Here is a 134,995-nt window from a genome sequence, read left to right on the forward strand (position 1 = left end):
CGAAACCTATAAAGCCTTATTCTTCATCCTATAGTCATCTGTATTGCTCAACTTCAAAACTGGCACGAAGTACCAAGCCTCTGTCTCTGCCTCTGACCTAAGGTTATGGATTTCCTCTTGGCAAATGCCGGATACAGCAGCTCTCGAAACTTCTCCAGAAACAATGTCCATTCATCTTCAGTCATATCTGCGAGCCTCACAAAACTTATGCTTGCAGGAAGCTGATCATTGGCACTCCTATGACCAGACGATGAATTTACAAAATAGCCATTGTCCGCTTTTCCTCCTGAATATTTCCGGTGATACTGGTTTTTCTCGTCTAACACGGTATCTTTCAAAGACACAGAAAGATCTGAAATAGTTAGAATTTTTTCTTGTCCAGAAAAAGTAACAAATCCCTGAGGAGATTCTCCATCAGTTTCTCCCTCTTCCTCCTCACTGCACTCATCCAATTTGGAAAGAGGGCTGCGAGAATGCCCATTCCCAAGTGCAGGCTGAAAAGGTGCTCGGGTTAGAGGATCATCCATAGCCATCTTTGGAGTGATATCCGATCCAACTTCATCGTAATCTATATCAAACAGGACTTCATCATCTCCCAACTCGATTTTAGGAGACAGTTCCTCCCTCTCTACCAACATCTTCCTAGCCTCCAAACAAACAACCTCAAGTTCACTGGGTTCCTCCTCACCACCACGGAACTCCCTAGTCATCATCTCACCAATTTCAGCAAGACATAGACCAAAAGCAGCAGCCTCCTTGAGGAAAATGGTGCAGAGTACCAAGACTCTCAGACAAGCCTCTCGAATCATGGGCAGCTCCATTCTGAGCATCTCACAATCTCGAGCAGGGTCAAGATTACGAATGTAGGCAAGCTCATCCTCAGAAAATGGAATTGAAGCCTGAGGCCAATGAATCCACTCGAAGTAGGGATCCTCCAAAGTTTCTGGCAGGCAAAGCCCATGATCAATAGGAATTAACTCCACCTGACCAAAAGTCCCAATGCCATCATCAAGTTTTCTAACTAACAAGTTCCCAGCATGCCTATCTGTGTTAAGGATCCTAATGTCTAATATCCCTATCCGATGCACAGAAGCAACTGGGAAGCTAGATGTCCCATGATCACTGGCATCAAAATCATGAGGAATGAACTGCTGTAAAGATGCAATCTTGCTAACCAGCCTCTTCCTCGAGAAATTGTTACCACTGACCCCATCATTGACATTGAAGATCGAGTGAGTAATCTTAACCAAGGCAGTAGGAGGCACATTTGCAAATTGATCATAGTCAAGAAGATAAGCTGCAACTTCCCTGAACCCTGTCTCCCCTACCCGAACCGAACGTTTCAATCCTGGTTGTCCAAGAGCTTTACCAACAAAGCCTTTCGGGTTGTTTGGGGCAAAAGGCTCCTCATCTGTTGGTTTCACAATAGCAACACTATCACCCTTGCTATTCCGGAAATAGTATGCACCACCAAGCCCACTATGAACAGGAACCGGATCTATCCCCTTCTTAATTGCCTTCATAATGTCCTTGACCATATGTTTCACTCTATCAAGGCAACTCGATTGCCCTAAGATCTCAATAGGACCACTCTTGTCCCTTTGCTGCATATCCCTTCCGGTGGGGGACAGGCAAGGAGTGGATGAGCTTCTGTGCAAAAGATTCCTTGTGAGGAGAAGGGGGGAATCATTCCTAACGGCACTAAGGTCATTCTTCAAGACAATATCCCCAAAAGTTAGTGAACTCTCTTCTATGGGGACATTGAGTGCAAGATGCAACCTCCTCTTCACAGTATGTGCATTATCAGAACGATCCAAGTCCATGCCCAGTACACACCCCTTTTCGGTTTGCACAAAGACACGTCTCCTCCCCGTAGATTGTCTCCCTCCCATGCTCTGGTTCCCATGGTACTCCTTGCCAAGGGGGGCCCTTATCAATGCCACAGCCATCTGGGTCTGAACAGGACTGTCTAATTTCCGAGACATGAAAGGGCAACAGAGGCAGCAACGGAAGAAAGCTTCTTCTTCTTCCCTCCCCAGTAGTTGCCAACAAACTCCACAGCGAGTGGTGATTGTGCAAGACCAATGTATTCCACCCCAACGATCATTAATCAATCAGGAAACTAGGGATATGCTACATCAAAAACGCCATCATGCCCAGATGGCAAAACAACAAAATCTGCACAAAAATATAAAGGTTAAATCAAAATTCAAAGCGCGTAAAAACTCACCGCCACATTCAAGCTCGCATACATGAATCACACGGAAAGATGACTAGATTCATTCCACCTCAAAAAGTAAAAACAAATGCAAAAGTTAACTATGCTTCAGTTTTTCAACATTTACCGGCCATTATTACGACTAAACCTTGCATACACAGGAAATTAACAAGCATTAAAAAGAATAATGAATGAGGATTCTGATAAGAAACCTCCACAATAACTTGATCCAATCAATGATTCAATTACTTTACATAAAAAATAGAAAATACCTTCAAACAAGGGAATGAAATCGAACAGCGCTGATTGAGCTGAGCTTCGAATTCGAACTCGCTGCAATCTAAGCGAGATCTTAACGGGATGAGAAAACAAAACCCTTGGTCGGAAAAAAAAATGGGGTGGGTGTAAACCAAGGGGACCGAGTCCCAGGATGAGGCAACTCGTCCGAGTTGACTCGGAGGATTTCTTGTCCAAGCAGCAACAACAGCACTCAAAAAACTCGAACCTTCCTTCCCTCCCTATGTTCCTCTTTCTAGTCTTTATCTTCTTTGAATTTCTCGCAGCTGGTTCGCTCGCTCAGTTCTCGTTAACGCTTGGAACGTTCTTACTTTAACCCGTTTGCGTGGAGCCAGGTTAGGAAACTAACCATAGTTAGAACTTGACCACTTTCTCTCTCTCTCTATATCTATGCTCGGCGAGTGGAAGAGTCTAGATCTGGAATGAGGACCGTTAGATGGAGCTGCGTGATTAACTATGCAGATGAGGGAAGGATGACGTGGAGATAAGGAACTGGATGCTGACTGAGGGGTCAGGGTCACCACCAAAGCCAATACTGTCAGCGAATAAGGGAGGTTTTTTTTTTCCTATTTTCTGCAGTGATTTCCCATCGTCCATTCTTCCAATGCCAACGCGTTTTCGCCACGTGTACTTGTTTGATGTCAAAACCCTTCTACGATCAAGGATTCAAATAATATCAATGAATAATAATAGTAATAAGAGCATGAATGTTTCTGTATGGGTTCACTATTCTTTTTCTCCATTATGATAATATTAATATATTATAATTGTCTAATGAGACATAAATTTAAATTTTAAATTTATAAAAGAGTTGGGTCTATGTCTCTCAGACGTGATAGGGAAATATGTAGAACCTCCTTATATGATATTTCAGTTGTATGTGTCTTAGTAGTCGATACAATGAATAAAGCTTGTATGGGCTGTCTAGTACAAAACCAAAAAAAACAAAAAAAATGAAAAAATTTAATACTTTTATAATTTTTAAATAATGCGAAATGATTTTTTTAGTCGAATTTATTCCTAATTTAAAGTGACATAATTAAATATAATAAAAACCATTTTGAGTTATTTAAAAATTAAATTAATTACTTTATATTGCTTAAAAATAAAGAATTTTAAAAAAAATTAAATAATGAAAACCAAATTAAATATAAAGTAAAATTAAATGATTTAATCAAAAAGTTAAAAAATAGCTTTGTTTGTCTCTGTGGCTCTTACGCTTAGATCATGGATCTGCAAGATCGTACCGCTCTGATTGAATCAGAGAAGAGTTTCAACAAGATCCTGTTTGTTCGTTGATTCTTGAATCCTGTGACTCGCGACAAATTGAGAGGGTATTTGGTCAATCGGTCTTACTATTAACTTTGGTAAAAAAATAAAATAGAATAAAAAATTGATCATTCGGCCGAAAAAGACAAAAACAAAATCAGACGGTTCACCTGGACGAAGTCACTATCAAGCTAACTGTATTGCGGTATGCAGATAGGAATTGCATTTTCAGCATTGACTCCCTCCTGAATTGGCAAGCCCAAACTTTATCTTAAAATGGAGCACGATGTGATGATAATATCAAACACAAAAATGTCAGTTTAAGTGAATTTATTAAAATTTTAAGTATTTAATAATGTCTAAAAGAGAATAAATAAATAAATATTTAAATCTAACTCTGGCCCCTTCTACAAACACTTGGGTTTCTTTATTTAGTTTTGGGGTAGTAGGCCATGTTCCGCATTGATGAAAGTTTGCCTTTATTTATAGGGTTCCCCATTTGTAGTGTTGTTGTAATTTGTAAATGAGAAATTTTATAGCAATTACATTTATATTATGGATACTGATATTTAAAAAAAAAAAGTCAAAATCCGCATATATATCCTAATATTTTATGTGTTATTGTAATAAATTTCTTCTACAGAAATATTTGCTTTATTTATATCAGCATAAAATCATAAACTTAGAAAAGTAAACAGATACAGGTTTAGCCCAACAGTGGTACCCACCATAACCTTTCTGAACTGCAACTTGAGGTGGTGAGGTATCAATATTCTCAACTGTGGGCTGATCGAAACCATGTGTCGTGAGACTGGGAGTAATACGTAAAGGACAGTGTGACTGTTGGTTTTCTGCCTCATTTCTGCATAGTGCATTATAATATGAGTTTATTTAACATAAGAAATGAAAGTGAGAAAGCAAAGATCACACACAAAAACAACGGGAGGGGAAGAATATTAAATTACCTGTGAGGTTATCGTAGCACTGGTACACTGGAAGAACATAAAATTGGAATATTATATACACCTAGTTTTAGGATATCTTTATTTATAATAAGTGATTAATGAAATTCTTTCAAATATCAAATTAAGAATTTTGGCCAGGGTGTTATAGGAATGCAATTTCTTATAGGAATGCATTTTCTATACGCCTGTAGTATGTATGTTTTCCATTAAAAATGTGGTATTTGGATAAAAAATAATTTCTCTCTCTCCTGTATACATGTTATAGTCATTGTCAAGTTTTGATTGGTCCATTGTATTGAGTGCGACGGAAGTACCGTAATAATTTGGGAGTGTATCCTCTCAGAAGTGTTAATTAATATGACCATGTCATATGGGGCAATCATAACTATACAACTATACATGAATGAGTTAATGGTGATAAGAGAGAAAAGAAAAAAATATAAGAATTAAAAGTTACACAATCAACATCGTTAATTTAATTATTAATGGTTAAGATCATCTCACATGACATCATGTTAAATTATATATGAGAAGATCCATTTCCAATAATTTCGGTGTTATAACTATAAGAGAACCTAGTCAAGATATTAAAAATATAAAATATAAAATCTTTGTTGGAGTGTGTTCTTCCTTTAATGCTTGGTGATTAGGCATGCACTTTATTTATGGATGCATGACATAATATCTGAACACAATCACCTCAATAAGGGATTGTTTGGTGTGACGTATAAGGCATGATAGTATAAGTTTATGTTATACGTTATGACATTTTTAGTTGTTTGGTGTGAACTTCGTATAGTATAAGCTTATACAGCATAATCCTTTAATACATCAAAACGATGTATAACTTAATCCGGCCTAAGGATGAGGGATAAGGCCTGATAAGAGATTGATGTATTAACATCGTTGACCAATGTAATTCTCAAAAATTAATATATTATTTTAATATTAATCTATTAAAATAAAAATTAAATTTTTAATATATTAATTTTTAAAATATTGAATATTTTTATTTTTATAAAAATTAATTTATATTTTGGACACAATGATCAATAAATTTTTATAAAAATTATTATCATGCGACATTTTTTGAAGAATTATATAAATTCTTTATTAAAAGATATTTTCATTAAAAATATTTATTTTTATCATATATAGTATTATACAGTACATTACCTAATACTAGATGATATTATCTTATACAATATATTATTTTATACAATATTGTGCCAAACGCTGGATAGTATTAAAATTCAATCAGATCTTATACAAGCAGGCCTTATATTATCAGGTCTTATACTATCAGGCCTTATCCTATACTATGCACCAAGCATGCCCTAAATGTTGTTCATCTTATTATTGAAAAATACTATAGAAGAAGATAAAGAGTTTCCCCTCACCTAGAATAGAAATGTAACAAATATAGGCCAAACCACTTATAATAGAAAATTATATATATATATATATATATACACACACACATACAATGGCGGACGTAGGTTAGTGCAAGTGTGTGCAAGTGCACACACAAATTTTTTGAAAAACAAAAAGAATAAAATATATTTTGGATCATCAACAAAAATTATAGGATTCAATTTAATTTCTTAAAAAAAATTTGACTCGTGATCCCTTTAAATTTCAAAATAATCTCATGTTAGTCCTTTTGAGAGATTAATGTGGGTCTTTTTGAATTTCAGAGGATCATGATTTTGATTATCTGGATCTATTTTTGAATTCTGAAGTATCACGAGTAGATTTTTTTCCCGTAAGAGATTAAATTGAGGCCCGTAATTTTTGTTGATGACCTAAAATATTGTATTGTAACAGTTTAGTTGACTCTTGATTACTTTTTTTTATTAAATTAGTTTTTTTTATATATTCTTTTATATTTTAATATATTTAAAATTTTCTTTAAAATTTTTTCTTTATTTTTTTATTGTAAATGTGCAGACATTAAAAAAAATTTCTAAGTCCGCTATTTTATATATATATGAGATAGGATCTTTTGACACCGTTGATCTTTTTTGATCTAACAGCTCTCAGATGAGGTGTCAAATTTCAAATTTGATACCGATGTCAAAAAATCCTATCTTATATATATATATATATTGGATACAGAAAATCATATATATTTGAGGTAATCTCAAGTAGCAATTATAAGTCTTTTGAAAGCTGATTGCCCAAACCTAATTATGAATGAATATGTAGGAATGCTAGTTGGGCATTCAAATTATGGATCACCAGCAAGTATGATTGCATGTGAAAAAGTATAACACGTGGGGGGACCAAAAAAGTCATTAGATATTGATCAAGCTGGGAATCACCAAATTTTTTGTGTGTGTTGATGACTCTATTAGGTATGCGGATTTGTCAGTACCTTTGACATTAGAGAGGTGGAATGTATATCCATTGCCACATATTTGGCCATAGAGATTAGGCTTAGTTAGTATAATATCACTATCCAGTAATAGTTCTTGCCCATTATAATATCTAAAGACAGTTGCTAGAATTATCATTTTCAGTGGTTTCTTCATCTTATGTGTGCGGAGTAATAAATAAATTTAAGTAATTAAGGAGTTTTTATAATATTAAAAGTTTGAATTCATTATATATTAATAAAGGAAACCTCAAAAAGAATTAAGGTAGTGATTAATTGGGGAGAAGTAAAAATTTTCCTAGCCAAGTGCAGGTGGGAATGTGAAACTCCATGTTTGGTAGAAGCATTTTGGTTGTTTTTGACGTCAATCAGCTTTGTTTAGCATTTGAGAAAACTGGATAAAAGCACTGTTTGGAAGTCCTCTGAGAAGGTGGTATTTGCTGTGGAAAGCGGATAACTTGAAAAAGGTGATCATATTGAAGACAACTTTACCCCTCTTCCACTGGTCAATGACCTGGTCCTCATTGGTGATCTCTTCTAGCATTGATGGTGTTCGGCCTTTTGTTCCTTTTTTAAGGAGTCTCCCTAACAGATATGCAAACAGAGAGGAGACCTATATTGTGTCGATTCTAGCTTGTTTGTTTTCTTCTTTTATGGATGTAGACTTTAGTTTCGATCCCAATCAAAATCAGCATAGAGCACCAAGCAAGAGCCTCAATGATCACTGAAATTATCTGTCAATAGATCATATAACATCTTTAATTCTCAGAGTCAACATCTGACAAAAAAGGACTAACCAGAAGAAATAAAAGGTATTGTATGAAAAATGATAATGCAAACAAGTTGAATTTTTTACAGGACTAACCAGAAGAAATAAACAGGTTGAAAAAATACAGGGTTATTTCTTTTGGGGTTTCTTTTGTAATTTTATTAAATTTTCCCATCAATATTTTATCTTCAACCAAACACACATTCAATAATTTAACTCAATTTTCCTGGTAAAATTTTGTTCAACCAAACAACATTTTTTAAACTTTCCCATATAACTCACTTTCCCCGCAGATCTCCAGTAATTACATTTCCCTAGTAAAATAAAATTTCTCTCCAACCAAACACTACCTAAGGATATCTAAGCGAGTATTGAAAACTATCACGTCACAAAGATATTATTCTTAGTAAGACTACTCTGTTTCCGATCGGGAAAAAATTAATATATTGTTATTTAAATAAAAAATTGTAAATTTACAGTTGTTTTCAAAATATTTACACATGTATTACATAATGTCACGTCCAAATTGGACGTCACATGTCACGCCTCATTTAGGCGTGACACCCACATGGGTCACGCCTAAATAGGGCATGACATATGCTGCCCAATTTAGACGTGACACATGCAGCCATGCTTCCTCCCCATGACATGAATGGTTCAAAAAAAAAAATTATGTAAATTCCTACCACTCTATGCACTATTCATAACTTTATTTTTTTATTTTATTTGTTCTTCAATTTTAAAATGAGTTCATATTCTGATTATATTCGTGTTGTGTTATATTACAATGGTAGGAAGGTGGAAGGCCGATAATGTGTCATGTTTGAAGGTGAAAAAAGGTCGACACGTATCCAACGCAACGCAACCATTGACGAATTGCATCAGAGTATTCGTCAGAAGTTAAGTCTTCAAAGTAACCAATGTATCACTCAGATCACCACAAGGTTATGGCAATCTGATCAATACATTAGTTTGCAAGTGGTTGATGACGAAGACGTCGAGATGATAATGGAATAATTTTTCAACCAGTCAAGGAAAGATTTTCTGGAGTTGTATGTGGACATTGCCGAAGCAGAGGATGTGCACTTACCAGTGAGGTCAGTTGCTTTAAATTCTCCTTGTCTTGCATCAACGTTTGCCGCTCACGCTTATCCAATTGCTAACATTTCTGAGGGAGATGAAAATGATCCTACTTGGGTTATGCATGACGACGAAAATGATGATGATGATGAAAATATCGCAATGGAAGAACGTCTTCTAGCCGAGGATGCTAGTGCTTCTGAAGGAGATGAACGTGGTGATAGGGGCGCGACTCAAATCCCAATATACCATGAACCAGTGGAGTCTCAAATCCCGCAACTTAATGACGTGGGCTCCGCACAATTAGCAGGTCATCATCAAGGTAATTTACAGAATAACTCGTATGTGATTTAGGGTGTTTAAATAACGTATTAAGAAGTTTTAATTCCTATATGCAGGTGACAACGTTGTTATTCCTTTTTGGGAAGGAATTCCACATTACACACTTATTTGCAAACCAGGAATTTGCAACAAAAAGGAGGTTCAAATGGCACTGAAGCACAACCTTATGAGGGAGCATCAAGATGCAATTGTAATTGAGAGCACGCAGTGGTAGCATGGTACAACATCTCCAGCCCATCAATCTGTATATCATAACGTGTAAACAATTAGTCATAGTCAAGTAATTAATAATGCAAAAAAATAAATTTTAAACTCACCATGCGTCCAATGTTCGCAGCTCTCCTCGATATGTATTTCTTTCCTCTAGCTCTATACCACTCCATGTACTTATGGTTAGGTGACATCAGCCCAGGTAGTGGAGGGGGGAGCACGATATGCTGCTCCCTGATCTGCCTTCTATGTATCCAAGGACGAAGCTTACGAGCCCAGCTCCATCTTCTTTCCCGCGCAACGTATGATCATGGACGCCTTTCAACTTCTTAGAAACATCTGGGATAGGTTGATTCAGACCAAACTGACGCATACACTTGTTCGGTTTGCTGGCCTCAACCGTGTGGAAGTAAATGAGGGGTGTGACAGCAAACCACAGATACTGCTGCTGTGGAGTGACACCCAACCATATGTAATCTATGTATGGTTGTCAAACCACCTACACAAACAGCCCATCAATAATTAAGTAGTTAATAAAAAAAACACAGCAACATTTATTAAATAATAATAAGTACATAAAACCATACCTCATCTCTGTGTAATTAAAGTAGTTAATAAAAAACACAACAACGTAATTAAATAATAATAATACCTAGGTCACTAATTAATTCGTAATGAAATAATAATAATACCTAGGTCATTAATTAATTCGTAATTAAATAATAATAATACTTAGGTCACTAACATATACGTAATTAAATATGTAATAATACCTAGGTCACTAAAAAATTTCTAAGTCACTACAACATTCATAACTCACTACAAATTTCCTAAGTCACTATAACTATTTTCTAAGCCACTAATATACGCTAAACCCTAACATATTCCAAATGTAACACTGTAATTTAAACGTATACATATCAGGTATTAAAAACTTACTTTTATTAGCAGAGCTTCGCTACATAAACTTTTACGTAAGGTCGAGAGCACAATGGTCTTAGAGAGAGGTTAGAGTTAGAGTGTGAAGTGATAGAAAAGGAAAAATTGGGGATTTTATAAGGTGCAAGAGTGACGCCCCATTTGGACGTCACATGTCACGCCTGGTTTGGGCGTGACCCACCAGGCTGTGACGCCCTCTTTGAGCGTGACATGAGACGCTCAAATAGGACGTGACATTGTGTAATAAATGCGTAAATATTTTGTAAACAATCATAAATTTGTATTTTTATTTATTTAAAATGCAATATATTAATTTTTTTCCCGTTTGCGATGTCCTTCAAATTTCAATGAATTGAAATACTAGCAATTATTCTGCACATAAGTGTTTTTAAATTAAAATAAATTTTAAAAACATAAATTTAAAGAAAAATATTAAAAACATAAAATATTTAAAACTATAAGAAGGTATGCCTAATTAATTCAGGTAAAATCTAAAAAACTATAGACTAAAATAAATGTTAAAATTATAAAGAATATATACCAAGCCAATTTAAAAGAATTTAAAATTAAAATTTAAAAAATTAAGAATGGTATATATAATTTTTCTAGAATAATAAAATAAAAAGTTAAATTACTCTTAGAAAAAATAAACTCTAATTTTATCTACATACTACTCTATAAAACAGGGTACATATAAGTATAGTTTATGTTCTTTTCCCTCTAAATTCATAGTTGCTTGATAAAGTTGTGTTATTTTTTTTTTTTTTTTTTGGTAAAATATAAAGTTGTGTTATTAATTAACTAATTATACGTTTTTTACGTTCTATTTTTTAAGAGTTAGAGCAAATTCAATTTTGAAGCATAAGTAATTTGATTTCATGTAAGTGATAATTAAACTTTGAACAATAAATAAATTATCTGATCATATTTTATAAATTAAAAATTAATTTAAATATTTATTATTCCAATAAATAAGGGCACACTTATTTAATTTTTAAACTTCGAATATTTTTAAAAAAATATTTAATCATTATATACATAATACTTTTGGTATTTAGTATTAATATTTTATTTTATTTCTACCATAATATGAGTGTTGAGCTAATTTAATATTTATTAGTCAATAACTCATATGAAGCAACTAATTGCTTGGTCCTTGAGTGGTGTCTATGAAGGAGACGATGATAAATAACGATAAGTCATTGTAAACAATCAGAGACAAATAGTCAAATGAGGTAATATATATGCACAGTGACCTCAAAGAGATTATAATTTCAGAATGTCTACATATGATGTAAAACTCATTTTTTTTAGAGAGTTTCTTACCTAAAAGTGAGTTTAAGCAGAATGATCTATTCTCCTGGGACCCATTATACCCGTCTAAACACTGACAAAAATATATATCAAGAAAAATACTTCAAAAGTTAAAAACTGATTAAAAATGCATAAAGAACTATTGCAGTGAGCAATATTGTGAATGCTGGAAGTTTCTTTTGAAACGCTTTTTAATTGCTTAAGGAGTATAATGCTTCATTCTAAAAAGAAAATAGAAAAGGGGAAGGATTGAAAGGAGATTATGAAGAAAAAAAGAGGAATTTAAATAAAATCACATTTTTTTTCATTTTTAAAAAAGGACCAATTATTACTGATTGTGAAACACTGAAAATTTTCTCATTTCTTTGATATCAACGACGTGAGCAATATTGTTACTGTTGTATTTCTTTTTTCAAATTGTCAATAATACAACGGTAATATTTTCCATTACTTAAGGGGCCTACATTTTATTTTTCACCTGTATCCTTCGTAACATGTTAAAAAAAAAATTAATAACCGCCGAGCAACTTTTCATGAAGATCAACTATTTATGTAATATGAGAGATCGATCCTCAGAACTTTTGTTTGGAGTATCGAATAAATTGCCATGTTTCATACACTTTGTCAAAATTCACGGTCAAAACTGAAAAAAAAAAAGAAAAGAAATAAGACTCACGTGACCGGGACACGTGGAACCTTTATCCACTTTGTTTCTATCTTCATTTTTTATGCTAGATTGTCCGCATTTGATTTTCAAGACAAGGGTCGATAGAAAAAATATATAAAATCATATCTAAGGCATAGTAAAGAAATATTAAAAAATTATTATTATTATTGAAGAATGTAAATATTTTGTTAAGAAAATATAAATTCAAAATTTTATAATTAAATGAAAAATATTAGACAAAAAACATATTTTGAGTTGATGTTATTATTATTATTTAAATAGATAAGTGATACTCATTATTTTAACTTATCTAATAATTAGTTTAAATTTTGGAAAATTCCATTGAATTTTTTTATAATCGTATGGCACTTCTCTTCCTATAAATGAAACAAAAATTTGATTATTGTAAACAAAGTTATAAAAGTTTTCTACAATCGAGGATTCAGGATACCCATACGTTAACACCGCTGCTTCAGGGGACAAATAAAAAAAAAAAAAAAAAAAAAGGAAAAAAAAGTACATCATGTAATAAACGTCCAAATAGAAAGTGAATTTGTTTGAAACTTTAAAATATTATATTATTAATTTGGAAGAAGGAAACAAAAAGATTTGAATTTGGCATGGGCATGGCAGCATTAGTGCGGAACATGAACGGATACAGTGTACCTGTACGGCCAGCCAAGGAGCCGGAATCTACTCCCAATCACATTCTGCACCGTTCGTACCCTGCACTGCACAAATCAAATTTTAGTGACTGAATGTAGTTGGGTTATTTAAAAATACATTTTAATGATTCTATTTCGGTGGGCGAGGATTATGGTATCTTGTGATGTTTCCACTGGCTCGCTCGCACATAGATAGAAGTAGAACTAGCACAGTAGCACATTGTATCTCCATGAGCATTATTTTCTGTATTCAGTAGGTATTTCTTTTCCTGAAATAAAATAAAAATATGAAAAGAAATAATTATAAAAATAAAGGTAATATAAATTTATTATATTTCTTTATATTTAATAAATTATATATTGAATATTCAGTATATGTGATGTACCGAAATTATTTTCCATCTCCACGAAACTTCATGTCCCTCGTTGAAATGGAATGTGAGTGAGGAGCTCATTTTCCATACTCTTGAGTTGAGAATACATATTTCTTTCCCAAATTAGAAAAATATGAAATATAGGTGAAAATAAATATAAAAATATTTCCTAAATTAGAAAAATATGAAATATAGGTGGAAATAAATATAAAAATAAGGATAGTATAAAATTGTTTTTCTTTTATCATATTTAAAAAAGGAAAAAATATCTATCTTTTTAAAGAATATAGAATTATATTATTTTAGATACTAACCGTTGATGGTTGATTTCCGTCCATCAACGGTTATAATCTATTGGGTCAAATTTAATAGGTCAAATTTATTATTAATGAATTAATAATTTTGATCCAATAAATTATAATCGTTGATGAACGAAAATCAACAGTTAGAATCTAAAATGATATAAGCTTAAATCCTTTAAAATGACAGATGATATTCTCATTAATAAAATATATATCAAATACGCGATATAATGGAAATACTAAAAATATTTTCGTGAGAAAGAGGGAGCTGGTCAAAGTTGATTGATGATATGACTAGAATGCCCCTCCCTGCCAGAAGGGTGAGGAAGAAAGTAGCGGTGGTAATTGGGGCACTTCATATACATAAAAAATATTATTTATATATATTTTTGAAAAGAAAAGGAAAAATATGTTTTTTTTGTAATTGTTTTTTTTTTCTGGTGTCATATCAATGAAATGAGTATTTGCTTTATTTTTCTGTTTTAAACGTTAAAGTCAAAACATAAAAACAAAACAACAGAAATATACTATAGTTATATATTTTTAGCATTCTGAATACTGTGAAAATATCATGAACTGTGTATATGTATTACGCGGATTAACCTTCTTGTAGGAAATTACCTAAATTTTGAATACCACTTTGGGTACTTGATTGGATTTTTAGGAACCAGAATAAGGAGTCCTTCTCCTTAATATTTATTGAGATTTATATATCTCCCATTTTATGGCATTTATTTCAGATAAAAAGGAACAAGAGAGTGGATCCAATATTTTTTGAACATGCTTATCATAAATTATCTTTTACTTGGGTATTGTGTGATGACATTAAGACAACATAATTAGTTTTAATTAAAAATTAGGAAAATGATCCCTCTATAAATTTTTGCAAATTAGTGTAACCTAATGTACTTTTGGGAATACATAAGGTAACTTGTAAGAGATTCTAAACAAAAAATTTGTAAATATAATCCTCCCCAAGAAATTAATGGTTGCCTTATACTAAGGGCTGTGCATGGGTCAAGTCGAGTCGGGTTTTTGTGCCGATCCGACCCAACTTGGTTTTATAGGTAAAGCATTTTGACCCGACCCAGTTTAATTTGATCTAAGTCAGGTCTGGTCCGATTTGAATTTTTTTGAACTGGTTCAGAACTGGATCAAATCTGACCTGACTTGATTTCTGAAGTGGGTCTGACTTGATTTTAAAATCGGGTCAAATATGACCTGATCCACTTTTGACTTGGTTTCAAAACTTATTTTTTATTTGAATTTTTATAATTATTGATTTAATTTTTAAACTCAAGTAATTTAATTATTTATTTATTTTAAAATATATAAATTATATAATAAATTTGATATTTGTTGAATAAATACCAATTATTCAAAAAAGTGCTAATATTACAATTTCATGGTACTAATTAGTGTCATGGATAGCTCATTCTAACTCATAATTGATATTTGCAATTAGCAATTATCATGATTTTATTGGATCACTAAAAAGCTCCAAATTGATGATAAATTAAAAAGAAATCTAAACATAAAATTATCCAAATTGATGATAAATTAAAAAAAAATCTAAACATAGAATTATCCCATAAAATATCACCTTAAGGATTCCATTTACTCAATGTAAGAAATTAAAATTAACAGATATTTACAAACAATTTCTTAGGTATGACTAACTCTTATTTAATCAACACTAGTGTCTGTAATCTATTACATTTCTTGACAACCCAATGGAATCTTGGAGGCTTATAGCACATAAAATCTTCATGTAGACAGAATAACTATTATCCTATTACATGTTGTATCAAATTAAATTAAAGCCTGAGAATTTTAACCCCTTCTGGATTCAAAGTCACTGGATCACATATATATTTTCACATTGATCTTCAATTACTCATATGATATGATCAAATTTCTCGATCTATCATATATGTGATAGTACTACTAAAATTTAGAACACACAAGTTACCTTGACTCGTATTTCAACACCTCAACAAGCTTGTTTCCATTCTTATCGACATAAGAGAGAACCTAAGTCCCAAATTGCCTTACGGTGATTTTTGGTTTTTTTTTCACAAAATGGGTCTGGGTCAAGTTTTGGGCCAATGAGTCAATTATTAAAACAAGTCAAGTCTGCAATTGACCCAAATATAAATGGTTCAATATTTTAAATCAGTTAAAAAAAATAAATATTTATGGATCAGATCAACAACAAGCAATTGAATCAGTTTTTTTGTACACCCATATTTATACTCGAAGAATCTTATTGGATTGTGGAAGTGTTTTGGTGGCATAAAACTCATGTATTTAAATTTTAAGGATGTTCGACAGCTTTGAATTTTGTTGTAATTTGGTCACCTTTGGCCTTGTAGTAGCAAATGAATGTATTTTGTTTCTTTTTGCTCCATTGAAGTGTAACATGTAACCGTTAACTGGGGTGTTACAATTGACTACTCTATAAAACAGTTTCAAAAATATAAAAAGTAGAACACAATCAAACTTACCTTAAACATTTTATTTCTTTTGGATAATAACTTGCCTTAAACATTTGAGATAGTCAGTCGTGTAATATCAAAACCTACAGTTAAGTACCGTTTTAGAATTCGATTATTGTTGCTCCCATTTTTTTAATAGAAAAATTAAGCATAAGATAAAAAAAAGTATAAATTTATATATTATTCAATTATTCACGCTTTAAATCTCAAAGATTTTAATATGTTATCTACTCATCCAAATTTACACTAAAACTTTTTTTCTCTGATTGACGTGAATCTATTGAGCTTTCTTTTTCGAAGCTTTTTTCTTTTAATCCATGCGCGTCTCTTAGCCCACAAAATACAAACTTATAAAACCAATTAATATTTTGTTTTTTAGTACAATATGAGCTAATAACAAAACATAAATAGTAATTGTGGAGGGTTATTTTTATTTTACATAAATTAAAATTATACTTCCTGTAATAGAAAGTGGAACAACGACGGGATTACCAAGAGGTGTAGACTTTTTTTTGTATAATAATAATAATAATAATAATAACAACGACGACGATGCTGGATAAGTAAAGGTTTAGAAATTTTTTGGTACAAGAGGTGTAGACTTTTATTAATCAAATATTTGGATTTCGGATGTTTTATGACAGAAATCTCACACTAGTTACTCTATTGATTCAGCATCATGAAAACCAGACGCTTACTCTCCTAAAGGTGCTGCCAGATAACTCAGGGATTACATTGCATGACTTTGCTCTAAGATAACTTATTGAATCTGCACTTGTGTTACGAACCTTGAGATCATTACCCAAAAGCTAGCTCAAAGGGTGGGAGTGTCCAAGGCCTTATAAACCCCACGTTATAGGCAACCAATGTGGGACTTGTAACATTGCCACCCCTTTAAAGGCCGACGTCCACGGCAACTTTCACTCTATCGACATTGACCCGACGGTAGCATTTTCCCCTCTTGGGCGGCTTCACTCACCTATCAGTATTCAGTGCCCAAAGACACCTTAATCCAGCTTATAGATAGCTCTTTTCGTGGCCCCAACTCTAAACGAGAGCACCAATTGTTACGAACATTGAGATCACTACCCCAAAAGCTAGCTCAAAGGGTGAGTGAGAGTGCCCAAGGCCTTATAAACCTCACATTAATTGTATAGGCAACCAATGTGGGACTTGTAACAACTTGTCATTAAATGAGAAGTTATAGTTAATTAATAGTAATACTATAACGTTATTTTGTTAAAAAATTTGTAAAGAACCTTGGAATACACCACTCCAAAAGCTAGCTCAAAGGGTGGGAGTGTCCAAGGCCTTATAAACTCCACATTAGTTGCATATACAACCATGTGGGACTTATATATCTCAACACGCCCCCTCACACGAGAGCCCTTTGGGCTTGAAGCGTGGACAATGCAACATGCCTAGCCTACCTGTGCTAAGAAACTCCACAAGAGAAAGTGGGGGGCGACGAGGCTCTGATACCTTGTAAAGAACCTCGGGATACACCACTCCAAAAGCTAGCTCAAAGGGTGGGAGTGCCCAAGACCTTATAAACTCCACATTAGTTGCACATACAACCAATGTGGGACTATATATCTCAACAAAATTTCAAAATCAAATCAAGCATTGATGATGGGTTTCCCTCATTATAAGTTCAACGGGTGGAGATATTAATAACTCTATAAATTGTAAGGAAAACGCTGACAAAATAAATACATTAGAAGAAATATATGAATTATCCTACATATAATTACAGTAATATTTTCATTTCAAATGACTAGAAGATTCTATAATGAGAGTTCCACGTGCATGCAACCCATCTATTTTTTCTATTATTTCTCTCAAGTTCTACTTACAGTGAAAAGGTTGTTAAGTTGTCGCACGATGATCAAGAATGGGAAATTGATGATGAATTGGATTCTTTGCATGTGTTAGGTTTGATGGTTTTTCCTTTATCTTTATATTTTAGGGTGCAAACTTTGATGCTTTTTTTGTTTGCCTATTGTCTCTCTCTCTCAGAAGACACATGGTCGCGTGACCGAGGGAGAACACAAGGATTGCAGATGTTGAAATCTTGTTGGTTGCAGAAAGCATGGTCAGATATTCTCCAATATCTTAGAGTTCAAGTTATTGATTATTATGGATACACCAATTACTTCTTAGCAAGTAGAATCATTAACTGAACTGCTTCCCATGTGCCCTTAAATATATATAATGTGCACCGTACATGTCAATGACACGCAATTAAAAAGATCGTAAAATTCATAAACAAATCTTGATTGCAGAAGTAAGAAAGTAATACATGCCTTTAGCCATTGAAAAACTGCAGCAATTTGAAAATTAAGAGTAAAACCTAATTAACATGTTCATTAGACAGAAGCAAAACTGTGTGTCTGTTTTTATTATATTTTGTTTTTGTTTTAAAAAGTGTGTTAAGAGATAACATTTCTCTGTCTCTTTCTTGAGTGATAACAGATATACATCCTGAACACATTGCTAAGAAACTTACTTTTTATAATTATGAGAATAAACCTCTTAAAATGTAAAGCATTACAGTAAACTTAAATTGATATAAACTAATTAAGTTCAATGAAACAAAAATACGGAGAGTGATGGAGAAATTTCCTAATTTTATTCATTCTTTATCTCACTTTATATCGAATCCTTATGCTTGGTTCTGTTGAGGTTGAGAATTGAGAATTTTACTAACCTGATTTTAACCCAACCCATTCTAATATGCTTGTTTTGGATTTGATTTCCCTTGCAATCCAACTCTGTTAAGGATCCATGCACTACTATATCAGATAAGCCCAATAAGGAATGGCCCATAGCCTATCATACTTCAAAGATTATATCTTGGGCTAAATTATAATAGAAACAATTCAATCTTGTTTCCTTCATTTAAATTTTTTTTTTTTTGGTATTATCATTTAAATCTTTTAGTTTATTTATAGTTTATCTCTTAGTCTTAGCTTGTAAGTGAATATGGAATGACAAGGCACGAAGCCAACTATTATTTATTTCTTCCCTTTCCTTTTTTTTTTTTTTTTTTTGGATTACAGTGGAAAATATAAACAAAACAAAAAAATTAGCCAATGGCTACTCCCCTGGGCCAACAAGTACCCTTACAGTCATTCTGAAATCTAAGAATGCAATCTTGGGGAACTTCATTAAAGATGATGGTCTCACAGCCATATTGGTGGGCTTGAGAAGCTAACCAGTTCGCAACAGCGTTCCCCTCCCTATAAGTGTGGGTAATCTTGATCTCCCAATCCTTAGCAAGCATCCCCTGGATTCTGGTTACAAGGTTAGACATAGGATGAATGCTATGACAGCCTTTCTGAATTAGCTCCAAAGCAATTAAGGAGTCACTTTCAAGATGAAGTTTCCTCCTTCCATGATCCCAGTACAGCTCCAAACCAACTAGGATGCCCCACAGCCTGTAGCTTTACCTCCACAATCCAGAATCGTCAGGCCTAAGTTTTTGGGAAAACCCATCTCCCATCTTCCTAAATCGTCTCTGAGAACTCTGCCACAGCCTGTAGCTTTACCTCCACAAGTACTAGAACCATCAACATTTAATTTGGTCCAACCTGTTAAAGGAAAAATCCAACTGACCTGAATAACCTCCCTTTGTTTTTCACTAAGGCCCGCTTGACAAAGTTTGGATTGGGCGTCTAGGAAATTAAAACAGACCCCTTGAGCACTCCTTATAATAGCTTCCATAGGTTGGCTCCTATTAGAGAACACAAAATTGTTTTTGTTAGCCCAGATCAGCCAGCAAACAATACCAAACAATAAGGGCCAATGATTAGGCGTGCAGCTGTCAGGATCTTGGGATAGGTTCTGATGAAGCCAATTGGGAAGATCAGCAGAGAAGAAATGAGGCTATTTATGGGGCTTAACCAATTTCTCACAAATCTGCATCGACCAAGGACAGTCCCTTATCATATGAATACAGTCCTCAGTATGAGCGCTGCATCTAGGACAAGTGTCTACTTCAGTCATGTGTCTATTAAATCTACACCGGTTTGTCAGCAGATTTTCCCCTAACAGCATCCATAAAAATGTTTGGATTCTCTGAGGACCATTCAAACTCCACACTTTATTCCAAAAGAGGTTGGGGGAAGAAGCATGGGATTTGGAGATATCATTATAGGCAGACTGTAAAGAAAAATTCTCATCACAAGTACTAGCCCACATGGTTTTATCAGGCCCATTAGAGAGAAAAGGAGGAAAGATACCTGCAATCGCATGAACAGCCTCCCTGGGAAGAAAATGGTTGAACCTATGCCAGTTCCAGTTCCCATTTGGATTTGCAACATCAACCACTTTCCATTGAAGGAACTCGGGGGGAATTTCTTGGTTGGAGAACTTTAGGAGAGGAATAAAATCAGGGACCCAATGGTCCTGCCAGAAAAGGGTGTTTTTTCTATCTCCTAGATTGATCCTGGAGTTATTAATCACATGTGACCAGACTCTAAGCAAACATATCTAGAGGTTAGAGGATTTCTGGATAGGTTTCAAGTTGGGGATAATTTTTTCCTCCACTTTGTATTTGTTTATAAGAACTTTGACCCACAAAGATTCTGGTTTTGTAATGATACCGTGACCAATCTTCATCAAGTAGGCTTGATTGGTCTTTCTCATATCACGAAAGCCCAACCCACCCTCTTTTTTAGTTTTGTAGATACAGTTCCAAGGAAGAGCATGGACTTTCTTCGAACCATTGGAAGATCCCCACACAAAGCCCCTAATCTTTTTCTCCAGATCATCACAAGTCCCTAGAGGCAAAAGAGAGGTCTGCATAGCATAAGAGGGCAAGGCAGTCATCACTGATTTGGCAAGAGTCACTCTTCCCGCCATAGAGAGGATGGTTTGATGCCAAGCATTTAGCCTTTTATTAGTTTTGTCTAATATAACGCTGAATGTTTTTTTACCAACTCTCTTATGGTGGATAGGAACTCCAAGGTATTTCCCCAAGTCAGCAGTGTACACAAAGCCAAGTTTCTGGCTAATCTCTGACACTCTATTATGGTTTACATTTCTTGAAAAGAAAACTCTGGTCTTAGAGTTATTAACTTTCTGCCCAGAAGCTTCACAAAAGTGATTCAAGATTCGATTGACCAGGCTGGCTTGATCGATAGAAGCTTCACAACACAAGAGGAGGTCATCGGCAAAGAAAATGTGTGATATAGGGGGGCCATGCTTCCTTAAGGTAATTGGCTTCCACTCTTTTTGTGTAGTGGCTGCTGAAATAAGATGAGTCAGCCTCTCCATGCATAAGACAAACAAGTAGGGAGATAGAGGATCTCCTTGTCTTAGGCCCTAGAAGGCTTGAAATCCTCCGTTCTAGTTCCATTCCAAAGGATATTCATGGAGCTGGTTGAGACACAACATATGATCAGCTTGGTAAGCTCACTAGGAAGATGGATTTCCTTTAGTGTGTCTTCAAGAAAATCTCATCATATGCGGTCATAAGCTTTCTCAAGGTCCACTTTAATCAACATCCAGCCTTTTTTCCCCTTTTTTGTGCGCATAGAATGAATCATCTCCAGAGCTATTATAATATTATCAGCACCTAATCTACCTTTCACAAAGCTGCACTGATTTGGCATGACTAGGGTGTCCATATGATCTTTAAGCCTATTGGAGATAATCTTTGTCACCAACTTGTATATCACATTACAAAGACTAATAGGTCTAAATTGGAAGATCATTTCAGGATGTTCCACTTTCGGGATGAGACATAAGAGCGTTTGATTTATACGGCTCACCTTAGAAGGATCTTGAAAAATGTCATTAACAAGAGAATTAACTGACTCTTTGATGTCCTGCCATTGAGATTGAAAAAAGAATGCATGAAGGCCATCTATCCCAGGAGCCTTATACGGATTTATAATAGCCCTAACCTAATTAATTAGCAAATTACATGTAATTAAATAATTAAGCATGTTTTAGTGAGTAAAATTAAGTATAAGGCTTAATTAAATAGATCTGAGTCACTTTGGAGTTAAAAAGTGTACTCAGTGAAAATTAAGGGGAGTAAATGGGTACTGGCAAAAGTGCCCAAAATACAGAAATAAAAATGGAAATATTCATAGAAAAATATTCCAGACTTTTGGGTTAAGTTTGGTAATTAATGGAGTTGAATAGATAGATGAACCAATACCCACATAAGCCACTTAGCTAGTAAGTGACTTAAAAACACAAAAAAGAACCCAAACCCCCCCCCCCCCATTTTCCCGTCGACCATCAGAGAAGAAAGGAAGAAGAAGAAGAAGAAGAAGAAAGGGAGAGAGAAGAAGAGGAGGAAACCTTGACCGTTTTGAGTGATTCAAAAGCCTAAATCGCTTAGAATCTCGCCCTCTTTCATAATCCTAGCTTAGTTCTTAGTGGGGAGCTTTGTGTGGTGAGATATTGCCCCTAAAAAATTCGACCCTTTGGAGAAATTGAGGTGTTTGAGAGCTTCAACCTCCATTGAAGCTTGAGGAGCCATCAATCCTTGGTTGTTCAACCATTGGTGGTAAGATTCTACCCCTTGAACCTTATTTTCATGGAAGATTGCATGAGTTAGGGTTCAATGAATAGTAAATTGGGGTTTGTGATGAAATGTTGTTAAATTAGCTATGTTCTAGGAAGAATGAAGCTTAGAGCATGTTGTGCAAAAATGCTAGGAACGACATTTAATCGGTGAAAATGAGCTTAGATAGCTAAATGAGTATATTTGGAAAATGGCAAGAATATGACACTTAGATATTGGATTTCTTGCATTGTTGATAAATGGTTTGGTTTGGTTGGTTGTTGATTATGCCTTGGTGTTGTCTAGGATTGAGGCAATTGGACCAACCTTGAGAGACCAACCGTTGGAGCAAGCTATGGAGCTTGATTAGCTCATTGGATAGGTAGGTTCATGCTTATGTTTGGCATGAATTGTATAGCTTGGTTGATAGCTATGAGATGTTATTGGATGCAATATGTGTTAATTGCATTAAACCTTGTGTAGGTTTTGTATGAGAAGTGGAGTATTGTAATTGACTGACTGTAGAATCCGTGGGTGGTGAACAAAGGTCGAATTGAAGCTTGAGGTAAGCCTTCGGATCTTGGGTGTAATTCCCTTGACTGTTCCACCAGGCCCTGAAAGGGTAGAGGTTGTGATTGTGTATATAAATGCAATAAAATAGTGTAATGCTTTGTTATACGTATGTGTATGCATTTGGTGTGACATAGGATGGTTTTTCCCTATGTTGGTATGTTGCATGACGATGCGTAAATCATACTTGGTAGTTAGCTGGCCAGTAGGACTATTTGCATCTGAGTTTCCTTAGGACAGCTTGAGAGCTCGAGGGATTTCTCTTGGAGATGTTATTGCACTTTGCATAGATATGTATTTACTTCATTATTATTGTTATTGCTATTACACTGATATGGAACTGTGGGGTGGAGAGATGCGCCATGGACCCCTGGTTTACTGGATAGATTCGTACATCTCACCCCGTGTTGTGGGGACCCCCTTTCAGGTAAGGATGCTGCAGGAGCCTTTGGTGGCAAGTGGCCATATCTGGATTAGCATATGCATGAAGTGTTGCATTTTTTGAGATTATACATGTTGTTTTGTAGCTCACATGTATAGAATTGTAATGATAGGCAAAGATAGATTTATGATTGGTATATTGGATCGGACTTAGCCTATGCTCATGCCTTTGGTCATCTCTTTTGTTGATGGGAGCCAAGGGAATGATCATAGTGTTTGTAAGCTAAGTTCCATGATTTGTAATGAATATGTACTGTAAATGATGCCTACTTGAAATTCAACATATGCATGCTTTTATGTATTGAGTTATTGAATTGGTTGGGCTCAGAAATTATATTAGGTACCTAGTTCTAAATTGGGAATTGTTGAGAAAACAAAGGTTATGCTGCCCAAATTTTAGTACAAGCCATGAGAAAAAGGGCATGCATGTCCCTTTAGCTGTATTTGTATTATGCAAGAACTAAGAACCATTTATGGAGAGGAATTTATATGATAGATTTGGACTGTGGTGTATGTATGGAAGTTGTAGATATTTTTCTTAGCTTTCCATAGAGACCAATATTGTGTAATTTGGACAAGTACAACTCTAGTTAGAGGTAAAATACAAAGACTTGGTGAAACCTTCAGAACTTTGGCGCACCTGGCGCCAAACTTGGTGCACATCGCGCCTTTGTGCTTGGAAGCTTCTGTTTCGTGGCGCAAATCGCGCCGGCGTTGGCGCAAATCGCGCTGGGATCACCATCTGGCGCACCTGGCGCCAACCTTGGCACCTCCAGTGCCATTGCGATCGGGAGCTTCTGTTTCGTTGGCGCCCTCCACGCCACAGCTGGCGCCAGTCGCGCCGGGATCAGCAGGATTCGCGCACGCGTTTCGTAGAAAACCCATAACTTGGGCTACAGTGCTCCGATTTGAGCGCGGTTTGAACCTACGCGTAGATAACGGCGAGATCTATAACATAGTAGAAGGGAGAACTATAAAGGTAGTATCCTATGAATTTGGTAATGAATGAGATGTAGACACTTAACGACGTGTGGTCTAATAAACTAAGAGTATGATGTTAAGCTTAATTCACTTTATTCCGCAATTTAATATGGTTATGATCACGCAATTGGGCATTATCAATTCGGCATGTTTTAAAATGAAAATTTTAACCGGATTTTAATTGAACCCATGTGATTGTAACTGCGCTTAATATCATAATGTCATGTTAACAAACTGGTTCTAGAACGGGGTGTTACAGGATTCATGCTAAAGATGGTTGCCTCGATCTCTTCCTCCGAAGGTTTTTTTTTCAAGAGATTTAGATTTCTGGCTCCCAAAGATTGAAAGGCCCCCTGGATAGCAAACTTTATTTTAGCAGGATGATTCTCATAATATAGCTCCTGAAAAAAAGAAAGAGCAAGAGCTTGGATTGAGGCATGCTCATCGATTTAGTTCCCTTGAGCATCCCTAAGACAATTTATTTTGTTTCTCCTTCTTCTAATTACTGTGGCAGCATGAAAGAATCTTGAATTTTTATCTCCAAACACCAGCCAGTTGCTCCTAGATCTTTGGAACCAAGTTAACTTTTCTTGTATGTAGATTGAGTTAAGCTGCTGCCATAAACTTCTTTGTAATCTCTCAAGGTCATTGTTAGGATATCTCTATAAACTAGCATCAATGCCTCTAAGTCTATCTCGAATCTGCTTTTTTTGTTTTCTAAGGCTGGAGAAAGAAGAAAGGTGCCATTCGGTAGCTGTCTTATGGAAGTTATCTTTGGCAGAATTCCATTCCACATCTTTTTCCCAACTAGATTTCACGATACTGTCAAACTCTTCATGTGTAAGCCAAGCAGCAAGGCATTTGAAGGGTTTAGGGCCCCTTTCCTCTCTCCTACCCACCTGTTGACCAAGAATAATAGGTCTGTGGTTAGACCCATTAAAGTGAAGATGATGAACCATTCTATCTTGGAATTGAATCAACCAATCCTCATTTGCTACAGCCCTATCCAGCCTCTCATGAAGGTTTCCCCTTTTCCAGGTAAAGGAAGGACCTTTGAAAGCAAGGTCGTCCAGCTCACAAGTATCAAGACAATCTTGGAACTCTTGAACAACACTCCAATTTGTCTCTCCACCTCCTTTCTTCTCCAAAGGGCTCAATTAGGCATTAAAATCCCCCATTAGAGCCCAAGGACCATTTGTGTTGCTTTTTATTCTGACAAGATTATCCCACAAGGCTTTCCTTTCCATTCTTCTAGGAGTACCATATACCACCGTAAACATCTCCTCTTTGTGAGAATCCTTCCAAGAGAGTTTCGTATGGATAAATTGGTGATGAGTCTCAATGATTTTAACCTCAACAACAGCTTGGTTCCAAAGAAGGCATATACCTCCAGAGAAGCCGATTGGATCTTGATGGAACTAGCTATCAAAACCCATTTTTTGGTATATTTTTTCAGTTTTTTTGCCACTCAATCTAGTTTCTCTCTCCATATCTCTTCTCCTATATATATCCGCCCCTCTTAATATGATTCATAGCAGGCTAACACTCTTAACTACATAAGTGGGCTTTATTGGCTCCTGTTGAACTCCATTGTTTCAGCCTTTCGAACCTGTACGTGGTGGAACGCGAAATTTTGGCCTAGTTATCACCCTGGCCATAAGTGAATGTGCACATGATTTCTGGCACGGGCTCAATATTTGCAGTGTTAATTACTTGGAGTTAGGCTCCTACCTAATAATATTATTATGAGTTCCTTTTTTGACTTGGCTGAACAGGTAGATTTTTTTTTTGGTAGAAGCCAGGGCTCAACCCTTAATTATTTATTAATTGTACGCAAATTAAGCCAGATACCACAACAGAAAAGAGTCATGCCATTACAATTGAGGATCCAATCCAATCCAATAGCAACTAAAATAAATAAATAAAGTATTATTATTATGAAAGAGATTAAAATCAAATCAATAATTACAAAACGTATCTAGTAATAGCGGTTTATTTTATTTTGATTGAAGAATAATGAAAAAATTGTAAAAAATTGTAAATATAAGCCATCATCATCATCAAAGGGTTAAGAGTTACACCCATTGTTGGATATGGCTCATATATCACATAATGATGAACGCCCTTATTGACGGGATTAACAAAAAGGCAAGTAGGGTCCCGTTTCGTAGAGGTGAGCGGGCGGGGGTCTGGGGGAGCCGCCTCGGTGGACATGCGAGGGCAGCACTCCTGCTCCCGACCCCATAGAGGTCTGTTACTGTTGTGGGCTATGATGGACGGACACTGACACGAGACATGACACGACACGCCGACATGTTAATTTTAAAAAATGACACAATATTTTTAATATATATAGTATAATTTATATTTAATAGATATAACAGTCTATAATAAGTCATATAACCAATTAAATATTCAAATTTCATAACATAAATAAAAGGGAAAAGTGTGTATAATTTTGAAGGATGTAAAGTTGTGTCATTTTAAGAGAGAGAAAAAGATAGATAAAGGAGGAGAGAGAGTTGACAAAAAAAATAAAGTTGTGGGTCTCACCTCTTTGTGAGAGTGAAAGGATGTAAGTTGTGTAATTTAAATGTATAGACACTTTTCCCTAAATAAAAATAAATAATTTTTCGTAAATGTGAACACCTAATTTTGTCCTAAATAAGAATTTATTATTTAAATTGTGACCATCATTTTTTTAGTAAAAAATAAAATAAAATAAAATATATTATAATGACAATAGAAAATGCATTGAGCCCATCGGTAGCCCCATAGCCCCCCATCAACGTCAATATCACTGTTCAATCAACATCAAGAAAGCCTACACCCTTCACCTCAGTGGAGCGACTCAGCCTCCTTATCCCTGCCCAAGGGACCGCCAGTGTAAAAGGAGAGAGCGCTCCTCCATCTCCCCAAGGGACCGCCAGTGTAAAAGAAGAGAGCGCTCCTCCATCTCCACAATGCACCGCCGTGTAGGAAGTTCCACTCTGTTCAAGGATTGACAGAGAGCAAAAATAGAAACAAGCAGAAGATGAGAGCTTGAAGCAACGCCTAAAAGAGGGAATTGGAGAAGACTTATCATTTTTGTCTAGCATTGCATCGAAAGATCCGCACCCTTCTTTAAACCATCAGCGCAAACGAGGAAAAGGGGGTGATGGTATTCTTCTATAAAAGGTCCAGCCGGTCATAAGAAAGGGGAGGAACGAAGGGTCAAAGGCAAAGCAGAGGCTGAAGAAAAAAAACTTATACACTAGAGAATAGAGAGATTTTTTTTGTTTTATATGTAATTTGCTATCTTGTACTCACGTTCTTCAACAGGTATTTTAATTTATTATCCCATTGTGATATATGGATTCTCTTGTATCTATTGAGAATTGATGAATTTTGATGGTATTTGTGTCTCTCCTCCTTCTCATATTAAGGCTGACTTATCAATGTGCTCACCATATGTTTGATGTTTGTTCACATTTAAAAAACCTACTCTGTTTGTTTTTCCCTTCTTTTTTTTTTTTGCTGTTTTTTTGTCGCTGTATCTGTTGGTCTTTCTTTCTTTTTTTCTGCTGTTTTTTTGTTGCTGTGTTTCTTTTGTCTTTCTGCTTTGTTTTGGGGCTGTAACCCTTTTTGATGTACCAAAAAAATCCCGCTCTTTTTTTTTTCTTAAACAGCTTCACCGTTTCTTTAAATATTTGTTAGAGAAACCATGTTATATCTTATCTTGTGGGTACTTGAGGTGCAGTATGTGAAAGTACTAATTTAGTGCTTAGATTTCAAAGTTTGCATATTGTAAGCAAGTTTGTATAACGGGTACATGAGCTCACGGTCAAGACAACAATGGTGTTTTTTTTATGGGTTTTATAATTATCATTTAACATGAGAATTATAATTTTTCTACACACCCTTCGATTTTCGTGCTGACATAGGTTTTACATATAATTTTTTCTTACACATGGGCCCTACATGTTTTTTATCTCTACTTACACATGGGCCCTACATGTTTTTTATCTCTACAACATGAGATTTAAATTCTCCAGAAACATTATAATTATAAAATCCTTTTTTTATTTCAGTTTCAGTATTTGAATAACAGTGGATTTCCTCACTTGCATTTGAAATATTGTTGCAGTAAAGGAAATGTGTTAATAGAGAACTCATTCCAAAGACCATGTGGCCTGTGTAGATACATATCCTACTGAGATATTTTTTTTCTTTTCATTATTTTTTATTTTTTATCCTTTTTTTTTTTTTTTTTTTAGATTGGGATGTCCTTAGAACAAATGTTATTTGGGATTTTTCTTGTTTAAAAGGAATTCCAGGTTTAGCGTTTAGATAACAGTGGGATTACTTTTTCATTTTTGAATGCTGCTGTGATAAGTACAAAAATGTATTAATAGATAACTCGTTACAAAGATTTCGTGTGCATACATCAGCTATCAACACTGTTACTTCATTATATTTTTTATATTTTCTATATTCCTTTTCTTTCAAATATAACATCCATAGAGCATTGTTATCGTTTTTTTCTTTCATTAATTTAGATACAGTTTGTTAATATAAACTTAGTCAGAATATAATTTTAGGTAAAAGATGAAAAATTAAAAAAAAAACTAAATATATAAAAGATAAAAAAATAATAATTCCTTTTGTTATTCTTAATTTTTTTTGTTATTTTTTTTTTTTGATAACAATTTTTTTTTTTTTTTTTTTTTTTTTTTTTGTTATTTAACTGTCTTTACATTATGTTATTCGTGCACATGTTAGTCTGATGTATACAAAAGAATAAATATATCAATTTTATTTACGCAATGATTTGTAACGTTGATGTATGGTCGTCCATCCTCAAGTGTTGTGTAAATGTGAATTTATTTTCATATGGGTTTTCGTATGGCAATGCTATCTTAAACCTTGTGCAAATATGAATTTATTTTCAACTAAAATTTTCTTTCATTTAACAAATTGGTTTTATTCAATATCCTAGCAGCGACATACAATGTTGATGTATGGTCTTCCATCCTTAAGGATTGTAAATATCATAAGGGTCTACGTATAGCCATGCTATCTTACACCCTGTGCAAATGCAGAATCGTTTTTCAAACTAATTTTTTTTCTCAAAATTTTAATTTTAAATTATTCCTCTATTTTATTCAATAAATTTGTTTTTACATCTTAGTAGCGATGTGTGACATTGTTGTGTGGCTTGTTACCCTCAAGTGTTATAAATTTCGTTGGAGCTTACGAATTGTTACACTATCTTAAGCTTTACGCAATGATGGATATTTTTTTTTAAAAACAAATAATATTTAAAAATAAATGATCTCTTTTCCAAATAAATATTTCCTATAGAACGACGTAGCTTTGAGTTCCTCTTTGCAGCAGGGGATACGTCGGAGCGGAATTTCTCCGTCAAGTTAAAAATCAAACTTTTTTCAAATTTTGTTTTTTTTTCTTGTAAATAATTTTAACACCTTGCTTTATTTGGGTTAAACAAATATTCTAAAATTATTAAAAATTTGCAACCGTTTTTGAAACGGATGTGTCAGGGGTGCAGTGAGATTAAGTTTCCACCCTTCCCTATGCATAATCAGACTCCCGAACTCTGATTCAAAGTCCAGTTTGCAATAAAAGGTTTTCCAATTTTTCCAAAGTAAATAAAATTGGTGGTGACTTCATTGTTTTATTTTCTAAATTTCAGGTCGTTACAGTACCTTATTAATTTTTCATGTCAAATTTTATAACAAAAAAAATGATTTACAAATGATTTTTTTTAGTTAATAAAATAAAATTAAGACTAAAAAAAAAAAACGTGTCCGAGCGTTGACCACGTGTCCGAACTGCGTGTCGGAGCCTGTGGGAGAGTTGTCCACGTATCCCAAAATATTGATCACGTGTCGGACGCGTGTCCGTGTCAGACACGTGTCCGACACGCACAATTCAAAAAAAACGCGAGTCCGTGTTTCGTTGGTTGTGTGCCTGTGACATATTATAATTTTTTTTACTTATAAGTTTAGGCTTGAGCGCAAAAATAGTTGTTATTAGGGTTTTCTAAATCCTATTTATTTTCCCTTGTAAACCGAGTAACTTGTAATAAGTGGTAGATAGGTGAATCTAGTACAGACAAGCTGGACGTAGCCTATATTGGATGAACCAGAGTAAATCATTGTGTCGATCTTTCTCTTTTCGTTTTTTGATTTGTGTGTGTATCGATTTCTAACATTTGGTATCAAGAGTTTTGGTTCAACGATCGGGGTTCTTGTGACATATTGGGGTTTTGCGATTTGGGGTTTTTTCTCAGCAGAGAGAAAATTGCGAAATTGATATGGAGATGATGTCGACTCGCCAATCACGGATGGAGGTTGAAAAGTTCGAAGGAAAAAGGGTTCAAGTTATGGAAATTGAAGATGGAGCCTTTGCTCGTTGACAGGGATGTTTGGTATGTGAGTGAATATGAGAAGCCTTCGATACCAACGAAAACTGTTTGTGGCGGAACGTCAGAGGAAGGCGAGTCGAAGGAGTTGAATGTGTGGACTCGAGACGATCGAAAGGCACGAAGCCTGATCTGGTTATGCTTGACAAGTAACGTTTTGGTGAACGTAACTTTTGAGAAGACCATGGAGGATCTCTAGACGAAGTTGGGAGGTCTCTATTATTCCTGCGGAGGAGTCTACATAATCTGCAGATGAGAAAAGATAATTCTTTCTCTGCTCATTTAAATGAATTTAATACGATTTGTAACTTTCCTCTATAAACATCAACAAAGATGGCGTCAAAGGGTACAAGTTGTGGAATCCTGATACTCGAAGTGTAACTTACAGCAGGGGCATTGTGTTCAGGGAATCTAAGCCGAATGAGATTTTTCCAAAAGCTCGTGAAGAGCTACAAACGGTGGAGTTCGATGTGGGTTTGAAAGAGGATGCAGTAAACTCACAGGTTGGAGTGGAAAGTTCAAATTCTGAAGCTGCTAAACCTAAGGTGGTTGAAGATGAAGATTCTAAAACTAAGGCTAAAGTTGAAGTATCAATGCTGAGGAGGTCCACAAGGAAAAGAAGACCATCTGAGAGGTATATACCTGAAAACTATATTCTCTGTGCTAGTGATAATAGTTGTGCCTTGAATATTACAGGCGATGATACAATCACTATAAGACAAGCTAGGAACTCAGAGGATGCCAAACATTGAGAGGAAGCAATGAAAGTTGAGATGAAGTCTCTGATGAAAAATCAAACTTGGAGTTTGGAGAAACTACTTGTAGACCGAAAAATGATTGGGTGCAAGTGAGTGTTCAAGAAAAAGGTTGGTGCTAATAGGGAAATTGAGCAGGATGAACGCCAGCGCTATACTTTACACATGCAAGTCGAATGGGAACTATAAGACTCAATTGGTTGCTGGATGTGAAGACAACTTTCCTTCATGATGATTTGGAGGAGGTTATTTTCATGAAGTAAACAGAGGGGTTCATAGTAAGAGGCAAAGAGAAGCTAGTCAGCCAGCTAAATAAATCTCTGTATGCCCTGAAGCATTGAAGTTCGACACTTATGTGGAGAAGCTTGGCTTTGACCACTGTGATGCTGATCATTGTGTTTATGTGAAAAGGTTAGAGGGTGACTTTGTTATTCTCACTTTGTATGTTGACGATATATTACTTGTTGAAAATAATTTGAAAATGATCTGCACTATGAAATGACTACTGGTGAAGCAGTTTGAAATGAAAAATCTAGGCGCTATAAATGTGATATTGGGTATGCAGATTAAGGGGGAGCATAACAAAAGAAGATTATGGTTGAGTTAGCGGAATTACATAGAGGATGTTATGAAGAAATTCAAAATGACTGATTGCAAACCTATGTAGATTCTCATGTCTACTGGTTCTAAGTTATCGGCTGACCAGTGTCACAAGATTGAAGAAGAAAAAGAAGAGATGACATCAGTTCCTTATGCTAGTGTAGTTGGGAGTATAATGTATGCAATGATTTGTACTCGTCCAAATATTGCCCAAGCAGTGGGTGTATTGAGCAGGTATATGTCCAAGCAAGAAAAAGAGCATTGGACGGCGGTGAAGCGTGTGTTATGTGTTATCTTTGTGGTACGTCTGACCTTGGGTTATGCTATGAAGGAGTGAAAGGCTCAAGGGGACAAACATTATTAGAGTTGAGATGCTTTGTGCATGTTGATTGGGGATGTGATATTGATTGTAAAAGATCTTCAAGTGGATATGTTATTTTCTCTTTGGTGGAGCTATCAGTTGGATGAGTAAGAGGCAGAGCATAATTGCTTTATCTATTACTGATACTGAGTACATGACCTTGACACGTGCTGCCAAGGAAGCTACTTGGTTGCAGAGGTTGTGCAAAGAGCTTTGCACAAAGAGAGATGGCCATTGGGGGTGACAGTCAGAGAGCCATCTTCTTGGCTAAGAACCCAGGTTTCTATGCGAGGACCAAGTATATCGGCATAAAATACCATTTTATTAGAGATAAGATTGAAGATAAGGTTGTATTGCTGGAGAAGGTTGACACAAAGGTCAGCAATGTTGATTTTCTGACCAAGGCAGTGACTTCAGAGAAGTTTGAATGGTGTGCAGCTGCATTGAGATTGAAGAAACATGCGAAGCATTCACCAAGTAGGAGAATGTTGGGTATGGCTCATATTTCGCATACTGATGATAGCCTTTATTGGCGGGGTCAGTAGAAAGGAAACAGAAGTCCTGCTACGGAGAGTTGAGCGAGTAGAAGTGTGGGGGCAACGCCCCCGACCCCGTAGAGGCCGAGAACTGTCGTGGGCCTCTGACATATTGTAATTTTTTTTTACTTAGTAGTTTGGGCTTGAGCTCATGAATAGCTGTTGTTAGTGTTTTCTAAATCCTATTTATATTCCCTTGTAAATTGAGTGACTTGTAACGTGTAACAGTAAGGTGAATATAGTACAGACAAACTGGACGTAGTCTATATTGGGTGAACCAAGATAAATCACTGTATCGATCTCTCTCTTCCTTTTTTTTTTTGATTTATGCGTGTGTCGATTTCCAATACCCATAATGATAAAGTGAAGTAAGTTTTTCAAGAATTATGCATATTTTTTTATTCTTCTAAATTATTATTTATTTTTTGCGATTTAATTAGTTAAACCAATATTCAAAGGGTTGGATTATGGCTTGGCCTTCAAAAATTATTTATATGCATGATGGAACTCTTGGTAAGTCAAGTTCCGCATAGCTATGAAGCACCGATACGGCGTTTTCAATACGTTCTCGATGATACAGGATGTCGATTACTATACAATACTGAATGATATGTTTCCAATACGCATATCTAATAAGTTGAAAAAAAAATTAAAAAGTACCGATACTTCATAGCCTCAGAGTTAAACCAATATTCAAAGCATATGCAGCAAAGGCAGATTCCAAGAAAGTGAAGGATGGAACTGTTGGTAAGTCAAGTTGCACAGACACAGTTAAACCAAATATTCAAAGCATATGCAACAAAGGCAGATTCCAAGAAAGTGAAGGATGGAACTGTTGGTTAGTCAAGTTCCGCAGACAGAGTCAAAAGCTTAATTGAGTCAACATACTTGTTGCCCAAGTTCAGCTACATCAAGAAGAAAATTTATCTATATATAACGTCAATTAATGAGTTTCAATTGCATCTATTAGCAGAGTCACCTAAATCCAAGTAGATTGAGCACTAATTCTAAGTGAGCGCCAGGAGCACGCAAATAGCTTTTTTCTTCCGCATAAATTTCATAGTCAACCTTTTGATTCTGCTTGAGCTTGACACTGTAAACCTTGGTTTGTGCATTCAATAGCAAAATGGGTGCTAAGGGCAACAAGAAAAGCTGGTTTTCATCCTCATTAAGATCCTTTATGTTGTTATCTTGTTGTAAAGATGTGAAGACAAATACAAAAGCTGTTGCAGCTAGTGGACCTGAGGCTGTCATGGTTGCCGCATCAAAGCATTTCTCCTCAGCCCACACAGTGAAATTCAATTAGTTGAATGTATCTTCCTCAGCGCACAAAGTGCAATTCAATTAGTTTCGGCCCAATAACTCACTTCAGCCATTGTTATTAGGCTTACGCAGAAGAGACCCGCCAAGACACTCAGCCATTAAGGAAATACATACCTAAACCCTTTGGCACAGTTGGTTCGGAGGCTGTGTTTCCCTTAACTAGTGGTCTCGAGTTCGAGTCCTGAGTATGGAAAAAAAAAATTCGGTAGAACCGCCCCGCAAAGATTCTACGGTGCTCGGTTTAAGATTAGTCTCACCTCCGAAGGGGGTGGGGATACCCTTCAATTACTGGGAAAAAAAAAAAAAAACCACATAATGGGCTGATCGCCACATCTGGAATCTAGGACAATTAGTCTATCTTGTTATATTATTTCAATTTCACCATTTGAATTATTAGAAGTTATCTGTATTCAATTAATTCGGATAGTTATCTTAGACCTTATCTTAGTTTAGCATTAGTATTTCAATTCAAATGTAATTACTATTTATTTATAGTTTGGGCCCATAATCGAAAAGGCACTAATGCGATGAAACCATAACATTAAATGCGATGTACTTTATCTATAACATTAAAAATATAGTTGAAGTGAAAGACAATAATGACTTATATAATTGAAGTAGTATATTTATTAAGATAAGAGATATTTTCACTACCAAAATTTTTCATTACTAACTTACTACCTATCTAATCATCATTAGATTAACATTTTCTCTTTCTTCAAAAACTTTTTAACATTCTCTCTTTGATCCAATGGTGATGTGATAGATAGTAAGTTAGTAGTAAGAAATTTTGGTAGTTAGAATATCCTCACCTTATTTAATAATACTGCGCAAGAGATCTTTGCAGCTCTGGATATGTATAAGAATCTATTGTTAAAATTGTGGATGTTTAAATTTTAGTAGTTAGAATATCCTCACCTTATTTAATAATACTGCGCAAGAGATCTTTGCAGCTCTGGATATGTATAAGAATCTATTGTTAAAATTGTGGATGTTTCACTTCCTTTTACTCTCAATTGATTCGGTTAACTACTGAAAAATCAATAATGTATAATAGCGGTTGACAACCAAAAAAATAAAATAAAAAATTGTATCAAGCTGTAGTAGGATTTATACCGTAGTAAAATAATAATAATTTCAAGGAAGGACAAAGTAAGATACACCAACCTAAAGTTTTTCATGCCTCTTCTCTCCTCTTTCTTTGGATTTGGAGAGTCAGTAGGACTATAGTTAAATAGAACTGAAATAAGAAAATAATAAAACATGAATCGATTTTTTTTTTGGGTGAATGGAATCAAATATTATTGTCCTCACTTATCTATGTTTTAATTGAAAATAACTAAAATATCAGGAGAGTTATTTGTAATTCTAATATTATTTTTTCATCAAATGATAACATAGTCATCTTGATATTAGGCACTGAGATACATATTGAACAATATTATACTTAATCATTGTATGTGATATTACTGACAGATATATTTAGCTCTTCAAATGAACTATAATCTTTTGAGAGCTTGAAATTTTAGAGCTTTTCCGTTGAAGTTTCCGTAATTTTAACTGAGCTGGAGAAGATGATTGGTGACCCTTTTCTTCAGATTCCAAATATTGAGGGATCTCATACCTCATAGTGATCAAAAGAGGGACACATCATCATTCTTATTAGAGGTACATCTTGCAATGTGAAAAATAGTTATCTTTTTCTTGTTTAAATTGGTTGAGTATATATCTTCGAAACTTAGGGGGTGTTTGTTACGCGGATTCTATTTAGTAACCTCGGAAAGCAAGGTGGGAAAAGATTTTATACCACGTTTGGTACTCAAAAATGCATTGGTTTCCCGGGTTAAAATATTACCCGTTTTTTTTCTTTTGTTTGAATAATTTCGTACGGCTCTGGAAAGGTGATGTCTTTCGAATATGTGGGATACATTTTTGCCGGAGGAAGTGAAAATAAAACCGTGAAGAAAAGGACCAAAATAACCTTGTGATTGTACGTTTGCATCAGAAATGAAAATGGTGAAGTGACTTGGTGCGTTTCGTGAATATGACATATTGATCCGTCCATGAGCTCTGCTCTTAACTGAGGACGAAGAACGTTGTAGCTACCTTTCTTATTGGTATTTGTCTTCCCGAATGAGGTTTGCATGTGTATTTTGTAGATTGTCCATGTCGTGGGTTTGGGGTTCTGTATTTTGTAAATGCATGTGTAATATGGTTTCCATTTTGCAGTTCGTTCTTGCTGAGCAATCCGTGCAGTGACTTCTATTTGTTGGTGGGGTTATTTTGGTAAAATAACCTCACATTCTCACTAATATTTCATAACCAACCAAACACAAACTCAGTAAAATTAATCATATTTTTCTGGGAAAATACAGGTATACCAAACAGTTTTTTAGCAATATTTCAGTAAAATATATTTTCAACTACATTCCAATAATAATTATTTTCCAGATAAAAAAAATTTTCTCCTGCACTAAACGCTCCCTTAGAATTTATCTTGATTTTTTGCAAGTAATCGAGTATGTTCAGTACTTACAGGAGAAGGTACAAAAATACGAAGGCTCTTATCATGGTTGGAGTCAAGAGCCCTCGAAGTTGATGCCATGGGTAAATTAGAAACTCTCTTGTGACTATAGTCTTTATGAAACTCTCTCATTAGGGGGTGTTTGGGAGGAGGAAAAAAAAATGCCAGAAGGGTTAGATGATGAAAATAATTCAATCATATTTGGTAGGAGTAAATAAAACGCCGGCAATTTTTTTTGTCGGGAATCATTTTTTGCACGATATTTTTATGAAGGAAAAAATGTGTGTGATTTTAGAATATGTAAAATTGTGTAATTTTAATAGAGATAAAGAGATAGATAAAGGAGGAGAGAGAGTTGACAAAAAAAAGGTGTGGGTCCCATCTCTTTGTAAGAGTGAAAGGATATAAGTTGTGTCATTTAAAAGGATAAACACTTTTCCCTATTATGAAACAGTGTCATCCAAGGTATAGTAAAAAAATTTTGTCCACAACATAGGAATGCCAACACACATTTTCTTATCTTATCCAGCAATAAATTTTGGCTTACTAGACACCTTTTCTTATCTTACGCGGCAATAAATTTTTCTCATCATGTTCCCTGGTAAAAAAAATATCTCCTCCACCAAACATCTCCTAACAATTATTTGATTTATTATTTTTGTTTTAGTGATTTATCTTGACAAGCTCCTCTTTTGAGTCCTTTTAAGGATTCTAGCTTTTTGTGTATCTGTCATATTCTTTATTGATTGAATCCCTAGCAGGCTTTGTTCAAACTGTATGTTGTTTTTTTTTGGCAATCGAGTTTGTCCCAGTGTTTTAAAATCCCACCCTGCCTCCCGGGTTGACTCGGGTCAACTCTAACCCCTCCCCTCTGAGGGTTAGGGTCACAAGTTGGACCCTATATGCACATCGACCCTTCTGATCCCCAAAACCCGGGCAGGTTTCAGTGACTCCCTGGTCAGAGGGTCAGAGGGGGTCACTGCATGTTTTTTTTTTTTTTTTTTTTTAAATTCCATGAAACAACTTCATTTTGTTAAAAAAATAAAATAAAAATGCTTGCAAACCTAAATCTAATCGTTCTCTTCTCTCTCAGCGACCTATATGTCTTCAATCTTCACCTCGCAGACGTGAATCTTCTAGAAAACGTAAGAATTTTATCTATTCAAATGAAATCCTTACGGTCGTCGATGGAAAACAAAAATTCATTCTTACTTCCTTTAGATTTTCCTTTGTCAGGGACCTTCTCCAAAGAGGCAGAACCGGGTCAACGTATTGATCCCATTAGAATATGAGTTTTGTACTTCAGTATCTTGATACTTTAATTAGGTTGTGTAATATTGTCTTGTGGTTGTAATTAGGGAATTATGTTAAGTATATTTTGAATCTTTGATGATTGATGATTTATTTTTTAATATTTTTATATATGATATATATATTTATATTTTTTTAATATATAAAATCGGATCAGCATAGTGACCCCGTGACCCCCCAGTTGAACCCGTGACTCCATGACCCCTGATCTCGTTCGGGTCGATGGCCGGGCCGAGTTTTTAAACACTGGTTTGTTCAATTCTGTTGCTTTTGATTGAACTTAAGTACTTAACTTATTGTACCAAAAAATAAAAAAGTACTTAACTTATAATATATGCTTGACGAACTGAAAATTGAAGGAGGGACAACTAGCATCTCGAGTGTCTACTCCCAAGGGTGGGTAATCACAATTTTTTTTTTTGTATATATATTTCTGTAAATATTTATGATTGCATGTAGGGATGTAAATGGGCCGGGTCGGGCTGGGCTTTGGCTTTAGCGGCCTAAGCCTACGTAAAAATATATTGAGCCTATCTGGCCTATCAGCCTATCAAAGACTTAGGTTATAGGTCAAGCTCGGCCTATTGTTAAAAAATAAAAAGCCTATCATGGCCTATGAGACCTTTTAAGCCTACGAAGTTGTAAATTAAACTAAAATAAAAAAAATATCTCATTCATTATAAAATAATGTTCAACCAAGATCCAAATTATAAAAATTCTCAAATGTTTTTTAACAAGAACACACAAATTTTTAAATAATATTCATGACAACAAAGATTGTTTTTTTTTTTTGGCAGCTTTCACAATCTTCTTCCTAGCCGTCTCCAAGCCGCCTGACAGAAAATGGGTTTGAAGAAATTTGGGTGATAGCGTAGGAGAGTGACAATTGAGATGAGATACGGTGCATAGAATTAGGGCTAGTGACTTAGTTCAGATAAATAAATATTAAATACAATAAATATTTTTTAAATAAACAGGCCGGCCTACACGCTTTTCAGGCCGAGCTTTGTGTTATTGGCCTACGGCCTATTTATTTAAAAGGCTTTCCCATAAGCCTAGACCCGCTCTAATTATTAAATAGGTCGGGCCGGACTGGGCCTAACATAAGTCGAGCTATAGGCCCCTGTAGGCCGGCCTAGCCCATTTACATCCCTAATTGCATGGCTTGTTTGTTATAGATGTTTGCAACACTCTATTTTATTTTTATTTTTAAACTTTCTTGTTATGGTTTTAAAAATAATCTGCTAGTCATTGTTTGAGTTATAATCTAATGCTTGTCAGCATAACATGTTCATGAAGATCTCAGTAATGCTTTGACACTAGGCGAATTCAAGGTGACATGATATGTATGTTGATTTTACGTCCCATGTTTCATTTCATTCTCTTAAGTTGTGTACGATTATGGAGAAGAGAATCCAATCTGGGGCCGCCTTCGTCCTGGTTAATGATCCTGAGTAAACAGCTGGAATTCTTGATTGAGTTAGGCCACTCAATTAAGGATGTAGGTAATTTTCCATTTTGAGCTAACTGTTGACATTGAGATAGGCCACTTAATTAATTTTAATATGATATCAGAAAGATTGATGTCCAATCTTCAAACTTCACGAGTACTGAACTGTGTCAAAAGTAAGTGTAGTGTTGCTGCTTTAGCAGGACTTGGCAGCAGCAGGGTACAAGGCAACCAAAAAATCCCCGATTTTTATCAAAGCTAACAAGTATCATCAACATGTTCAAAGATAAAGAAGCGACTAAATGCATAAAACTTTGGGACAGAAGTTATCTAAGAATAATGATGGGCTTTATTAATCTCCATCAATAGGATAGAAGTATCTCATACCACTCTCACAATCATGTGGTGGAACCCGCATAATTATAAAATAAAAAATAAAAAAGCTCAAGAATCGATGTCTCTGTAGGAAAATAAACCTATCTCCTATGGCATAAGACTAGTTTTTTCCAATAATGATTGCTTAACCTATATTGAATAACTTAGCACAATGTAAAAACATGTCATGTTATTATTTGAGATCGAACCAGCAAACATGTAGACTTTGCAAAAATTAATATATTAATATTATCCTGTAAAAAACTATTGAATTGTTCGTAAACATATTATTACAGGAAAAATCAAACCATCAGCACTACTTTTAGAAAACGGATAATTGATTATTACAATTCATCCCCTTCAGCTGACAATTAACAGTAAAGAGCAAGCTGCTTTCGCGAAAACCCAGAACCCCATAACCATAGAGATATCCTTCCCAACTCGCAACACATCGGTAATTAAACAATCCTTCAGGGGTGTGTTTGGTACAAGAAAAAAATTTTGGTGACCGGAAATCATGATTAATAGGAATTCAGTAGAAATTGAGTTTACTTGAAATCTTACGAAAGAGGTGATTGGTTCGCCAAAATATTACCGGGAATATTAAGTAAAAATTATTGATTCCATATTTGGTTTAGAACGAAATATGACTTGGAATATGAGGTTATTTTACAAAAATAACTCCAAACTATTTTTACTTTTGTAATTGATAGATTGAGTCTAGATTTTTATGTGTATTGGGGTATTTTTGTCTCAAAATTTATTGTTGTGCTTTCCCTTTACTTGGTATTCTGATTGGTATTCCGAATTACCATATTATTTTTGGTAATCTGAATAGTGACTTTTCTTTATAAATCAAATTACCGGTAATCCTTGGATATCCGGGAATCATAATTTATTCCTTCTACCAAACATGGTAATTACATTTACCAAAGAAGGATTACCGGTAATCCTCTTTAAAAACTTGAAACAAACACCCCCTCAAAGTAAGTAATTCAGTGTGCAGAAAGTAATGTAATAACTTGAATTGCCATTCCAGCCAGAGAGCTACGGGGTTTCCCAGAAAATAAACTTACAAGTTTCAAAGAGGAATGATAAATAAAAAGGGAAATAAAGGAAATGAAATCATAATATCAAAATACAAACAACTAATCGGCTCACCACTTCTGTCAAGCACAATTACAACAGTTCTTCCAACCCTCGCTTTGAACTAAAGCACTCATCCAAATCTCATAAACCAGAACTATGCTAACAATCCTTCGTTCCCCGAAACCTATATAGCCTTATTCTTCTCATCCTATAGTCATCTGTATTGCTCAACTTCAAACGAAGTACCAAGCCTCTGTCTCTGCCTCTAACCTAAGGTTATGGATTTCCTCTTGGCAAATGCCGGATAAGCAGCTCTTGAAACATCTCCAGAAACAATGTCCATTCATATTCAGTCATATCAAACAGGAATTTATCATCTCCCAACACAGTCCTAGGAGACAGTTCCTCCCTCCCAAGTGCAGGCTGAAAAGGTTCTCTGGTTAGAGGATCATCCATAGCCATCTTCGGAGTGATATCTGATCCAACTTCATCATAATATATATCAAACAGGGCTTCATCATCTCCCAACTCAGTTCTAGGAGACAGTTCCTCCCTCTCTAACAACATCTTCCTCGCCTCCAAACAAACAACCTCAAGTTCACTGGGTTCCTCCTTACCACCAGGGAACTTCCTACTCATCATCCCACCGATTTCAGTAAGACACAGACCAAAAGCAGCAGCCTCCTTGAGGAAAATGGTGCAGAGTGCCAAGACTCTGAGACAAGCCTCTCGAATCATGGGCAGTTCCATTCTGAGCATGTCACAATCTCGAAAAGGTTCAAGTTTACGAATGTAGGCAAGCTCAGCCTCAGAAAATGGAATTGAAGACTGACGCCAATAAAGCCACTCGAAGGACGGGTCCTCCAAAGTTTCTGGCAGGCAAAGCCCATGATCAATAGGAATTAACTCCACCTGACCAAAAGTCCCAGAGCCATCATCAATTTTTCTAACTAACAAGTTCCCACCATGTCTATCCGTGTTTAGGATCCTAATGTCTAATATCCCTATCCGATGCACAGAAGCAACTGGGAAGCTAGATGTCCCACGATCCCTGGCATCAAAATCATGAGGAATGAACTGCTGTAAAGATGCAATCTTGTTAACCAGCCTCTTCCTCGAGAAATTGTTACCACTGACCCCATCATTGACATTGAAGATCGAGTGAGTAATCTTAACCAAGGCAGTAGGAGGCACATTTGCAAATTGATCATGGTCAAGAAGATAAGCTGCAACTTCCCTGAACCCTGTCTCCCCTAGCCGAACTGAACGTCTCACTCCTGGTTGTCCAAGAGCTTTACCAAAACGGACTTTTGGGTTGTTTGGGGCAAAAGGCTCCTCATCTGTTGGTTTCACAATTGTGTTGGGTATGGCTCATACTTCACATTATGATGTTGGCGGTGAGGTGAATAGAGTACAGACAAGCTGAACGTAGCCTATATTGGGTGAACTAGGGTAAATCATCGTGTCAATCTCTCTACTCTTATCTCTTTTTCTGTTTTCTCGATTCTGTGTGATTGTCGATTTCCAACAAATTGCAACCCTATCACCCCTGCTATTCCGGAAATAGTATGCACCTCCAAGCCCACTACTATGAACAGGAACCGGATCTATCCCCATCATAACCGCCTTCATAATGTCCTTGACCATATGTTTCATTCTATCAAGACGACTCGATTGCCCTAAGATCTCAATAGGACCACTCTTGTCCCTTTGCTGGATATCCCTTCCAGTGAGGGACAGGCAAGGAGCGGATGAGCTTCTGTGCAAAAGATTCCTTGTGAGGAGAAGGGGGGAATCATTCCTAACGGTGCTAAGGTCATTCATCAATACAATATCCCCAAAAGTTAGTGAAGTCTCTTCTATGGGGACATTGAGTGCAAGACACAATTTCCTCTTCACAGTATTTGCATTGTCAAGACGATCCAATTCCATGCCCAGGACACACCCCTTTTCGGTTTGCACAAAGACACGTCTCCTCCCTCTAGGTTGTCTCTCCCCCATGCTCTGTTTCCCATGGAATACCACAGTCATCTGGGTCTGAACAGGACTGTCTAATATAAAGGTTAAATCAAAATTCAAAGCGCGTAAGAACTCACCGCCACATACAAGCTTACATACATGAATCACACGGAAAGATGACTAGATTCATTCCACCTCAAAAAAGTAAAAACAAATGCAAAAGTTAACTAAGTTTTCAGTTTTTGAACATTTACCGGCCATTATTTCTACAAAGCCTTACATACACAGGCAATTAACAAGCATTAGAAAGAATAATGAATGAGCATTTTGATGAGAAACCTCCACAATAACTTGATACAATCAATGATTCAATTACTTTACATAAAAAATGAAAAATGAAAAATACCTTCAAACAAGGGAATGAAATTGAACAACGTTGATTGAGCTGAGCTTCGGATTCGAACTCGCTGCAATCTATGCGAGATCTGAACGGGACGAAAAACAGAACCCTTGGTCGGAATAAAATAAAAAATTCGTGTGGGTCCTAGGTGGTAACCAAGGGGACCGAGTCCCAGGATGAGGCAACTCGTCCGAGTTGACTCGGAGGATTTCTTGTCCAAGCAGCCACAACAGCACACAAAAACTCCAACCTTCCTTCCCTCCCTATGTTCCTCTTTCTAGTCTTTATTTTCTTCTTCTTCTTTGAATTTCTCGCAGCTCGTTTGCTCGCTCAGCTCTCGTTAACGCTTGGAACGTCCTTACTATAACCCATTGCGTGGAGCCAGGTTAACCTAAGGAATTTTTTTTTGGGTTTGCGTATAAAGAAACTTGCTATACACCACTCTAAAAATTAGCTCAAAAAGTAAAGTGCCTAATGTCTTATAAATTTCATATTAGTTATTCATACAACTAATGTTTATATTTCTCGACACGCCCCCCTCACACAAGAGCCCATTGGACAATGCTACAGGCCCAGTCTACCTGTTCTAAGAAACGCCACAAGAGAAAATGGAGAGCGGCGAGGCTCTGATACCATGTAAAGAACCTTGGGATACAAAAAAGTTTCTTACCCACGTAACATTTTGTGGGACCCACACTTTTTTGAAATAAAAAAAACGAATCTCTACAACGTTACACAATCACTCTTCCTACAAAAATAACTTTTATAAAACCCTAGTAACACTGTTGTACCGAACTAGGGACACCCGTGATATTAAAAAAAAGTACATCGATGATATTAAAAAAGTTTCTGCAGCTTCCAAGAAAGTGAAGGATGGAACTGTTGGTTAGTCAAGTTCCGCGGACAGAGTCAAAAGCTTAATTGAGTCAACATACTTGTTGCCCAAGTTCAGCTACATCAAGAAGAAAATTTATCTATATATAACGTCAATTAATGAGTTTCAATTGCATCAATTAGCAGAGTCACCCAAATCCAAGTATATTGAGCACGAATTCTAAGTGAGCGCCAGGAGCACACGCACATAGCTTTTTTCTTCCGCATAAATTTCATAGCCAACCTTTTGATTCTGCTTGAGCTTGACACTGTAAACCTTGGTTTGTGCATTCAATAGCAAAATGGGTGCTAAGGGCAACAAGAAAAGATGGTTTACATCCTCGTTAAGATCCTTTATGTTGTTATCTTGTTGTAAAGATGTGAAGACAAATACAAAAGCTGTTGCAGCCAGTGGACCTGAGGCTGCCATGGTTGCCGCATCAAAGCATTTCTCCTCAGCCCACAAAGTGAAATTCAATTAGTTTCGGCCCAATAACTCACTTCAGTCATTGTTATTGGGCTTACGCAGAAGAGACCCACCAAGACACTCAGCTATTATGGGCATGTTTGATGCATAGTATAGGATAAGGCCTGATAGTCTAAGACCTGATAGTATAAGACCTGATTAAATTTTAATACTATCCAGCATTTGGTATGATATTGCATAAAGATAATATTCTCCAATATTTTAAAAATCAATATATTAAAAAAATTATTTTAATATATAAATATTGAAATGATATATTAGTTCTTGGGAATTGTACTTGTAAGTAATATTAATACATTAACACCTTATCAGGCCTAATCCACCACTCCTAGACCTGATTAAGTTATACATCATTTTGATGTATAAAGAGATCCTGTTGTATAAGTTTATACTATACAATGATTACACCAAATAACTGAAAATATCATAATGTATAGTATAAGCTTATATTATCATGCCTTATACATCATACCAAACAGGTCCTAAGGGAGTACATAATGGGCTGATATCCACATCTGGAATCTAGGACAATTAGTTTATCTTGTCATATTATTCAGTTTCAGCATTTGAATTATTAGAAGTTATCTGTATTCAATAAATTAGGATAGTTATAGTTATCTTAACCTTATCTTAGTTTAGCATTAGTATTTCAATTCAAATGTAATTACTATTTTTTTTATAATTTGGGCCCATAATCAAAACCGAAACCCCAATTCTACGAAATAGTGTAGACTGAGAAAAAGGTTCCTTTTTTAAACCCAAAGAAAGGGGATAGTAAATTCGTTATAGAATTTTTACCGAACTAATCTAGTGTGTCAATGATTGACTCTTTTTATAAATAAAATGAATAGCTGTAAGAAAATGAATAACGCAATATACAAATTACAAATAATAACATCATGATTCAAATCTAAACTTAAATTCAAATAGTAACATCATCTTATAATTAAAATGCCGATATGATCCTAGTCAGATTCTAGTCATCCTATAATTCAAATGTAGATATGATTCTAGTTAGATCTTAGTCATTCTATAATTCGAATTGCATAAATGACAAAAAAAATTAAGAAAATAAACAAATGGTTCGTTTTTTCTAAAGTTACTTTAGACAACTTTGTTTAATGTTCACTGAAATGACGTCGTCTTATGGCGAAAATCATGGTGTATTTTTAATTCTAATTTAAGGCAGCTATACAAAAACACCATGAATACAAATGAATAGTTGTATAGAAATGAATAAGGCAGCTATACAAAATTACAAAATACAAATACCAACGTTATGATTCAAATCTAAACTTAAATGTAAATAATAACCTGATGATTCAAATCTTAACATAAATGCAAATAGTAATGTCATTTTATAATTCAAATGCCGATATGATTCTACTCAGATCCTAGTCAAATGAGAAATAAAATTGTGTTTGTGATAATAAAATATGTCAAATGAGATGTCATTGCGTAGATCTCAAAAAGTTATGTGGAATCAAAAAAATAATTACCTGATTTGAATACCCGAGTCAAAAGTTATGGCTTTCAGAAGTTTTATGATTAAATTATTTTTTTTTGGAAAAAGTATGACACGTGTCAATACCAGATGCCCCTAGGGTGAGACGCCTCACCGGGGCGTCACAGTGTGTAATAAATTCGTAATTATTCCCGAAACTGCAATAAATGTGTAATTATTTAATTAAAATGCATTAAATTAATTTTTTTACCTCATAACATTTCTTAAGTTTGGCAAAAATAAAATTCTTAACTTAGTGCATGATTGTAATGTTAAGACTTAAAGTTGGGATAGGATATTGTGACACACAAATAATGTTACGCACAATGTTACGACCACATCTTAACTGTTGATTTTCGTCAATCAACGATTATCGTTTATTGCGAATTAATAATTAATTAATGAGTTTGATTTGTAAAATAATAACCGTTGATTGACAGAAATCAACAGTTAAGATGTGGTCGTAACATTGTGCGTAACATTATTTATGTGTCACAATATCCTATCCCATTAAAAAGTTTTAGCATTTAATTCAACTTTATTCTAACATTCTAACTCTTCACTCGGCAAGTGATTATAATATTAAAACTTATAGCATAAGTAGGGAAAAAAATTTAATTATTGCATTTTAATTAAATAATTATGTATTTATTGCAGTTTCGGAAATAATTACGAATTTATTGCACACTGTGACGCTCCAGTGAAGCGTCTCATCTTAAGGGAAAGACACCCCAATGGGGCGTCTTTCATCTGGTGTTGACACGTGTCATACTTTTTAAAAAAATAATAATAATTTAATCATAAAACTTCTGAAGGCCATAACTTTTGACTCGGGTATCCAAATCAGGTAATTCTTTTTTTGATTCCACGTAACTTTTCGAGATCTACGCAATGGCATCTCATTTGATATATTTTATTTCTCACAAACATAATTTAAAATTGCCTCCCATATATAGTGTTTGCAGTCTTTTCATAGTAGTCTTTTCATTTGCAAGGATTAGTGAATAAAAAATTGTGATTCGAATTGCATAAATGACAAAAAGGAATTTAAGAAAAAAAGGAATAAAATCGAAACCCCAATTCTACGAAATAGTGTAGATTGAGAAAAAGGTTCCTTTTTTAAACCCAAAGAGAGGGGATGGTAAATTCGTAATAGAATTTTTACCGAACTAATCTAGTGTGTCAATGATTGACTCTTATTATAAATAAAATGAATAGCCGTAAGAAAATGAATAACGTAATATACAAATTACAAATAATAATGTCATGATTCAAATCTAAACTTAAATGCAAATAGTAACATCATCCTATAATCCAAATGCCGATATGATCCTAGTCAGATTCTAATCATCCTATAATTCAAATGTAGATATGATTCTAGTTAGAGCTTAGTCATTCTATAATTCAAATTGTGATTCGAATTGCATAAATGACAAAAAAAATTAAGAAAATAAACAAATGGTTCTTTTTTTTCTAAAGTTACTTTAGACAACTTTGTCTAATGTTCACTGAAATGATGTCGTCTTGTGGCGGAAATCATGGTGTATTTTTAATTCTAATTTAAGGTAGCTATACAAAAACACCATGAACACAAATGAATAGTTGTATAAAAATGAATAAGGCAGCTATACAAAATTACAAAATACAAATACCAACGTTATGATTCAAATCTAAACTTAAATGTAAATAATAACCTGATGATTCAAATCTAAACATAAATGGAAATAGTAATGTCATTCTATAATTCAAATGCCGTTATGATTCTATTCAGATCCTAGTCAAATGAGAAATAAAATTTTGTTTGTGATAAATAAAATATGTCAAATGAGATGTCATTGCGTAGATCTCAAAAAGTTATGTGGAATCAAAAAAAGAATTACCTGATTTGGATACCCGAGTCAAAAGTTATGGCTTTCAGAAGTTTTATGATTAATTTTTTTTTTTTTGGAATATGTCAACACCAGGTGAAAGACGCCACATTGGGGCGTCAAAGTGTGCAATAAATTCGTAATTATTCTCGAGACTGCAATAAATACGTAATTATTTAATTAAAATATATTAAATTAATATTTTTGCCAGCATAAGCATTGAATTCAACTTTATTCTAAAATGTAAAAATTATAGATAAATTTTAGATCTATATCATCCTATTTTTCAAAAAATTTAATGAAATAAATAAACAAATTAAAAATTATTATAAAAACGTTTTTTTTAAACTTAAAAGAAATTTCATCAATTAGCAATATCAGTTTCGAGTAGAAAAATAATTAAATCTGGCAGAAAGTCTACCTAATTATTAGGGAAGTATTTTTTGTTAAAAACTTATTGTTTATATAAAATAAAATAAAACACGAATAATTAATAGCTGTCAATACCCTCTTAATTGCAAGCATGAACTAATTATTTTTCATAATTATTATGATTTGGGGAAAGAGAAGGGAAAGGAAAGGGTTTATTGCCAAATGAAGAGGGCTCATGAGACGCGCGTGAGGTTAGCCACATGCTATCTTTCCTTGTCTCTCCGGTGGTGACTCATGTCCTTTGCCGGAGACACTCACTATAAGTCTATAACTTCAACGCCGGCGGCGAACACCCTTTGTAAATCTCAACTAACTCTTCAACATCAAGGTCCGAAATCCAATTTCCCCCTTTTTCTATTTCCTCAATTTCTCATCTGGGTATCTCCGTTTTGCTCAAAGTTCTCTTCTTTTTTTGGATTCAGAACTGGTGGTGATACCCTTTTGCGTGAAGCAATGAGAGCAGGGAAAGGGAATCAGGAAGAGGACGAGTACGAGGAGGAAGATTTCGGTTCTTCCAAGAAACAAGCCTCTTCCTCTGTCCCTGACACCAACAAAGGTACCCTTATTTGTTTTTGTTTTTTTCTTTTGAAAACCATGTTTATATCTTGTTCTTACGTTGCTGTTAGATCCAATTATGGGGTGTTTCTTTGTATTGTACGAGGTTGTGTGAATGTTTTTTTTTTTTTTTTGGAATTTTTAATGTTTAGGATTGTATTGAATCTACTGATATATACGTCGCATTTTTCCCCCCCGGAAAATATCTTGAATTTGGTCAATTTAATTAATTGGGGTAACCTTTTTCTAGCATATGAAATGTGGGATTCATTGGTGATGTTAAGTTCAATTTCGAATAAATTTGGAGTTCTTATGTTGGGGTGCTGGTTGTTAAAGCAGATGCAAAGGCTATTGATAAGGCTAGTGCAATAAGATCGAAACATTCTGTAACTGAGCAGCGAAGGAGGAGCAAGATAAATGAGAGGTATGTGCAACAAAGGTTGACAAGACTAGTGCTGGAGTTCGTTTAGTGTTTTAGTGTAGGTTTTTTGAAAATAACTCATTGCTTATTATTGACACTGCATGATTTAAAATTGAATGCAATTGTTGATTCTCTGAAGCAAAATTCTTTTAATTTCATGGATGGTAGCTGTAAAAGTTGATAGATTTGTCAGCAACTTTATATTGCTTTGGATCTTTTCAGGTCATTGCCTTAGTTTATTTTTGTTTTAAGACATCATGCTGCAGAATTGGTTGTGAGCATTTTGGGAGCTTGTGTAGGTGTTTCTTCACATTTGGGATAAACTTAATATTAATGATTGTGAAGGTCACTTAAATAATGTCATGTGAGAGTGTAAAAGCATAAAAATCAATTTCTTGTAAGGCTTCTGTGTTATTTTTTCTTTTTCAGATTAAAACCTTTTAATATCAAAGTCTGAATTATTATATGTTATTATGTTGTAGTACATGAGAAGTTTAGGATTTTTTAGGTCCTTTTTTTTTTTTTTTTTTAAATAATCTTTTGGGAGCTTGAAATTTTAGTGCTTTCTGTTGAAGTTTTCATAATTTTCACTGATCTGGAGCTTTTCTTCAGATTCCAGATATTGAGGGATCTCATACCTCATAGTGATCAAAAGAGGGACACAGCATCATTCTTATTAGAGGTACATCTTGTAATGTGAAAAATAGTTATCCTTTTCTTGTTTAAATTGGTTGAGAATATATCTTCAAACCTTATGATTTATCTTGATTCTTTGCAGGTGATCGATTATGTTCAGTACTTACAGGAAAAGGTTCAAAAATATGAAGGCTCTTATCAAGGTTGGAGTCAAGAGCCCTCGAAGTTGATGCCATGGGTAAATTAGAAAAACCATAGTGTTTAAGGATCTTCTACTTTTGACTTTATGAAACGCTCTTATTGTATAATACTTGTTAGCTATAAACCAAAAAACAAAACACTTGTCTAGCATGCAAAAATGATGGCATGAAGTTTGGCTAACCCATTGTGTGCTCAGAATGTGAGCACCCAGATTAAGTGCCTGTTTGGATCCTCTTTTTTTTAAGCTACAAGCTACTTATAAGCATAAGCTAAGCCAAACAGGTTTTGAGAAAAGCTCTTATAACGAAAAGCTCTTATAACGAAAAGCTCTTTTTTTTTATAATGAAGAAAAAAGCTGAAAACTAAAAGCTCCTAGGAGGAGCTTTTTTTAAGCTCTTATTTGTTTTTCTTGAATTGTGTGCTTTTTTTTAAAATGAAGAGTGATAAAGATAGAAAGAGATAATTTTCTTGAAATATGTGCTTTTAAGTAATTTTTAAGCTAAAACTTTTATGTAATTTCTAAACAGCTTTTAGCTTATTTTTTTAAGCTCTTTTTTTTAGCTTTAGCTTATAAGTAGCTTCTAGCTTAAAAATAAGAGGATCCAAACAGGCTCTAAAATGAACAGAATAGGGAGTATTGAGTGAAATAGAAATTCATCATTGTTTTGCTTTTGGTACTGTTCATTGTATCTGTTTAACTGCTGTGTGGGTTTCTATTTATCACATAATATTTGCCAAATTGATCACAATTATTTGATTTATTATTTTTGTTGTAGTGATTTATCATGACAAGTTCCTCTTTTCAGTCTCTTAATTAAAGGATTCTAGTTTTTGTATATTTGTCATATTGTTTATTGATTGATTCCTTAGCAGGCTTTATTCTAACTAAAGGGGGCTTTTTTCTTTTTGCCATAAAATTTGTTTAATTCTGTTCCTTTTGGTTGAACTTAAGTACTTAACTTATGATGATGTGGAGTTAGTTTGCTGGTTAAAATTTTAATTGGTTTAGCTTGCTGACTTCCTGTAATGGTACAGAGAAATAGTCATTGGCGTGTCCAAAGCTTAGTTGGTCAACCTCAAGCTGTAAAAAATGGTTTGGGTCCAGGATCAGCTTTTCCTGGAAAGTTTGATGAAAGCAATGTTAGTATCTCTCCAACTATGCTTAGTGGCACCCAGAATATGATAGATCCTGATCAGAGCAGGGATATTGTCAGCAAAACAGCAGAGAGGAAACCTGATGTAGCAAGCAAGGAAATATCTCTGCCCATGGCTATGCATGCAAACATGTCTGTTCCTGTCAGAAGTGATGGTGTACTTGCCCATCCTCTTCAGGGAACTGTTTCTGATGCACAATCAACTGAATGCCCAACAACTAGTGAACCACAGAACCACCAGGACGAACTGACAATTGAAGGAGGGACAATTAGCATCTCGAGTGTCTACTCCCAAGGGTGGGTAATCACTATTTTTTCTTTCTTTTTTTATTTCTGTAAATATTTGTGATTGCATGGCTTGTTTGTTATAGATGTATGCTACACTCTTTTTTATTTCTAAACTTTCTTGTAATGGTTTTAAAAATAATCTGCTAGTCATTGTTTGAGTTATAATCTAATGCTTGTCAATATAACATGTTCATGAAGATCTCAATAATGCTTTGACATTAGACGAATTCAAGGTGACATGATATGTATGTTGATTTTTTTACGTCCCTTGTTTCATTTCATTCTCTAAAGTCGTGTACGATTATGGAGAAGAGAACCCAAGCTGGGGCCTTCTTCGTCCTGGTTAATGATCCTGAGTAAACAGTTGGAATTCTTGATTCTGATGTTATTACTTCTATTGATTCTTGGCTGATATCTATTTGGTCTGAATGTGCTAATTTATAGGAGTACCATTTTTTTAACCTCTAAATGCTTCCTCAAAATAGCTTAGATGGATTTCTATCTGCTAATGTCAATTAGAACGATGTTGTAGCTTTTGTTTAAGTCTCTTTGTCAGCTACAATCACAAGTATAAAAATAATTTGAACAACAGGTTGTTGAATAATTTAACTCAAGCCCTACAGAGTGCTGGTTTAGATCTGTCAGAGGCTAGCATATCTGTTCAGATTAATCTTGGGAAGCGAGCCAACAAAGGACCAAGCTGTGGGACCTCTTCTCCAAAGGTATTTTATGGCATATTATCTTCATTAATACTTGTGTGGTTGTGCCTTTTTACTAGCAAGATGTCTAAGACGAAGAAGAGTTTCATATACTATTAGTGTATATTAGATATGTTGTATAAAAAGTCAAGGACAGACGATGATGTTATTTTATACAACATATCTAATATACACTAATAGTATATGAAACTCTTCTTTATAGATTAATGAAGCTGATGGTTGATTTTTTTTTTTCCCCCATTAATTCTGCAGAGTCACGAAAACCCTCCATCTAGCAATCAAGCAATTGCACAATTTAGAGATGCAGGCAGCGGAGAAGACTCAGATCAAGCTCAAAAACGAGTGAAAACATACAAGTGATTCATGTGGCCTTTTTGTGGCTCCTCTTGCATCCGAATTTCTCACTCGTTCCAGATGCAGCATATCCCTTCTGGTTACTGTACATCCTTCGCCATTTATTTAGTGTTTTAATCCACTCATGAAGGTTATTTTAAACCTATAAAAACCTTATAACACATAATCATTTGTGGAGATGTTGAGGTTTCTGCTGTAGTAGGCATGTCATCTTCTATTCTGCTCGTATTGATACATATTATAATTATTCAGTGTTAGTTTGGGTGGCAATTTTATGATAAATACTTGGTCATTTTGAGTGCGTTTATATAGGCTTTGGAAAACAAATTTTATGTAGAGAAAAATGTGTGTCATTTTAAATAATACAAGTTGTGTTATTTTATAGACACAAAAAGATACGAGTTTCATTGAAAAAAATAAAATAAAAATAAAAATAAAGATGTAAGTGTCTATAAAATGACACAATTTATATTATTTAAAATTGAGGTAGGATTCTTTGACACTAGTGTCAAATTTGAAATTTGACATCTCATATGAGAGCTATTAGATCAAAAAAAATCAATGGTTCTGATTTGTAAGCATGTGACACCATTGATCTTTTTTGATTTAATGGCTAAGTGTCAAATTTTATAGATCCTCCCTCGTTAAAATTATATAAGCTTTTCTCAAGTAAGCATATAAAGGAACCTGATATTGCAGCAGGGTTCATAAAAAGTTAATGAATCGGTCATGTGGCCTGTCCAATCAGAATTTGAGCAAATGAAAATATCCAACCACCAACCAATTATAGAAGAGAATCTTCTACAGGGTTAATTCTGGTACTCGATAAAACAAGACCGCTAGTTGTCTTTATATGCGCCTGCACAAATTGACTAAACTAATGATATGACAAATGATCCTTTTCTGGTTCATTAATACTCATTTTAAGATGGGAAATAATACTCTTATGCTACATAAGAATACATCATTTTTCTATACTAATTTGTTTTTCGTGCCAATTAATTTTTCTTTTCTTTTTTAATATAAAATATGGGACCCACATTTAACTTATCTCTACTTTTTTTATCTCCTACAATCCTACAACATAAGAAAATTTAAACCCTTTTAAGATATATATATATATATATATATATATATATATATGATAAATTATAAATTTTATGTTAAATATTAACAAAAGTCCATTATAACAGTTATAGAGTCATGAAAATTATAATCTGATTGATGAACATTATAGATCTATAAAAATTATTGACTTTATTGCTTGATGTATAATTTTTATGAGATAAGATATTGTTACTGTCAATTAGTATCATTATTAGTTTGTTTTACCGTTAGATCGATTATGTTGATCCAACAGTTCTGATTTAACTTCTTAAAAACTTTATTTCTTCTCTCTATATTTAATATTTTATATTTATTTTCACCTTTGTAAGATTATGATTCTTCATATTTAATGCTTTCACATTAAATATGGGGAATTCATAACCATACAAAAAGTGGAAATAAATATAACTCTTGGATTAACATATTCGATCTAACGGTGAAACAAACTGGTAGTGACATTGATAGTAACACTAATTGGTAGTAACAATATCTTATCTCAATTTTCATTATTAAATTTATAATTTAAAATAAATAAATGTTCTGGCTCATAAGGTTTTTTAAAAGGCCATTTAAGTTTAGGTCTTTTTTAATAGTTTCTTTGAGGTTTGATAATACTAATTGAGTAGCTAGCTGCAACAATTATGAGGAGCTGTTTGAAGATTGTTGGTCCATTTGTGGCAAACATTCCTCTGGATTGGAATAGAAGTAATCTTCTAGCATTGGTTTTCTAGGAAAAACTGATCTTGTAATTGGGCCTCCTCTTCTAGCATGAACTGCCTTAACAACTTGAGAAAATTCATCCCAGCTCAGTTTCCCATTCCTATACCGATCAATTAGACGCACAAGAACAAATCTGTTTGGAATAATAGTGGTTTTGAACCCCAGGTATCTGCAGAATAACTTGCATTATATCAATCTGGATGAAGAAATACTTATACCATGATCACAATTTCATTAGAAATTTGCAATGGGATGTTACCTTCTGTGGCCTTCAACAACTTTAGCCATGTTGCCATTGTATGTAGGCACAAAAATTTCACTTTCTAAGGAGACAATGTAATCCAATGCTGCCATCTTATTTGAATGGTTCTGGAAAGGCTCAAGGTCTGAGGGTGCTAATAATGTTTCCTTTTTCACCTGTTTCGTATGAAAAGCATGAAAAAAAGAAGAAAAAATTAACAAGAAAAAGCAAAGTATATTATCAAAGCATAGTATACCAATTCCAAATGTTATTGTCTGCACTGTTGGGTATGGCTCATACTATTGTGGGCTTCTGTTTTATTGTAATTTTCTTAACAGTTTAGGCAAGTCCATGAATAGCTACTGTTAGGGTTTTCTAATCCTAATTATATTTTCCTTGTAAACCGAGTGACTTGTAACGAGTGGCGGTGAGATGAATTTAGCACAGACAAGCTAGACGTAGCCTAAATTGGGTGAACCAGGGTAAATCGCTGTGTCTATTCTCTTTTTTTTTTTTTTTCCGTTATCGATTTGTGTGTTGTCGATTTCCAACATGGACAAGATGAAAGTGTATGATTTACCAAATTCGGGAAAGCTTTTCTCAGAGGTTCCATTCTCCTTTCTGCTCCATATATATCTCCAGCAGCAATATAAATTTGCATTTCAGGATCAATGTCTAAAGCCTTCAATGTCAGAGCAGTTTCCTCAGGGGTTAAAGGGCATAAACCAAGCATTCTATTCTTTTCGGAGTCTATTTCCTTCACTCCCCACCATGGGTATGCATACCTGAATTTTTAATATTTTGTAAAAACTCAGAAAAACATATTAAAGTTCCTGATTATCGAATCATTGTTTCTTAAGTTTACACTCAACCTCATTTTGGTTAATTCTTCCATTTCTGTCTCATTGCAACCTTCATAGCAACCAGTGAATGCCAACATGTCCTTTTCGTATCTTAGGTGAAGAACTAAGAAAGGACCTTTTTGCTTCAGAATTTTCACAATCTTCTTCCCAACTTGTTCTATTTGTGGAGTGAACCTCATAGCTTTGTAATTCACACGGCACCGCAGTTTTTGAACCTCCTCAGGAATGCCATTATTGGAAATCCTGGCATCAGTTTTGGTAAAATGTAATACATGATGCTTTTTTATTTGAGGAAGAACCTGCATTATGTATACAAGAAGCACATAAAAATGTTATGTTCAAACAAGATTTCTGTTTCCATAAATGAACCTTCAGTCAGTAAGATCAGACATCAGATAAACTTACAATATGATAATAATATGACATTTTAGACCAACTAACAGGTATCATGGAATATAGGTATCCTGTATCCACCCTATTCTTCACTTCTAGAGGTAGTTCCTTCAATATTTGAATCTCATCTCTCAAAGACTGAATGAAATAATCTACATCGAATATGTCTTCGAATTGACTACAAAACCATAGCAAGGAAATTTAAGCAGTAAGAAGCCATAAAACACCATTCAAGTGATTATAATATGCATAGAAACACAGATGAGTTTATCCATTATGAGTGCACCTTCGGTCATTCCAAAAGGAGGTATTATCCAACTCTGGAACTATAAGTGTCACATTTAAATATGTAGCAATGGCAACCATGTCACTTATCTGCAGCACATATATCCTTGATCATGGATAAAAATGACTATGTAAAACACATATGGTGAAAGAGGTTAAAGGGGGTTGTGAAATTTTGTTAAGGATACTTACACCTGCTCGCATTTGGTTCAATCCTCCATTGGTTGAGACCATCAAATAACCATTGTTCTCATAAAGCCCTGAACACCAATATATTGCACAATACACAAAAAATCAGCCGGCTACTGTTTATAAGCAGTATTGACGGAATTAAACAAGCATATATATGGTGCACTTACTTTCTGGAGGACCAAATAGGCCAAGAGAAGAAAAGTGCAAAGTAAAAAGCCTTGGCCTCACTGTTTCACTAAATGTTGTGAACTGTAACAAAAGGGCACTCATCATCAACATGGTAGTGGCTGCAAGTGCCCGAAAGTTGAACCGAGTCAGGGGAGACAAGGAACTTGTTGAACTTTTTGGATTTTCGGCTCTAATCCATTCAAATATCAAGCTTTTGAGCTTCTCAGCTTTAAACCCTCCAGTTTTGATAACCCCATCATCTTGACTTTTGTTCATGACTTCTGCATATTGAGGCTCTCCAAGACCAACCTTGATTTTGCCCATCTTGAAAATTCCCCTCCCTAGATTTATACGTTAACTTTATAATAATCAACGATCAATACTTGAATTAAAATACAAAATTTACTTAAGACGATGCATGTAGTTTCTTTGCATTTGATCTTGAACTAGTTAGCCTCTTGATAGCACCTCACCAGTTTTTTGAGTTTTATATGTGAAAGCTGGTTTTAGGGGCTACGAAAATTCATAGTTGTGTCCATTCTTTCCAGCTTTAAGAAGAACACACCACAATTTAAACATATTTAGCATAGTCTCTGTCTGTTTATTTAATAGTAGATTGGTTCAATTCAATTGAGATTCACATGAATGTCATTTTATGTTATTTCCTTCCAGATGCATCTACACTCCATGAATAACATTTTTCTATTTCATATAGAGATACTAGTTATGATTCAAATTGACACAATTTAGAGTACACTATCGCGTTATTAACACAATCTTATGAAGTACTTTTTTTTTTGTTAAAAATCTTTTGAAGTACTTAATCAAGACATGATATATGTTTTCATTGTTTTCTAAATGACAACAAAAATATTAAAAAAAAAAATCATGTGCAAATAAATGAATTAAGGGTCCCAATCCCTCCTATTATGGTAACATCATGCAATTAAACTGCACTCAATTATGTGATGTAATTAAATAATTAAAAGAAAATGAAAGTTTGGAAGTCAATTACATTACTGTAAAGAGATTAACGGCAGATTAATTTAAATGAATTGACTCGTGGATTTGTGCAATTCAAAATATCGTCATCCCGAATTCCCAATACCTTAATTATTTGAGCTGCTATGTATCTATCACTAGTTCACTATTAGAAAAGTAATTTTTTCGATGGAAAAATTTCTGAAAATTTCATCGAAAATGAGATGAAATTATCGACGAAATTCAGGTCGTCGAATTTCTCTTCATTGATAATAATATTTTCGACGGAATTAGAGATTCCATCGAAAGTTTGATTATTCCGTCGAAAAATAAAAATTGTACAATACTATTTATTTAATGAATTCCATCGAAAATTTTGACGAAAAATCAGTGAAATTCTGTCAAAAATTATTGTTATGGCTTTCAATCGAAAACAGATTCCATCGAAAACTTTCGACGGAAAATCTATGAATTTTCACCGAAAACTGATGTAAAGATTTTTGACGAAAAACAGATTCCGTCGAAAAAATTAGATTTTTTTTTTAATTTCTCTCTACAAAATTAATACTAATTTTTTGTATTGCATCTGATAAAAAAATATAATCAAAGTAAATAATATATTAAAATCTAATCTCCTCAATCAGTACATTAAATGCACAAATTCCCATATCATATATTATGCTAAGTATAAAAAAAGGCTTATACAAATAGCGAGCAGTGTACAATAAATATATATTGTAACCTTAAAAAATTAACCTATCAATACATAATGAGACTAAATTCATAATTCAACGAGACAAATTTCTCTCGATCTTTTTTGACTTGGACTTCTTCATCTTGGAAGTGAACCCTTCATCATTAGATTCATAGCTATCATCACCATTCTTTTTACCATGTTTCTTCTCGGCTCGTCCACAAATCATAAATTTCTTTTCATCCTTCTCCTTTGCAGTCTTCTATTTCTCCTTGGGCTTCCATATGAACAAAGATCTGGAAAATTATGCCAGGTAAGTTAAATAACCAATTAACCAATTAACCTTTATGATAACAAGGTACTATAACTTGAAATGATTGTAAGGACGACAAGAGATTTCCCACTTTAATGTAAAAATCAATCAAATCATTTGAACAATAAAATCACGTTAGAGTGTATAAGAGATTACCAATGATAAAATCAGTGCATCAGCATACTTAAGCGATCTATACTTAAGAAGCTTTCCAGAAATTGTTGTCAAAGTATGCCATTGCCAGGCAACCCTATGTCCATTGTATCACTTGCACACTTAACTTGTCTCGTTCAAAAATTCATAATAAATTAAATTCTTGTCCAAATGATTTGAAATTTTAATGGTAGAAATTAGACATCTAGGGCTTGAAATTCTTATGGTAGAAACTAGACATCTCGTTCAAAAACTTGAAATTCTTGGCCAAACGACTTGAAATTCGATAATTTTTGACAAAATTTCTTTTCCATTGAATTTTTTTGACGAAATCTATTTCTCGTCTTTATTTTTGACGAAAATTTTTTATTGAAAAATGAGACTTTTCTAGTAGTGGCTACAACCAAAATAATTTAGTTTGAAAACGATGATTTCAAAAAGAGATATATGGATTCAATAAGAGAGAGAGATTTTATACCGATATTCTTATTAGAAAACTTTCCTTTAATATAATGACCCAAACTTTAAATTGTGAATTTAATTATGAATTAAGGAATTTATGATAAATTTTGAAGAGTAATTAGATGGAAAGCCTAATTAAAATGAATTAAAGTCACCTTTGGTGAAAAAATAAAAATGACAGTATTGGGATAAAAATGCGAGTAGACAAATTTAACTAAAAAGTGAAAGTAAATTTGTAAATATTACCACAAAAATATTTTGAACTAGTATGTCAAGTTGGGATGAGTTAAGTAAGCGGGATATACAGTTTATACCCACTTGAATTATTTAAACTCACTTACGTGTTAAAAAAGAAAACACTCCTTCCCTCATTTGTTTCTCTTCCGTCTACTCTTTGCCAAACCCGATAGCCATTGGAGAAAAGCTCCAATTTGCATCTTCTTTGTTTCTCAACAAAATCTAGTGAAGTAAAAAGCAAAAGTGCTTAGAATTATTAGGCAAACACAACCTCTAATCCATAATCTATCAAAAAGCCTTGTATTGAGAGAGAAATGGAAGGGAAAGTGGTGCCCTAACCTTGAGTGGAGGATTTGGAGGGTTGTTTGATCACAAAGGAGGCTTGAAACCCACTCACTAGGTGATTCTAAGACTACCCATGGTAAGAAATCCTAATTCGATTCTTGTTTTTATGGAATTTCAAGAAAGTTAGGTTTTGTGATTAATATTGCATGAAAATATAATGATTTTATGGATTGTGATGGTTGTTTGTGGTATATTTATTTTGTAGAGTTGATCCCAACGTTATTTTGAGTGATTTCCACGGATTGGAATCCATATTCGCTTGAGTTGAAGATTTGTGAATTTTTCACATTGAGGTAAGTCATGGTATAGATAGTTAGAGAATGATTTGGATATAGCTTCCTTTGTTAAATATGCTTAGGATTTCTTCTTGATGAAAGACAACAAAACAAATCACTGTTTATCTCACTATAGAAAATCATGGTTTTTGGCTATATGTCAATTTTGAAAATTTGATGGCTTGAGTAGTTGGAGAGTGATTTGTATGTGAGTCCCTTTGTTAAACATGCTTGAGATTGGTTCCCGTAAAAAGAAAAATTATGAAATCGCCATTTAGAACACTTTGATAAATTGGACTCAAAATCAAGTGATATTAAAGTGTGAAAACCTTGATTTTGTGTAGGATTCACGTTGAGTTTATAAATGTGAATATTGATGGATATGTGTTCATTGGTTATAGTGTGAAACCAAGTGGACTAGTGGAGCAAGAGCATGGATTAGATCAAGCTATGGACATTGACCAAAGCTCTTGATTGTTTTGGATTAAGGTAAGTATCAACAATGGTTTGACATAAGACTTACATAACGATATGTGATTAATTGTGATTATCTTCACCTTGAAATAGGTGTTGTGATTATTGATAGAACATTATGATGGCTTGTGGACCTTACTTGGCTTGGAAAAGGCTAGGTTTAAGAGCTATTCCAGGTAAACTTTCGGTCCTTGGGGTTAATCCCTCGTTTGTTCCACCAAACTCCAAGGGAGGGTGGTTCTTTCATATGGTATATGAATATGAACTGTTATATGGTGCATGTATATGTATATATGTTTGTGTGTCACACAAGAGGAGATACCTTGTGTGTGAAGCATAAAAGGTATAATAACCCTAACCGGAAAATCTTTAATTTGAGATTTATTTCGAGAATATAAATGTCAAATATGAGTTTAGAATTTGATTTCGAGTGTTTTGACAACTTTCGCAAAAAATTCGTGAATAATGATTTTCTGCCGGGTATTTTGTATTGCTGTGAAATTTACTGGTAGAACTCAAAATGAGAAAAATTCAGTTTATGCCAAACAAGTCATTTTAGGACTAAAAATGTAATATTTTTTAAGTTTATAAGTTTAAGTGTAAGTAGTGTAAATTAATCAGGTAAAAGATAATTATCCTATATTCCCACTTAAGTGACCATGTAGGAGTGAGAAAGACACATTTCATTACATCTTCTCCTCCTCTCTTCGTGCAGACCCGTGAACAGCTCCATGAAGTGGGCTTAGTATGGTTTTTCTTTCTTCTTCCTATTTCACCATCTTACACTCATCAAATCCAAAAAGTCTCAATATGAAAGTTGCTCCTTAGGAAGAAAACCCAGAGCTCTTTTCACCTTGGAAAGCAATATTGAGTGAGAAATCCCTTCCATGGCAGCTCGCGGTACTATTCATCTTCATGGGAAAATGTTGAAATTTTCAGTGATTCTTTGCTTGAAGATTGATCCTTTGAGTGCATAGGAGTTATCCAAGGTAAGAAAAAACAATTCCTATGGTTGAATATTTGGATTTTAAGATTTGAGTTTCATGAAATTAATGGAGAGAAATCTTGGAGTTTGAACTGTAAATAAACATGATGAGTTATTAGATTTTGGTATATGTATGTGCTAATATATTAAAAAGCACGTAAATATGATTCGAAGTTGAAAAAAAAAATCCCTTGAAATCTCTTCTTGGACTCTCGGCCATCATAGGGTTATGGGGCTTGATGTGTTAAATTCATAATTTTCTCCATCAAACATTGGTGGTGCCATTGCTGAAAAATCACTTGATTATGTACTATTCGTAATACATAGTTATAATATTTCTAAAGAGAGAGAAAAAATCATGTATTACCCGTAATACATAGTTAAATTTCTGAAGATAGAGGAAATGCACTATGTACTACCCATAATACATAGTGTAACTGCACAAATCCTTAGATGCAGTCACATTATAAATAATTTTGCCACACACACATGCACACACGCACGCACGCACACACACATATGGAAAAATATCACACACACACACATATATATATATGGAAAAATATTTATCCAGCCATTTGAGATAAGTTTATCTCAAGCTATCCCTTTTAATTATCTACTACGAGTAGTACATAGTTATAATGTTAAAGTTATTTTTTTTCTCTCTTCACGTCAGCAAACAAGTTTTGAAAAGTGCCTGAAAAGAGAAAAAAATCAACTTTAATGTTATAACTATGTACTACTCGTAGTACATAGTATATATATGAGGTTAATATTTCTGCAGCCACTTGAGATAAGCTTATCTCAAGCCACTCATTTTAACTATGTACTACGGGTAGTACAAAGTTATAATGTTAAAGTTGTTATTTTTCTTTTTAGACACTTTTTTAAATTTGTCTGCTGATTTGAAGAGAGAAAAAAAAATAATTTTAACATTATAACTATGTACTATTCGTAGTACATAGTTAAAATTGTGTGGCTTGAGATAATTTTTCTCAAATGGTTGGAGAAATATTTTTTCCACATATGTGTGTGTCGATGAAGTAAGTTTTTATAGATTAATGAAGCTGATGATTGATTTTTCCGTTCATGCCAAAAAAAATTCCGTTAATTTTGCAGAACCATGAAAACCCTCCATCTAGCAATCAAGTAATTGCACATTTTAGAGATGCATGGAGCAGAGAAGACTCAGATCAAGCTAAAAAACGAGTGAAAAGATACAAGTGATTTATGTAGCCTTTTTGTGGCTCCACTTGCATCCAGATTTCTCACTTGTTCCAGATGCAGCATATCCCTTCTGGTTAATGTACATCCTTCGCCATTTGTTTTGAGTTTTAATCCACTCATGAAGGTTATTTTAAACCTGTATATAAAAACCTTAAACACATAATTATTTGTGGAGATGTTGAAGTTTATGCTGTAGGAGGCATGTGTTACGTTAGGTTAGAGTGAAGAAGTTTAATAGAATAAGATGTTGTTATTAGTCTGTTATTTATGGAAGTAGTTACTGTAGTTAGTTAGTAAGTAGTTACTGTAGTTAGTTAGTAGGAATAATGAAGAGAAAGCAGTAATCTGAAGTTACTCTTTCTCTCGTTCTCTCTCTTAGGGTCCCTCCCCTAACATTGGTACTTTTATCTTCTCCTTCGATTCAAGATGAGGGTGCAAGAACTATATGAGAAATTAAGTTCTTTTCAGCACCATGTGGATGCCAATCTTGATGAGATTAGAGTCCAAGCAGCTGATATGAAGAATCAAATTTCTTTTCTGGTGTCTCAAATGCAACAACTTCAAGAAGCTGTGCTTTCCCGCCATGCTCCGACGCGAGAATCTCCTCGTGAGGGTTCTTCATCTAATATCCCTAACCTAATTAAATAGTAAATTACATGTAATTAAGTAATTTATCATGTATTAGTGGGTTGAAATAAGTAAAATGTCTAATTAAATTAATTAGGATCACTTTTAAGGTAAAAGTGCAGTTAGTGAAAATTATGGGATAGAAATGTGTGTAGGGAAAAGTACCCAAAATATAAAAGTAAAAGTAGAAATATTCCTAGAAAAATATTCCAGATCTTTGGGTAAAGTTTGAAAGAGAACGAAGTTAACTAGATAGATAAGTTTGAACTTAACTTAAGTAAGTTAAGTCAAGAGACCACACAACTCTCTCATTTCTTTCTTCTTCTTCGACAGCCACCAAAGAGAGGGAGAGAAGAGAAGCTTTTCAAGCCCTAAGATCACAACTCTCTCATTTCTTAACCATTTTCATTGATTCCAAATCCTAAACCACTTCAAATCTTCCCTTCTTTCTTAACCCTAACTTAGCTTTGAGTGAGAACCATTGTGGAGTGAGATATTGCTTGTGGAAGGGGGCGAAAATTTGACATTGGAGGAGCTTGAGGTGGAGTCTTCTATTCTTGTGGCTTGGAACTCCTTTCTTGGACCATTGTGATTGTGTTTGTGGCAAGAACTCTAACCCATTTGGTTATTTTGAGTTTGAGCCATAGTTAGGGTTTAGTTTATGAAAATGCATGAATGGCGGGGGTATGTTGGAGAGAAATTGAGACTAAATACCTTTGTAAAAGTTGTTAGGAATGATAATTAAACGGTGGAAATGAACTTAGATAGTCATTTGGTTATTGTTTAATATTTTGGAAAATTCATGCTTGAAATGTTGAGTTTCTTGCATTGTTGAGCCATGGCTTGGATTGGTTGTGTTAATGGTGTCCATTGTGTTGGTAGGATTGAAGCAAGTGGACCATTTTTGATTGACCAACCATTGGAGGAAACCATGGAGCTTGAGTAGCTCATTTGGATTGGTAAGTTCATGCCTTAATTGTGGTGTGAATTGGATTGTGTGATTTTTGAGTGGGTTGTGTGTATGTTAAATTGATGGATTTCACACTCTTGAATAGGGTGTATTGGTGATTGGAAGGAATTACCAAGTTAAGATACTAAGAAATATTGGTTTGGATAAGTGAGCTAGAGAAAAGCTTGCAAAGAAGAGGAAACATCAAGAGGTAAACCTTTGGATCTTGGAGGTTAATCCCTCTTGTTGTTCCACCATTGCTTTTATGGAAGTAATGGGTAATGAATGGATGATTGAGTGGTAATGTTAGTATTATGGTATGTTTGCATTCATACAGTATCGTTGTGTCATTGGAGAAAGAGCCAATGGACAAGCACTAGGGGCTAGGTTGTATGCTTAGTGGAAAGGACTAAGATGCAACTGAAGCTTGTGTGATGATTTGATTCTTTAATTCTTTGGCCATTTGAATGCATGAGTATGCTGCAGTTAATTCATTACTGTTATTGCCTCTGGATATATGATGTAGTTCATGCCATGTGTATACTAACCCTTCATGCAGGAAGTGAACTCTGAGATTAGAGGAATTCTCCAAGAACCCTGGGTTTATTGAGTTTTATCTCACCCCGTTTGGGGACTGCTATTTCAGGTGTTAGCAGAGATGATACTGGGCGAGGCAAAGGGCCCGAGTAGCTTGCATATGATAGATGATATTTGAGATATTTTGATGCATTAGTGTTAGATGAATGCAAATAGGACTTAGAAGTTGATCATTGATGTTGTATAATCCTGGTGCACCTAATTTGGGACTTTGATCACTTGTTATTTCTAAGTCTTTGGTATGTAATCATTTTGAAGCACCTTGATGTAATTGAGCCTATTTGGATATCATGTAAGCCTTGAAATGGCAAAGATTGAGGTATTGGAGTTGTGGTACAATGTCTATTAGGTGAAAGAAAACCTTTGAGATTGAGAACCAATGTAAATATAAGGATATTATGTCTTGTTGTCCATTTTTTATATCCTATATGATAAATTTGGACCCTTGGGTCATAATGGAAGTTATAGATATTTTTCTTAGCTTTCCAACGAGACCAAGATGACGTCAATCAGATAAGTATAACTCAAGTTACGGGTAAAATACCAATGTAGGGTGAAATCTCTAGACCGTGACGCTACGAGCGCCAAAGTTGGTGTTGTCAGCGCGGGACGACGCAAAGAGGAGCGTGGGTTTCGCGCTACCAGCGCGGGACCCCATGAAATTCAACACATTTTCTTCAAAAATTCATAATTTGAGCTACGGTGCTCCGATTTGAGCGCGGTTTGAACCCACGCGTAGCTAACGAAGAAATCTATAACATATTGGAAAATGAAGACCATAGAAATAGTATAAAATTACTTAAGTAACCTAAAAAGGGGAGGTGTTTAGTGTTGAATAACCATAAAAATGAGTTGTCAAGCCTTGTTGATCTAAGGGGACTACTTGGCACACTATGTAGCAACGTATAGTTTAAATAAAATTACATTAGGTGTTCCACATATTGTTTAAGTTATGGTTACAGTTATTGGAATGGTTTTAATTACGAAATTAATTTTAAATAAAAACATTTATTGACAAAAAAAGAAATTTTTTTCCGTATTATAATTCAATATTTGTGATTGTTACTTCGCCTAATGACACACAGTAATATTAACAAATCGGTTCTAGAACGGAGTGTTACACTTCATCTTCATTTCATTCCCCGAAACAAAATGAGCTCAATGATCAACGTTCAATCGGTGAAGTATAGATTCAGAGTCAACAAGAAAACACAATTGCAATTTCTGAGACCAATAATGGATTGTGGCGGTGGTGGTGGTGTCGATCATCACATTCACAATCAGAATCAGAAACAAAGACAACCCATCTTGCAAAAATCTCCAACAACAATGGCTGATCAGAGCCAAGAACAAAGTCATTCAATGGTGTAGCCCACTGACCTCTTCTCCTTGTTGCGTCTCCGCAGCTTTAACAACTGCCAGCCACCATTTGGGCCAAGCTGAACACCCCCGTCATGCACGCAAAGTGTTCGACGAAATTCCACACTGAGATGAAGTTTGTTATTCGATTATGATCAGGGTTTTTTTGCTCAGTATACTTAATTTCTTTATCAATGTTAAGGGTCAAACCCTTAATAGAGGCTAAAGAGAATGAAGACGTAAAAGGAATTCAGATTATTATTCATATCATCAAATCTTGGTTAGTACCATTTTATACATTTGTTTTCCCTTCATTATTCCGGCAAAAAAAAATTAAAATATTATACTTTTAATAATTAATTACGAATTGGTAGAAGTTTAGAAACTATTTTTGAATTTATTGCAGTCATTCACGTCCAAATTAGGTGTGACTATTCACGCTCAAATTAAGCGTGACTCCCAAGGCATTCACGCCTAATTTAAGCGTGAATCATCTGGTGTTGACACGTGGCAAAAAAAGTCAACTTATGAACTGTAAAACTTTGAAAAGCCATAACTTTTGACTCGGGTATTCGAATGAGGTAATTCTTTTTTTGATTCCACATAACTTTTCGAGATCTATGCAATGACATCTCATTTGATATATTTTATCTCTCACAAACACAATTCAAATATGCAATAATTGTATTATATAGTGTATTACCAAAAATAAATTTAAAAATTATTATTAATAAGAAATACAAAATAAAGATTTAATTTGTGATTTAAACTCAAAAATTAATTTAAAAAATCTGTATTAATAAAGAAAATAATTAAATAAATATTCTAAACACTTGGTAGAATATTATATAAATTTGTATATATTTTATATAAATTTGTATATATTTTAATAATTAAATAAATAACCTTGTACACTATTTTTTTCAAACACTTGGTAGAGGCAAAAAAATTAAAATATTGCTTTTTTAATAAATAATTACGAATAAGTTGTCGTTTTGAACCTAATTATGAATATATTGCACTCTTTCACGCTCAATAATGGTACTATAACAATAAATTCAAAATTCAAATAACCTCCAGTAAGTTGATTGCATTTTGTATTTAATAGGAGTTCATTGTGTTTTGTATTTAATAGGAGCTGATTGCGTTGTAATTTTATGAGTTGGTTACAGATTGTCGCCAATTCAAATAAATCTGCTGGTGGTTATTTGAATTTTGAATTTAATGTTAAAGGAGTTGATTGCGTTTTGTACTTAATAGGAGCTGATTGCGTTTTGTATTTAATAGGAAATTTGGTGCCATCTTATTTATAGATGAGTTAATCCACTTTGGTGCTATCTTTATAGTATCATTGTTGTAAATTTGAATTGTGTTTGTTAGAGATAAAATATATCAAATGAGATGTCATTGCGTAGATCTCGAAAAGTTATGTGGAATCAAAAAAAGAATTACCTCATTCAGATACCCGAGTCAAAAGTTATGGCCTTGTAAAGTTTTACCGTTAAACTATTAATTTTTTGTGCCACGTGTCAATACCAGACGAGTCACGCCTAATTTGGACGTGAATGACTGCAATAAATTCGAAAATAGTTTCCAAACTGTTACCAATTCGTAATTAATTATTAAAAATATAATATTTTAATTTTTTTCCCTCATTATCCCTACTAACTAACTACAGTAACTACTTCCATGAATTACAACAGACTAACAACAAAATCTTATTCTATCAACTTACTTCACTCTTATCCAACGTAACAGTATGTCATCTTCTATTCTGCTCGTATGATACATATTATAATTATTCAGTGTTAGTGAGCTCTTGGGTGGCAATTTTATGATATATACTTGGTCATTTTGAGTACGTTTACATAAGCTTTGGAAAACAAATTCTATAATTATTTTTGTAGAGCTTTTATTTTAGAAGTTTATTTTAAAAAAAAAAAATGTAAGCATAGAAAGAGACCTGATATTGCAGCCAGGGTTCATAAAAAGTCAATGAATCGTCATGTATCCTGTCCAAATAATATATTAGATGGTTATGTATATGAATCAGTGTGAACCGGTTTTCGGTTTGACTCGGTTAACAAAAGTCACTGAATGCAACAGAATTCGAGCAAAGGAAAATATCCAACCAATGCTAGAAGAGAATCTGCTACATTGTTAATTCAGGTACTCAGACAAAACAAGGTCGTTATATGCGCTTGCACAAACTGACTATGACTATGGATATGACAAATGTTCCTTTTCTGGTTCATTAATACTCCTTTTACGAGTTTTTTTTTTTGTATGTGTTAAATTATAAATTTTATGTTAAATATTAGCAAAAGTCCATTATAACAGTCATGAAAATTATAATCTGAGTGATGAACATTATAGATGTATAAAAATTATTGACTTTATTACTTAGATGTATAATTTGATTATTAAATTTAGAGTAAATATCCTTTTTGGTCCTCAGAAAATTTCATGATGCCTGTTTTAGTCCCTAGCAAATAAAAAGGCCCATCGTGGTCCCTAAGAAATTCAAAATGGATTCATTTAGTTGAAATCGTAGTCCCTCACAAATTCAAAAAAGATCCATATTAGTCCCTAAAAGGACTAAAATGGGTCCATTTTGAATTTCTTAGGGACCACGATGGGCCTTTTTATTTGCTAGGGACTAAAGCGGGAATCGTGAAATTTGCTGAGGACCAAAAAATGTATTTACTCTTAAATTTATAAATTTAAAAAAATATAAATGTTCTGGCTCTGAGTTTGATGATTCTAATTGTGTAGCTAGCTGCAACAATTATGAGGAGCTGTTTGAAGATTGTTGGTCCATTTGTGGCAAACATTCCTCTGGATTGGAATAGAAGTAATCTTCTAGCTTTGGTTTTCCAAGAAAAACTGATCTTGTTGTTGGGCCTCCTCTTCTAGCATGAACTGTCTTAACAACTTGAGAAAATTCATCCCAGTTCAGCTTCCCATTCTTATACTGATCAATTAGACGCACAAGAATAAATTTGTTTGGAATAATAGTGGTTTTGAACCCCAGGTATCTGCAGAATAACTTGTATTATATCAATCTGGATGAAATACCATAATCACAATTTCTTTGTAAATTTACAATGGGGTGTTACCTTCTGTGGCCTTCAACAACTTTAGCCATGTTGCCATTATATGTAGGCACAAAAATTTCACTTTCTAAGGAGACAATGTAATCCAATGCTGCCATCCTATTTGAGTGGTTCTGGAAGGGCTCAAGGTCTGAGGGTGCTAATAATGTTTCCTTTTTCACCTGTTTCACAAGCACAGCATGAAAAATAGAAAAAGAAAAAAGTAACAAAAGAAAAAGCTAAGTATACTATCAAAGCATAGTATACCAATTCCAAATGTTATTGTCTGCACAAGATGAAAGTTTATGATTTACCAAATTCGGGAAAGCTTTTCTCAGAGTTGCCATTTTTCTTTCTCCTCCATATATATCTCCAGCAGCAATATAGATTTGCATTTCAGGATCAATGTCTAAAGCCTTTAATGTCAGAGCAGTTTCCTCAGGGGTTAAAGGACATAAACCAACCATTCTTTTCTTTTTGGAGTCTATTTCCTTTTCTTTCCACCAAGGGTATGCATACCTGAATTTTTAGTATTTGGTAAAAACTCAGTAAAACATATTAAAGTTTCTCATTATTGAACCATTATTTGTTAGGTTTACGCTCAACCTCATTTTGGTCAGTTCTTCCATTTCTGTTTCATTGCAACCTTCATAGCAACCAGAGAATGCCAACATGTCCTTTTCGTATCTCAGGTGAAGAACTAAGAAAGGACCTTTTTGCTTCAGAATTTTAACAATCTTCTTCCCAACTTGTTCTATTTGTGGAGTAAATCTCAGAGCTTTGTAATTCACTCGGCAACGCAGTTTTTGAATCTCCTCAGGAATGCCATTATTGGAAATCCTGGCATCAGTTTTGGTAAAATGTAATACATGATGCTTTTTTATTTGAGGAAGAACCTGCATTATGTATCACATAAAAATGTCATGTTCAAACAAGATTGCTGTTTTCATAAAATGAACCTTCAATCAGTAAGATCAGACATTAGAGAACTTACAATATTATAATAATATGACATGTTAGACCAACTAACAGGTGGCATGGAATATAGGTATCTTGTCTCCACCCTATTCTTCACTTCTAGAGGTAGTTCCTTCAATATTTGAATCTCATCTCTCAAAGACTGAATGAAATAATCTACATCGAATATGTCTTCAAATTGACTACAAAACCATAGCAAGGAATTTTGAGCACTAAGAAGACATAAAACACCATTCAAGTGATTATAATATACATAGAAACACAGATGAGTTTATCCATTATGAGTGCACCTTCGGTCATTCCAAAAGGAGGTATTGTCCAACTCTGGAACTATAAGTGTGACATTTAAATATCTAGCAATGGCAACCATGTCACTTATCTGCAGCACATATATCCTTGATCATGGACAAAAATGACTATGTAAAACACATATGGTGAAAAAGGTTAAAGGGGGTTGTGAAATTTTGTTAAGGATACTTACACCTGCTCGCATTTGGTTCAATCCTCCATTTGGTGAGACCATCAAATAACCATTGTTCTCATAAAGCCCTGAACAACAATATATTGCATAATACACAAAAATTCAGCTGGCTACTATTTATGTGCAGAATTGATAGAACTAAACAAGCACATATATAGTGTACTTACTTTCTGGAGGACCAAATAGACCAAGAGAAGAAAAATTCAAGGTAAAAAGCCTTGGCCTCACTGTATCACTAATTGTTGTGAACTCTAACAAAAGGGCAGCCATCAGCAACAACATCAACATGGTAGTGGTTGTAAGTGCCCATAAGTTGAACCGAGTCAGGGGAGACAGGGAACTTGTTGAACTTTTTGGATTTTCGGCTCTAATCCATTCAAATATCAAGCTTTTGAGCTTCTCAGCATTGAACCCTCCAGTTTTGACAACTCCAGCATCTTTATTTTTGTTCATGACTTCTGCATATTGAGGCTCTCCAAGACCAACCTTGGTATTGCCCATCTTAAAAATTCCCCTCCCTAGATTTATACGTTAACTTTATAATAATCGACGATCAATACTTGAATTAGAAAACAAGAAAGAAAATTTACTTAAGATGATGCATGTAGTTTCTTTGCATTTGATCTTGGACTAGTTAGCCTCTTGATAGCACCTCACCAGTTTTTTCAATTGTATATGGGAAAGCTGGTTTTAGGGGCTACGAAAATTCATAGTTGTGTTCATACCTATTTATATTCTTTCTAGCTTTAAGAAGAGCACGCCACAATTTAAACATACTTACCACAGTCTCCGTCTTTTTATTTAATAGTAGATTAGTTCAATTCTATTGAGACTCACACATGAATGTCATTTTATGTTTTTTCCTTCGAGATGCATCTACACACCCATAACATTTTTCTATTTCATATAGAGATACTAGTTATGATTCAAATTGACACAATTTAGAGTCACTATCGCGTTATTAACACAATCTTACGAAGTACTTAATCAAGATATTCAAGACATATGTTTTCAATGTTTTAACGTTACTGATCTCATTTGAAATATTTTTCTAAATGACAACAAAAACATTAAAAAAAAAAAATCCTGTGTAATGAAGGGTCTCAATCCCTCCTATTATGGTAACATCATGCAGTTAAAATGCAATCAATTATGTGATGTAATTCAATAATTAAAAGAAAAGGGAAGTTTGGAAGTCAATTACATTACTATAAGGAGATTAATGGCAGATTAATTTAATTGAATTGACTCGTGGATTTGTGCAATTCAAAATTTCGTCATCCCGAATTCCCAATACCTTATTTTATTTTATTTTTGGTAAATCCCAATAGCTTCATTATTTGAGCTGCTATGTTACGTAGCATTGATATCGACACGTGACACGTGACACGATACGACACGATACTCCGACACGTTAATTTTAAAAAATGTTAGATTTTGACACGTTAGGACACGTTTTGATATTAAATGTGTAGTATATATTATATTTAATATTCAATAATTTAACAAAAAAATAAAACTAAACTTATAATATTCATCAAATTTGCAAAGAAATATCAGATATCCCAAATATTTATATTAAATTCAATAAAATGGTAATCGTAATCCAACAAATCTAATAGTTGGAACTAAAAACTCAACGCAACGCAATCTTTGAACTTTTTTTTGAATTTCTATAACGAGTGTTGGAGAGTGTTGGGGAGTGTCGAAGTGTCGGAGAGTATCAGACACGACATGTCAGGGTTTTTGAAGTGTCGGTGCTTCATAGCTGTTATCTATGTAGCACCGATACCGACACGGGACACGTGACACGACATATTAATTCTAAGAAATGTTAGATTTCGACACGTTAGGACACGTTTTGATATTAAATAATATTTTTAATTTATGTAGTGTATATTATATTTAATATTCAATAATTTAACAAAAAAATGAAGTTAAACTTATAATACCTATCAATTTTGCAAAGAAACATAAGATATCCTAAATATTTATATTAAATTCAATAAAATAGTAATTGTAATCCAATGAATCTAATAGTTGGAACTAAAAACGCAACGCAACACAACTTTTGAACCATTTTTTGAGTTTCTACAATGCATGTTGGAGTGTCGGAGAGTGTCGACAAGTGTCGGACACGACATGTCAGAATTTTTGAGGTGTCGGTGCTTCATAGGCTGATGTATCTATCAATTGTTACAACCAAATAATTCAGTTTGAAAACGACGATTTAAAAAGAGAGATACGGATTCGATAAGAGAGAGAGATTTTATACAGATATTATTATTAAAAAAATTTGCTTTAAGGTGAGTTTATTTTTAAGGTAAGTAAATAATGATATATTTACTTTTGATTTAATTTAAAGTGGAAGGTTATATTTACAAATTTTTTGTTTACAAATTACACTAAATATGATTAGTCATACTTCAATGAAGAATATATAACTAGTCATACTTAATGTAATTCGTAAAATAAGAATGTAAACGGATCATTCCCTTAATTTAAAATATCTTGTAGTTTTAACTCACTAAAATTTGAAAACACAAGTTTCTGTGTAAATTTGAGGTCAGTCAACAATAAAATTGATTTTATATAAGAATCTAGTTCTTATAACTTGTATCAATTTAGATTTTGGATTATTATTCTTTTTTAATATTAAAAGAAACTAGTTATTGGGTATAAAAATTGAACCCCCACCTATACTATATACCTCGAAAATAAAATCAACAGAAAACTTCAAAGCTCCCTGTAAGTTTTCTCTAGAATCACTTATTTCTTCCCAAAATTTTAAATTTTTTATACCCTTATTTAAAGTTTTTTTATCACTTACCTTCATAACTTAATTTTCCATCCAAAAATAAAGTTAATGGAGTTAATTTTTTTGAAAAATACCTTAACTACCCTTAAAGTAAAATAGAAAAAGATAAAGTAGAGGAACCCTTGATGTCCCTGATTGCAACTTGCGTCGCCTTGTCTTCATCAAATATGCCGTAGCCTTCTTCTTTATCACTATAGAGTAAGAGAGAACACAAAGTACAATACTACACAACTCTGAAATATGAGGAGGAGAAAAATTTGTAAGCGCTATTGTGTTGAAAAAATTAAGGGTAGTTTGGTATTTTTAAAAAAAATTAACTTTATTAACTTTAGTTTTGAATGGAAAATCAAGTTAGGGGGTAAGTAATAAAGAAACTTTAAATAGGAATGAAATGATTAAAAATTTCGAAAAAGTGGTAAGTGATTGTGAGAAAATTTACAGGATTTTATTGAAATTTTCCCTAAAATCAATATAGAAGTTTTTTTCTAAATCTCTACCAACACAATCAACGGCTAGTCTCCTTATTATCATTATTATTATTATTATTATTATTATTTTTATTATTATTATTATTGTTATTATTGTTTTTTGGTAGGTGCCTTAATATTATTTTAGTATGATCATATAAAAGCTTTACCCAAATCTCTACCAACACATTATTCTCGTTAAAGACCTCAAGTTGTACACCTCTAATTAAGAAGAAAAAGTTAATCACGGAAATTGATCAGAAATTAATAATGAGCTGTTCAACCGATAGTCTTGCAAGAGTCTGGCTCTGTAAAATAATTCTAATAACAATTACTGGTAGATTTTTCTTTTGATTTTAAATATTTATCAACTTTATACAAATTTTAAGAATATTAATTCTTCTTATTGGTTTCACGCACAATTATTCATTTTTATTATAACAAATTCGAATTCTTATTTTTGAAAGTGAGATAATTACTTTATGTACTCTCTTCTGTTATAATCATGTGTGCTTTTTCATTTTATGTTATGTGTCTTACTTCATTTTTCTTCTTATCCTCGTTAATTGATCTTGTATTTGCAGAGAAAAATTCTTCTCCTTAATTAGTTCTTCGTAGCAAATATTTATATTAATTGGTTATAAATAGAAAATAATAAAGAATTATTTCCTCGAATTTTACTGTCAGTCAATGATACAAATGTATTTAATATGCATGTCATTAGGGGAGTTTTATTGTATCCTTAATGATTTTAAGATTTTTTTATTATATTCTTACAAAGCAAAATTAGAAAATTCAAAATTAATAAAATTGACTTATTTTACGGTATTAACAATAATATGTTGGGTTTATAATTTTAAAATGTTTTTGTCTTGTTCAATTATAGGAACGTATTAAACAGGTGTGAAATTAGGGGAGTTTTATCTTGCATATCGCGCAAACGCCGCAAGTATTTGATTTCTTTTTATTTTTGTTATGAATTTGATTAGTTGAAAAAATATAATGAAGTGTATTTAATTTATACTGTTAAGAGATGCCATTTTACTATACAAAAATTTATTTAAAAATTAAAATATGAGAGGGAATTTTTTTATTTAAATCCGTACGTTATAATTATATAGTACTGTATCGGTTAATTTTTAGATTTTCAAACTCATCCCTTATATCTTGATTACATGATTACATCTTACATCACTTAACCCTGTGATGTTTCAAAATCATCACCTATATTCATTGTACCGTATGTCACTCAAGTGTCTGTATAATGAGTTAATGACACTAGCCTGTAAATTATAAATTTACCAATTTGTTAAGAAATAATAATTATTAATAAATAATTAATTAGAAGAGAAATCTAATTAGAGGAATGAAAGTTACCTTGTGAAAAAGGATGAATAATGACCGTTAAAGAATAAAAATACAGATAGACAAAGTTACCTGAAAGCTAAAAGTAAAATAGTGAATATTACTATAAAAACATTGTAAGTCAATGTGTAAAGTTTGAAAGAGAGTTAAGTGAGTGAGTTAGATAAGTTTTTACTCACTTGGACTGCACAACTCATTTAAGTTATGTTTCAAACACTTATTCCTCTCATTCTCTCCTCTCTTCCAGTAGTTGTGCCCTTCAAGGAACAAAGAAGAGCTTCTCCTCCTCCTCCTTTCCATTTTGCTTCATCAAATCCTTTGAGAAACAAGAGAGATTACCCACAAATCTTCACATCTCTCCTCCCCCTTGTTCATCCTTCCCATTTGTGGTGTTGTTTTTAAGAGAGATAAACCCATTTCTGAGTAGCTATTTTCGGACTTGAGCTTTAGGAAGGAGCATTTCTGGGTTAGGAAGCTTGGGTTGTCTTCCTTTTAGTTGGTTAGAGCTCCCAAGGTAATTATCCTAACTCCCCTCATGTGTTTTTGAAGAATGTCACGAGTTAGGTCGTGTAAATCTAGGGTTTTGATATAAGGAATGTTAAATAATATGCCCATGAGGATAAATGCATGTTAGGGTTGTTGGAAGAGTGGTAGTTGGTTGCATTATGGTGCTTGTTGGGCACCATTTCGCATTGATTGCTGTTTTTGCAATTTGTCGCGAAATATTCGGTTATTGAGAATGCAATATCCAGATATCGATATCCAGATATGCTCTCGAGAAAAATTCGGATATTGCTATGTTTTAAGCAGAAACAAGATTTTTCTAAACATAACCCTTGTAATTGAACACTTAAAAAGTGAGTTTAAGTCATAACTTATGTAATCATTGAGTAGGAGTTAAAGAAAAAGTCTTGAATGCTTAAATAAGCAAAAGATACTGTTGAATTAAATATGGTAGACTAGTATGCATATATTGATTGTCTTCACACCCTTGAAATAGGCTTTGATATTGGGAGACTTTGCTAGTTAGATCCTTTGGATATATACAGAGAGTGCATTGGAGGACATTGCTTGCCAAGTAAGCTTTCGGTCCTTGGGGTTAATCCCTCGTTTGTTCCACCAGACTCCAAGGGAGGATGGTTCTTTGATTTGACATGTTGAAAATGAATTGTTATATGATGCATGTATATATATGTATCTTTGTGTGCCACACAAGACGATGTTTCCTTGTATGAGGCATAAGACAGTGTTTCCTTGCGTAATGCATACATGTTGTATTCTCTGGTCAGTAGGATTCTTTATTGCACACATTCATTGATATATATATTCTGATGTATGCATGATTTTATATATAATAGCCCTAACCTAATTAATTAGTAAATTACATGTAATTAAGTAATTAACCATGTATTAGTGAGTAAAATTAAGTATAGGGCCTAATTAAATGAATTAGGGTCACTTTTGAGGTAAAAAGTGCAGTCATTGAAAATTAAGGGTAAAAATGGGTGTAGGCAAAAGTACCCAAAATATAAAAGTAAAATTAGAAATATTCCTAGAAAAATATTCCAGACCTTTAGGTAAAGTTTGAAAGAGAATGAAGCTGAATAGATAGATGAGCTCATATCCGGTGGAGAAAACTTAACTAAGTTAAGTGCAAATAAACCAAATGAAGCTTCATTTCTTCTTCTTCCAGCAGACGAACCCGTGAGAGAGGGAAAGGAAGGGAGAAAACATTTTGGAAGAGAAAAACCCTAGCCACTCCATTTCTCAACCAATTTTAGTGATTCAAAAGCCAAAACCACTTAGAATATTCCTCTCATCCTTAATCTTAGCTTGGTTTTGAGTGGGGAGCATTGTGGTGTGAGATTTATTCCTCCCAAAATTTGACCCATTTGGTGATTGGAGGAGTTTGAAGGTAGTTCCGCCCATGGGAGCTTAAGAGATCAACATCCCCTAGTTGTGTGACCTTTTTGTGGTAAGTTTTCACTCTTCAAACTTGTTTTCATGGAGTTTGTATGATGGAGGAAGATGATGAATAGTGTCCTTGTGAGTGATATGAGTTTGAGTTTGATTTAAGCTTAAGCCCTTTGTAAAAGTTGTTATAAATGATAAGTAAACGGTAGAAATGAGTTAGATAGTCATTTGGTTGTTGTTCAATATATGGCAAAATTCATGCTTGGGCTTATGGATGTTCTAGCATTTTGAGCAATCAGTGAGTTAGATGATTGATTGCGTCCCTTGTGTTGCTAGTATTGAGGCAAGTGGACCAACTTTGAGTGACCACATGTAAGAACCTGCACCGTTAATTAATGAATTTAATTAATAAATTATGAGAAAATAGGAAATGATTCCATAATTAACCCTAATAATTATTATGAGGCTTTATTAATTATAATAAGTGGGTAATAATGTTGAAAGTCGCTTTTCGGAAGAAAAGTGCAGATACCGGTTCTGCTAGTCGGTATATATGAGTACCGAAAAAGTATTCCGGAAAATTATAATAAGTGCATGATAATTACGAGAATGATATGTAGGACTTGTGAAACGAGTTTCAAGTCCAAATAATGAGAACTGGTGCTAGAAACCGGTACTGGCTTAGAAAAGCGCGTACCGGAAAAGTGCTCAGAAAATTATAAGAAAAATATGATAATTCTTGGAAAAATGTGTAGTTTCAGATTCCAAAGTTTGGGATTAAAATGATAAGCGTAGCAATTAAAGTTAATACTGTGTGTGTAATTGTTAAACCACTATATAAGCCTTAATGGGCACTAAACCCTATGCCATATTACATTCTCTACGTGAGTTTGGAGCTGGTGGTTGCTGCCTTGGCCTTCTCCACCTTTGTGTGACCTCCCTTGTAGCCTTTCTTCTCCTTTTCTTCACTAAAACACCTTGGGTGAGTGGGAATCATCTTTGTGAGTGAAAGGTGAGCACCTTTTCTGAGTTGTGGTGGCTGTGGGAGCTGAGTTGTTTTCTGGTTTGGTGGCATTCTTGTTGAGGAGTGTTGTTCTTGGCTTGTGAGGCTTCAAGGAGCTTCCTTTGTGAAGAAATATCCTTGCTTGGGTGGTATTTTCGTGCACCCTTGAAGTTAGCACCTTGGGAGCTGATTGTGAGCTCCAAGAGCACCTCCAACCTCTGTTTTGAGCTTTGGTGAGTTGTACCTACCTTGAGCTTGTGTTTTAATGGGTTAAAGGTGTGATCTTTGTATGTTTAAAGGGTTAATCAAGTAACCAACTGGGGTGTGGACCTTAATCAGTATAAAGATGCATGCTTTAACGTAATTAAGTGTTAAAAATGGGACCTTGGAAGGATATCTTCACGAAATGCATTTTCTGCATTCTGTCGTGAAATATCCGGATATGTGCCCGAGAAATATCCGGATATGTGATATCCGGATATGGGTTTTGAGTATCCGGATATGGGATTCTGGATATCCGGATATTGCATATCCGGATATGTCCAGTGAGATATCCAGATATTGCATATCCGGATATGGTCCCGAGGAATATCCGGATATTCTGGGATTTCGAAGAACAGTAGCTGTGCTGTGTGTGCAGTAGGCTATTGGGGGTTTGTAGATCCTAGATTGATGAAGTGAAACTTCTGTAATTAATGAACTAAGTCAGAATCGTTGTGATTAAGGACTTATGGCTTGGCATGGAGCCTTAAGACGTAAAACGTAAGGAAATGCGTTGTCTTTAATTTATATGCTTGTGTCGGATTATTATTGATATAGTATTGGTCCATAACAGATTGTGAATCTGCTGTGTTTGGAATTTGAGCTGTGGACTCTTGGCCTTGGGTGTTAGCTTGCAAGGTAAGCTTTCGTGTCCTCGGTTTAATCATGTTGTGGTTCCACCATGTCCCATGGGGGTGTGGTTGTATGCTTGCTGTGTTACATGCTTTGAATATTTGAAATGCTGATGAGCTTTATGTGTAATGACTTTTAATATGCATGCGTTGTTTCATCTTGACGGTAAGCCTAAGTATGTAGCGTCATACAATATGGTGATCCGGGGTGAATGCAAGTAGCGTCTTGCACTAGTGTGGGTATTTGGCGTATGTAAATCATGCATTTCTCTGGCCAGTAGAATAGAATTTATACACATGACATGATTATCTGCTGCATTGCACTGTTTTAGAAATGATATTGATGAACTGCTTTTAAACTTATATTGCACATGTAAGTGAGCTTGGGGTGGAAGATCCTTGAGGACCCCTTGTCTTACTGAGATTTCTTGTTTAGAGATCTCACCCCACGTTTGGGGAATGCTTATTTCAGGTTCCGGTAGTTTGGTGACTGATGCCTCTGGCGGCAGGAGGCCAGAGCTTAGTTGATGATATTATGCTGTTTGTTGCCATGACTGGTTATGGATGTTGTTTATGTTTTCTGTTATTTATGTTTACGTTGTTGTTGAGACTGATGTTGGGCGTGTTGCCTTATTTGAGTGAGCATGAGGATTGTCCATGACACTTTATGTTAGTATTTTAGATTGGAGTTGTATAAACTGTTAGATGGTCCGGTCTACGTTGTTGTAGTTCCGTGACTAGAGCCACACTTTTATTATCTATGTTATGAGGTATATTCAGATAGCTGTTTTATTGCAATTACATACAGACGTTGTTTTATTAATTGATTAATAAACAAGTTGGTAATGATAATGACATCATAATTGAAAAGAAAAAGATATTTCGCATTTTTATTAAGCGCTGCTTAATACGATAGTATGATAACATTGCCGGATATATACGAGGTGTTACACCACACATTGGAGCAAGCTATGGATCTTGATTAGCTCATTTGGATAGGTAAGTACATGCTTATGGTGTGGAATGTTGCTTTGTTGATGAAGATGTTGATATTCATTAACTTGCATTGATTGATTGTGTGACACCTTGGTGTAGGTGTGTATTTTGCAAAGTTGTAACTTGAATTCGAAGTTTGATTAATTGCTCATTGGTGGTAAACAAAGGTTGAGATTGGAAGCATTGAGGTAAGCCTTCAGACCTTGGGTGTAAATCCCTTTATTGTTCCACCAAGCCCTGAATGGGTAGTGGTTGTTGATAGTGTATGTAAATGCAATGAAGTAGTTTAATGTTTTGTTATACGTATGTGTATGCTTTGGGTGTGGCATAGGATGGTGTTTCTCTATGTTTGTAGTTACATGACGATGCGTAATTCATACTTGGTAGATTCTCTGATTAGTAGGACTATTTGCATCTGAGTATCCTTAGGACAGCAGGAGCTCGAGGGATGTCTCCTGTAGATGTTTTTACACACTGCATGGATATGTATTTACTGCATTATTTACTGTTATTGCTATTATATTGTGAAGTGAATTATGGGGTGGAGAGATGCTCCAAGGACCCCTGGTTTACTGAGATGTATTCGTATATCTCACCCCGTGTTGTAGAAACCCCCTTTCAAGTACAGATGCTGCAGGAGCCTCTAGTGGCAAGTGGCCGTATTTGGAATAGATGGTCATATGTTGATAGCCTGTCATTTTGGATTGCATCACATCTAGGATAGTAGATATATATGCCATTTACATTGCCACATGTATATGTATATTTTGAGGACACATGATGTATTTTGGGGGACTTAGTGCATGATCATTGTAGTGGTGAATGCCTTGTTGTATATGGCTTATAGCTTTGATCATGTTCCTTTTGTAGCTAAGTCCTTTGGCATGTATGTGAAATTTGGAAGAACATTGATGTAATTGAGACTTTAACATATTGATGAATTTATAGTTATGTTTTTCATTTTGATTTGCATGATGAATTGGTAAAGTGTTTGTGGGAAGTGGATGCCACATGGTGGGTGACCATGGTTGGCCTTTCATTGTCTATTAGGTGTTATGACCCTTGAAGAATGAAAGGGAATGGAATTTCTCCAAGAAACTCACCAAAAACAGGGGGAGACTAAGTCTGCCCCAAGTGTTGCGCGCCCAAGCGCGTTAAAAAAACCTGACGATGGCAAAATTTGCAGTCTTTGGGCGCTCGAGCGCCCATTTGAGCGCTCGGGCGCACATCCCGAAAACAGCACCAACCTAGTTTACTAAAATTGGCATAACTCTGTTATCAAAAAAAAAATTGGCATAACTCAAGCTACAGATCTCTGTTTTGAGCGTGGTTTGAACTCACGCGAAGCTAACTGAGAGACCTATAACATAGTGTGAGATGAGAACTGTAAAGTAAGTATAGAAATTCCAATTTAATAAGAAGTGAAGAGAGTTTAGTATTGAACTTAAACAAAATAATAATATGATGTTAAGTTTAGTTTTGATTATTTCGTAAGGTAATAAGGTTATGGTCACGCAATTGGTTATTTTAAACTTGGCATTGTCAAAAAGGAAAAACAAGTAAGTTTTAAAAAGAAAATGAAAAATTTATCCGGGTTTTTAATTGAACCAATGTGATTGTAACTGCGCTTAATATCATAAAGCAATATTAACAAATCGATTCTAGAACGAGGTGTTACATTATACTGTGATTATGCATGAAGTGAACCTAGGGGTGGAATAGCCCTCCAAGGACCCCTAGTTTACTGAGATGATTATCTCACCATGTGTTATGGGAATTACCATTTTATGTACAATAGCAGATAATGCTGAGGCATCGCACAACAGGAGGCAGAAGAGGGATACTATTTGACATGACATGCATGATTACGTTTGTCATTTTTATATGTGTTGTGACTTCGGCAAGTGCACCGGTCGTACAAGTAATAGAGTGGTAAAGTAAGGTTGTCGATCCCACGAGGACTGATTATCAATCACTAAATTATCTACGCGATTAAAGTTGGATCTATGCTAAAATGGTTTTGTTGAGAGAATTAATTTAATTATGAAAACAAAATTTTTAAAGAACTTGTTTTTATTTTTTGTAATATTTATGAAATTAAGAACTGAATTCAAGAATTAATAACGCGAAGAATTTGGTTTTTAACTTTTACTAAAAGACGTAGATAGGAACTCGACTTCCCCAATGTTTTCCTAACAAGTCTACCCTTTCTTACAATCAACATTCAAGATTAAGTTATTAACGATTCTTTCTAAATTTGATTAAATCTCAATCCCTTGGTAATTTGATCATTTACTTTATTCAAAAGTCTAATCCCTTAGAACATTTTCCTAAAGCAAGCATTAACGCAAGAACATAAAGTTATAGAATTTGTAAGCATATCCCTAGATCATACAAACTCTAGCAATTAATCAATCAGAATCAAAACACCAACATCCCTATTGTCAAGCAAGATTGTAATACCAATTCAAGATTGGCCAGATCATAAACAAGACTAGGAATTTAAAACAGATTAATTGCATAACTCAATTCATGAATATAAATTGCAAAAAAGGATAAACAATGTTCAAGAACCCATTAGTTCCATCTCGCCCTAACTACATAAATAGAACTAGCTAGCCTAACATGTTCATAAAATCAGAATAAATAGATGAAAAGAAAATATAATGGTTCATAAAAACTTAGCAGATAAACTCCACGATGAATTCTTGATTTTTTATTTTTCTTTCCCTTATGCAATCTTCTCTAGAATTTCTCCTCTGCCTCTCTGCCTTCGTCTCTGAGTCTTTACCTTCTCCGTCTTCCAAATGTACTCAACAACCTTCATCGCGTCCTTCTTAAAGAATAAAAATGGGCTTTTATTTTTGGGTCAGCTCGCTGAAGCAAGCTGCTCAGCGTGCTTATTTCTTTCCCTCGCTGAAGCGAGCTGCAGAGCGAGCTTATTAAAATGTCTCGCTTACCTTGCTCGCTGAAATGAGCTGCAGAGCGAGCAAGACCAAATCTTTATTAAATTTTTATTTTCCTTTTTTTTTTATATTCTACCAACTGCCTTTTGCCCATCATATTGGTGGTTTGTTCCTTCACGTCTGAAACAATAAAAAGGATTATAATCTTATCTAGTTGTTGGCATTTTTAATATCTTTTAAGATTTATTAATTAACACTATATTCTTAATCATTTTAATTATTATTTGAACTATATTTGACATTAAAAACATAGTGTCTTTGACACTTATCAATATGTACATGGCATGTTGCTATTATTTTGAGTTGTATATGTCATAATATTCTTTTGGAGAACATAGGGGATGTCTATGCCTCATTGATAGTTCATGCACATTGTTCGTGTTGTATGTGTAAGTATACATTACTTACCTAATTACATCTCTTTTGTGGTTTGATGTAATCATGTAAATAACACCATGGACATTATTTTGAGCTTGGATATTTATGTAATAGTCTAGGTCATGGATGGCTAGGCAATATGTTTATGCAGATGTTGGTAATATGAGTTTAATTGCGGGAATTGCAATACTTAATAAAAAGAAAAAAGTTAATCACGTCTAATTATTTAAACATGTTGAGCCTATTATCATATGTATATTAATACACCAGATGCACACGAGATGTTACCGTCTCAAACTCATCTCTTAAACTTCTTATAATTGCATTATATATCACTTAATCCCACAAGTGTTTTTTTCAGAGTGAAATCAAACCTCACTTAGGTTGTGTTTGGTTGGGGAGAAGGAAAAACTTTCCTGGCTAAGTGATGGTGGGAATGTGAGTTATCAACGTTTGGTTGGGGATTTTTGTTAAAGTTTGCCATCAATCCCACTTGCCCTGCAATGCAAGAGGAAGTGTAAAAATCAGATTTTAGCACTGTTGGAGATTACCTTCCAACGGGTGGAATTGTGTGAGGAAATCTGATATCTGAAAAAGGTGGATAATGGGGTGACAAATATACCCCTCCTCCATTTTATTGTGGTTCGTATTTTGTAATAAAACAACAGGTTTTTTAAATAAGGATAGTTTTGTAATTTCAAACAATTTTCCCATCAAAATTCTATCTTTAACCAAACATACACTCAGAAAATTTAACCCAATTTCCCCGGTAAACTTTTGCCGAACCAAACAGCTTTTTTTACATTTTCCTACCAAACTCACTTTCCAACCATTTTCCTATCAATTATATTTCCCTAGTATTCAAAAAATTTCTCCCCAACCAAACACTACCTAAGTGCTTTACTTTTTCCAGGTTTTTAATATCGGTATTGCTCAACCGTTGAGTTTAAATTTACTTTCCATTTTATACACTTTTACAAGTGCAAATAATTAAAGGGTTAATGTTTCTAATATTATAGGAGATAAATTTTATGAGAAAAATATTTCTGCAGTTAATGCAGATAAGTTATTTGCATTTATTCTCAAAACGACGTTGTTTTGGTATTAAAATCTTAAAAAATTATAAATATAAAGACTATTATAACCCTGAAATAAATTAAAATTATAAAAATACCATGATTTTCGTCCCAAAACGACGTCGTATTGGCTTACTGCAGATAAATTATCTGCAGTAACTGCAGAAAAAATGAACCCAAATTTTATTGCCTACATACACATAAAAATTGTGGGACTCGTGTGAGAAGAAGAGAGAAAAAAAAAATATGGACACCACGTATTTTTATGTGTTATCTCCTACGACATAAAAAAATAATAAACTCAATAATTAATTATACCCTGTACTGCATTTTTCTTATTATAGTTATTCCAAACTCTTAATATTCATATTTAGTAATTTAAGACAATTTTCACTTTGGCAGATTAGCTATCACTTCTACAATATTAGCCAACATGGGATTCTAAAATTTCATTTACCTTCCATCATTCATAAGTGATATCTTAGCGTATAACAACTTTGTACTATTTTACTTTTTATAACTTTAGTTTTTTTTATAAGGTATCCTAAAAACATTATTTTAAGACTAATTTTTCAGGTATTTGTGAGGAAGAAACCTTCTAAGTTCTAAACAATTATCTTTTACTGGGTTCAAAAACTTTTTATTCCCCGGCCCAAAAAGTGCGGCTTACCATCTCATTTGTTACAAACCTTTGTAATATAAGCGTAGTTTGAGTTATGCATGATACCAAGAGTTATTTACGCTTTTGAATCAGGCTTCTAACTAATCAATGTAATAAAAATATTATTTCAAACAAAAAATAAATAAATTAATTAATAAGTAAAATTTCTGACGAGAAGTTATGCCATGATGTAAAGAGTACATTTATTATACCAGAATAATTGAATTTAATTACATATCTGCTGATTACATATTCTGCAATCAATTTCCATGTTGCTCATACTTTTGATTTTTGAACGGCCATACAAAAACAAAAAAACAAAAACAAAAAAAAAATCGAAATGAGAAATATAGTATGTGTTTGTGATCCATATGTAAATTAATCTTTTCCACTCTGGTTCATTTCCACCAAGAAGAAGAGCATAAAATCTTTAGCTTGTGATGTAACGTTATGTTATGGTTCATCAACTGCTGAGATGCACTCTTGTGGATTTGTGTAGAAATAGTTCTCAAGCTTGGGTTTTCCAGGCACCACTGATCTTGTAGTTGGGTTCCCTACACGGTCTGCATGTGTTGATTTCACTGAAGTGGAGAATTGGTTCCAATTCATTGTCCCATTTTTGTACTGGTCTAACAGTTCAACCAGAATTTTTCTGTCTAAAAGAAGTGTCTTCTTGAACCCCAAGTACCTGAAAGCATAATAAAATTAATCCATATAATATATGGTCAACAACATGCTAACCATTTTACATGCCTTTCTAATGCAACATAAAATTTTATGCACCTTCTGTGGCCTTCAACTAGTTCTGCCATGTGCCCGCTGTATGAGGGAACAAATATATCACTTTCTATTGACACGTAATAATCCAATGCTGCCATTTGGTTTGAATGATTCCGGAAAGGATCAAGTTCTGAGGGTTCCAATAATGTCTCCTTCTTAACCTATTGAGATAATTGTAATACTATGATCATTTTTTTTACATTGCCAAAAATTGTTAATTGGAGTTCTAAAAATGTTTTGTTTACTAACCAGATTTGGGAAGGCTTGTTTGAGACTTGCCATTCTTTTCTCTGATTTGTATATATCCCCAGCAGCAATATAAACTTGAATATTGCGATCAATGTCCAATGCACGAAGTGTTAGAGCAGTTTCCTCAGGAGTTAGAGGACACAGACCATCTGTCCTTTTCTTCTTAGAATCTATCTCCTTCTCTTTCCACCATGGATAAGCATATCTAAATGTTTTTCAAGAGCAAAGAATGATTTCAGTGTACTATACTTATGAGAAATGCACTTTTCACAACACTTGGCTTGTGTAGAAAATACAAGACAGAGAGCAAAATCTTGAGTCAAGTTAAAATTTAGGTGGGTTTAGTGTACTTTAAATGGTTGAATTGAATGTGTGCAAGTGTGTAAAAGTGGTGTGCAAATATCTGAAAAACAGAATTAGAATTTGTTTTCCTATGTTGACAGAAGAATAGTGCTGCTTACCTCATCTTTGTTAATTCATCAATCTCTTCCTCGTTGCAACCTTCATTGCAACCAGAGAAAGCTATCATGTCCATTTCATATCTAAGATGAAGTGACATGAAAGGCCCTCTCTCCTTAAGAATCCTAACAATCTTCTTGGCCAATTTCTCAATTGGGGGAGCAAATCTCAAAGCTTGGTAGTTCACTCGGCACCGAAGTTTCTGAACTTCATCAGGAATCCCATTGTTTGCAAGCCTTGCATCAGATTTAGTGAAGTGTACCACCTCATATGTTCTTATCCGGGGAAGAATCTATGTTTTTTTTTTTTTTTTAATATATGAAAATTGAAGTTAATTTTTAAAGATTTAACAAAGTATAATATTGTAGCTTTATGCATGAAGGTTACACCTACCACTTCATAGTAATATGTCATATTAGACCAACTAATGGGTGGCATGGAATAGAGTGACTCTAATTCCACCTTCTGCTTCTGTTGGGGAGGCAACTCTTTCAGTATCCGAACCTCATCTCTCAAAGACTTAATGAAATAATCCACATCGAATATATCTTGGAATTGGCTGCCATCATCACAAGTACATAATTTTTAATGGGTCAGTTTCTTTTTGCTACATAACCAAATAGCTAGCTAGCTAGCTAGTTAGTTTTTTCAATGGATCATTCTTGTACCCATGCTTAAAAATTTAGTATAGAAAAATTATACAAAACAAATATCTAATTACACCATCACCTCGATTCCATATGTAAAACTATAAAAATGAAAGTCTGAGGAACATAAACTGATTCCACTCACCTATGGTCATTCCAAAAGGAGGTATTATCCAGCTCAGGAACTATTAGTGTCACATTTAAATATCTGGCGATTGTAACCATGTCACATATCTGCAGCATACCACCGAATTATTAAAAAAAGGAAAAAGAAAAGTAGGAAAGCTATGAATTATGGAAAGTAAGCAATTGTAGGCATAAGTTATGCAAAGTCATTAAAGGATTGATGGGTCAAATGCTTACTCCAGCTCGCATTTGATTTAATCCTCCATTGGAAGAAACCATTAGATACCCATTATTCTCATAAATCCCTGCATGGAAACATTGTGGAGAAGATATTTCATGTTGCTATTCCATTTTGGTAACTCTTTAATGACATTCAGAAACCAGAACTCATGGACTTTAACCTGATTTAGAAACCATGATGTGCGCAAATTCATGCGATGTTGATGCGTACGGTAGAGAAAGTGCACATAATTTAGGTGCTTACATGCAACTATAAGGTCAGCTATTAATGTGATTGATTTTCAATTATTACAATTTTTTTCTTTTTCTGTACAAAAAAAATAAAATAATAAATAACTATGATCTCATTCATGGACCAGAGTAGACAGAGAGAGGCAAATTCTTTTATTGTTATTGGGTTTATGAGTTATACATATAATAGAAAGTAAAATCAATATCTTTAATTCTATTATTTTTTACTATATATATCAGATTCTTTTCAGTTAAAAAAGAAAAAAAGAAAAGATATGACCATCATTTTTGCAGGAGGAGGAATCAATTGTTACTTGTTAAAAACCTTTCAAAAATTATATGGAGACAAAACTAGCTAGCACATTTCCAGATAAAAGTAATATAAAAAATGAAATACTACACAGTTATAATTAATAATAATAAAACTTAGTAGTTATCTTATTCTAGAGCCTTTTATTCCTCTAATTAATGTCCTGAATAGGTAACATTGTAAGAAAGAAGAAACGTACTTTCAGGTGGTAGAGAGAAGGCAGAGTGAGTCTTGAACAACGCAGGTGTTACCGTGTCACTAAGGCCTTTGAACTGCATTGCAATGGTCAAGAACAGCACCACATATGCAACTCTAAGTGTCCAAAGCTTCAACTGTGATGATCTCTTCCGAGCAATCATTAAGAACCTGAGTTTGTCACCCTTAATGCCTTCATGTAACAACCCTTTTATTTTCTCAGCCTTGACCCCTCCAACCATCAAACTCTTCAGAATCTCAGCTTTTAAGACTGCTACATATCTCATCTTACCATATGGTCTCTCCTTTGTATCCTCCTCTTGATCTGAATCCTTAAAATCAACCTTGTTATACACCATTCTGATCGTATAGATGTAACTAGCTAGTTGTTCTTCTTTTTTTTTTTTGTATTTTATATATATGATGATATCTTAAACAAACAAAAAAAAAAAACAGGTTTTCTTTTGTATGATTGGTATTATAACTAGTTGAGGAAATGGATATGAAGCATAAATAATCAAATAAGTAAAATGGAGAAATGAAGAGAAACTTTTATGAGGGAAAGAAAGAAAAAAGAAGTTAGGATGAAAAGTTGGAGTAGACAAGGCAGGGCAAGAGCAAGGCATAGAAGGAGTAAGTGTATTTAAAGAAGAGATTTTGAGGGTACTACTCCTCAGAGGCACACATGGTTCTGTATTTTGATGACTTCATTTTCCTTTTCTTGAGGAATCATTCAATCAATCATGAATTAATGCCTTTCTGTCATTATATTTATTATTATGATGATTAAATTTTAGATATTGTTATTTGTAGTTTATCTTTGGCCCCTGCTATTATCAATAAAAATACAAATTTTTTCTAGATTATTTATAATATGCATGAAATTGAAATAAGATATGTTTTTTATTGAAGATTATTTTTTGTTGTAAGAGTTTGAGGATTTTTTTCCAAATATAGGGAGATTAAGTATTGAGTATTTTGTTTTTGGACATTTTAACTTTTAGGTCAAAGTGATAGAGTGTAGGATTTATTTATGAGGCTGATTTTCATCCATTTTTAGTGTAAAATGTTTTATTATCATTAAATTATGTGTTGACTCATTCACAATTAAAATAGTTTGACTTTTTAATTTTTTTTGTCATAATTAAATTTGTTTTTAATATATGTTTAGATTTTAACTAGCTTATTGTAGTAATATCATTTCATCAATTTTACCGCGATATTTTTTTTTTTAAATTCTACGTATCCAATAGTGCTTGCAATTATAAGCACATGTTCTTGTCGAGGAAAAAATAAAATGTGCACGAATGACAATCAAATTCCCAAATTTCCTCCGACTAATTATTTAATGGGCATTAAATAATAAAATATGACGTAAAGTAAAGGAGTGAGAACTAAATTGTAGAATGTTATCCTAGGAGGAAGTGGAGGGAAATTATTTACAATATGGAGGGAAAAACTTGTTTTGTTAGACGATCCTTTTAAGCCTTTGTTTTCTATATTTATTTATTTAATTATTATTTTCTTTTTCTTTTTTTTGGTAATCTATTATTATTTTCTTTTTATTTAGTTACTAGTCTTCTTATCTATTTTTTCTTTTATTTTTTAATTTTTATTTACTACTATTATTATTAATTTAATTTTTTTCTCAATTATTTTTTTGGTTCATTGTTAACTTAAACTAGTTTGGAATGGAGGTAAAAGTAATGGCGATGTTGATGTTTATGTAAATATTTCATGGGAATTGATTATTTTTTTATTTTTTTTTGTAATAAGGGAATTGATTATTTGTCGACATATATATATATATATATATATATATATATATATATATATATATATTGGATGGATTCGCTTTTTCTAAAGTCAACGTAGATAACTTATCTACATTGAGCTTAAAATGACTTCGTTTTAAGGCGGAAATCAAGGTATTTTTATAATTATAATTTATTTCAGAGTTATAATAGTCTTTTTCATTATAATTTTTTAATCGTTTTAGAAGTGAATGTAAATAACTTATCTACATTCACTTTATAAACATTAAAACCATATTTGGATACTGTCAACATATAATTAAAATCTATTTTATAGAAACAAAAATGATATTTCCAATTATTTATAAACTTATTCTTTTATTTCTTGTTAAATTACGACATATGCATTGTACATATGAATGTTTATGCATAATCATTTTCAAGTTGGTATAGTTCTTGCAAAGATAGCATGTTTTGAATAATTTTTCACTTTAAATATTCACTTATTAGTAAATTAAAAGAACTTATTTCCTCACCAAAAAAAATAAAAATAAAAGAACTTATTTAAATTATCGTGCATAAATTACTTTTATATATATATATATATATATATATATTTATATATGAGATTACGAATATCATGTGACAGGAAGAATTTGTATTTTCCTGTAGAGACATCAAACGTGGGTCCCATCATTTTTAAAAAAAATAAAAAATAAAAAAGTTTGAGCCACAGGTTTCGATCTATCTATGACATGGAGAGAATTTATTGTGGTCCGGGACCACCATTTTTTAGGTGGTCCCATAGTGTAAATGGAAGGATAAAATTACAAAAGAAGAAAAATAACGGGGATAAAATGGAAAAGAAAAAATTAGTGTTGTGAGGGGGAGCACCAAATCATTAGGTAGTCTTGGAGCAAATTAAATATTTCCCTATGACATGATATAATCAACTTCTTGCAAGATAACAATTATAAATCCCATATATATATATATATATATATATATATATATATATATATATATATAGGTGCATTTTTTTTACTATTGCTATAAATTAATTTTTTTACAACAACTGATTACAATTATGTATTACGGGTAGTAAATAGTTATAATAATAAAATTATTTTTTTTCTCAGACATTGTCGGCTGATACGACAGAGAGAGAAAAAATAATTTTGTCATTATAAATATGTACTACCCGTGGTACATAGTTAAAATTGATTGCTGCAGAAAAAAATTTCTACAAGAAAGGAGAAGTAGATCTTCATATATATATGGTAAAGCGGATGAACAATGATTGCACCTAAGGATTGGTGTGGTCACATACTTTAACTATGTCTTACCAATGATATCACATGTTTACAAATCAGAGTCGTTGATCTTTTTTTATCTAACGGCTCTCAGATGAGGTGTCAAACTTTAAATTTGACACCGGTGTCAAAGAATCCTACCTCATATATATATATATATATATATATATATATGACATGATTTTTTTACATCGATGTAAGACTAACAAGTCCTACACCATATCTCAACCGTTGATGGACGAAAATCATTGGTTGTCATTTGTAGTATAATGAACGATTAATTAATATTAATTAATTCATATGACTTCCTAAATTATAACCGTTGGATGCACAGAAATCTAACAGTTAAGATACAGTGTAAGACTTATTAATCTTACACCGGTATAAAATGATCATTTTCCATATATATATATATATAGGATCCTTTGACACCGGTGTCAAATTTAAAGTTTAACACCTCATCTGAGAGTCGTTAGTTAAAAAAAGATCAATGGTGTCACATGCTTACAAATCAGAGTCGTTGATCTTTTTTGATCTAACGGCTCTCAGATGAGGTGTCAAAATTCAAATTTGACACCGGTGTCAAAGGATCCTACCTCATATATATATATATATATATATATATATATATATATATATGTGTAAAATCATTTCTGCAGTCGCTTTACGTACAACAACGACAGGTGTATGGTTATGATTCCCTACATTTAATACTTTCATCTTTTGTATGGTTATGATTCCCAGCATTTAATACTTTTACGTATATATATAGCAAGTATTTGATTGCTGCACATATAGCAGCTGCAGAAATATATAACCTCTATATATATATATATATATATATATATATATATATATATATATATGACGATTTCATATTTACATAAATCATTTTAATTTTCACTCTCTACCAAACATAGGCTAAAAACTCGATAAATGTTTGCGTACATTAAATATTAAAGCAAATAAGAAATGAAAAACTGATGCACATAAATTTACATATTATCAAAACCAACTTATTATTAGGCATATATAACCAATGAGACAAATTTTCAGAAAAAAGACTAAAATTTAAACCTTGAAGTATTTGTTGTATTTGTTGGGAGGGCTTCCTGATTAGGGAGAATGATTGTGCTTGCGAGAATAATATCACGTTAATTGATGTTTACAGAGATACCACAATAAAATATTTAAAATAAATAAAATAAAAAGAGTAAAACTCCAAATTTGTCGGTGGGAAACTTGACCATGGATACATTAGTGTATGATCAATTAAAATTGCACCTATGTTTCCTACCACAAACGTAAGTGACGTTAGTCTATTTGTTAACATGCTGCTGCTAAACTTGTAGAATATTACAAATGACATGTTCAGTTTGTGATGTTGAACTAAATTTTTCAACTGGAACTATATTTTTTGGAGTGCTGAATTCACCATTGAAATCACATAAATGGAACTAATTGATGATAAAGATACTTTTATTGTCTGTCTATACCTGATTTAAAACCAGAAAGTCACCAACATTAACCAAGTTTATCATCTTGTGTTTATGTCATTGTCTATATCATTGAAGGCTTATTAAGATAGAGAATAATGAGGACCATTATTTTGGGCTACCAAGTACTCGATCTATAATTGGAATCAAAACAATTACGTCATTTTTTGTTTATCAATGCGATTGTGATTGCATGTCTCTCTCTCCTTCGTTTGGTGCTAATAGCAAAGAGTGAGCTACACTCTAGCCACTGGCCAGCACATTTAAATAATTAATCTCTTTTTATTACGAAAATTAGTTACCGACAGCAAAATTCTCTTTTTTGTTATTTTCACTAGAGTTATCGCCATATTCAAAACTCTGAAAGTACCACCTAAGAATAATTTGTGAATTCCCATCACTTTTTAATTAATTTTGCCTCTTGGTGGGTTGCATGCAAAACTCATGCTTGACCCCGTCCTTAATCGATAGGTACCATACCTTAGATATAAATTATTATTAAATATTTCCTCTATAACTTGTTCTTTTTGAATAACTTTATTTTTTTGTCTTTAATTATCTATACATGTACTGTTATGAAATTAACTCTTTGAACATTGTCACGATTAAAAATCTTCTCAACAATTGTCTTTACATATTATAATTAATAAAATGATCATGATGTTCCCCACCCCCCCAAATAAACAGTCTTACTTTATAATTTGAAAAAATAACATATAATAGATAAAAACTTGAGTATTAATCAAGTCTTGTGTCAGTGTCAATTTAGTCGTCAATATATAGGTGTGGAAATTTGTGTCAGCAAGTCAAGGTCTAAAATGAGTACGAATAAAGATTTGTGCAAAAACTCTTGATATAAACATGATCCATTCATTTTATTAGTTGATGTAGTACGACATGATATAAATAACTCATTAGTTTTATAATATTTCACTTATTATATGAGTATTAACATGACATAAATAATTTAAAAAAAGATTAATGCAAATCAATATAATATTTGCAGGTTAACACATAATACATAAATTTTTTCCTATCACTTTCGTATTGTTTCAACGTATTATAAAGCGAATTGCCACCCCTATCCATGCATAATCCTCACATCCTTTTTTAATTTTTTATGTCAATTTGTTTTCAAGAATTGCGTTGGTATGGGAAACCACTTGTTCCATTTTCTAACTATTTCATAAGCCCATTTTTTTTCTTTCTGTTTTCCGTCGCTTTAATAAGACAAATCCATGGGCTGACGCATTAGAAGCGCAGCCGAAATTCTTTTGGGTCTATAGTCCTAATGGAAAGTGTCTCATTATATACGGCCTGTTTGGAGGTCTATTTTAAGTTTCTTTTCTTTTTATAAACAAATGATAGGCCAAATAAATTTTTATAAAAGTTTTTATAAACAAAAAAATTGTAAGTCTTTTTTTTTTATCTCTCTTCTTATATGGCCCCATATAATTATCTCACTTATTTTTATATGTGTATAACAGTATAAGATAATTTTATTTCATCTGTCATAATAAATTTTAAACCCATCAATAATATATGCCATTTGTTTTTTTTTTAAGTTCAAGGCTAAAAGAAGCAATAATTTATCTTCTCTCACAAATCGCATCCTATTCCAGCAATCTTAGTAAAAATTAAAATTTGTAACTACTAAATTTAAAAAAAATATGACATTGTCATTACGTTTAGTTGCATTAGGATTTTAGAATCAAACTTCTTACATCCTATTTTTATTTTTTCATAAATCAACGGTCAATAATAAAAATAAATTAATCTATTAATAAATTATCAAAAAAATTGGTTTGCATAATCACGTTAAAACATGACAAAAATTCATTCCCTCATAATATGCATCTACTTCATCATCCATTCCTTCAATTTTACTTAAAAAATTAGCATTGTGATCCTATTTAATATCTTTATCAATTGAATCTTTTTCAATATTTGAATATTTTAATTCACGTCTACTGGTCTCTAAACACGCACTTTTCATGACTTTTGTTCACCTTAATTGTGTATGATAATTTATTACATAACTCAATTAATGTTATTAGATTTAGAATTATCAAATTGAGAACTCCAGTGTCTTTCAACAAAGAAAAATAGTTACCTCATTTTGCTGTAACAAAACACAAGTTAAAAGACATATTATCACATCCTCACATTCCACATTCCAAAGTCCAAAAGGCAATTTGTGACAAAATATGACTAACTTTGCAAACTAGAAACAAAATCCCTCTAACATGTGGAAATTACGATAGTCTACCTTGATTGCAGAGGAACACATAATATTATGCAAAGGGTTAATCGAAAAATATTACTTTTATATGCCTCACTATGAACAAAAGTTCATGAAACTCTAGAATTATAACTCTTAAAACGAAAGGACCTGAACAAATTAGGTCATCTGAAGTCTGTAAGATGTCATTTCATGTATGACATCAGGAACTGGAATTCTGGCTCTGCACTATCACCATTCACCCCAACAACTCTTGTTGGAAGTTAAAGTGGGAATTCTGCATGCACTTTTCAGCCTTCACTCATAAATGCTTCAATTTCTGGCATTAAAATGAACCATACAGAACTACAAAGTCGGTTTCCATCCCCCAACACCCCCACCTCGCACAGGGAGGAAGATTATGCAAAGTGCTTAACAAATAGGAAGTTTCTGCATAACAAGTTAAAAACTTCAAATCATATTTTGATTTTCCCAGTTAGTTACGAAATCTCTTAATGTCATACGAGGATAAACTGGTAACATCATGTTATAGTCTCATCATCTCCCTCTCTCCAAACAGCAAAGCTTGCTAACTCAGCACATATCCAAGTGCTTTTTTCCTCTGTACAGAGTGCAGCAAATTTAGTTATATATCAAGGAGAAGCCATGGAAAATATAACAAGAATCAATAAACAGTGCTGCAATTTATATCATATGAAAACGTTCACCTAGAAAGAACGATAATGGAGAGCTCAGTGATTTAGCTACACAAATAGAACCTACAAAATAAGAATAGATGCTCAAACTTATCTACGTCCCTCAAGCCTGGGTATTGACAGTGAACTAGGAGGATAGTCCTTGACCCAAATGGAAATCTTCCAATGATACAAAATGCCCTCCAACAGCAGCCCTAATAAATTAATTTATTCTTCATTTAAAATCCCAAAAGCTTTCATGAGGAAAGCACACTCATAAGCTGTTTCATCACATTGAGCGTAGCGACCACCTTCCCCAAAATGCCCTCCTATCATACTTGTTTTCATGATAACGGCATGAGAACAATGAGAGCAGGTACTATCTCGTACTTTAGCTACCCACTTAGCACCTTCCCAAACTCCAACCCTGAGAATGAATGTCAAATGCTAACATCAACCGTTTTGAAGCAACCAACAGTAGTTAAATGCATAATTAGGTGGTAAAGAATGCATATCAATAAAATATATATGCATCTAATAGATGATGGGCAAGAGTGAGATTACCTTGAATCGTTAACTGCTGCTGTAACCATAACTGAAGGAAAGCAACTGCCTTGAGGAATGTTGTCATAAGGAGAATAACTAAAAATAGAATCAAATTGCGACTGTATTTGAGGATTTCCAAATTCTTCATAATCCAAAATTGTGAGGGGCAGACTGGGATCCAACAATGTGTTGCATACATCAAGAAATGGTACCTGATATATATAACCCATCTGATTATAATAAGCAAGATTTTTGAAAATAAGAAATTGTGGATAAAGTAAGTAAAAGATTGATAAAACTCACTCTCCTTATAAATCAAAATGAGTGAAATTATTTAATTAATGAATTACCACAGTTTTTCTTTTAAATTGATGCATAAAAAGCAGAGCAGAGATCATTAGCACAAAAATACATGATAGATGATGTGCATGACATAGACATACATGCTGGATCAAGTTGCAAAAGGCAAGTAACATTTTACTTAATGGACATTTAAATACAAGTTCCAAATAGAGAGAGAGGGAAGAAACAGAGAATCAAAGGGCTAACACAGTGAAAAATGTTTTCGCTTTTCAGGGTATCAAAAGCTAATCTTGGTCCTCCATTCATATTACAAGTTAGATTATTCACTATAAAAACCTGATATTTTGAATGTAATTTTTGCCCAGACTTCAAAGTTCTGCCTTTCTACTAACTTTGTTCAGCATAAGAATCAAATATGCTATCACTATTTGTTATATAGGTTTTTTTTTTTTTTTTTTATACAATTATTTGTTATATAGGATTATAGGTTTAAAAGTGACAATTGATTAGTCTTTAGAATTTTGACATTATTGCAACAAATGAGTTCTAGCCAAACAGTAGATAAATGATGCTAATTAAAGAGCTTAAATTTGAAATGTCCAGAATCTTTTCTCACGACTCACCATCTCTGAGAAAATATCCTTCACAATAAGGTAACATTCACAATTATATAAAACTTACCTTTAATATGGCAGCACGAAAGAGTTGGGGATACATATTCATAGCTGCACCAACAAGAAGGCAGCCTGCACTCCATCCAATAGCGCCTAGCTGATCACTCTGAACATAACGCTCATTAACCAGGTAGTTGCCACAAGATACAAAGTCAAGTATTGAATTGTGTTTGCCTAACCCACTCCCAGATTTATGCCATGAAGGACCTCCACCACCACCACCTCTGGCGTAATACAGGTTTCCACATAATTGAAATTATGTATATAGAAGTTAGAAATATCATAATAAAAACTTTCATTTATTACAGTCAATAGGGCGATATAACAAAACCCAATATGCAAAACATTAAATTTCATTGATCTCAACTTGTGAGCATATCATAAGAAACAAGCCTATGCCATATATAAAAGACCAAAAAGAAAACCCACAGAGCTTTAGAGATAAATGTCAAAGTCAAACAACCAACCTTACATCAGCAAATGCCACAACCCAACCACGGTCCAGTAAACTCAGGCGATCTGAACACCAGCTCTTATCCAGATCTTCTCCATATGCTCCATAGCCTACTAAAAGTCCAGGGGATTTACCCTTCTGCCAGGATTCTCTAGAGTACACGATGGTTAGTGGAACCCTTGCACCATCATGGGAAATAACTTCCTCCCTCTGACAACAGTACACTTGAGAAAAGTCCTTCCATCTCTGTGAATCTGAATTCGGGGCACACTCTTTCTTATCACTAGGTGCCTCTTGAATTTTATTATTATTTAGCTCAAAAGCTGAGATGTATGACTGGCCAACAGAATCACAATTCACTTCCTCTTGATGCACAATTGAATATGTATATCTAGACATGTCATAGTCAACAATTACATCCGGCATCTGTTCACTCACCCAATAAGGGAAAGAAGTTTAATATCGAAGTTTCAATCATAAACATTAAATGACAACCTTTATGATAGTAATTCACATTTAATAAATTTAAATTAATACTAGTAATTATGTATCCTTGTTACGTAGATTTGAGATGTGCCAATTTGCGGCAAATCAGAGATCTCTTCACGAGGGCATAGACTACATAATCTGAAGCTGAACTATAGTCACAATTCACAAGCCACAGAACCATCATTGACACTAAAGGGCTAAAGGCTCAACTCCCACAATTATAAGTAAATAGCATTTGAAGAGTGCCCCCAAAATATAGATTAAAGCAGGTAATAATGGCAAATGGAAAACACGACATGTAGATATGGAGTGGACAGTTGAAAATTACAACCAGATCTTTGTTTCCAAATCTACTAGGTTTGTACATAGAAAAGTGAAGCAACATATTATCTAACTATTGAAATTAGCATTACATTATACAATATTACAATGTGAAAATCTGGAGGAAGGGCAGGTATTCAATAATGCAACTGCATTGAATTCCTTTGCCATGTCTTGCTGCTCTTGCAATGAAGTTTAAGCATATGAGAAGGAAAGTCTCCATTTTAAATATATTAATATATTATTAGAGAAGAAACTGATCTGCAAGGAAAGTTGTCGTATAAATCTTTTTTATGTTTAAATTTAAGTGACAGACTGACAGCACCTGAATCATGTTACCACTTACCATACTAAAAAAAATAAAAAATAAAAAGATCCTATAACATCAACGTCAAAATATAAATCATAAATTGTCCACAAAAATAAATAAAATAAAATTATAAAAATTAAAAAGTCGAAGTAAGCTGTCCCCCTTTTCTGCAAATGTTGAGGGAAAACACAAATTTAAAAATAGTTTGGATTTATATAAGCAGTCGGAACTTGGAAGTGTAGTCACAAAATATTTTTACATATTACAGAGAGGCTAAACTAAGTATTGCATTGAAAAAGGAACTTTGTCTATAAATTAAAATTTCAAATAATGTCTCTAAATGGAAGGATATTCCATGGTTCAATATGCAAAGCAAAATAATAAACTGACATTCAAATATGGGCTTTGATAAATTTTTGAAGAATGTTTATGAATTCTCAAGGATTGATAAGATAAGAAATGAAAATGTTCAATGAAAAGTTGATGTAGTATCAGAGGAAGAAAAGATGAGAAAACATAAATTCAGATAGTTTGGGCATGTTCTTCGAAAACCCTTACATGCTTTGGCAAGAAAAGAAATTTGTTATTAGATCTTGACATAAAAAAAGGAAGAGGTCAGCCGGAATTTACTTGGTGAAAAGTAATAAAATAAAACTTAATGGAATGAGAAATAGATTGGCATGAGGTTGGTCTTAATACGGAGTGGAGGAAAGTTATCAACATTGAGAAGGTGTAGAAATTGTGCTATTAACTCTCTTTTTTATTACTCTTCTCTCTCTCCTTCTCTAAGAAAAAAAAATTAATTTTAAATTTTTTATTTATTTAATCTAATTATTATTGCATTTATATGAGTTCATCGGCTGCCGATCCCAATTGGTTTGGAATATATATAGGTGATGTTGTTGTAGTTTATAAATTCTTAGTCACATGTATTCAGCACTTTCCTCATAATACCCAAAAGTTCAATATTAATAAAACTGTTAAGGATTTTAACAAACACATTCACATTTAATGATCAGATGAATTAAGCAAATCATCATTGAATCTACAAATGTGTATTGCATTCATAGTCATCAACAGTCATACCACAGGTGATGAAAGCACCACACGATAAACCGTATTCAGGAAGTCATGATTTGAACCAGGAGTGGCACTGCATGCGTTTGATGGCAGAGGAAAGTACCATGGTTTCAAGTCTTGAATATACACTTGATGCTACAAAGCAACACAAGATAAGGTCAAATATACTGCAGGTAAGTTTCAAATTGGCATAACATAGTTTATATTTCTTCTTAATAGAGATTTATGTTTAGTTTATATTTCTTCTTAATAGAGATTTATGCTAAAATTAACAACTGATACACTCTAGAGAAGAAAGTGAAATTACCAGCTGCAGAAAAATAATATGCATAAATAGAAAATATCTAAAAAGTTCGCAATATCTGCAAACAGATCACATGCAACAAAGATTATCTATAACTTTGGATTTGCACATTCATATTCACATAATGTTATGGTCTCTTCTGGCAATGGAAAAAAAAGAGGCACTGAAATCTAAGCTTAACATGTTCATTGTGCAGTATTGTATCTGTCACTGCTATGGAATACAGTTTTATATCTAATGAGACGACTTGCACAAGTGGAGGCAGAGCAAAGCAGCAATATACTCTTCTTTACATATCTTTATCTTCACCAAATTACTACAATTGATTAGTATATGTATATGTAATTATGTATGTATATATAAAAAATCACTCCCCATTAAACCCTGACTAGCGAAGTTGGGGTGAAGGCAATCCTTGCAGAGCCTTACCCTCAGATATTTGTAAAGAGGTTATTTCCTATATTCGAATCAGTGACTTTTAACTCACAAAGGGACAACTATACCACTACTCCAAACTCCTTGATATCAACATCAACATCACATTGATCCCAAACTAGTTGGGATAGGTGGAAGATGAACCAAAATGAAAAGTATGAAAAAATTGAGGGAAAAAAAGGATAATCAAGATATATATATATATAAGGAATGAGGAAAGGAAAGCCGGTGAGAAACTCTTTTGTGTGATCATATTGAAGTATCCTTTTCTTTTCTGTAGTTTACATGGCATATTCATCATGATCAGATGGTTTAGATGCTGAAGTGGCAAACTAGAGAGAAAAAATATTAACATAAACCTTCCTATTCCAGGGGCAAACAACACAAGTTACTAAAGTTGCAATTCATATACCTTGAAGTCATTTTCGATAGGAACGTTCAAGGAACATAACAGAGGAAGACCTTTCTTATTGAGGAAAAGAACCAGATGTCCATTAAAAATGTCCATATCACATAGGCTCGTATCTTTATCAGGAAGGATGATATTCTGAAGGATAATATAAGAATATCAAAGAGGAGTTAGAGACACAATAACATTCACACATACACACACAGAGAGACATAATAGAGAACTCAAAAGCAAGATGTATGAAAGTGATCAGACATAACCTGCAATTTAGCTGACTGTATATCTTCAACTTGGCATCTGACCAGGTAATAATCTTCACCAGACCATTGACCATCAGGCATAGGAGCATTGGTAAGGATATAAAATAAACCAGAGTGATGTTCCACAAAGTACTGCACACCAGAAGTACGTTTGCATATTCTTTGTAAACCATCCATTGGATTGGCCGAGTCTATAACATAAACCTGTTAAGCAAAAAGATCAACATATCAATAGAAAAAAATAATCTCATTATAAATTTATAAAAGAAGACATATAAGTCCCTTCCTCCGATGAAGTCCTTGAGTTTGAATTCACAGTTATGAACTTGCCATCTTTTGTGCTTGTTATGTCCACACAAAAACTGGAATCGCTTTCAGTAAATACTGGGAGATCATTCACATGATCATATCCAAGTTTTCTGCAGAGAACCCTGCCATAATATCATATAAAAGTTAGGATACTATCTTAAGCTAAAATCCATTCCCTTCCCCAACCCCAAAAAACCAAAATAAAGAAAGAAGGGGAAAAGAAAGTCCAATCATAAATTTTACCTGTAAGGTCGCTGGTTTTCATCTGACAGTGTATAAAACAGAGAACTTGCATCTTGAGCCCAGGCCAAGCTAACAACACCATCAACTTCCAGTTTCGAGTCTATTAATCCATTTCTGAGGTCTTTTACCTGAAGCATGAACCGTTCTCCACCAGAAATATCAAGAGTGTATGCTAGATAGTTGTGGTCAGGTGAAACTCTACATGTTCCAACATGGACATACCCTGCAATATTGACTATACTGTAAGCAATCACCAGTAGGGGAGGAAAAAAAAAGTTCAAACAGAATTTAACATTTAAGCTATCCCATGAAGGCTGGCTAAAGGATCAAATTGTGGACTTTTAAAATTTAGGGAAATAAGATTAATAATTAAACATGTCACGCTTGCATTCTATTTTGATTAATTACTTTACATTTCAACAATAATGGTAGATGCAGTAAACTAATAATTATCTAATTCCAGAGCCAACAGAGTAAGGATGTCATGTTTCTATCAGATAATCATCTTCTAACACCATTAAAAAATGAAAATACAAAAGGAATATTAAAATGGTGAGTGCAAGATGAAATTGCCATATTTCTCTGCGAGTTCATTCCAGTCAAGCAAAATCTCCTCCTTTTTTGTTCCTGCCATTCCATAGTCAAGCAAACTATTCAACCAACCAATTCTCTCTGTCTCCAGCTTCCTACATAGCACAGGATATTCCTTCCCCTCTGGAATGTATTGGTAATACAACCTAACCAAGAGAAGTTGAAAAAATGCAATCAATTAAACTCAAAAAGAACCCCAAGTATAAAGAAATGGTACTTTGCTACATTTAGTTTCTCACTTCAACAATTCTATAGTTGCATTTGTAGTTAGTTTCGCACTTTCATAGAGCCTTAGCTCAACTAACACATGCTCAAGTAGCTTCTGTTATATACTATATAATCTTAAATGAATAGTTAACATTAGTTACCACCCTCTCACCAAACACTTAACAAAAATGTGATATCAATGATCTTATCCAAAGCAATTATTAAATAAAACCTATCATAATTCAAGAAATATCTTATGGCTTGTTATAACTAAACTTGTCTATTTTTTTATTTTTTTTTATTTCTACATGGAAAAAAGAAAAAGAAAAAGAAAATGGAGGAACCAGGGTCCCCAACGCTCAGGGGGAGTGGAAATGGTGGCGGGTGATCGGGTCTTCATCTCGGAGGACAACGCGGAGCGTAGTTTGCAGGTGTCAGCCATGAAAGCTTCGGCATAGCTGTTTTCGCGGTTGAGATGATCCAACAGATCCGGGTCGTCGGTGTTGCACATCCAGTGATAACGATCCTGCCACGTCTTGCCGTGAACCGACACCGTGAAAGGGACCTTCTTCGCGGACGGCGGAGCTTGCGGCGGCGGTGGCGGCACCCAAGGCCGCCGGCACCCGGAAGAGAATAATGAAGCGTGTATTGTGATGCATGAAGCACGTGATCTCGTAAGTGTGAGTGTGGTGTTGGAGTGAAGAAGGGTGCGGAATGCCATGGAAAACTACTCAAATTCGTTCTCAGTCATTAGTAGTCATCGTCACTCTATATTTTTTTTTCTTGGTTTTTTTTTTTAAATTTTATGTTAGAATTATTTGAGATTATGATATAACGATTTTTAAGTTTATAAATTTTAAGTTGTGGAGATTTGATTTGTTTTTTCAAAAAAAAAAAAAAAATTGAATATTATTATTATTAGTATTTGTCTAAGTTCAATGTGTTTTTGTTTTTTTGAAAGGTTTAGAATTTGAATGTCAATGTTCCTCCATATAGGAGTTTCCCTCGCATTGTTTTAGTATTTACTGAATGTAGAAAATAATTTCGTTATTAAGAGATGTGTGTAAAAGTTTTTGAAAACACTGCTCAGAAAGAAATGATTCAGTTTTTGACAGAGTAAGCTTATAAGATGAGCTACCTGCATGTCTACTATTTGACATACTTCCGCTAAACAGAAACCTCAAGTTAAGAACATAAAATTTCTAGGTTACAAATAACTTAAAAATGATGTTACAAGTAGTTTGGTGGAGGATAAATTTTTTAGTGATGGGAAACAATGATTCTCAAAAATATAATGGGAAAGTTATTTTTGTGCGAATATTATCAAAAAAGTATTTGATAGATTAAAATATTACCAAAATTTTATTTCAAAACAAGTATAACTTTTTTTCAACACCTTGAATTCCTGAAATATCACCCCTTGGGTGGCATTTTTTATGATATTTTGGAGAGAGAGAAATTGTGCACAAAATAAAATATCAGAAAAATAATATTTCTGAGAAAATTTTCAAAAACCTTATATCATACGTGAGTAAATAGAATTACGAGTATCACTTTTTCGAAAATCTCAAAAAATTCTCCTTACCAAATATTTTTCTTTGGTAAACAATAAACAAGGCAATGAACAATTGAAGCATTTTTTTCTTTTGGGTTGCTTAACATTACCTTAGCTTTGCAAATTGTAAAGAGCTATGTAAATGAGTAACTACTTGACTAGTTAACTTCTACATAATTCGAATGCTACTGGAGCAATGCACGGTTTATAGTGTTGAAAGTGAAGACGACAACGGTGCAGGAATAGCAACAGCAAGGACATGTGGGATGTGCATGACAACCTTTCCGGAATCAATTCTTTTTTAATTTCTGTTCCTGGGAACAGAAATGGATAGGAAACTCATTTGGTAAAATCAGTTTATTTTTTTGTACCCGGGATGAACCGGTTTAATTTTTGTGCTGGGGAACAGAAAAAAGAATCAAAAAATTTCTACTTTTTTGTTCTCAGGCACAAAATGAGAAACACTTATCCCTCTCAATCACTCTCCACCATCGTACCACTAGTGTCGTCGTCAGCACCCCTCACCACCATGATGCCACCACCACCTCCACCTATCACCACCACCACCACTATCATCGTCATCACCGCCACCACCATCATCGCAACCACTGCCGTTACCGCCTCCATCGCCATCACACGCCACTGCCACAACCCTCATCGCCATCACCACCACCACCACCAGGACGCCACCACTACCATCACCACCACTACTATTGTTGCAGCCACTACCGTCACCACCACCGTCATCACTGCCGCCGCCACCAACCACCACCACCATCGTCACTGCCATTACTGTCACCACCACCACCATCGCCACCATTACACCACCCTCGTCACTACTATCACCACATCATTGCCACCACTGTCACCTACCGCCACCGTCGCAGCCACTGCCACCACCACCACCAAGATGCCTTCACAACCACCACCACCATGTCACTGCTACCATTGTTGCCGCCACCAACCACCATACCCTCCACCATTGTCGCAACTACTATCGTCACCTCCACCACCACCATCCCCACCACTACCACTGTCGCTGCCACTATTATCACCGCCATCGTCGCATCCACTGCCGTCATAACCACCACCACTATCTTCACCACATCACTGCCACCACCACTACCGTACCACCGCCACCGCCACCACCACAACTACACCATGTGGAAAGGAAAGTGATGATCCGAAATTTTTTTATATTTAATAGGAAATATTTTTTATTATATTATTTGTTGTGTTATCAAACACAATTCTCATTCTCGGAATAAAAATAGAACATGTTATCAAACATATTTTTTTTTCTCAGAAACTATTCCATGGCACAGAAATAGAAAAGAATTGTTTCTTTTCAGAAACATTGCTAGGAAATAGAATGGTTGTCATGCACACCCTTGGTATGTTGGATTCCTCAAGATTCCCGAAAAACTAAATTTTTTTAAATTTTAAATTTACGAATATTATCATAAACTGAATGTAAAAATTATATTTTTAAAAATTGAGATTCTCAGCTAAAAAAAAATTTCTCCTGTACCAAACGTCCCCTTAATGGCCTACTAATGGTGGTGGTATTCCGCTAATAGATTAAAGGGAGCATAGGTAAACAATGAAAGAGAAATTTTTTCTACTGTTAATAATGACTATTCATTTTTCGTGCCAATTTTTTTTACTTTTTTTTGTCACTTGAGAGTGGTGGGGCTTATCACTTTTAAACTTCTCGTGCAATAAGAGAAGTTAAAAGCCCAAAGATAAAAACCTTCTCCAAAAGTTCCCATCCCAAAAAGAATAAATAAATAAAATAAATAATAACATTATCAAAAATAATAAATTGCCAAAAACATTCTTTAAATCTTGAAGAGTTGTCAAAAAGGGTCAATCCGTTCCGCCTCACCTATAACCTGCCAATCCGTTTTAACTCATACTGCATATAGGCAGGTTATATTTGAGTTGATAGGTTAAAAATACACAACTCAACCCATCTCATTTTGGCATGTTGGCTTGTTGACTCATTGAATTCAACCCATTTTGCCTTGTCTTGACCCAAACAAAAAAATGTGGCACTATTATTCTAGAATCCTGAAACAGTTCACAAATTGAACCTTGAACCCTTTTACTCTATTCACAATGCCAACCACTTAACAAGCCCGAGAATCAATATGCTGATGTTATTCACTGAAATTAAAACATCAAATAAGAACTTTAGGAACAGTAACAAATAAGATCAACTGTACAAGGCAAGCGCAGTGCTCCCCACCACCAACTTTTATCTAGAGTTATATGATTACTACAGTTTTTTCCACTATATAGGGTAATACGGTAAACAAATAAACAATAACGAATTACTTCAGTTTTTTCCACAAGTTCACCAAATCTACCCACTGCCGCAGCCACCATTCTTAAACGCGAGACTGCTGCAACCGTTTTAACTTTACCGTTCACTGATATCTAGGTTAATTGCAAGCAGCAAACTTCAATTTTACTTCAGTCTCAAACAAAAGTAATTGGGCATCCTAAACTGTTGCAGCAGATATTCTCTTCGCATGCTTCTCATCTTCAACATCCTGAAAGTTCGCACAACATGATTAATTAAAATCATCTTATCAAGAAAAGCTACCTGCAGCTAAAATTTTCTAATCAATGCTGAGGGAGGTCAATTATACAAATAAACTCTCAAACATCTGAAAAACGTTACATGCTGTCTTCCTGACCTTCCTTCTATTTCCCCTGCCACTCTTCTCTGTGTGTACGTGCACTTGCTCCCCGGTTTCTCTCATTTTTTCTCTATTTATAAATACTATTTTATCTCAATTAAGGTGGCTAGAGAATAGTAAATGAAAGGAAAACAGAAACCCATAGTGAATCAGATAAAAAGCACTTACAGAATTGCCAATCTTGTCAAAATCATCATCAAAGCTGCCCTCACCATCCTCTGAAAGATGGAAAAGTAAATCAATATCAAGGTAGACAAAATGACAAGATTATAACAGATCACGACATATAATAATCTTAGTTAACCATCAAAGGCAATGTCCGTCCAAAGGTTTCAAAATCAAGTTAATTCTCTGGAAGTTTAAGGATGATAATTAACGGGAATGACTCATGCTTTTGCACATACAAATTCCTACGTAATGAGCAAAATTTAAGTCACTGATCCGAGACACAAAATTGAAAATGTCATCTTAGGCTGCATATTTCTGCAATATAAGGCATGCTTGATTGTGTTTTGTTTTTTTTGTTCTTAAAACTATTCTATAGAATAGTTAATGAAACGAGTGTTTTCTGTGTTTTTTTGTTTTGAAAGTTAATAGCCGAACACAAACAGAAACAACTGAAATATGTTCTCTAAATTTGATTCTAAAAACTAAAAAACAGTTATAATTTTTAGAACTATTTTTACAAAACATGCGCTATCAAACATGTTTTTTTCTTTTTTTTCTTGTTCTAAATATTAAAAAACTGTTTTCGAAAACAGTATTCAAACAGCCCATAAGCTAAACAAAGTTTGAGTAATATACCTGGAGCTTCATCACTATCTTCAAGATCTCCAAGAAGAAACGTATCCAAGTCTTGCTCAGTAGAGGATGCATTAGAGGATTTACTCTTCAAATTCTTCCCTGTTGCTTCTGCCTTGCCAGTTCCACCAGTTGCAGCACTTTGCTCTACCTTAACATCCACATTTTGCTCTGCTGCTGCTCTGAGCTGAACCTCCTCCATATATTGCTTCTCATACCTGATTGTAGAATCAAAGTTATTGAATGAGGCTAACTCAAAAAATTTACAACACTGCCCACATAACAAAAAAAGTAACAAGCAATGTCAGAATTCTCGCAAAGATTAGAGTAAGATCACTTCATTTGTTTTTTACATTTTACTTTTCAATAATCCTCGTAAACTGTTACTAGCTTCTATTAAATGAAATTTAATAGCATAACAGGAAGAAGCCTTAGCTAGTTAGCTCCATATTCTCCGTGAGGATCTTTGTCAAATACTTGCGCAGCCAGACTTAAAACCAGGGTCCTTTTCTTCAGAGAAAAATTTCCTAGTGTCACATCTTTCAGCATACATAGCCAGATACGCTAGACATGAGCCAGAATGGTCAATTTGGCCTATTGAAACTATCTAATATTTTTCATGTAATAGTATATATCTAGAATCCTGACTTCAAAGAAGAATACGAATACATCTTAATATGCAATTGCATATAATATATTAAAAAAAAAAACTTTAAATGCAATTTCTGAGGCATAAATTTCATACATATGATAAATAAAGGATTAATCTATTTGGACGACATTTGAATCATTGAAATGAATAAGTTGTTCTACCATATTTTTTATTATTTTATGTATCCTTTTATTTTTATTTTTTATTTCTTATGTTTTTACATTGTTCAAGAACAATTTGATTTTACATACGTAACAAAAGCCAGAAGAAAAGACTTTCTTCTGTTAACCACTAGTGTATTTTCTATGTTTCTTTCTAGTACTTCTTCCTTTTATGTAAATATTTATTCTTTGAAGAATAAAGAAACAACCAGAGTGGAGATTAAACAAAAAATGTTTCATAAAATAGTAATATTTGTATACCTTCATTAATACATCTAACATAGCTAGCATACGAATTATTAAAATGATATGCTACTTACGGAGCCACATGAGTGTTGACAAGTGTGAAATATATCTTCCAAAAGTGTCTTTCTTTCATAGCACGTGGACATAGTTCATATCTCAACCTTGAAATTTCCTGTAAAAGAATAATTACTAAAATAGCTAAACAGTTTTACAATTGCAAGTCCATGATAATTTGCATTTTTCAAATACAAATATGTCTTTCTCAATCCTTGTATCATATTAGCATTGCAGGTGGTAAACGGTGACACATTATTGCAATATAAAGAGAGGCAGGTGTTACTTTAAATGAATTAGCTCGATCAAAAAAGCAACTGGTATAGCAAAGAAATAAAGCTCAATTATAATCACCAGAGATAACAGAGGCAGAGGGATGAAATAGACAAGTCTCTCTATACATATAGGGTCAAAAGGATTGACAATGTATAACAGTGAGACGACAACAACAACACCAACCAAAAAAATAAAGTATTAAAAAACAGAGCATAGTAAGTAAGCATAAAAAGACCAACTGACCAAGTAAATACATGCATCTCTTAATCAGGCATCATTATTTATTTAGTTTCCCCAGAAAATAAATTTACTCACACATACACATCATGCCTTTAGCACATTTCTGAAGTAAACACGTGAAGTGGTCTGCATTAGAAAGCAATCACATTAACACGCTATTATTAAAAGATGGGTGCTTTCTCTTCTCTCGCTGTCTGTATTCCCATGCCTTTGGCACATTTCTAAAGTGCACATGTGAAGTGAAATGCATTACAAAGCAATCACATTACACACCATTATTAAAACGTGCATCACTCAATTCCTCCACTACACCCAATCAATTTTAGAACAACTAATCTAAAGAACCAATTCAACTTAAAAGCTAGCTGAGTTATTGGGTGAGGCTACATGCCCCCCACAAGAGAGTCCATTGGGCTTAAAAAAGTGAATGATGCATTAAGCTCAGCTCATCTGCGCTAAGAAATTTCACAAAAAAAATTGGGGGCAGTTGAACTCAGGACATTGTCTAAAGAACCAATTCAACCGAAAAGCTTTAGGTGTCAAGCTCTCCGGTGAGAATAGGTTAATGGTTTTTATATATCTCTAACAACAAAGTCTCAGAATCGAAACACACGAAAAATCAATCCAGCTGAAAATGGAAACAAAAAGAGTAACAAAAATAAAAAAGAACGTTGAATTTACCTTAACAGTAGTTAAAACAAGAGTGGCATGCTTCTCCTGAAACTCATTGAGATCCTTACGAACATTGGTGGCCACAGTGGGAACATCAGAAGCCTCAGATTCTTCTGCATTTTCAAACGCACTTACTCAAACCAAAAGAAAAAAGAAAACAAAATAACAGAAAATTGCAAATTCGTCTTCGAAAATTACCGGGATTGAGAGGAAAGTTCTGGAAGGTGGAAGAAGTGAGACCCTTGACGAAGGATCTGAGATCGTCGGTGACGCCAAACTTTTCAATGTCTTCTTCGGAAACGGAGGGTGCGGCAGAGGTGGCGGCGGAAATGGCGGAGAACTGAGGAGGAATTGCGATGGTGTCAGAGAGGGACTTGATCTGATCTGCTTGCTTGAGGGCGGCGGTCTTGATCTGGTCGGCTTTCTTGGATGCCTCGGCGGCGAGTTCCTTCGATTTCTTGGCGGTTTCGGAGACAAGATCGGCGATCCTGGAGGAGGAGGTGCTGCTCAAGGCTTGGGACTTCTTCGCCGCCTCTTCGGCGAACGTCTTCGCTCTCTTCCACAGGTCCTCCATTTTTGCTAACTCAATGTCAGCAAGAGAGAGAGATAGAAGAGCAAGAGACGTTGAAGAAGGAGAGAGAAAACAGAAACGATGTGAAAAATATTTGGGGTTTATTTAAGGATACGACGATACAGTCGCAGGGGTGGAGTCCATATATCTTTTCATTCTTTTGCCTTTTCTATGAAACGATGATTAAAATAAGAAAAAAGCCGTTTGTTTTTTCAAGACACAAATTTGTATCATTTTAAAATAAAATTATTATGTTTTAGTAAATTTTTACTTATTTTTTGTAATACTTTTATTTTTTCTCTTTCTTGAAAAATTATTAAATATGCATAAAAATATAACAATTTTTTTTAAAATGATATAAATTTGTATATTTTAAAATAACAAATATTTTTCTCTTAAAATAATTATTGTAATATTAATTTTTAAAATAAAAATCATTTTATAATATGAATATAAAAGAAGTACAGAATATGTTTGGACGGGATCTTGAAGAAATAGATGTAAATGGTAAAATTCATTGTACAATATTCTCCACAAGTGAAGTGGGATGTGATAATATATAAAATTAGAAAAAAAATATTTTTTCTTTTAATACAGAATTTTTTTTTTACCACACTCACATAAAAGTGAGTAGAGGTGGCAAAGCGGACTGCCCGCCAAAAGCCCGCCAAAAAGCGGGCTGGCCAGCCCCGCCCCGCCATTGAAGGTGGGCTAGATATCTCTGTCCGCCCCGCCCCGTTTGGGCGGGCGGGGCGGGCTGCCCGCCAAGCCCGTCACATTTTACACTAAAAATTAAAAAAAAAAAAAAAAATCAGCCCGAGCGGGCTGGCGGGCTTGGCGGGCAGCAAGTTTAGAAAACTCAGCCTGCCCCGCCCCGTTTGGCGGGCGGGGCGGGCCGGCCTGGCGGGCTCGGCCCATTTTGCCAGCTCTAAAAGTGAGTGAGCCTCATTTTGAAAATAAGAGAGAGGAAAAGTTAGTGGGATTCACTCACTTTTTATGTGAGCGTGGTAGAGAAAAATTTATACAGCAAAAATAGAAACACTAAACCTATAAAATTAATGTTTGGTCTAAATATTAATTTGAGAATTTTTAATTTATTATTTACTTAAACATTAATTTTATATGTTGACACGTCTAGCATGTTGCAAATGTGATTGTTTACTCGTTGACTTGAATTGCAACTCATTCATATCTTAGCTTATTATATATTTAGTATAGTTACATAGTGAGTTAACTTCTGATTTCACTCCCTTGACTTAACCATGAGAGACTGTTTTGTCATTGGTGGTGAGCCCAAGATTTATATTTTAATTTGTGTAGAAGATTTATAAGTTTAAATTATAGAGTTGCTCCATTATTTCTACAAATAGATTAATTTTAAAATTTGATAACTTTTTGTTAAATACAATTAGGCTAGTCAAGTTAACCGGTGGTAAGATTAAATTTAACATGTGTGTCAATCATGAACTCGGATTTGGGTCGTGACAAAGTTGGTATCAGAAATTAGCCTAGAGCGTTAGTTTTGTCCTTGTGGAATAATGAAGCAAGTTTCCTTTAGTAGAACTGTGATTGTGATTACGAAGCACATCATCCTCACAATTAGAAAGCTATGAAAGTCGTATTAGGATGTTATTTCCTTCTTCGATCATTCATTTTATTCATTCTTTTTCTTGTTAAGATTGATCTATTATCTTGTTATGTTTTGGATCCATAATCTTTTTACTCAATGTTTAGAGTAAAATTTTCAAAATTTGAAGTGTCAATGAAATATTTAAATGTGAACATTATGGTCATTAAGCTGATAAGAAGAATGTTGAATATCTATTGGTATAAGGACAAATTCAAAAAAAAAATCATGTAGATTTAATTTAATTTTGTAAAGAACTAGATGCTAACGATTATTTCAACATCAGTTATATCACAGAAAAAGGTGAATTAACATATAAGTCTCTTGTCCAGATTCAGAAAATATCAATCATAAAATTTTCTTGTCAACCATAAATCCCACCTTTACTAACTGTATGTGAGTATACTATTGGTATAAGCATATTTTTTGATTTCTTTATAAGGAGAAGCAAATGTTAAGAAACTCAGAGTGAAAATATTGAAAAATATGGAGAATGATCTTGCAATGCTTAGAACTAGGTTTTCCACATTTCCTTAGGAAGCACTTAGAAAGATGTACAAATACATACTAGAAAGAATGAAAGTCCTTACACAATTAGGCCTCCTTGAGGATATATAATGGCTTATTGAAGCTAAGATGCTTTTGACAAGTGAATTTCATATTTCATTTACTAAACACTATTAAGAATGAGGAAGAGTTCTTTTGCAAGAAGAGAAAGGTAAAAAGGATACGAGTATGTTATAAGTGTGCAAGATGGAATTGTGCATACATGACAATAATATACTATACACCATATCTTGTAGGTCAAGAAGACTAGTCGGGGGTCATAAAAATCAAAGCACACATGACACAACATAATTATCTTCTTCTTTTTGTAAATTATCTTTAGAAAATAATGAACAAGAATAACGAGGCATTATTGGTGTAGTCAAGGAACTACCCATCCACTTGAACCATGTTAATTTGAAAGAATAAGATGTAAAATGGTACCAATAAATAGAAAAAGAAGAAGAGATTCAAAAAAAAAAGTACAGTATGATGTAAAGGAAGATTACCATGAATACACATATTTTGACTAAGTTATCATGAACTTCAATTATATTAAGTAACTTAAATATCTCTTTATGTGTATTATGTTTGACTACACTAATAGAATATTCACTCATTTTCCCCTCTTAGTACACATAAGATGATGGGCTCCACACCATATACCTGAGCGATTTGTTGCCTCCACGCATACATTTTGTTGCTCGTTATGACAAAGGATTAAAAAGTAGTCACTATTATCTCCATTTATATATTTAGATAAATGAAAGCTATTTCTCTCATGTATGTGGGAGTGAATTATATCCCATGTGAAAATTTTACATGACCTGGTCTAGAAGAAGTCTAAGAAGATGAAAATGAAGATTATCGTGATAATACATATTTTGACTAAATTATCATGAAATTGAATTACATTATTAAGTAACTTAAATACATCTTTATGTTTGCTATATTTGACTACAGTAAGAGAATAGTCACTCATTTCTAAACATCAAATGTCAGTCCTGAGCGATATTGCCTCCACACATAAATTCCATTGCTTGCTTTAGAATAACGAATTACAAAATAGTGACTATTTTTCAATTTATTCAGATAATTGAATGATATTATTCTCCTATATGTGGGAGTGGGTCTCTTATGTGAAAATTTCACATGACCTGGTCTAAAAGAAGTCCACGAGGATGGAAATGAAGATTATTGTAAATACACATATTTTAACTAAGTTATCATGAACTAGAATTGCATTATTAAGTAACTTCAATTTCTTTTTATGTGTGCTATATTTGACTACCCTAATAGAATAGTCTCTCATAGTACACATCAAATGTTGGCCCTGAGGGGTTCATTGCTTTCGTGCTTACATTTTGTCGCTTGCTAGAACAACATATTACAAAGTATTAACTATTATCCCATCTATACAGATAAATGAAATCTTCCACTCTTTTATATGTGGAAGTGGATCTTCTCGTATGAAAATATATCAGTTACTCATTCACAAATAATGAATAGCAATTACAGTGACAAGTTTCTCTATCTTGTTTTACGAATTTTTCATTGAAATTGTGACTATTGTTCTATTAATGAATAATTAAAATCTAGTAATGCACAAAGAACCTAATCAAATTGTGAATCGGGCCACACCAAAAGAACCATATTTTTTGAACTGGTTTAAGAACCGAACCATTGTATATAAAACAAGTTTAGAAATTTAATCATTTTGTTTGAACCGGTTTGCAAAACATAGAATCCAATGATTTTTTTCATTAACTGTTGGTTTTTTGTTTTTTTATTTTATTTGTGTTCCTTGATATCGATTCAAAACAGACTTGAAACAAAATTTGATTTGCAAAATAATAAAACCGATTTGGTTCATCAAATCAGTTCAGTTTTCGAAACAAACCACTATAAAACCAATTTAGTTCGATTCCGCGCAAACAAAATTTAACTAGAAAGAATATCTCAATTTCGGCCTATAGCCCTTTGCTCTGTTCTTTACAAAGGCATTAGCCCTTTGCTCTGTTCTTTACAAAGGCATTAGCCCTTTGCTCTGTTCCTAGCAAGGGGTTGCATCAAGGGGGTCCCATTTTCTCTTATATTTTCGTCTTGTGCATGAAGAAGCTCTCTCATATTATTGCTGATGCAGTTGATAGGAAAGATTGGAAACCAATGACATCAGGTTAAAAAAGCCCTAAGATCTCTCACTTTTTATTTGCTAACGATCTCATGCTCTTTGCTGAAGCTAGTGTTGATGAAATTACATATATAATGAACAGCCTTGTTGTGTTTTGTAACATCTCTGGTCAAAAAGTTAGCTTCATGAAGTCTAAAATTTTCTTCTCCAAAAATATTACGGATAACCTCGTTGATGAAATTGTGAAGTTTAGTGGTTTTGTGCAAACTAAGAACCTAGGAAGATACCTTAGTTATATGATGAAACATGGGAATGTTAACAAAAACCATTATGGTGATATCATGGACAGAGTTCACAATAGACTTTGGCGATGGAAGAGGCAATATTTATCCATGGCAGGTAGAGTCACCTTGCTAAATCTGTTATATCTACTATTCCAATGTTTGACATGCAGAGTAGTCTTATTCCGGTTGGAATTTGTGATGAGATATAGAAACTCTAGAGAAATTTCATTTAGGGAGATTTCGAAAGCAAAAAAGCTCATCATCTGATTTCTTGGGAGCATCTTACTTTCCCTAAAGACTCAGGTGGGCTGGGAATCATTAATATGGGGAAAACATAATGAAGCCTTTTTCCACAAATCACTCTAGAATCTCCTTAACTCCTCTGACCAGCTCTGGGCTCGGGTCTTGATAGCCAAGTATGGTAGAAAAAAGATCTCTCCAAAGAGATCTATTGCAAAGCTTATGATCTCCATCTCTAGAAGGGCCTTTGCAAAGTTTGGTTGAAGACATTGGAGGGGTTATGCTGGCAGATTGGTTATGGCTCTTTGGTTTTCTTTCTAGTTTGATTCTTGGACTGGTATAAAAGATAATCTGCTCTCTCTGGCTACTTCTCCTCCGGATCCTACTGACTTGGATAATAAGGTTAGAGATTATGCTCTCCAACCGAATGATGGCTAGAATGTCCCCCTTATCATAAAAGCATTTTGACTCTAGAATCACTAATATTATCCTGGCCATCTCCCCTCCTAGTTTTGTTGCTGGCGCTGACTATTTATCTTAGAGGAACTGGAGTCCTAGCTCTTCCATAGTCATATTAGCTTACTTTCAATCTCATGGATTTTCAGGCTTCCGCTATCAATAGATCTTCAGATAGAATCTGGAAATAGAAAGGCCCTGAAATGATTAAGTTCCTCCTTTGGAAAATGTGTCATGGCAGATTATTAACCAGGGAAAGAACTTCTCTTTGGGGTAACAATATAGATAGATGTCCTTTCTGCATGGACAAAATGGAAACGAGTTTCCATGTTTTTAGAGACTGCCTAAAAGCTCTAGAATTTTGGAAGCTTCATCTCCTCCAGCCCCTTCCCCCGTGGTTCTTTGATGTGCATATTTTTTCTGATTGGTTGTCCTTACATCTTAATTTATGAAACAACAAACTAGTGGATTTGAGGGATTATTTTTTTCTGGTTTGCTATTTATTGTGGAAATGGAGAAATGCTAGCATACATGATGCTGATTTCTTGAGACCAAATAATCTTGCTGTTAAAATCTCGAACTTTATGGAGGCTATCACCTCTACTAGAAGACTGAAGTTGACCGGTACTGTTAAACTCAACATGCCAGGTACTGTTAAACTCAACATTGATGGGGCTGTTGTGGATGACAAGACAACTTGTGGTAGTCTCATCAGAGACTCTTTAGGAAACTGGCTTGATGCTTTTTCCTTTCTTCTGGGATCCTATTCTCCTCTTCAAGCGGAGCTTTGGGCTGTGCTTCATGGTTTAACCTTCGCTTGGGACAATGGCTGGAGAAATGTTGCTCTAGAGAGCGACTCTTTACAAGCTTTAAGCTGTCTTACCATTTTTTGTATGATTCTTGAAAGTTTCCTTTGGTAGCTAACATTCGAGATTGTTTGTGCAAGGATTGAACTGTTTCCCTTTCTTTTATTCCCAGATCTATCAACAGGTGCACAGACTGGATGGCTAAACAAGCTCTGAGCAACTACTTTGGCCTCTCAGTCTTCTCCTCTCCTCATTAGAATTTTATTCCTCTCTTATTGGTGGATATTCTATACCCTGGAGATAGTTCTGCTGCTCGCCCGATCTAGTCTGTTTGCAATTTTATTCTTCTGCTTTAGTTTTCTGGTTTTGTTTTCTTTCTTTGTTTCTATTTTGGGACTTTAGCCCCTTTGATGTACCCCCCAAAAAAGAGAGAGTTCAAAGACGCGTGATAATAGTTCAGTTTCGATCAAACATAGACATTTGACAATATTGTCATTGTGCGTTCACCTTCAAAATATGGATCGATACATAATAAACTTTAACAAACCACTTCAACAAAAAATCTTAAGGTGCTGGGTGAGAGTCTTTTTAATAGTTTATATTATTATCTAATACATCTTCTCACGCAAGAGCCTTTTGGACTTGAAGTATGATTATTATACAAAGCTCAATTTTTGATTTTCCTTATGCTTATTTTAATTCTACTAGAAAATGGAAGCTGTGAGAATCGAATTCATGACCACTTAATCACTAAGGGGGCGTTTGGTTGAGAAAATTTTTTTGGAATAGTAGAGAAATGAGATAGATAGAGAAATGATTGGAAAGATAGATAAAGTGAGATAGGTAGAAAAATGTAAAAAAAAGTTGTTTGGTGGGGAAAAACTTTACTGGAAAAATTAGGTGACTTTATGAAAGCAACAGTGTATTAAAAGCCAGATAACCGGTTTTCCGAAAAATCCCACCTTCAAATTGGGTTTCTAAACAGTGCGAATATCTATGTTTCTCATAAATCCAGACAAATTGGATAGATGGGTTTTTGGTGAAAAACGTTGAAACAAACATGGTGTTTCTAAAAGCCATACTTGAGAAAGATAGATATCTCCTAAAAAGCTCCCAACCAAACACCACCTAAGGCTCTATTAGCATGTTGTGAAGAGAAAAATTTCATTATTACCGAATGAATTAACTTATAAGGGTGCTCCGATACTTCTGGGGGCAAGAAACTCATACATGTTAACAAGAACTCTTAAACAGAAAGTCGGTTATACTACTAACTGCATAACAGAATCATAACTGAATACGAAAGTGGAAACAGAAAAGAGATTAAGTGGCTGCGTCTATATCTTAATTGGTTGCTGTGAATTTTGCATCATCCACGTCAGCATCTGTAATGTTTAGCAGTTGATGAAAGTTGAGCTTCTGAGCATTGGGCTCGATGGGCTGCTGCTTATTGGGCTTTGGAAATGTTGACATCTCACGTATTACAAAACAAGCCCCATAGATAAGCAAATGCATTGTGGGCTCCACCAAATGAATTGGATGACTATCGCAGTGTCTAAATTACGTTGATAATAGCATGCTTCCGTTACAGATTAATAGATTTGTTTACTATAATCAAGCACGTCATGCTGGGTTCCACCAAATATACAAATGGGATTCTGAGTTCCCGAGACCATGTTTTACGAAATGTTGGCCATGGTAACCTTCATTTGACTAATGATGCCAAGAACAAAAAGTTGATTAAGATATATAAATTAATAAAAAGAACTTGTTAGTTGGGTGAAGTCCTAGTTTCCTTACAAATTATAGGGTTTTGCTCCCTAATGTTGGCCACCACAGGCATAAGACAAAATACACGCACCACATAGTCCTAATTACACACATTTGGCAAAACTGTAACCTAAAAGGCCTCCTAGGTTGTGTTTACTAGCTCCGAGACCAGCTGGCCGGAGCAAAATAAGGTCACCTTTCTTCTCCTCACAATGTTTTATGGACCAACCGGCAATTGCTTGTTGTGTATGGGACGTCGTCTTCTCACGCTGGTATAATCCATAGTAAAGTATTCTGAATGGTCATCCCCCTCCATCCATTCTTGTCTTGTCCCCTTGTTGCCAAGCACCATGTTTTGCTTTCTATGGTATTGCCTCCCTGTAAAAGTTGCTTAATTTCATAAACATGTTGAATTCGTGAATCTTACATTTTAAATTGATATATTATACTTATGTACATGAGTGGATTGAAATCGAATATAAAATATGATGCATATATAATACAATGCCATTTGGCTTTAATATATATATATATAGGATATTGTTGTATGACTTATTAATTATTATATTATAAAACGTAAAAGCTTTATTGCTTTTGGGAGATATATTCGTGGCGTAATATATGTGAAGCTTGTTCACTTCATTGGATATATGTTAAATATATTAACGTCAATCGTATGCTACTCTTAATTTTCACTACTTTTTCCTTTTCACTTTGTTTACCCCTAACTTGGTAAAACCTCACTTGATTTGGTGCATGAACCTGGAAAGGCGAATAGACACATATATGCCTAGCTAGTACTCTAGAAAAGCTTTTTGAGGTATGAGATATGACATGAACAAGCTAATTTCACAAAGAAAATTCTTTGCATGCAAAGTAGTGTCCAATGATTTCTTTATTAGTAATTACTTACTAGTAATTGAGTAATAATAAAATGACTAACAATTTTTTGTTGATCATTACCTGCAGGAAGGGAATCCTCCTGCTTGTGTGATGCAAGATCTCTGGCTTCATCATATTCTTTAACCTACTTTTTAAGGAAAATTCAGGAATAATTAATATAACTAATAATAAACAATTAATATGGACTAAAGAAGGTTCTTCAGATTTACACAGTACCTTCTCAGCGAATTTTAGCTTTCTAGGTAACGTTGGGAGAGAAAGCTGCTGCTTGTGTGCATTGACTGCTCCTATTATATTCATATATAAGGAAGAACAGAACTAATGATAATAAGGAACTGACCCGAATTTAGAAACTTATTCACTCATCATATACGTTTTTATGATGAAATTTATAAAGAGAGAGCGAGAGAAGGTGCTTACCTTCATGCTGCAGGAGTGAAGGTTGCAGTTGAATTTGCAAAGAAGAACAAGTTGGTAATAGAGCAGAGAAGAAAATGCTTAAAAGAGTGATGATGATGATCATTGTCATCTCCATTTCTTTTTCTAAGTGGATGTGTGAGTGACTTTCTTCAGCAGGTGGGTTTAACTTATATACTCATCCAGGAAGTAAAACTAGCGCATGAGAGAGAGAGAGAGAGAGAGAGATAGAGAGAGAGCAAACACAAAGCACAAAATGCAGAGTTCCAAAACAAGTAGAGGAAAATCTTAAATATTCGTTGCTTACTTTTTAGGAGTCTTCACACAATTTGGGTTGGTTTTTTACCTAATACTGTAGGGCCCTTTGGTTTCTGTTTTAACAATGCTTATCCCATAGTCCATCACTTCCTCAACCATATATGCTAATTGTGAACATTCTAGATGCAAAAGCATCTCCATTTATTTTCACTTGCCCGTATGAAGAAAGAACATATTTATTTGATGCTTTCATCATTAATTATCTTAGTTTTATCTATCTATTATATATTTCTATTAGAGGAAAGATATTTTGATCTATTGATGAGAGAGGCAGTTATACAGTTATACTCTCCCTTCTTCAATGATAGGGACAGTCAGTTTACCTGTATGGCCATTTTCACCCTGAAAACTGCGTAAGACACTATCAAAGCGTTCTCTTCAATTAGTCCTTTTGTCGTACACTGACTTATGAGATATGACACAATATTTGTATATATATATTGGTTTAAATTATAGGTTATTCTCTTCTCAAGATGAAATTTTTACGCAACAAACACATTTATACTAGGATCAGTTCATGAATTCTGACATTTAAAAAAAAAAAATTAGAATCCGCGTACGTATCCTGATTTTATATAATGTTGCTGTAGAAATTTTTTTTACAATGAAAGAAGAGATATATTTCCCTTTCATAGGACTTTTTGCAGTACATAAAATTCACCCAAAATTAATATCTCATTATTGATTTGTTTATCATTGGTCAAAACTAACTCTCTCTTTATCGATCATTAATTTATATTAATTATCTTTGTTGCTACATTTATATTTGACTTCCAATTTGTGTTTATATTACATTATACGATTTAACAGTTGTGCACAAATATGGAAATATAATACTTTTATTAACTATGTCATTCCTTTAATTAATTCTTTGGCTCTTGTCTGTGATTTTCAAAAAAAGAAAGACCTATATGGGAATGGAACTTTCTGACTAGCTAGGGCAGTCTAGACCACAGTAAATTGAACTTTCTTACATTCACATTCACATGCCGTAACAGTGCAACTGTACGGGTTTATTATATTGTTTTACCCCCATTCAAGGCCCTCGAAACCCACCCAAACTTGACCAACATTCGTACAAGCCAAGAAAATGCTACTAGGGGTTCATGGTTTTATAAGTAGTGGGAAACTGGGAACTGCGAAGTGAATCAAATTTATTGTAAGCGTGGCAAGTCTTGCTTTCAAGTCACATTCAAGACATGCATACCGTAGCAAAGACTTGCGGATTTCAAAGCTAAGCACATGCATGCATCACGGTTTCATGAAACATGAGGACACGGTATTTCACGACAGGTTAGCTTTTTGTCCAAATATGGCCTCCCAAACATAACAATATTCTCCTTATTTTTTGCATCATTTTTGAAATTGTGTAGTACTAGCTAAATAGACAACAAAATTCTAATATTCACAATTGTGAAAAGGCAAGTTTGTTCATAAGTTCAAACAGTCCCTTTTCTATTAAAATAATTTGAATATAGAAATTACGTAAATAGTATTTTCAAAATAATAAAATAATGATCATAGACGTGCAATGTTATTTGTACGTACGTAGTATGAAAAGTTTAATACAACTCCATATGGTTATTATTGGTTGCACCACATTTCTATATACCAAAAAAACAAAAACATGAAAATATTGTTGCACCAGATTAAAATTCTACTAGATGCATGTGTACCACATTTTGTTTGTTTGTTTCCTTCCAATAACTTAATAAATACTTTATAAAAAAAAATAATATATAATTATTATTATTATAGTGGAGATTTTTTTTTTGATACATAACGGAGATTATTATTTTATTATAAAAATGTTGGTATCACTCATTAAATAATAAATTATATAGATTAATACAAAATCCCCTTGTTTATTTCATTTATTCTTTCACTATATTTCTTTTTTTGGAGATTACTTTCACTATATTTCTGCAATAAATGTACGTCGTTCGAAATCAATAATAATATTAAAAATGGCAACAAAAAAATCAAGAAAAAAAGGGTTATGTTTTTAATTTTTTATATGTACGACTTGGTAAAAATTTAGCAAAGAACAATGTGCCCCGTCAAACCTTTCCTTTAACAGATAATTAAGAAGCAAATCATATTGAAAACAATTTGTTAAAAAAGAAGTACATTTTTTTTATGAGTTTGGTGTTTGTCATTTTAAATAACATAAGTTATGTCATTTTAAGAGAGAGATAGACACAAAAAATAAAAATCACGGGAGAGAAAGTGAGTGGTTTATTTTAATTTAAATTTTAAATAAAAAATACTCTCTTAAAATGACAAATATTTTTTCCTTCTTTTATTGTCTCTCACGAGGTGTACTCACCACACTAATTTTGTTCGGAAGTCTGATAAGGTGATCCTAACCACAAAAGTATATATTTGATTCGGACTCTTGACGCCAATGTTTTAAAACTCGGACCGGTCATCGAACCGGTCGAGGTACTGGGTCACTGGTTTAACTGGGTTGGGTGGATTGAACCGAATTTACTGTTCACATATTAAAAATATAAAAATATTACTTATATTAATAAAAATTCACATAAGAAAACTATCAATGAGCTTCAAAAAATAAATTAATTTTCAATGATAATAAATATTATATACTTCTAAGCTTCTAGCTCTAGAGCATATCCTAATATTGAATTAAAATTGCAATATAAGTTAAATGCACCTTTTGTGCCTAATACGGATAAATTAAATCATGATAACAAATAGTATGCATGAAATATACACTAAGAAAAAAGTGTCACCGTTATCATGATAACAAATAGTATGCATGAAATATACACTAAAAAAAAGTGTCCACCGTTGAGATGAGATCATGAGACCATCAGTGTTTATCACCACTTAACTTCATGAGATCATTATAAGATACAACTAAATTACATAAAGAACTGCACTAATCTAAAATACCTTATTATTTTCACCTTACTTTTAATCATATTCATCATAAAATATGAATATGATTTAATTCAAGAGTTCTTATCAACAAACAAACAATTTACCCAATGGGTGCAGCTCAGTTGGTAACTTGGCGCTGAGTTAGTGGGGTTGGATATGTGTTCGATTCCCGCTGAATGCATTCTTGGGGAGGGGGCTGAACCTTTAGCCATCACTGTTCCCCCGCACTCCGGATTAGTCCCATAGCCGGCTCAAAGAGTCGAAGCTCGTGGAGATACCGGAGGGAGCCAACTCGTCTCAAAGAGATAATTAGGGTTGGGTAACTCCAAAAAAAAAAAACAAAAAAAAACAATTTACCAAAAAGAAAAGAAAAGGAATAACCGGTCTAACCCAAGTCAACCGGATCGTTGAGTTGCCGAGTTTCGGCCAGATCAACCGGTCTAATCCAGATTGACTGCAGAAGCGGTCCAACTACCCACTCGGACCGGGAAACCCACCAGGTCACTGAGTCAACCCAGCCGGTCCGAGCTAAATTTTAAAACACTACTTGACGCTGCAAGGAAAACATATCCACATGATACCTATATGACCAACTGAGTAACAAATGGTTAAGCATATATATGGTAAACACGTACTGGCCACAATTAAACATTATAATACCGTGAAGTAAATTTCAACCGAAGTTAATTGTGTAGTATAATTGACTTCTAACGGAAGTGAGCATTGATAATACGCGAGAGCCAGCTAGAGAACAAAAATATAATTAGTTTTCAGATATCGTTTAATTTGTATCAGTTATCATTCTAAATTTTTGTTTAGGTATTTCTTATATAATATAGAATTTCCTAAAATTTCATTGTCATATATTCAGTATTCTAATCAGTTTTCTTTTCCTTCGAGAAAAACGTGAAAAAATAAATAAAATATTTTCAAGTTTGTAGAATAAGAAAAAAAAAAGAAAAAGAAAAATGTCAACTAAACCTCTTCGTTACGCCAAGGTTAATAGGTTATCTTCAAGGTTTGAGTTTCTCGGTAATGCTATGAAAGGCCGCTGCAATGTGATACCGCTGATGTGCCTTTCTTTCGCTGATTATCTAAAAAAAAAAAAATGGCAATACTTTAGAGGCCTACAATGATTTTAGGTTAAAATATCCATTTTAGCCTTACAAGTTCACTTTATATTCGATTTAAGATATTTATGTTTGATTCTAGCTATACCAAAAAAAAGAAAAGAAAAAATATGATTGATTTATATATATTGTGGTATAATTGTTTTTGAAAGAGTTAATGGTAAGGAAATTGATTTTGAGAAATTGATGTAAAAAAAATTTATTTGTGTTTGAGAATAATATTTTAAAAGCAACTTTAGAATAATTAATTTTATTTAAATGGTAAATAAGAATTACTTTTAAAGTGTAAATGTAAGTATATTTTTAAAGTTTTATAAGTTCCACACCTAAATTAAGAGCTCGTTTGGATGATTTTTTTCTTATTCAAAAGCTACTTTTTTTAAGAAAAAAAAAAACATGTCTCGAAAAAAGTCTGTTTGGATGCCTATTTAAAAAAAAAACAGAAGTCATAAAAAAATTAAAAATCTATTTTTTTTAGAAGCTAAAAATTTTAACTTTTAAAAAAAGCAGAATTCAAAAGCCAATTTTTTTTTTTCAAAAATCAAATATTTAAAAAAAAAATTAAATAACTTTAACTTTTGTAAGAAATACTTTTAAAATAAGAAAGACATAAAATAATTTTTTTGAGAAGTCAATACAAATGGGCTTTTAAGTTCTACTTATCTCAAAATCAATTTTACTCACTATAACTTCACTTTTATTTCAGGTGGAAAGTAGCCAAACAATAATAGTTATTGTTGACCGTCATTTTTATCACAATTGGAAACGTGAAAAAATTACTACCCAAAGGCATTTAAACCTTACTTTGAAATCACTTTAAAAGATCCTTTTCAAACTAGGTAAAATAACTTCTTCCATGGCTTCCCTCGGTGGTGCATAGAGTTGAATGGTATTTCTTGTTTAATTTCCACATAGCTTTGCATGTGGGATAAATATTAATTAATTTCATATATAGCATTGATGTTGTATAAAACGTGTGTGTTTTGACATGAGCATTTGCAAATTTAATTTTAAATTATCTTAATTTTATAAAATTAATTATGATAAAATATAAAGGACGAGCCTAAAAGCAATATAATAAAATTGCTTCTTGTGATTGAAAAGTCACTGATTCGAGTATGGCAAATAGCTTATATGAGAAAAGATACTTGGGTAAGTAAAACAGGGACATTGACTATGTTGCCACCCTTTTAATAACAAATTACCGGATTGCCACGTCAAGAAATTTTTTTGCCAAAATGCCACGTCACAATCTCGCTAGTCTGACAAGCAGGAATGGTCTGGACACGTGTCAGCGTCTGAATGGTCAACCATTCTTGCTGGACTGCCCAGCTAGAATGACAGAATGCTGACACATGGCAAAAGTGCAGACATCCAGAGAATGCTTGTACTTTTGCCACATGTCTGCGTTCTGTCATTCTCGCTGGGCAGCCCAGCGAGAATGATTGACTATTCAGATGCTGACACGTGTTCAGACCATTTCCGCTTGTCAAACCAGCAGGATTGTGACGTGGTATTTTGACAAAAAATTTTCCAGACGTGACAATCCGGTAATTTTTTGCCTAAAAGATGGCAATATGATCAATGTGCCCGTAAAACAACATTGACTAGCCAATTAAGACCCTTATTCTTGCAAGTCATTGAACTTTATATACTATGGGTTTGCCTTTTTACCATTTTATTTTTGATAAAAAGTGAGTTTGAATTGACCTAATTTATATTTAAATATCTTAATCTAAAAAACTATTTGAACAAAAAAAAAATTGATAAACGCATAAGCAAGTATCGGATGCTTCTACTCATTCTGGAGCCAAACTTGATTGTATGGTTTGGATTGGATCGGATTGGTTTTCACCCACCCATCCAAAATCCGATCCAGTTCAATTAAATTTTGCTATTTTCGATTTTCGGTTCGGTCACCGCAGTTTGAATCGGTTGATGAACACCCCTAAATATAATGATACTAGAGTTAAATTCCTCCCATTTAACAAGTAGCCTTAAAAATTTATTGGCAGTAATATATATCATCCTGCAACCCTCCTCTTTCCACTTCTTTTATGTGTTCCTTGGTTATTTGTAGCAAATTACTTATTCTATCTATTTAAATAAGATATACCCCCCAACTGGAGGTAAATCTGTTGGTTCAACCCTCCCTCTCCTAGTAACTAATTAAGGAAACATTTTAAATTAGATTATTAACAACCAAATCAAGAGACTCTAATAATTAAACTAGATATATTTTAATTTTTTAGCTTTCTAGTTATATGATAAACCTTTAGTTTATCTTATTTTATAGACTAAATTAATATAAAATATCAAGTTAAATAAGTCAAAAACTAAGGTTTAATATAATAATCATGAACATTATCTGAATTTTTGTTTAATGGAATCATCTTTGCTATTTTTTAGGGATTTGTTGACAAAAGGAGTCAAAGATGAAGATTGGATAAATAGAGATCACAACTAGAAAAGATAAGATCAAGAGATGATAGAAGAAGATAAAAAAAAACAATAAGATTGAGGATCTTATCAAGTTGTTAGAAGTGGGAGCTTAAGCCCCCATTCAGAAGCTTAAGCTCCCTAAAAACGCAAATAGCTACTGCCTCTGGGCGCTTAAGCCCCCAACTCAGGGCTTAAGCGCGCCACAAGAAGAAAAAGTTGTCGCGAGGAGCGCGCTTAAGCGCCCTTCAGAGCGCTTCAGCGCGCAACGCGAATCAGAATTCACTGTCCTAGGGCGCTTAAGCGCGCTACAACAGGCTTAAGCGCCCAGACAGATCCAACTTAGGCCCATTCGAGTTTTCTACTAGGATACGAACTCTTGGCCAATAAAAGGGCCATTGGGGACCAGAAATACATAACTTTTAGATTGCTAAACAACTCTTGGGTGCTTGGAGGCGGAGGGAACGCGGAGAAACATCAGATTCATGTTCGTGAGCGGCGGAGACGGATCAACGTCAAGTGTTCACTGGAGATTTTGAAGATCCACCAATCACCTATGGAGTTTGGGGGAGCTTTTCTATTTTCTTTTGTTCTTGATTTTGCCATGTCCGGCTAGTTCTTTAAGTAGTTAGGGTTAGATGGATTTTAGTCGATTTATTATGCTTTGAATAATTCGTACGTTAATTTTCCTTTTTATCATGAATGAAGTTATCTGTTTTTAATGCTTTATATAGGCTTGAATCTTATATAATGATCATCGGTAAATGCATGACAATAGGGATGTTGGTGTGTGATCCATATCTGATAACTTCATCGTAAACGCTATGATTCTAGGGATAGACATAGAATTTGCGTAACCTTAAGATTCTTGAACTTAATGCTTGCATTCTTGGGGAATAACCGGGGAACTAGGGTTCTTTCAAGTTTGTAAAGGTTTTAGGGTAACAAGGGATTGAACTCTAATAACACGCGAAAGAATTGGTTAGATTGATATTAAGGACGGTTAACGTAAAGAAGGACTTCGACTCATAATAAGGAGCTTAAAGGAAATCGAACCCCTAACTACGTTTTTATTTTATTAGTTAAATCACATCTTTAATTTCTTGTCTTTAATTCTTGCAAGTAATTAGCTTAATATTTAATATTTTAATTTTGCAATTCAAATCCTGTTTCCAAATACACTTTCGATTGTCCAACTAAGTTTGCGATAGTGAATTAGTGCTTGGACCGTAATCCTCGTGGGAACGATCTCTTACTTAATCATATATTACTTGTACGATCGGTGCACTTGCCGTGAGTAGCAACAAGTTTTTGGCGCCGTTGCCGGGGATTACTATTTCAACATTAATAGTAGCTATTAATTCTTTAGATTGGACCTTATTTTCTGTTATTTAATTTTCTGTTATTTAAATTCAGTTTTATTTTCTTATTTTATATAATCTATTTTTCTGGTTTATGCGAGGTACCGTTGACACCGATTCCTTGCAATTCGACCCGGAGATAGAGAAAACAGCAAAAAGAAACAGAAAACTTGCTAAAGAAAGAAGACAGCAAGAGAAAGAAGCTTCAAGCTCAACAGAACCAAGAGAAGAAGCAATGGGAGACAACAATGTACCTCCACCACCTCCGAGAACGTTGGGAGATTACATGACTCCTGCTCGAGTTCCACAGACGGCGAGTATTGTTAGACCAAACGTGGATGCTAACAACTTTGAACTCAAGCCGGCACTTTTACAATTAATTCAGAAAGACCAATTTGCCGGAGGAAGCACTGAAGACCCTTACATCCATCTGGAAAACTTCTTGCTATATTGTGATACCTTGAAAATGAACGGGGTGTCTCGGGATGCTATTTTGCTCAGGTTGTTCCCATGTTCACTTAAAGACGAAGCAAGAGGATGGTTGCAATCGTTACCTCAAGGAAGCATCACTCACTGGGACGACTTGGCAACCAAATTTTTGGATAAATTTTTCTCATCTTCGAAGATGGCAAAGCTCAAGGCGGATATCACTTCTTTTGAACAAAAAGAAAGTGAATCTCTATACGAAGCATGGGAAAGATTCAAAGGACTGCTCAGGAAGTGTCCCCAACATGGCATTGAAGCCTGGGAGCAAGCGAAAACCTTCTTCCAAGGGATGACGCCGAACACAAGAACAGTGGTGAATGCTGCATCAGGAGGGTCCTTGAAGACAAAAACTCCAGAGGAAGCCTTGGAATTACTAGAGTCTCTAGCCTCTCAGGAGTATGATAATGCTCCCGCACCACAGAGAAGAGCGGGGATTATGAAGCTTGATGGCTATGATGCCATCTTGGCCCAGAATGATCAGATCCTACAGTCCAATAAGAAACAGCAACAACAACTAGATGCTCTCACAAAGCAATTTTCTGATTTTCAAGTTTCTTCTAATACTTCAGTAGCTCATGTTAATACTTTTTCTATTGTTTGTGATATTTGCGCAGGTGCTCATACTACTGATGACTGCAAGGCACCCGAAACTGCAGATGTTAATGGAATTTGGCATGATCAGAAAGTTCCATATAATCCAGGGAGGAACCAATACGGCAATAACCAGAATCAAGGGTGGAGAAATAAAAATCAACATCCAGGATTCAGTTATAGCTCGAATCATCAGCTAAATCCTCCTATGCCAGCACCACAGCAACCTCCACAACAATCAGAGTGGGAGAAAGCCTTTGCACAACTATCCAAGACCACATCAGACTACGTTCAAAGTACCAATGCATTCAGGGAAGACACTTCAACCTTTATGCAGGAGACCAGGGCCTCATTCCGGAATCAAGAAGCCTCTATCCGGAATCTTGAAACCCAGATCGGTCAATTGTCAAGGCAGTTCAATGAAAGAACCCAAGGCACTTTCCCGAGTAATACAGACGTTAATCCAAACGCACACTGCAAGGCCATTACCACTAGAAGTGGCATTGTAATTGAACCTGTGATTAAGCCTTCAGTAGAGAAAAAGAAAGTTGAGGGACCTGCCATTGAAGAAGAAAAAGAGAAAGAAGTTGACAAAGAGCCTACTGCAGAGAAAGCTGTTCCAGAAAAGAAAGAGTTCAAATGGGAGAAAAAGAAAGCTCAAGAAAGACAAGAAAAGCCATTGGAGCTCTCACCTTATGCAAGAATTCCATATCCGCAGAGGTTCAGAGAGGAAATCAAAAAGCAGCAGTATTCGAAGTTCCTTGACATCTTCAAAAAGCTACAAATCAATATTCCATTTGCTGAAGCCTTGGAGAACATGCCGAATTACGCAAAGTTCATGAAAGATCTCTTATCGAAGAAACGTAAACTGAAAGAATGTGAAACGGTTACGTTGACGGAAGAGTGTAGTGCTATAATTCAGAAAAAGTTGCCTCCAAAACTTGAAGATCCTGGAAGTTTCAGCATTCCCATAGAAATTGGCAACATTGATGTGGGAAAGGCGTTATGTGACTTGGGAGCTAGTATTAACCTTATGCCATTATCCATCTGCAAGGCTCTGGGGATTCATGAATTAAAGCCGACCAAAGTTTCACTGCAGCTAGCAGACAGATCTACCAGAAGGCCAGATGGAGTTATTGAAGATGTCTTGGTGAAGATTGATAAGTTCATATTCCCTGCAGACTTTGTCATCTTAGACATGCAAGAGGATGCTGAAATTCCCTTACTGTTGGGAAGGCCCTTTTTAGCCACTGCAAGGGCTATGATTGATGTGGAGCAGGGTAAGCTGATGTTGCGGGTTAATGATGAAACCGTAACTATTGATGTTCTTGAATCTATGAAACATCCTTCCGACGGAGGAGATTGCTTCAAGATTGATGTGATCAATGATGCAGTGCTAGATACAGTTGATGAAATACTCCAACCACTGATGGAATTGGAGTCATTAGAAGAAGATCTACTGCACAATACGACTGAAGCAACAGAAGGAGAACAAGAGGTTGAAAAGCTAGAAGAGAAAGTTGATGATATCATTCCAGGTGCACCAAAGGTTGAATTGAAAGAACTTCCTCCCACTTTGAAATATGCATTTCTTGGAGAAAGCAAGACATACCCGGTGATCATCAACATAAATTTATCAACCGCCGAAGAAGAAAAATTATTGAAGGTGTTGAGAGAGCACAGAACAGCTATAGGATGGTCTATTACAGACTTGAAAGGAATAAACCCATCTTTTTGCACTCATAAAATATTGATGGAGAATGAGGTGAAGCCAGTCAGACAACCACAGAGGAGATTGAATCCAACTATGAAAGAAGTTGTGAGAAAAGAAGTCGTGAAGCTCTTGGATGCTGGTATGATTTATCCAATCTCTGATAGTGCATGGGTGAGTCCGGTACAAACAGTTCCAAAGAAAGGTGGGATCACAGTGGTACGTAATGAAAACAATGAGTTGATTCCTACAAGAACTATTACCGGCTGGAGAATGTGCGTCGACTACAGGAGACTTAATGCCGCTACAAGAAAAGATCATTTCCCTCTACCATTCTTAGATCAAATGTTGGAGAGGCTAGCGGGACATTCATTTTATTGTTTCCTTGACGGCTATTCCGGATACAATCAGATAGCGGTTGCTCCAGAAGATCAAGAGAAGACAGCCTTCACCTGTCCCTACGGTGTGTTTGCCTACAGACGTATGCCCTTCGGGTTATGCAATGCACCCGCCACTTTTCAAAGGTGTATGCTATCCATATTTTCTGATATGATTGAAAATTTTATTGAAATATTTATGGATGATTTTTCTGTCTTCGGTTCATCTTTTGATGTTTGCCTCACTAACTTAGCTTGTGTTTTGCAGAGATGCCAAGAGAGTAATTTAGTACTCAACTGGGAAAAATGCCACTTTATGGTAAGAGATGGAATAGTCTTAGGCCATAAAATCTCAGAGAAGGGGATTGAAGTTGATAGAGCAAAGATCTCACTTATAGAAAAACTTCCCCCTCCCTCTAATGTGCGTGGTGTGCGTAGCTTTCTTGGACATGCAGGTTTCTATCGGCGTTTCATCAGAGATTTCTCAAAGATAGCCAAACCCCTCTGCAAATTATTGGCCAAAGAAGAAGAGTTCAACTTTGACAATGATTGTTTGATTTCTTTTAATCTTTTGAAAGAAAAATTGACTACCGCACCTATTATCACTTCACCGAATTTTGAATTACCTTTTGAATTAATGTGTGATGCTAGTGATTATGCTATAGGTGCAGTCTTAGGTCAAAGAAAAGATAAACTCTTGCATGTTATATATTATGCTAGTAAAATTCTAAATGAAGCACAATTAAATTATACTACTACTGAGAAAGAATTACTAGCTGTTATATATGCTTTTGATAAATTTAGAACCTATTTGCTAGGATCTAAAGTTATTGTGTATACTGACCATGCTGCCTTGAAATACTTATTGACTAAACAGGATGCTAAGCCAAGACTACTTAGGTGGATGCTTCTACTTCAAGAATTTGAGATAGAAATCAGAGAAAAGAAGGGAGTAGAGAACCGGGTAGCTGATCATCTCTCTAGACTTCAAGAGAAAGAACTTCAAGATAGTTCAGAATTGATAATCCGAGATGAGTTTCCAGATGAGCAAGTTCTCTCAGTCAGCACACTGCCATGGTTTATGAATGAGCAAGCTCTTGCAGTAGACACCGCACCATGGTTTGCAGACTTTGCAAATTTCAAAGCAGCTGGGACAATTCCTAAAGATTTTTCGTGGCAACAACGGAAAAAGTTTCTCCGCGATGTGAAAAGATACTTGTGGGATGAACCATTCCTATTCTACACATGTTCTGACGGAGTCATTAGAAGATGCATCCCTGAAGAAGAGATGAAAGATGTTCTATGGCACTGTCACGGTTCAGAATACGGAGGCCACTTCGCGGGAGAAAGGACGGCTGCAAAGGTTCTTATGAGCGGATTCTATTGGCCCACTCTATATAAAGATGCCAGAAAATTCGTGGAATCTTGTGATCGTTGCCAAAGAACGGGGAACATATCAAAAAGACATGAAATGCCACTAAACAACATCATGGAAGTTGAAATCTTCGACGTTTGGGGCATTGACTTCATGGGGCCTTTCCCCACTTCATACGGGAATAAATATATATTGGTGGCGGTGGATTACGTCTCTAAATGGGTGGAAGCGGTTGCTTTGCCTACCAATGATTCTAGAGTCGTGATCAACTTCATTAAGAAAAACATCTTTGTGAGGTATGGAGTACCAAGAGCAATGATCAGCGACGGAGGCACACATTTCTGCAACAGACAAGTTGAATATGTGCTCGCAAAATACAGTGTCAGACACCGCATTGCCACACCATATCATCCACAAACCAGTGGGCAAGTGGAAATATCAAACCGGGAACTAAAGCGTATTCTTGAGAAAACAGTAGGAAGCTCCCGGAAAGATTGGGCCCGCAAGCTAGATGATGCACTATGGGCATACCGGACCGCTTTCAAGACACCCATTGGCATGTCTCCGTTTCAAATGTTGTTCGGGAAAGCTTGTCACTTGCCGGTAGAGATGGAACACAAGGCTTTGTGGGCTGTCAAGTTCTTAAACTTTGATACAAAAGCGGCAAGTGAAAAGAGGTTGTTACAACTGGATGAGTTAGACGAATTCAGATTATCAGCGTATGAAAGTGCCAGCCTCTACAAAGAGAAAACCAAGAAGTGGCATGACAGAAAAATATTGGGCAGAGACTTCAAGGTTGGACAACAAGTTCTGCTGTTTAATTCACGGTTGAGACTCTTTCCGGGAAAGCTCAAGTCTAGATGGTCAGGACCGTTTCTGGTGAAAGAAATACGTCCTTATGGTACAGTGGAATTTAGTCTTAAAAATATGAGGTGGATGAGATGAACGTGCAGGTCTAAGTGGGAATAAAGCATACACAGGTACGCGAGTCTTATTTAATTAATCGTTGTGTATGATATATGCATAAGGGTGCAGTTGAGGTAAGGAAGAGATAGAGGAAAGAAGAAAAATATCTCAAGTATAAAGAGGCTTAAACCCAAAAATGATAAATCCTATCGGCCTCAGCGCGCTAAAGCTCCATGTATCGCTCTTAAGCGCGCTCCACGAAGAAACACCATTTGCTTCTCGCCTCTCCGCGCTTAAGCGCAGGAGAGGCAAAAGTGAAGCGCGCTCCTCGAGCTTCAAACTCCAATCCCAGGGCGCGCTTAAGCCCTCAAATGGAGGCTTAAGCGCGCTAATTGAAGAAAAATAAGCCATTTGCCACTGCCTCTCCGCGCCTAAGCGGATGAATGTCAAGAACATACAATTCTTGATTTCTTTATTTCGGGTATAGTT

The 134,995-nt window shown here is 34.2% G+C and overlaps 8 protein-coding genes, 1 non-coding gene and 2 pseudogenes across 9 annotated transcripts in view; 2 read left to right on the forward strand and 9 right to left on the reverse strand.

Moving 5' to 3' along the window:
* LOC133306730 (phosphatidylinositol 4-kinase gamma 5-like) overlaps window positions 1-2,797 on the reverse strand; it is a 3,274-nt gene extending 477 nt beyond the window's left edge. The window contains exons 1-2 of the mRNA XM_061507097.1: window positions 2,491-2,797; window positions 1-2,178 (exon numbers count right to left, since the gene is read on the reverse strand). The exon at window positions 1-2,178 is cut by the window's left edge and continues 477 nt beyond it. Of these exons, the coding sequence (XP_061363081.1) occupies window positions 54-1,985 (1,932 nt within the window). The 5' untranslated portion in view covers window positions 1,986-2,178; window positions 2,491-2,797 and the 3' untranslated portion in view covers window positions 1-53. The remainder of the gene's footprint in view (window positions 2,179-2,490) is intronic.
* Window positions 2,798-41,495: 38,698 nt separating this feature from the next.
* LOC133306737 (phosphatidylinositol 4-kinase gamma 7-like) lies at window positions 41,496-44,256 on the reverse strand. Its single transcript, XM_061507106.1, has 2 exons — window positions 43,079-44,256; window positions 41,496-42,919 (listed from the first exon to the last, which is right to left on the reverse strand). Exons 1-2 carry the CDS (start codon window positions 43,578-43,580, stop codon window positions 41,826-41,828), a joined length of 1,596 nt encoding a protein of 531 aa, XP_061363090.1. The 5' UTR covers window positions 43,581-44,256; the 3' UTR covers window positions 41,496-41,825.
* Window positions 44,257-49,215: 4,959 nt separating this feature from the next.
* Window positions 49,216-53,685, forward strand: LOC133306759 (transcription factor BIM2). The gene is made up of 8 exons (XM_061507140.1): window positions 49,216-49,400; window positions 49,495-49,628; window positions 49,967-50,051; window positions 50,661-50,730; window positions 50,827-50,922; window positions 51,921-52,336; window positions 52,920-53,049; window positions 53,299-53,685. The coding sequence occupies exons 2-8, from the start codon at window positions 49,526-49,528 to the stop codon at window positions 53,404-53,406; spliced, it is 1,008 nt and encodes a 335-aa protein (XP_061363124.1). The 5' UTR covers window positions 49,216-49,400; window positions 49,495-49,525; the 3' UTR covers window positions 53,407-53,685.
* Window positions 53,686-55,029: 1,344 nt separating this feature from the next.
* Window positions 55,030-57,261, reverse strand: LOC133306743 (rhamnogalacturonan I rhamnosyltransferase 1-like; annotated as a pseudogene).
* A 9,585-nt stretch (window positions 57,262-66,846) lies between these two features.
* Window positions 66,847-71,661, reverse strand: LOC133306752 (rhamnogalacturonan I rhamnosyltransferase 1-like; annotated as a pseudogene).
* Window positions 71,662-86,591: 14,930 nt separating this feature from the next.
* On the reverse strand, window positions 86,592-89,707 carry LOC133306786 (rhamnogalacturonan I rhamnosyltransferase 1-like). Its single transcript, XM_061507165.1, has 9 exons — window positions 89,633-89,707; window positions 89,380-89,554; window positions 88,637-88,704; window positions 88,419-88,507; window positions 88,020-88,185; window positions 87,629-87,918; window positions 87,168-87,372; window positions 86,922-87,079; window positions 86,592-86,826 (listed from the first exon to the last, which is right to left on the reverse strand). Exons 1-9 carry the CDS (start codon window positions 89,660-89,662, stop codon window positions 86,592-86,594), a joined length of 1,416 nt encoding a protein of 471 aa, XP_061363149.1. The 5' UTR covers window positions 89,663-89,707.
* Window positions 89,708-96,209: 6,502 nt separating this feature from the next.
* Window positions 96,210-104,487, reverse strand: LOC133306766 (uncharacterized). Its single transcript, XM_061507149.1, has 12 exons — window positions 104,134-104,487; window positions 103,565-103,728; window positions 102,992-103,214; window positions 102,728-102,870; window positions 102,440-102,645; window positions 102,183-102,317; window positions 101,038-101,166; window positions 98,845-99,257; window positions 98,385-98,601; window positions 97,419-97,612; window positions 96,888-97,281; window positions 96,210-96,781 (listed from the first exon to the last, which is right to left on the reverse strand). Exons 1-11 carry the CDS (start codon window positions 104,298-104,300, stop codon window positions 97,083-97,085), a joined length of 2,190 nt encoding a protein of 729 aa, XP_061363133.1. The 5' UTR covers window positions 104,301-104,487; the 3' UTR covers window positions 96,210-96,781; window positions 96,888-97,082.
* Window positions 104,488-107,451: 2,964 nt separating this feature from the next.
* LOC133306776 (uncharacterized) lies at window positions 107,452-111,843 on the reverse strand. The gene is made up of 6 exons (XM_061507159.1): window positions 111,353-111,843; window positions 111,164-111,267; window positions 109,987-110,084; window positions 108,857-109,071; window positions 108,221-108,270; window positions 107,452-107,902 (listed from the first exon to the last, which is right to left on the reverse strand). The coding sequence occupies exons 1-6, from the start codon at window positions 111,726-111,728 to the stop codon at window positions 107,852-107,854; spliced, it is 894 nt and encodes a 297-aa protein (XP_061363143.1). The 5' UTR covers window positions 111,729-111,843; the 3' UTR covers window positions 107,452-107,851.
* Window positions 111,844-119,802: 7,959 nt separating this feature from the next.
* LOC133306724 (uncharacterized) lies at window positions 119,803-121,017 on the reverse strand. The gene is made up of 4 exons (XM_061507092.1): window positions 120,909-121,017; window positions 120,705-120,775; window positions 120,549-120,612; window positions 119,803-119,975 (listed from the first exon to the last, which is right to left on the reverse strand). Exons 1-4 carry the CDS (start codon window positions 121,015-121,017, stop codon window positions 119,803-119,805), a joined length of 417 nt encoding a protein of 138 aa, XP_061363076.1.
* An 8,674-nt stretch (window positions 121,018-129,691) lies between these two features.
* LOC133306796 (small nucleolar RNA R71) lies at window positions 129,692-129,798 on the reverse strand. The gene has a single exon (XR_009750955.1). It is a non-coding gene; the product is annotated as a small nucleolar RNA R71 (small nucleolar RNA).
* A 37-nt stretch (window positions 129,799-129,835) lies between these two features.
* On the forward strand, window positions 129,836-134,545 carry LOC133306758 (uncharacterized). Its single transcript, XM_061507138.1, has 3 exons — window positions 129,836-130,669; window positions 130,973-132,022; window positions 132,494-134,545. The coding sequence occupies exons 1-3, from the start codon at window positions 129,836-129,838 to the stop codon at window positions 134,543-134,545; spliced, it is 3,936 nt and encodes a 1,311-aa protein (XP_061363122.1).
* The last annotated feature ends 450 nt before the right edge of the window (window positions 134,546-134,995 follow it).

Source organism: Gastrolobium bilobum, unplaced genomic scaffold (genome assembly GCF_033153095.1).
Source record: "Gastrolobium bilobum isolate Gb01-03AN ecotype WA unplaced genomic scaffold, APGP_CSIRO_Gbil_v1 utg35077, whole genome shotgun sequence".
Classification (NCBI taxonomy): domain Eukaryota; kingdom Viridiplantae; phylum Streptophyta; class Magnoliopsida; order Fabales; family Fabaceae; genus Gastrolobium; species Gastrolobium bilobum.

What these genes read in the sequence shown, in the direction of transcription:
- LOC133306737 (XM_061507106.1), bottom strand. Translation starts at nt 43,580, where the DNA reads ATGACTGTGGTATTCCATGGGAAACAGAGCATGGGGGAGAGACAACCT. An exon ending in GGGTGATAGGGTTGCAATTT is followed by an intron (nt 42,920 to 43,078) that starts GTTGGAAATCGA and finishes GTGAAGTATGAG; the next exon opens with CCATACCCAACACAATTGTG.
- LOC133306759 (XM_061507140.1), top strand. Translation starts at nt 49,526, where the DNA reads ATGAGAGCAGGGAAAGGGAATCAGGAAGAGGACGAGTACGAGGAGGAA. An exon ending in CAGCATCATTCTTATTAGAG is followed by an intron (nt 50,731 to 50,826) that starts GTACATCTTGTA and finishes GATTCTTTGCAG; the next exon opens with GTGATCGATTATGTTCAGTA. An exon ending in GTGGGACCTCTTCTCCAAAG is followed by an intron (nt 53,050 to 53,298) that starts GTATTTTATGGC and finishes TTAATTCTGCAG; the next exon opens with AGTCACGAAAACCCTCCATC.
- LOC133306786 (XM_061507165.1), bottom strand. Translation starts at nt 89,662, where the DNA reads ATGAGATATGTAGCAGTCTTAAAAGCTGAG. An exon ending in GATGAATTAACAAAGATGAG is followed by an intron (nt 87,373 to 87,628) that starts GTAAGCAGCACT and finishes AAAAACATTTAG; the next exon opens with ATATGCTTATCCATGGTGGA. An exon ending in CTAGTTGAAGGCCACAGAAG is followed by an intron (nt 86,827 to 86,921) that starts GTGCATAAAATT and finishes TTATGCTTTCAG; the next exon opens with GTACTTGGGGTTCAAGAAGA.
- LOC133306766 (XM_061507149.1), bottom strand. Translation starts at nt 104,300, where the DNA reads ATGTGCAACACCGACGACCCGGATCTGTTGGATCATCTCAACCGCGAA. An exon ending in GAAAACCAGCGACCTTACAG is followed by an intron (nt 102,871 to 102,991) that starts GTAAAATTTATG and finishes ATATTATGGCAG; the next exon opens with GGTTCTCTGCAGAAAACTTG. An exon ending in GCAGCAGTTAACGATTCAAG is followed by an intron (nt 97,282 to 97,418) that starts GTAATCTCACTC and finishes ATTCATTCTCAG; the next exon opens with GGTTGGAGTTTGGGAAGGTG.
- LOC133306776 (XM_061507159.1), bottom strand. Translation starts at nt 111,728, where the DNA reads ATGGAGGACCTGTGGAAGAGAGCGAAGACGTTCGCCGAAGAGGCGGCG. An exon ending in GTCAACACTCATGTGGCTCC is followed by an intron (nt 109,072 to 109,986) that starts GTAAGTAGCATA and finishes TTCTACAATCAG; the next exon opens with GTATGAGAAGCAATATATGG. An exon ending in AGATAGTGATGAAGCTCCAG is followed by an intron (nt 108,271 to 108,856) that starts GTATATTACTCA and finishes TCCATCTTTCAG; the next exon opens with AGGATGGTGAGGGCAGCTTT.
- LOC133306724 (XM_061507092.1), bottom strand. Translation starts at nt 121,017, where the DNA reads ATGACAATGATCATCATCATCACTCTTTTAAGCATTTTCTTCTCTGCT. An exon ending in TTCACTCCTGCAGCATGAAG is followed by an intron (nt 120,776 to 120,908) that starts GTAAGCACCTTC and finishes TGAATATAATAG; the next exon opens with GAGCAGTCAATGCACACAAG. An exon ending in GGAGGATTCCCTTCCTGCAG is followed by an intron (nt 119,976 to 120,548) that starts GTAATGATCAAC and finishes TATGAAATTAAG; the next exon opens with CAACTTTTACAGGGAGGCAA.
- LOC133306758 (XM_061507138.1), top strand. Translation starts at nt 129,836, where the DNA reads ATGACGCCGAACACAAGAACAGTGGTGAATGCTGCATCAGGAGGGTCC. An exon ending in AACCTGTGATTAAGCCTTCA is followed by an intron (nt 130,670 to 130,972) that starts GTAGAGAAAAAG and finishes AATTACGCAAAG; the next exon opens with TTCATGAAAGATCTCTTATC. An exon ending in CAATCTCTGATAGTGCATGG is followed by an intron (nt 132,023 to 132,493) that starts GTGAGTCCGGTA and finishes TGTGTTTTGCAG; the next exon opens with AGATGCCAAGAGAGTAATTT.